The 144,179-nt window shown below is 43.9% G+C and overlaps 1 protein-coding gene across 1 annotated transcript; it reads left to right on the plus strand.

Annotated features, from left to right (window-relative positions):
- The first annotated feature begins 7,858 nt into the window (after positions 1–7,858).
- Positions 7,859–84,700, plus strand: UBE2G2 (ubiquitin conjugating enzyme E2 G2). The gene is made up of 6 exons (XM_068246950.1): positions 7,859–7,982; positions 52,440–52,475; positions 53,380–53,425; positions 68,280–68,398; positions 72,766–72,906; positions 83,124–84,700. The coding sequence occupies exons 1-6, from the start codon at positions 7,940–7,942 to the stop codon at positions 83,234–83,236; spliced, it is 498 nt and encodes a 165-aa protein (XP_068103051.1). The 5' UTR covers positions 7,859–7,939; the 3' UTR covers positions 83,237–84,700.
- Positions 84,701–144,179: the final 59,479 nt, after the last annotated feature.

The following is a 144,179-nucleotide window of genomic DNA, read 5'->3' on the forward strand; positions in this document are numbered from 1 at the left end:
GGTTCTCCTCTCTCCACAGAGGATCTCTGGAGCTCAGACAATGTGACCATCTGGTTTTTGGTCACCTCCCTGACTATGGCCATTCTCGCCCGATTGCTCAGTTTAGATGGTCAGCCAGCTCTAGGAAGAGTCCCAGTGGCAGCACTGGGCTGCCCATGATGTCAAGTGAAAATGAAACATGACGCTGAAACATGACGCACATATCCAATCAACTGAATTTACCACAGGTAGACTCTAATTAAGCTGCAGAAACTCTCAAGGATGATCGGGGAAACGGAATGCGCCTGAGCTCAATTTTGAGCTTCATGGCAAAGGCTGTGAATACTTACAGTGGCTTGCGAAAGTATTCAGCCCCCTTTGAAGTTTTCCACATTTTGTCACATTACTGCCACAAACATGAATCAATTTTATTGGAATTCCACATGAAAGACCAATACAAAGTGATGTACATGTGAGAAGTGGAACGAAAATCATACATGATTCCAAACATTTTTTACAAATCAATAACTGCAAAGTGGGGTGTGCGTAATTATTCAGCCCCCTTTGGTCTGAGTGCAGTCAGTTGCCCATAGACATTGCCTGATGGGTGCTAATGACTAAATAGCGTGCACCTGTGTGTAATCTAATGTCAGTACAAATACAGCTGCTCTGTGACGGCCTCAGAGGTTGTCTAAGAGATTATTGGGAGCAACAACACCATGAGGTTGTCTAAGAGAATATTGGGAGCAACAACACCATAAAGTCCAAAGAACACACCAGACAGGTCAGGGATAAAGTTATTGAGAAATTTAAAGCAGTCTTAGGCTACAAAAAGATTTCCAAAGCCTTGAACATCCCACGGAGCACTGTTCAAGCGATCATTCAGAAATGGAAGGTGTATGGCACAACTGTAAACCTACAGTGTAGACAAGGCCGTGTACCTAAACTCACAGGCCGAACAAGGAGAGCACTGATCAGAAATGCAGTCAAGAGGCCCATGATGACTCTGGACGAGCTGCAGAGATCTACAGCTCAGGTGGGGGAATATGTCCATAGGACAACTATTAGTTGTGCACTGCACAAAGTTGGCTCTTATGGAAGAGTGACAAGAAGAAAGCCATTGTTAACAGAAAAGCATAAGAAGTCCCGTTTGCAGTTTGCCACAAGCCATGTGGGGGACACAGCAAACATGCGGAAGAAGGTGCTCTGGTCAGATGAGACCAAAATTGAACTTTTTAGCCAAAATGCAAAACGCTATGTGTGGCGGAAAGCTAACACTGCACATGACTCAGAACACACCCTCCCCACTGTCAAATATGGTGGTGACAGCATCATGCTCTGGGGTTGCTTCCCTTCAGCAGGGACAGGGAAGCTGGTCAGAGTTGATGGGAAGATGGATGGAGCCAAATATAGGGCAATCTTGGAAGAAAACGTCTTGGAGTCTGCAAAAGACTTGAGACTGGGGCAGAGGTTCACCTTCTAGCAGGGCAACGACCCTAAACATAAAGCCAGGGCAACAATGGAATGGTTTAAAACAAAACATATCCATGTGTTAGAATGGCCCAAAGTCCAGATCTAAATCCAATCGAGAATCTCTGGCAAGATCTGAAAACTGCTGTTCACAAACGCTGTCCATCTGATCTGTCTGAGCTGGAGCTGTTTTGCAAAGAAGAATGGGCAAGGATTTCAGTCTCTAGATGTGCAAAGCTGGTAGAGACATACCCTAAAAGACTGGCAGCTGTAATTGCAGCAAAAGGTGGTTCTACAAAGTATTGACTCAGGGGGCTGAATAACGCACACCCCACTTTGCAGTTATTGATTTGTAAAAAATGTTTGGAATAATTTATGATTTTCGTTCCACTTCTCACGTGTACACCACTTTGTATTGGTCTTTCACGTGGAATTCCAATAAAATTGATTCATGTTTGTAGCAGTAATGTGACAAAATGTGGAAAACTTCAAGGGGGCCGAATACTTTTGCAAGCCACTGTATGTACATGTGATTTCTCCAATTTTTTTTTATACATTTGCCAAAACCTCAAGTAAACTTTTGTCATGTTGTCATTATGGGGTATTGTATGCAGAATTCTGAGGGAAAACATTAATTTAATCCGTTTTGGAATAAGGCTGTATCTGGCATGTTACACTACAAACTGTGTCCTATTTGACTAGCCCACTAAAAATACTTAAAAAGTCATGATACGCTTTATTAGTAAAAAATGATAGTATTATAGAGGGGTGGTATATGAATACATAGCCCTTCATAGGAATAGTTTGCACCCTAAAATCTCAAGAGACAGAAGGGGGAGGGGGTATTTGCTAATCCACCCCCACACACTCAACAACATCTGTATGAATATAAATGTGGGGTGTAGCTATCCCCCTCCTATCTCATATGGGTAGCACACTATTAAAGAGGGTAACACACAGGCTAAATTGCTGCACAGGTTTATGTTAATATAATACAGTGATACAGTTGCACTGTTGTAGAGCACCTTCTGACGAAGCCTTTCGGGGTGAAACTGGTCACTATTCGAGGATATGTGTATTGTCACTGTATTTTATTAGGAGTACCCATTCGTTGTTTACTTATTCCACCCAGCATATTGGCAACGTGTGCGTATTTAAAAAACCTGCTGCAATTTTTCACTGTCGCACACGTCATTGATTTGCCAACAGGAAGTGAGTGCCACTTCTTGTTTGGATGGATGCTAGACAGGGATTATAGCATACTAACGCGGTAATCCCCCAAAGCCTGTTTTTGGCTCTGCGATGCGCAGCGGCAGCACCGCAACCGCCAATCCACAGTCTGAAGCTGGCCTAAGGTTGAAACCTACCACTAAGTTTATCCAGTATGTAGTTTCTAACAACTATAGGAGTCTGGGACACTACAGCCACGCATCTTTGTAGCTGTTACTTGCTGTAGTGTGCTATAACTACCGGTAGCTGCTCTGGATGACAGCAGCAAATGTAAGCCACTGATCAAATGGGTGTATTCACAAGACATTCCCCATCCCTGAAATGCTGCTCAGTGAGCATAATGTCTGACGTTCCCAAACACCCACATGAAGTGTCCCCAATGGTCTGATTCAGTACTTTGGCACTTATTTTCAAAGTGGTAAAAAAACATTTTCTGTATGTAAACCACTAAGAAAATGAGACCTAAAGCACTTCTGTAAATAAGCCCTCATGCTAAATTCACAGTGGTCAGTTATATAACTCGTGTTATGATGAAGGATTTTTATTATGTTATGGAGACTGGACGTAGACTTTAACCACTTGAGGACCCACCCTTTACCCCCCCTTAAGGACCAGCGCTGTTTGTTTGGATCTGTGCTGGGTGGGCTCTGCAGCCCCCAGCACAGATCCGCGGCCACACAGAGCGATCAGATCGCCCCCCTTTTTTCCCCACTAGGGGGATGATGTGCAGGGGGGGTCTGATCGCTCCTACCTGCAGGCATGTTGCGGGGGGGGCACCTCAAAGCCCCCCCCGCGGCGACATTCTCCCCCCTCCCTCTCCTACCTGCTCCCCCGGGAGATCTGGGCTGCACAGGACGCTATCCGTCCTGTGCAGCCAGTGACAGGACGTCCCCTGTCACATGGCGGCGATCCCCGGCCGCTGATTGGCCGGGGATCGCCGATCTGCCTTACCGTACAAATGTAAACAAAGCGGATTATTTCCGCTTGTGTTTACATTTAGCCTGCGAGCCGCCATCGGCGGCCCGCAGGCTATTCACGGAGCCCCCCGCCGTGAATTGACAGGAAGCAGCCGCTCGCACGAGCGGCTGCTTCCTGATTAATCAGCCTGCAGCTGGCGACGCAGTACTGCGTCGCTGGTCCTGCAGCTGCCACTTTGCCGACGCACGGTATAAGCGTGCGGTCGGCAAGTGGTTAATACAAACCCTGCATGCAGCGAGTTAGAATAATGCAATCAGTTACAACACAATACTGTAACCAGCTCCATAGAATTGTATGGGCAGCGAGTTGACATGCAGAATTATTCTGCAATGCAATTGAGCACTGTGAACTGCGAGCACTGGGCATCAGGGTTATGCCACATGGGCGACTAGTCACTTCAACTAGTTCTTAGTGGTTATTACTAGATGCAATAGTATGGCTGCAAGTAGTTGCTAACAGTAGACTTGCATAGCTTCCAACTGTCTCTCTTTTGGAGGAACGGTCCCTGTTTGGGAACAAAATCCCCGTGGGTCAGTTTACATCTATATTGTAACACATGGATGTAAACTGTCCCATAGGAAAACATTGAAAATTCCTTGTTGTCAACTGTCCATTTCTGACACCAACTGATTAAGGCCTCTTTCACAGTGGGATGTTGCGTTTGATGCGATGTTAAAGTCGCACAACGTGCCCCTAACGCAGCGCATGTAGGTTTTGAAATTGGACGTTATTTTGCACTGCGTTATGTGTCTCTTGGTGCGCCGTTTTTGTCGCATACTGATGGAACGAAAACGGCGCATGCGTTACATTTAAAAAATAAAAGATTACTGAGCATGTGCAACACACATAACGCAGCATAGAGGCCTGCGCGGGTCCACTTTTTCATACCCGCACCCAACCCGCGACCCGCTACCCGCACCCGTCCCGCAACTCGCTTTCTGGTGAATTTGATACCCGCAACCCGACCCGCACCCGCATAACCGCTACCCGCTCCCGACCCGCAGGCCCGCTACCCGCTTTTTTACATTTTCTTCTAAAGTGCACATTTAAAGTAACATTGGGGAGCTGTAAAGTTAAAAAACCTATTTTTATACACAAACCAAAGCTAAAGAAGGTTTTTAGCTTGCTTTCACTACCCGCTACCCGCAGACCGCTACCCGCAACCCTACCCGCACCCGCAACTCGCTACAGGTCTCTAACGCAGCAAATGTATTGCTAAACGCACAGCATGCAGCACTTTCTAACTATAGCTACACATTACACACAACGCAATGTGTGCACTGTGAATGTCACACAGATTTTGTATTGCTGTGCGTTCATCTGCGTTATAAATTTTTATAAACGTGCGACTTTAACGTCCCACTGTGAAAGAGGCCTAAGTGTAAACCCATCCTTGGCTGGAACTGTGATCTGTAAAAGAGGGGCTTTCCACTACTGTGGTAACTTTTTTTATTTTCTTTACAAGGCTTTAGGTGTACTTTGCAGGAAACCAGAGCTCAAAATGTTTGGAGAAATGGGGGGAGCAGGATATACTACCACCTGTCCTGATGCCCTCCACTCCCCCCATTCACTTATTCGGGCTTGCTGCGACCTGTAGCCGGGAGCGCACTGCACTTGACGTCACTACGTGATGCACAGTGACGTCATGCGCAGTGCACTTCCAGCCAAGGGCACGTGCTGTAGGACGCGTGCAGCCTGGCTGGCTCAGTAAGCCTGACCGTAAGAGAATCCTGAGGGGTTTTTAGGTGAGCTACGGGGGTATATAGGAGAACGAGGAGAGCGGTGGGCATCAGGACAGGTGGTAGTATATGCCTGCTCCCCAGAGCCGGATTAAGGCTAAATGGGGCCCTAAGCAAAGTAACTGATTTGGGCCCCCCATCATGTCGTAATAGAATCAGAAGATGCAGCTGCACAGCAACATGCCGCACACACTGGGGCAGCCAAGCTACTGGTTGCTATGGGCAACAGCCCGCTTTCCTCTGTGGGTGCACAATGCAGGGAATAGCAGCGGCAAAATGCAGAGTGAGAGATGAATGGCTGGGACATTTGCACTCAGGGGCTGGGGCACCCCTGTGAAGAGGGTGCCAGATATCACAGCAGCAGCACTTTCCCCCTGCATCTCCAGCCTGGCAATAGCAGAAAGCTCTGTACACCGCCAAACCGGAAGCCGTTCCCCAGACAGAATTAAATAACCACCCCCACCACCGAACAACCGATTTCCTCCCAAACTAGACAGCCACCATGCAGCCTCCATCCCAGTGAATACGATAGTCCAGCAGAGAAGGCAGCCACAGCGGGGGAGAATGACAGCACCAGATGACTCACATTCACCTATTGCGATCCAAGCAATAGAGGTCCCGTCATCCGGAGCCCATCTGTTTCCTCTAGAGTGCTGCCACTCTGTTACTACTACTATTACTATTTCCTGTCTGATCTGAGAATTAGGAAGTTCAGAGCGAGCGGCTGCACTGTAGAAGAGACAGATGGGTTTCAGATGACGGGATCTCTATCGCTTGGATCATGGATAGGTGAGTGAGCGTTTGCCATCTGCTGCTATCATTCTTGCTGCAGCTGTGGTTCTCTGTGGGAAGGGAGGGAGGAGTGGGCAGCGGCAGAGCGCACAGTAGCAGGAGGGGGACCTAGGAGGAGAGCCTGGCTCTGAAGACAATCAGCAGCGCACGGCATCATTTGACAAGACAAGACAAATAACATTTATATCGCGCTTTTCTCCTGGCGGACTCAAAGCGCCAGAGCTACAGCCACTAGGACGCACCCTATAGGCAGTAGCAGTGTTAGAGAGACTTGCCTAAGGTCTCCTACTGAATAGGTGCTGGCTTACTGAACAGGCAGAGCCGAGATTCAAACCCTGGTCTCCTGTGTCAGAGGCAGAGCCCATAAAGGGACTCCGAGCAGGGCCTGTGGGTATGCCTTTATGCATACCCACAACTAATGAATTACATCCTCACACCTACCAGCATGATGTTTGTAATTATATCCCCCTGGGTTCCTTATATTTCATTGCATTGTGCTGAATCGAGCTGCCGACTTTGGAGAAGTCGTCCTGTGGCCGCGATTTCGATTGCGAAAATAGCGAAAACTAAAAGTAGAGCAGAGCAGCCGCCGCCGAGTCACATGTGAGAGAATCACATGTGAGAGAGATGCACGGCGGCTGCTCTGCGGTGGCGGCGCTGGAAGTGCTCCCGCTCTCTCTCCGTGTCAGAGCGGTCAGCTGTTTGGGGTGAGAATATATCGGCACCTGGTCCTGGGGGGGGGGGAGAGGGGGGTCGGGCAGACATAGGCATGCTCTGCATGCTCATCAGTATCTGATATGCGGCTTTGCGTCCGGAGCTTGGGGAAAAGGCTACATAGTAAAAAAAAATAGATTGATTTTTAACTTCTGCATTGCCTTTTTGGCTCACTTAAATAGTAAATAAAACATTGCAATAGAGATTTAAATTTCATTTTTGGGGCTAACAGTTACTCTTTAAAAATACCGGAGGGGAGAGCCAGGAGGGGGGCCCCAAGGTGAGGGAGGAAGGGGGTGGGGTGAAGACTTCCCCACGCTGTGCACACCACCCCTTTCACTGCGCTCCTCCCCTCCTGCTTAGGGTGCTCTGGCGGGCCCCCCCTGACCACGGACCCTCGGTCCGTGCCCGAATGGTCAGTCCGCCCCTGGTTTCACAACTCAATACAGTGCATTTCCTCCTTCAGCCGGAAGGAGGAAGTGTGCGGTATTGAGTCGTCAAACGCGTCCCATTGGATGCGCGGGAGCGTTTGATATGCTTAGAAGCGCCCGGACATCTGTGTAATTAACCTCCATGCACACACCTGACGCAATTAAGCCTCATTAGAATCACAGATTCGAATACTACCCGTGAGCTTTTCACTATAATTCAAAGCACAATTCTCAGAAAAACATTATGTATTTCTGTCCTGTTTAGAAATATTTGGTCACTTCAGGTCAGTACGAGAATTGAAGAAAATTCTCCTACATATGACTCAGCAGTGGTTAAAAGTAGACAAATCAACCGGCCAATACCAGCTGACAACGCGCTGTTCTGTTCTTTGCGTTATGTATGTAACTACCCGTGGCTGTTTGCAGAGCATGCGCATTTAGAGGGGTGTGCTGGGTATGTGCACAGAGACTTCTCGTACGCAGCTGTGCACATTGCGGAGAGAAATGTGTTCTGCGCTTGCGCGAATGGCTCTTGGACGCAGAACGTCCCGGAAGCTCTTCTGTACGTTTCCGTAAACAAAGTGCGGAACTGTCCATATTCCAGTGATGGCGGGGACGGCTCTGAAGCGGCTCATGGCCGAATATAAACGTGAGTCTACTGCTATACAAAGCAGGTCGTGCCACAGAGTAACATTGTTCCAGCGCACATGGTTTAATAGTCACGTGCTGAGAACTTTCCTCTGCTGACGTGTCTGCAGTTCACCTGTCAGTGTCTTTACCCAGAGAAGTAATTCTACTTTGTTTTATGGAAAGGCATTTTTTGAAAAATATATGCTGTTTCCTTGTGCTTAATAAAAAGATGTTTAACGCATTGAGAAATTGAAGTGTATATTTTTAACAATAATGAGAAAATATAGTAGTCTAAAGTTTACAGCTAATGAGAAAAAAATCACTTCTGATCAACATGGTTATCAATTACAAATACATTGTTGTGCAGACCTCTTTAAAACGATTGTCAGCCTTAAAAGACAACTGAAGTGAGAGCTAAATGGAGGTTGCCATATGAATTTCCTTTTTAAGCAATACTAGTTGCCTGGCTGACCTCTGCCTTAATATCCTCTACCTTAATATTTTTAGCCATAGACCCTGAACATGCATGCAGCAGATCAGGTGTTTCTGGCATTATTGTCAGATCCGACCAGATTAGCAGCATGCTAGTTTCTGGTGTGGGTCAGATAATACTGCAGCCAAATAGACCAGCAGGGCTGTCAGGAAACTGGTATTGTTTAAAAAGAAATAAATATGGCAGCCTCCATATACATCTCAGTACAGTTGTCCTTTAAATAGATACTTAAGTGATATAAAAAAAATAAAGGCAGTTTTACTTGGGGCTTCTACTGGCCCCCTGTGGTCCCCCACCACAGCTCAGTTTTGGTTTCGGGGACTGAGCCTGTTGACAGTCTCTGCACCTGTGTGGCCCTGGCCGCACGCATCATTGTTAGCGCTCCCGTCGCCTGGAGCGAGGATGCCTGCGGCCAGAGCAACGCAGGCGCAGTGGCCGGTGACAGGTTCAGTCACCGAAAGTGAAACTGAGTCATGGTAGGGGACCAGAGGATCATTGAGTACCAGTGCGGGCACAGGGTGACTGCAGGGTGCTGGTAAAAGCCCCAGGTAAGTAAAACTGCCTCTTTTATATCATTTAAGTATCCCTTTAAAGAGAAACTCCGACCAAAAATTTAACTTTATCCCAATCAGTAGCTGATACCCCCTTTTACATGAGAAATCTATTCCTTTTCACAAACAGACCATCGGGGGCGCTGTATGACTTATATTGTGGTGAAACCCCTCCCACAAGAAACCCCTCCCACAAGAAAAGTTCGAACTTTTGGCAGTTTCCTGTTTGTGAACCTTGTTGCATTGTGGAAAATAGCTGTTTACAGCTGTTTCCAACTGCTAAAAACCATGCAGCAGCTACATCACCTGCCAACAGTAAAATGTTCACTGGAGTTCCTCTTTAAGGTTCCTATACATTATGAGACACAGGGCTGTGGAGTTGGTACAAAAATCATCATCTGACTCCTCAGTTTATGAAACCACCATCTCAGACTCCAGGTACCCAAACTTGCTCTAACTCTGACTCCTCGACTCCAACTCCTTAGTCTAATTTGTACAAAGGCTATGGATTTGGTTCAAAAATCATTCGACTCCTCAGTTTAAGACCAGACTTACTCCGACTCCACAGCCCTGATGAGACATTCCTTGGCAAATTTGATCACTGTGATTGAATCTGCTGAAGATTGTAGCCCCAACATGCTGTCCGATCGTAATTACGATTGATTTCTAGCAGAGCTCGACCAACATTACTGAAGGTTCTTTGCTGGTTGATTGGGGGGTTTATCTCGAACACGCGGAATCTAGCGCAGGAGAGTTGGGCGCAGCCGGCGCCACCATAGGCCGTAATAGGTATTACGGCTATAGCAGCGCACAGGGAGTAACTTCGCCGTCAGAAGATGGAGCTGAAGTTACTTTTAAAACATTATAATTCGTCCTCCAGCAATTGTTGGAAGCCGAATTATTTCATTCCCCACCATCCATGGCGGCCTGGAGGGGTATTAGTATTTAACGTGGCCAGGGAACTTGTGCAACAGCAAGATCAGCCATACCGGCTGTATCCTGCGCCCAAGTCTCCCACGCCGATTCCTCTCCTGCGCCCAAGTCTCCCGCGTCTATTCATCTCGTACACGGTTTATCTATACAGGGGGAAATAAAGCTGGTGAAGTGTCTAACCCCAACTGAGGCAGGGCTTCTCGGCGTGCATAGTGCCTGAGTTATATGGGCTATAGCAGCAATGCTAAAGTTCGCGCCAGGGGCGTTGCTAGGATACAAAGAGATCTGGGGCACTTTTGGGCACTACAGCTGGAAAATGGGTGTGGCCACCAGAATGTGGGTGTGGTTATGGGCAGAGTCAATTTTACATGAACTTAGCATCAGTCTATGTTGGCTTGCCAAGCAAAAAGTTGGATGAAGCCCCCTCTGCATTAATACTAAAAAAAAAAATGCAGCATATCACATAAATAGGCAGTATCACTTAAACATAACTAGGCAGAGTTACCTGGCTTCTGTGGCTGGTCTGGCTTTCTGCTGGGTGGGATGGCCTGCCGTCAAGTTATCTGGCAGTTCCCCCATAGCATTCCCTGACCTTCTAGTGGACCCTTTCCCATGAGCCCACCATTGAGGCACCACAACCCCCAGCATGTTCCCGTAGAAGAACCACAGCTCCCTGCATGACCCCATAAAGGCATCACAGTGCCCAGCATGGCATCACAGCACCTAGTATGCCCACATAAAGGCACCACAGCACCCAGCATACCCCCGATTGATGCTCCCAGCATGCCTGCCATTGAGGCACCACAGCTGACTCTGCCTGGGGGACATCCTGGCACTCCAGTATAGGCACGTGCCATTGATCTTTGGGGCTAGCAATGCCCCTGGTCCGCATCCCATGTACAGGTGATCCGTATTACTTTTCCCTCAGAGTTGCTAGTAATCAGCGCCGCCCGGAACCTGTGCGGCAGCGGGGTGAGCCGTCAATCGGCTCACCCTGCACAAAGCGACGTGCGCTAACAGCAAATGTACGTAACCACAATACCCTCCCTCCATGTTCAGCAAAAAAAGGCGTCTGGAAAAAAGGGCACAGGAGATTGCCGCTAGCAGAATATCATAAAAAATTTGCGATATTCTACTACTGAATTCCAATAGTAAAATATTGGTAATCTTTATTGATATTTTTTCTATGACTGACCCTACTCTCACACAAAACCCGCCCTCTACCAGTGCCTAACAGTGAACTGTCCCTTTGCCTATGCGTGTGCAAACTTTTTTTTTTACTTGGAGCCACAAAGGGTTCTTAAATTTGACAGAGGGGCCAGACCAGTATAAGTAGCCAATGTGCCTTCTCCTCTCCAGTTCTGGTAGCCAGATGCTCCTTTAGTTTTAGCTTGGCCAGTTCAGGCAGCCAATGAGACCCCCTCAGTATAGGTAGCCAGGTTTGCTCCTGTTATTAAGTAGCTCCCTCCCACATTATAGCTAGCCAGATGTGCCCCCTACTATTAAGTAGCCCTCCCACAGTTTTGGTAACCAGGTGTGCCCCAAGTATTAAGCAGCCCCCTCCCCAGTTTAAGTTGCCAGGTGAGCCCCCAGTAGTAAATAGCCAGGTGTGCCCCCAGTATTATTTAGCCCCTCCCCCCCCCCCCAGTTTATGTAGCTAGGTGTGCCTCTATTATTAGGTAGCCCCCTCCTCAGTATAGGTAACCAGGTGTGCCACCAGTATTAGGCAGCCCCCATCTCAGTTTAGGTAGCCAGGTTTGCCCCAAGTTTAGGTAGCTCCCTTCCCAGTATAAGTAGCAAGGTGTGCCTCCAGTATTAGGCAGCCCCCTCACCAATATAGGTAGCAGATGTGCTTTTCCCACCCTCCCTCTTCAGGCCGGTTTCACAACAGCAACCAGCGTTATAGGTGCGGTGCGATCGGCCGATCGCATCGCACTCTCATGTTAAAAATAGGCTTCGGAGATTATTACATTTCCCAAGACAATAGCTGTGCTGTAAAATAAACCATTTTTAGAGCCCTTCTTACGAGCACAACTGTTTTCTGTTTCTTATGCTAAACATACACGGTACGTTTATGCGCCGGTATCGAGCCAGCAGCTCGATGCCGGCCCATCCGCGTGGATCGATTTCTACTCGTCCCCACGTGCATTCCTTATCAGCCGCTCGATTCCCTGCTATTGTCCGCCCGCGGGGATCGAGCGGGGAATCTATCCAGCGGCTCGATAAGGAATAAACGCACCGTGTATGTTTAGCATTATGTTTGTATTTCTGACACAGTAAATAAGACAAAAATCAGTGCACAACATTTGATAAGTAGGTGTTTGTGCAGTGCAGCTTGAAAACGGACCAATCAGATACCTCCAAGGACACATTTAATTGGTCCATTTTCGAGCTGCGTAAATTTATATGCAACATTTGTATAATCCTGCATCAACTTGGAATTGTTTTTATCTCATTAGTCATCCCTATTGATAAGCAGTAGCCTTAACCTCCCTGGCATAATGATTATTTCCAGATTGAAGTTCTAAAAGCCATAACATTTTTTCACAAGCTTTTAGACCCTAAAAACAAGAAGAAAAACATACTACAGAGAGGTCTCGTGCTCCTGCATGAAACTCACTCAGGCACGGGATTACCACCCTGTTGTGCAGCTTTCCTTCCCGACCCTGACTCGGGATTACCGCTAAGGAGGTTAAAGAGAACCCGAGGTGGGTTTGTGAAATCATATTAGGACACATAGGCATGTTGTGTGTACTGTGACCAGCCTCTGTGTCGGTCTATTCTGCCTCCAGGCCCCCGTGCTCTGCTCCCCCCCCCCCTTATAAAAACCGCCAGGCTAGCGACACACGGAGTGTTGCTAGCCTGCTATTTACCTTATCCTGTCAGTCACTGACGCTCCCCCGCCTACTGTATAGCGCAGCTCCCCGCCTGCGTCCTTTCCCTCACCGCCTCTGTCAGCCAATTGAAGGACGCTTAAAGAGGCAGGGAGGGAAAGGACACAGGCGGGGGAGTGGCGGTGTCTGACAGGATAAGGTAAATAGCAGGCTAGCAACAATCTGTGTGTCGCTAGCCTGGCGGTTTTTTATGGGGGGGGGCTGGAGGCAGAATAGACCGACACAGAGGCTGAACACAGTACAAACAACATGCCTCTGTGTCCTAATATGATTTCACAAACCCACCTCGGGTTCACTTTAACCCCATATAGACAGCATATTAGGCCTAATTCAGAAAAGGCGGGTAAATTGGCTGTGCTCGGTTAAGCTATGCAGTTTTACCAGTAGTAATGTCAGGGGAGCACCGCTTGTTACTCTTTTGGCAACATGCCTGCACGCAATGGTAACACCCGCCAGTAACAGGCGTGGTGCTAGTTGTGTAACAGGGGGTGCTCCTCTGGTGTTAGTACCAGTAAAATTGCAGTTTACCAGCCTTTGGTGCATCAGATCCATTTTTGCAAAATCAGTTTTCGACTTAAACAGTTGTGATTGTTTTGGGTGGAAGTCTACTGGCTTCCGGGGATAATTCACACATATTTGGCATAGCCAAAAATATGTTCTTCCTTTGGAGAAGCAAGGGGAAGGAGAAGTTGGGGACTTCCTACTCAATACAGTGACCAAGCAAATAAACATTTTTTCTTATATAGCTGGTTGATGGGGTGGGCTTGGGGGTTAGGGTAGGGTATGTCTGCTCAGACACAGCAAGCTAAAACATTCACAAATTAGTGTTTTGGTCATCAGACGTGTAGTTCTTGTATGTAACTAATGATAAGAGTAATATGCAAATTATCTGTGCTAGTGAGGGGGAAGCTGGAGCTATCTACTGAACATTACATTCACTTTCACATTGCTAGCTGCCCCAATGTGGGCTGCAACATTACCACAGCTGCTCACTGCTTGTAGTTTTTTTGGTCTCAGCATTCACCAGGTGTGAAGACTTATTGTAGAATGCTAGAAAACTGCTGAATGAATACTGCAATTCAAAATTGCATTCACTGCCCATAAGTCGTTTGCTGTATTTTTTATTTTCACCGCATAGTAACCACAGCACTAACAAATGCTGCTACTCATGTTCACTCTGCCCATTGGTCCAACTGTGGTGCTGTCTTGGCACTAGTCACCTTTAGGGGACCCAGCAGAAAAGCTCTTAGGGAAATTCAGCAAAGTGATTTGGTGGACAGCACCCTCCTGAACTACTAGGTTTCCAGTAGGTTGTAGTAAACTATGCCTCCACACTATTTGGTCAATCTCAACGCTTTGTGCTGTAAGATGGTGCTGTGATTGGATATCTGTTCCCTATGAGGGTTCCTGCTGGGTCCCCTAAAGTAGACTAGCAGCCATTTACTCATGTGAATGGAACCTTATATCGCTGCTGGTTAAATGGATCAGCTACTAGACCCTGTGTTTGCACATCTCAAATGCTGCCTACTGCTGGGGCTGAAAAACATGTTAAGTTTATTAATGATCACTCTACCTTGGTTGTGTTGCACTGGTTAGGGTACTGATTTTTTTCAGTCTTGTTCTGTGAGTTTTGAATATATAAAGTCAGCGCAGGTCTATAGTAATACAGCTTTCGTTATTTTCTGGTATACAGGATCTTCGAACAAACAGGTAAAGAAGCAAGGCTTACCAGATTCCAACAACCCACATTATAAGGTTGTAAACGAGTTTGATAGATGGTCCGCAGAACTTTCAAATGGTGTCGTTTCACCAGCGATGTTGCACACCGCAGTTTCCTCCGGAATATAGTAGATATCCTGAAGTCGCAGAGACTCACCAAAGGGGAGTCCAGTAGGATAGTGACATGAAAGAGATGTACGGCACATCTAAGTGTAAACCGTCTTTATTACATAACAAGTAAAACAATTTAAAAACAAGGAGAAAAGAAAAACTCACATATGGGGCCCGTGCACTGGGAACCCCGAAAAAGTAGCGCGTATAAAATGGTCAATAGAAGACCTCAAATAAAATGGTGCCGCCTGTCGCCTTCCCAAAGGCGAAAGGGAAGACGACAGGCGGCACCATTTTATTTGAGGTCTTCCATTGACCATTTTATGCGCGCTACTTTTTCGGGGTTCCCAGTGCACGGGCCCCGTATGTGAGTTTTTCTTTTATCCTTGTTTTTAAATTGTTTTACTTGTTATGTTATGTAATAAAGACGGTTTGCACTTAGATGTGCCGTACATTTCTTTCATGTCACTATCCTACTGGACTCCCCTTTGGTGAGTCTCTGCGACTTCAGGATATCTACTATATTCCGGAGGAAACTGCGGTGTGCAACATCGCTGGTGAAACGACACCATTTGAAAGTTCTGCGGACCATCTATCAAACTCGTTTACAACCTTATAATGTGGGTTGTTGGAATCTGGTAAGCCTTGCTTCTTTACCTGTTTGTTCGAAGATCCTGTATACCAGAAAATGATGAAAGCTGTATTACTATAGACCTGCGCTGACTTTATATATTCATTGCTTGTGTGGACTTTTGGACATTGTCCTTCTCGGGTGTGGTCGCCTTCTGCCTTGGCGCTGACACTTCTTTATTTTTGTTCTGTGAGTTTATTTACGTTCCCAGTCCTTGCTCTGTGCCCTCAGTCCACTGCTGTCCCCCATTCAAAATTAGTGCCTTCAAGACTTCGGAAGCATTTATGTCTTTAAGCGCTTCTGAAGGTGTGTGCATCCATACTAGGCATGGGAATACGCGCGTGCGGAGTACGGATACTCTCATTTTCAGAAGCACTCAGGGACACAAGTACTTTTGAAGGCTGCCTGAGGAGGGCAACTCAGTGGTTGAATAATTTTATCGGGGAGACCTCGGTGGAGTGAGGGAACAGACAAAGGGCCAGGAAGGCTGTATGGGATAAAGAGCCTCCCCTCTTCTTAGCTGTGTATTACAGACTAGGCTTCAATGTCAGCCTAATCGCTATGGCTAGCTCATGGTGAACCAGAACTCCTAGGAGTGTGTAAGGGGATACAAAGGACCAAAAAGCCCTCTTACTAAAATGTTAAGCGAAACAAGTTTGCCTTAAAGCAGAAGGTATTTGCGATAATTCAGGTTGGATTGAGCATATCACCCACGATGCATCACTGCTGAATAAGTCTTTGGTTTTTTTTGGGTTGCTTCAGGTTCACTGTAAGCTGCCCATGGTCTATTAGATCAGAGAAAAAAAATCTCTATTCCCCATTTCTCTTTTCACTTTATGTTCCTGGCAACCACTTGCAGCATATCATAAAAATCTCTCTGTATTTGCACTTTAGCTGCCACTGTTTACAACTATGTGAGACGATTGTCCCTGCAGTGAACTGCGCATGTGGCAATTTTGAATGTGTGCAGTTCACTGTAGTGATTTTCCCCTTTATGGCCCATACTCACGGGCTACAATTGTCGCCGCAACATGCGGCGCGCGCGTGTTGCGGCGACAGGTCGCCCGTGAGTATGCGGCGTTGCCCGGGCGCCCACCCCGAACTGTCGCCCGTCGCTGATGTCGCCAGGCGATTGGCGTGGTCAATCGCCTGGCGACAGTTGGCGCCGCACCTCCGCTGCAACTGTTGCTAGTCCGCGTGAGTACGCGGACTAGCGACAGCAACATAATTGTAAATAGACGGCGCTTCCGGCGGGGGGAGGGACAACAGCGACAGCTTCCGCCGCGTCAGTTGCCAGGTCCCTCCGCCGTGTGTATGCGGAGGGACCTTGCGAGGAGCTGTCGCCGGCCTGTCGCGCACACGCTCACGTGTGCTGGTGACAGGCCACTTTTGTAGCCCGTGAGTATGGGCCATTATAGTGCTGTACTCTGGTGCAACTAAAGCTTGAATGGAGAGGTCATGGTGTGGTATGCTGTCAGCATCTTTGCATTGCACATAGTTGCTATGGAAGCCATTGATTTAACCAACATTGCCCCATAGGGAAAGATTTATTTGTAACAGCACCATTTAATCTCCTCTATAAGGGGGGGGGGGGGGGGGGAGGGGGGGAGAGTGTAACTTGCCTCAGAACCAATTGGGAAGCCAGAGCCCTGAAAGTATTAAAAAATAATTTGCTGGCATTTTTTATACATTTATATATGTTAAAAAGGTACTTTTAATAACCGTTACCGTAATATTTAAATTATAATTATTTTGCAATAGTGCTCATTTAAAGGGAAATTTCAGTTTCATTATAAAATTGTCTTGAGTATAGATTGGGGCTGCACAAGTAACTTTTATTAAAAATCAGCTATTTATTTTAGCAAACAGCTTAGAATTTTTGAAACTTGACAGTTTAAATTGTTCTTCTTTGCAACCTGCCTGGGACCCACTAGGCATGCTTTTGCAGTGCTTGCTGATCACCAGCGTTCTACAAATTGCTACACCAATGGATGCCTATGGGGATGTTCACACTAGCAGCATTGCTATGGAAGAGAGATTGCAAAACTCTGCTTGCAGCATTTTGGGAGTCCTCTTGGAGCGATCGCATCAGTGGCTACAGTAGCTATATTACGAATGCTCTGGGAATCGTGTTAAAATCACGGGTGCTTTGCAATTACTGCAAAGCTCCCATAGTGGGTCACGGGCCCTATTAACAGTATTCTGTGTATTCTGGAGTATTTTTGCAGGGCTGTGGAGTGGAGCAATTTTTGGGTACCCAAAGTCGGAGTCGGGGAAAGAGTGCACCGACTCCAAATGAATTTAAGCTGTAATTAAAAGAGAACATATGATAAATTGTTCTATTTCTCAGATAAGTCATCATAAATAATTTATACATACAGTAATAGCTCTGCTTAGTCCACAAAAATGAAATAAACCAATCAAAAAATAGTTACTTGTGCTGCTTCAATAAAGCAGTCCCCGTATTTTTAAAGTCAGATATACATCTGTTTGTGACTGTTTATATGATGTGTACACAGGAATCTCTTATATATGTTACGGCCAGAACCCGAAGTCTGGCCACTTCGGGTTCTGGCCGGTCAGAATGCGAAGTGGCCGGCTGATCCGGCCAGTGTGCAAAATGGGCATGCATTTCGGACTTTGGCTAGCCAAGTCCCGAAGTTTTGCTCACTGCTCCATGTTGCCAGGAAGCCCCGCTCATCCCTCCTCCCTCGCTGCCACTACTCAGACCTCCGATCAGGGCGACTAGAGAGGCAGCTCACACGCGACCTGCAGGACGCAAACACTTAAATGCAGAAATGACATCATTGAACACTTCCGCATATGAAGTGTATAAGTCGGGGTGGGTAGCTTGTGCGCTGCCTTCCTCCGCCTCTCTAGTCGCCCTGATCGGAGGTCTGAGTAGTGCATGCAGCCTCCAGAAAAGCACCCCTAGCCCAGCAAAGCACCCCCAGCCTAAAAGGCACCCAGCAAAGCCCATCCCAGCCATGCAAATCCGCCCCCCTCCTGCAATGCAAAGCACCCAGCAAAGACCGCCCCCTCCATCCATGCAGAGCCCCTTAAGCAAAGCACCCAGCAAAGACCCCCCCCCCCCCCAGCCATGCACTGCACAGCAATTCCAGTCATGCAAAGCCCCCCCCCCCCTCCAGCCATGCAGAGCCCCCCAGCAAAGACCCCCCCATCCATGCAACGCTCCCCCCCAGCCATGCAAAGTGCCCAGCAAAGACCCCCCCAGCCATGCAAAGCTGTCCCCCCCTCCTCCCTGCCAGACCACGCAAAGCTCCCAGCCATGCAAAGCGCCCAGCAAAGCACCCCCGAGACACAGGACAGCTGTGCCGGCATTGCGTCTCACAAGATGCATGCCGAGCACAGTGGAAACGAGCCCTTACATGTACCCACCATTACATTGCCTAGGGCCTGGTAGATGTTCTTTGTTCCTGTCTTCTACAAGTACTCTTACCAAGGACTAGTTTTAGTCTATGAGTAAAAGTATTAGAGGCAGAAGATCAGCCGGATATCCAGGGAATAAATATGGCAGCCTCCATAATCCTATCACTTCATTTATCTTTTAAAATTCCTAAGCATTGGCAGTTAAGAGATGCAGTTCAAGATTCTAATATGCAAATTAGAGGAGTCGAGGAGTCAGAGTCGGTGGAATCCTAACTTGAGGAGTTGGTGGATTTTTGTACTGACTCCACAGCCCTGTATTTTTGCCCTGAATCCAGAAACCTCAATTTTGCTACATGAGTAGCAAGGGCTGATGCGCACCAGGAGCGCTTCTGATCGCTTTTCAAATCACCAGCACTTTGAAAAGCGCTTGGTTACTGAAACCCTATGAGGCTGTACACGCAGGCAGTAAGGGGTTTTTCCCCATACATACATACATACATACATACATACATGCATTCTCAATTATCTTGCAGCAAATGGGATTTACTATTTGATATTTAAAGGGAACCTAACTGAGAAGGATATGCATTTTCCTTTTAAAGTACCACCAGTTGCCTGATTCTCCTGCTGATCCTGTGACTCTGAAACTTTTAACTACAGCCCCTCAACAAGCATGCAGATCGGGTGCTCTGACTGAAGTCATGCTTGTTTCCGGTGTGTGATTCAGCCACTACTGCAAGTAAAGAGATCTGCAGGACTGACAAGCAACCGGTATTGTTTAAAAGGAAACATCCATTTACCTCTGTTAAGGTTTCCGTTAAGTAATGAAGCGTGAAACTATGGAAATACTAGTGTATCTTATTACCTTAAGGCCCGTTTCCACTATCCGCCATGCGTCCTGCAAGACGCGCGGCAGCATTTCCTTGTTGTGGGAGGACGCAGCTGAATCTCGGAAACCAAGCCATGCACAGCTATGGCATTTGCTGACCCCCGCATGGTAAAATGCTGCAATGTTGTCTGAATTGCTATAGCAAGCCATTTCGCCAGCGATTTGTGTGCGGGGAACCTTTGTGGATTTGACCCATTATCCGCACCAGTGGAAACAAGCCCTCAAGTCACCAAAGTAACCCTGGAGACTTAAAATGTTCTGCTTGGGGCGTGGTCAACATGGCGACCTGAGCAGACGTGCTGTGTGGAGCTCCGCTGCCTGGATTGTTCTTTAGCCCTTAACCAGTGTTTGAACACGGACTATTACCTACCAGAACGTCTCCTAAGGTGTTGGTCATTCCTTCGCTCACAAACTGGAGGACGGGAGTGCTCCCCCGCTGGCGGGATCTGCTGAGGTTGGCCCCGCTTCTGCTGACCGAGACGACACAGCAGGCCCTACCCGGGACAAACAGCTCTCTGTGAGATATCACCCCTACGATAACTCAGCCATGTCTCAGCGCACCAAAAATACCAACAAAGACAAAGGGGATAAAAGCAAACATACCGAGCAGTCGGAGGCAATTCCATCTACCTCCAAACTGAAGCCAAGAAATGAGAAGGAGATGGATCCCAACATGGCGGAGGAAGGGCAGGAACAACTCCCGCCATACGTGCATACCATCATGGAAGCTATCAAAAACTGCCAAACCACACTCACCTTAAAAATCGACCATGTGGATGCGAATATGGGCTTGCTGAGGCAAGACATGGCTATCATTCGGGAGAGAGTGTCGGAAGTTGAGAGACGAACCTCGGATACCGAGGACACGGTGAGAGCACATGGCGCTGACATTCCTGCAATGAAACGGAGGATTAAAAGCCTGGAAGATAAGTCGGAAGACTCAGAAAATAGGAACAGGCGAAACAACTTGCGTCTGCTGGGTCTTCCAGAGGGATGTGAAGGGAAGGACGTGCCTGAGTTTGTGGAGAAGCTTCTGAAGCGACTCTTACCGGAGGAAACCTTTTCCCCGTTCTTTGTAGTAGAAAGGGCCCACAGAGTCACCAACAAGAAGAACCCACCGGGTGCACCGCCTCGTGCCTTGATTTTTAAAATCTTAAACTTTAAGGATCGTGACAACATCCTTGTGGCTGCGAGGAAGGCAGGGGATCTATTTTATGAAAGCCAACGGTTGATGCTCTTTCCGGATTTTACTGCGGAAACGCAAAAGCAACGCCGATCATTTGCTAAAGTCAAAGCCAAGCTGCGAGACCGCAATGTAACATACGCAATGCTCTTCCCGGCGAAACTCAGGGTACAATGGAAGGACGAAACCAAGTTTTTTGATACCCCTGAGGATGCAATGACCTGGGCAGATACTTTGCCCCTGCCCCCAAGCTAAAGGCTGTATTTTTACCCCTTCGAACCGTAAGTAACTGCTCTTTACTCTGCTAGTAAATCGGCCCTATGCAATGACTTCCTATACTACAAAGTGTTCACAGCTCCCGATAGGTACAGATTATATTATCACCTGCATTATAATATATGTGACTTATGGAGTCTGATGAACTTTTCCGTTTCTTAGGGCCGCTGCTTGTTGCAGCAAATACTTTATCATAAAATCTTTCCCAGCATGGCTGGCACTGTTTAACTGTTACTTCCCGCTTTATTGCGGTTGTTTATCTGTTCTGGAGCTGACGGGGTGGCCGTGCACTTGTCTCAACCTGCCATTGCAGACATATACGGATATGCCTACGGATGTGGAGACCGGGATTCCTGATATATTGGACTTATGCAAACCCGCAGATGGCCATACTAGTCGTTCTTATCTAATTTCGCTAAAATGCAGATATGTACTATGCAAATACTGTTGACTACAGCTTATGTGATGCTATCTGTCTCCCTCCATTGCCTTAAAACTGCTCCTCTGGAGACCCACATGTGTGTTAATGGGATATGAGTATATTAGGATATAATGGAATCTGCTATTCTGTAATATAACTAGAAGGGCGGGTAATTTAAACTTGCCGCCAATTGGCTAGGATACGCTTTTGCGCCATTCTCCAGTAACGGCTGCCTGGGCCATGCATGCAATATACGCCCCTTCAATGTTAGATGACCTGGCTAAGACAATTCATAATATACCTTAGCCCTGTACGGTATCATCTATTCCTCTAAATTTATTACCTATGCCTTTTATGAGGTGCGTCTGTTGTGTAATGCTGGTGGCGGGAGCCGAATGGAGAGTGACCAATGAGTGTATATATATATCCCCTTATGGTATGTCCCTTTTATATCTCCTAGGAAGATCATATACTAGCCTTGACTTCAATACTGGGTATTGGCATTATATTATAGGTATATTATCACGTTTTAGTGAGGGTCTGTGCGGCTGGCCATGGCAAAGAGGTGGCAAAGAGGGCTTGGCCCCTTCCTGGTCGCGCCGCTGTGATTCGCAGCGTTGCGATCAAATAAATGACACTAATACTTTCGTTCTGATATATCTACAAATTGTTCCTATTGACCCGGGTCGCGCTCGGCTGCACAGACTTTACCACCTATTAAGATAACAGTTATGGAGTGTATGGGCAATGTCATCAGTATGAAAGAAGAAGCGGAATTATAAATGTGTTCGATTGCCGGGTTATGCAGAAATCGTTCTATTGTTTTACACTGGTCTCTGCAAACTGCTTCCAGTAGGGGGCACTGCTGCCTAACTTATATCCCTGCTTAAACTATCTCTGAAGGTAAATAAAAGCTTTGAAAATTCCCCACTAGTACTACTCACGTACCTCTTTATGCGAGGTAAAGGGAGATTAAGATGTAGTTTCTTCTCATCCTACAACTTAAGAGGTACATTGACTGAGCTGGAAGCTTAATTTAATTTAGGTGTACCTTCCCTACTAAACTGGGGTGCCAGACATACATAGGCTCTATCTCAAATGTCCTCAAGAGCAACCTTGGAGGCACAAGTGTATATTTATAGCGAGACAGTCTCATGATTCTGCATGCTTGGCAATAGAACACTTGGTTTCTATGGTGGGGATAAGCCAACTTCAAATAGTGGTATGTGTCTCGGGTCCGTGGGGTATGTGTGTATGTGGGCGGGATTGGTGCACGGTTGCAATGTTATATGTTTTAACCTAATGTTCAAATACCTTAAAGTTATGTACCCCCTTCTCTGAGTGAGTTGGGTGCCCGGGCGGCGATGCTCCACACGCAGTCTGCTTCCCCTCAGAGGTGTAGAGATTAATCTCATAGTATATAGATATACTGTTAGCTAGTTCCTCTCCCTCTGTGACAGCTGTTAATTGTTAGGGTGCAAGACACGCTCTTTCCCATGGATTTGGTAAGAGGTGTAGGGTGGGGGGGTGTTGGGTTTTTATGTTTTTTCTCTGTTTCTCTTCTCTCTCTTCCTTCTGACTCTGGGCTCTCCCCCTGGCCGTGCCGGGCTGTGCAGAAGATTAAGCTTCAAAACTTGTCTAGGTATGCTAATGATTTCATATTTACTAGACAATGGATACACTTAAATGCATCTGTTGGAATACAAGAGGTTTGGGTTCCAAGATCAAGAGATCCTTAGTCTTCAATTACCTAAAACAATACACTCCACATATTTGTATTTTACTTGAAACACACCTGATCGGAAATAAAATATTATCACTCAGGCGTCCTTGGGTATCACAATATTATCACTCTACCTACTCCTCATATTCACGAGGGGTTTCTATTCTTATCCATAAGTCTGTTCCGATTAAAATCTTAGACTCGTGTTGTGATGACCAGGGACGCTTTGCTCTACTTAATTTTGAACTCTATGGTCTTACATACACTCTTGCAGGTATATATGTACCCCCTCCAGCCAATAAACAACTGCTATATGATGTTATGGCAAAAGCATCCAGGTGGCATGGTGACAGACTTGTTCTAATGGGAGACTTCAACCTCACCATGGATCCTTTGTTGGACAGAACAAGCGGCTCTAGCAGGGATGGTCGGGAACTCAAAATATGGGCTGAAGGCTATCAGCTACAAGACGTATGGAGATGGAAAAACCCCACGGAAAGGGCATTTACATGCTTTTCCTCTGCCCACCGATCCATGTCTAGAATAGACATTGCTTTTGTCACATCTCCTGTGTTATCTCAAATACAATCTATAGACATACTGCCATCAGGTATATCAGATCATGCCCCCATCTCACTTACATTGGTAATAGCTGCCAAACCTAAAGACAGATTATGGAGAATATCTCGCTTTTACATCAATGAACCACATATCCAACCCTTAATCGCACATGCTCTTAGCAATTATTGGAAAGACAATACGGGCTCTACATCAGAAGCTATTGTCTGGGATGCAAGTAAAGCAGTCATTAGGGGTCAATACATGACTGAACTCAAAGCTTTCAAAACAAACGCTAGATCACACATATCAAACCTTGAAAACCAGGCTAGAGATGCAGAACAGATCTTTATACAGACTAATACTTCTGACAGTTGGAGAAACTGGCAACAGTTAATTAGGCAATGGAGATTGGCTCAAGTGTCGCTAACTAAGAACGTGATTGTACACCAAACACAACGTATATTCGAATTTGGCGACAAAAACAGCAAATTATTAGCCTGGCTGTCCAGAGACTTCACTACCCCTATGACTATCCCGACTATCTTAGATTGTAACAATCTCCCACTGGTTGATCCTGAACACATCAATGCTGCTTTTAGAGTCTTCTATAAATCTCTATACTCCTCCAAAGCCTGTTATACCCCCAGGGATTTGGATACATATCTTGCGGACATAGACATGCCAGCCCTTTCTGACCTAGACAAAAATACACTAGATAAGCTAATATCTATTGAGGAGGTTCAGGACGCCATAGGTGACCTTAAACCCAATAAAACTCCAGGCTCAGATGGCCTTCCCTCTGAATTCTACCAATGCTACTCTGATATTTTGGCCCCTAAACTATGTTCACTATTTAACGAAGTAATAGAAGGTCATTCTCTGCCGGAATCATTTTCGGAAGCGATAATTATTCTTATCCTCAAACCTGGGAAGGACCCTACATTGTGTGGGTCATATAGACCCATCTCGTTATTAAATACAGATGCTAAAATCCTGGCCAAAATACTAGCGAACAGAATCAAGCCAATTATCACTAAGTTAATACACGGGGACCAGTCAGGATTCATGCCCAACAAAGGGACAGATATTAACTTACGCAGATTATTCACAAACATTTCTTTGGCCTCCTCGGTGTCCAGCTGCGGGGTGGTTGCCTCGCTGGACACCGAGAAGGCATTTGACTCGGTAGAGTGGCCGTATCTGTGGGAAATTTTGAAACGATATGGCTTTGGCCCTATGTTTATAAAATGGATACAAGCACTGTATAAAACTCCTAAGGCTAGAATTCGTACGGGCAATACTATCTCGGATCCCTTCCAGCTGTATAGAGGAACACGGCAAGGCTGCCCGCTCTCCCCATATATTTTCGCCCTCGCAATTGAACCCATGGCTATACTAATACGCGACTCCCCTCAAGTTCAGGGTATCCCGGTGGGGAGTATCGAGGAGAGAATATCGCTCTATGCGGATGACACACTCCTTTACTTAAATGACTCAGAAGACTCCTTAAATTCTGCTCTTGACATTATTACAACTTTTGGCTCATTTTCCGGGCTAAAAATTAACCGGGATAAGTCTGTCATCATGCCACTGGACAACTCCCGGCCCAATATATCCTCCCACTCGTTACAATGGGTATCCCAATTCAAGTACCTGGGTATTCAAGTTACCAACTGTGTGCATGATTACTTTGCTCTGAATGTTAAACCGGTGGTGGAGGCCTTTAGTAATAGATCCCAGACGTGGAAACAATTACCCCTTTCCCTTATTGGGAAAATTAACATCTTTAAAATGATCTTTTTACCTAAATTTCTTTATGTACTCCGCAACTCTCCTATTGTAATCCCAAAAAAATTCTTTAAGAATCTCCATTCCTTAATATCTACATTTATCTGGTCGGGCCAGGTCCCCAAAATTGCCCTGAGTACCCTGCAACTCTCAATAGATCAAGGGGGCCTGGCTCTTCCAAATATGCAATTATACTACTATGCTGCAATCCTAGTTACTGCTAGATGGTGGTTTGCTCAAGACAGATATAACCCTGCAGTTGTAACAGAGGCGGCCCGACTGGGATCCTATGAGAGGCTTACACTACTACCATACAGGGGAACGACTAATGATGAAAGATGTACTGCTCCGATGCAAACAGTGTGTAAGGTGTGGGTGGAGGCAATGAAATTTCTGGGTGTGAATGAAAAGCTCTCCCCATATGCCCCTTTATGGGAGAATCCTAACCTATCTCACTTCACCCAGATCCCTGATCCTAGAGTGTGGGCTACTGCAGGTATCAAAAACTTACAGCACATTGTTCGCGATGGATCGCTGTTAACATTTAATGAACTTAAACAAACCTTTTCCATCGCGAACAAGATGTTCTTTCGATATTTACAACTCCGTCACGCCTTTTCAGCGCAGTTCCCCTCTGGTGCACCAGAGCTGATAGTCAATACCTTAGAGAATACACTTCTGACACAACAATTAGATAAACCTCTCTCAGTTATCTATTCAGTATTACTCGCCAAAAATAACGAAAAACTTCTTAGATCCCAAGAAAAGTGGAACCTAGATGTTCAGGGCATAGATGATACAGACTGGGAGGATATACTTGAAGACTTTGTTAGAACTCCTATTTCAGCCAGAGATAGACTGATCCAGGTGAAATTCTTGCATAGAACATATCTCACTCCAGTGCGAATGCATAACATATGTATATCCAACAGTGTGTTATGCCAAAAATGCACAGCTGAAGATGGCACATTCCTACACATGTTTTGGAGCTGCGCTAGAATCCAAACTTTTTGGACGGCCATTTTTGATACTATAAATGAAATCTTGGAATCACACTTTGACTGTACACCAAAACTAGCCCTTCTGGGTCTATTTGAAGAACAAACGTGTAGCAAGTATGTACAATTTTTAATTCGCATATTATGTTTCTATGCAAGAAAAGAAATTCTAAGAGTCTGGAAAGGTAATAACAATCCATCTATTAATCACTGGAAACGCACGATCAATATCGCTCTTCCTCTATACCAAATGACATACAAGAATCGTAACTGTATACAACGGTTCCATAAAATATGGGCACCATGGTATAACAACGCTATGACGGCTGGATCCAATCTCACACTTTAATCTTCATGTATCCTAATACCAGTACTTAGCTGGTTGCTGGCACGGTTTGGGTGGGGGTGGGGGGTGAGCCCGGAGTCTTTCTTTTTCCCTTCTCCCTCCTCTACCTACCTCTTCTCCTGTTCGTTATCCCTTCCTCTCCTTCCCCTCTCTATCTAATTCTCTTTACTACCTCCTTCTGCTCTCTTGGCACGGTACTCCAATTATAAATGAATCCACTCATAGATGCCAGAGGCTCCTGTAAGCATTGGCAATATGGGATGTATCTGATGCATGTGAAGTTTATTATGGCAATTAAATTACGGTTCACCTATACTTCATACTATATACTGCTGCCTTGCCACTTCCCTTGTGCACCTTTATATCTCCTGTTGTGGGAGCACTGTGCCTTCTCCTGTAATGTCTTTTATTGTTCAAAATAAAAATTGATTTGTGAAAAAAAAAAAAATGTTCTGCTTTGGAAAAACGTGTGCTGGTGAGTATGCATTAAAATATTTGTGGTGTCAAAGACAGAAGCAGGATTTGCCACCTGAGACTTTGCAACCAGATGTATTAAATATATACAGGAAAAGATGGTTTATTTTATTTTATTTTTTTTTAGCTCTCAGACTTACAAATTGAACTACAGTGCAAACTCGGTTACTTAGTTTTGGTATGCCTTGTTTTCATCAGTGGTATGATGTTTAGTACAATACTCCTTTGTGGCCACAAGATGGCAATGAGGAGCAGTTCCATAAAGAAAATATGTGTTAAATCACTTGCTTCATATTTATACACACTTTCTGAAAACGTGGTCTTCAAGCTGGATTCAAAAATTTTGATCAGTCCAGGTTCATAAAACAAGTAGAAATTGAGATGGTTTAGACACGATGATATCCAACTATTAGACAAGTAAAAGGTTCTCAAGTTTCTCACTGTAGTCACATAAAGTTGGAGCAGAACAGTGTCCATCCTAATGGCGATAGACGATGGGGAAGACAACAGCACAAGCAGTAAAGCCCTTTTGATTAACACAAATGTTCTTGTCCAGGGCAACAAGAGGAAGGGGGCAAGAGCTGGTTGTGCAATCTGCATGGCCATACCTGGAACCTAAAGGAAGCATCAGCCAAATAATGCTGCCCCATGATATACTTACCCGGGGCTTCCTCCAGCCCCTTGCAGCTGACATGTTCCACACCACAGCTCCCCTCCCAGCCACCGGCCTGAGGTCCCCGCCGGTGCAGAGGCCAACCTCTACCATGCCTGCACGAGAGCCGCTGTCAATCAAGTCCATATTGTCTGCAGTGTACTGTGCAGGCACAGAACTACTGCGTCTGCACAGTACACTGTGGACAACGTGGACTTGATTGACAGTGGCACTTGTGCTGGTGCAGTAGAGGAGGTCAGCCTCTACAGTGGAAGGGACCACGGGCCGGCGGCTGGGAGCGGAGATGCTGCGTGGGACATGTTGGCTGCAAGGGGCTGGAGGAAGCCCCGGGTAAGTATATCATGGGGCAGCATGGGGCTGGAGGAAGCCCTGGGTTAGTATATCATGGGGCAGCATTATTTGGCTGATGCTTCCTTTAAAGGGAACCCGAGGTGGGGATTTAAACTAAAAAAACACAACGCTACCTGATCCAGGGGGCTGCGCAGATTAGGTAGCCGTAATCCCTGCTGCTCTCCGCTGCTCCTGTGGCCAGCAATGGCTCTTGGTTTTGATTCTTTGACCCCTGGGGTCACGACTCTGGAAGAGCTGCTTTGTGTGTCTCACACAAAACAGTGTGCAGGGAGGCGGGGGAGGTGCCATGGAGAGGCAGAGCTGCCGAATGGCAGCTGGAGAAAGCATGCAGGAACACCCGCAGTTGGCGTTTAGTAGGGATTACCTCTCCTCCGTTCCCCTCAAGATTGGCAACAAGCTGCATTTAGCCAATTTGGGGGAGGGGGGGGGGGAGGTTTAATAGCGTGGGGGAGGGCAGTGAGCGGTGTAAGGGGGACACAGGAATGTCATGCAGCAGGGAACATGCCTCTTTGCCCCATCTGAACCCCCCCTCCCCCACACACCACCTCAGTACAATTTAAAGGACAACTGTAATGAGAGGGCTATAGAGGCTGCCATATTTATTTCCTATTAAACAATATCCGCTTCCTGACTATTTTCTGCTGATCCATTGCCTCTAATACTTTTAGCCATAGACCCTGAGCAAGCATGCAGATAATTGTCAGATCTGACAAGATTAGTTGCTTGCTTGTTTCTGGTGCTTTTCAGACACTACTGCAGCCACAAATGCAGGCTGGGCCATTTATATGGATTCACCTTAATAAAATGGGAATGGTTAGTGATATTAACTTCCTGTTTGTGGCACATTAGTACCATGGCTGTGGAGTCGGAGTTGGAGTCGGGGCAATTTTGGGCACCCGGAGTCGGAGTTGTGGTTTCATAAACTGAGGAGTCGGGAGTCGGAGTCGCATGATTTTTGTACAAAATCCACAGCCCTGTTAAGTATTAGACTAAGGAGTCGGAGTCGGAGTCTGAGCAATTTTGGGTACCTGGAGTCGGAGTTGGAGTCGTGGTTTCAGAAAATGAGGAGTTGGAAGATTTTTGTACCGACTCTACAGCCCTGATTAGTACGTGGGGGGGGGGGGGGGGACTCTTCAAGATGGGTGTTGACTATGGCAGCCATTTTGAAGTCGGCCATTTTGAATCCAACTTTTGTTTTTTTCAATAGGAAGAGGGTCCATCAAACTTATTGGGAATTTCACAAGAAAAACAATGGTGTGCTTGGTTTTAACGTAACTTTATTCTTTCATGAGTTATTTACAAGTTTCTGACCACTTATAAAATGTGTTCAGTGTGCTGCCCATTGTGTTGGATTGTCGATGCAACCCTCTTCTCCCACTCTTCACACACTGATAGTAACCCCGCAGGAGAAATGCTAGCACAGGCTTCCAGTATCCGTATTTTCAGGTGCTGCACATCTCGTATCTTCACAGCATAGACAATTTCCTTCAGATGACCCCAAAGATAAAAGTCTAAGGGGGGTCAGATCAGAAGACCTTGGGGGTGTAACGTTCGGTGAAGCACAGAGAGGATCTGATTACCGGTGATCTGCAGTATCACAGGGAATACAGATGTATACCAGATTATAAGTGATCTGCAGTATCACCGATAATCCAATATACTAGCTAACCTCTGTTCACCTGAGTAGAGTGTAGTGTTTGGTGTAACAGTAACACTTTGAGGACAAAGCCTCAGCGCAGTCAGGAGTGCTGCACGGATTCCTTCCGCAGACCTGAACTCTCCAAGACGGGAGGAGTCAGGCTGACAGTAGGAAGGGAAGACTGAAAGTAACCCTCAGGAGGAAGGGTCACTAACAGTGCGAGGAACCGCCTCTAACAGCAAGGTCGGTTCTCGAGGTCGGGCAAGCCAGGTCGTACACACACAGACAGACAAAGTACAAGATCAGGAGGCAAAGGCGGAGTCAAAGTACAGGCAGGATACGGCAACGGGGTATCAGATAGATCGAGGTACAAAATCAGGAGGCAGCAACAGAGTCTAGAAACGAGCCGGGGGTCGGCAACAGAGTATCAGAAATGTCAAAGTACAAGATCAGAGTTCAGGAGATTGGTCAGGCAGGCAATAGGTCATAACAGATAATCACAATCAAACTAGTACTTTAGCTATCAACAGAATCTAGCTAAGTGTAGGATTACAGCTCCAGCTGGTCCCGGCACACTTGCGGATCTGACTACGGATCTGGGTGCTCCCACATATGTGAACGCAACGCCAGACAAGAAGCAAGTGAACAACCAGCAGTATATATACACACTAGCCTCTCCAGCACCTCCCTGTGTGCTGGACCAATGGGGAGAGGAACCAGAGTCAGCTGACCAGCCTGGTCAGCTGACTACCCCTGGCTAGCCCAAAAACCCTGCCTGAGTGCGCGTGCGCGCGTCACTCGAAATCTAGAGGGACTACGTATCCCAGCCACACCAGCCCCGCTCTGTGGTACCCCTGCGGCGGGGGCATGCGCGCTAACCGCCGCGTCTGATGCGGCGGTTTCTCCGCGCTCCGTGGATCCCTGCCTGGAGACAGCCGCCTCATACTGAGAGGAAGCGGCTGCCTCTCCGTGTGTGGGATCAGTATGCGCGGAAGGAGCCGCCTGCTGCTGACTCATGGCGGCGGCTCCTCCGCGTTTTCTCACAGGGGGCCATTCAACTGACCCAAGACTACCAATCTACTTTCCTGGAAACTGTTCATCTAGGAATGCTCGGACCTGACACCCATAATGTGGTGGTGCACTATCTTGCTGGAAAAACTCAGGGAACATGCCAGCTTCAGTGCATAAAGAGGGAAACACATCATCATGTAGCAATTTCGCATATCCACTGTCCTTGAGGTTTCCATTGATGAAGAATGGCCCCCCTATCTTTGCACCCCATATACCACATAGTCATCTGAAGGCAATCGTCTATGCTGTGAAGATACGAGATGTGCAGCACCTGAAACTACGGATACTGGAAGCCTGTGCTAGCATTTCTCCTGCCTGCATGCAGCAAGTTAGATAAATGCGATCCGTTACTGTGAACAGGCGTATAGGATTGTATGGGCACTGAGTTCAGATGCAGAATTATTCTGCAATGCAACTGACCACTGTGAACAGGGCCTGAAGACTTCCTAGCATATTTCTCTTGAAAGGGAATCTGAAGTGAAAATAAACTTATGATATAATGGTTTGTATGTGTAGTACAGGTAAGAGATAAAACTTTAGCAGCAGAGATATGAGTCTCATATTGTTTCCAGGTAGGTGAACAGAGGCGCCAGTAGGATAAAAGTACATCAAATTTTATAAAATTGCTAGGAGGAAGTGGTGGACTTGCCTCCGTTAAAGCAGACACCAAGGACTGTAAGTAAATAAATAAATACACATTTTTTTGACGATACCCCAAGGATGCAACGCGTTTCGCGGGCACAGCCCACTTCTTCAGGCAATAAACGGGATAAACAACAGCAATTCTGTTATAGCAAGCAGAGTGCCTCTGTACAGAGGCAAGTCCACCACTTCCTCCCAGCAATTTTTAAAAATGTTATGTACTTTTATCCTACTGGCGCCTCTATTCTGTATATTCAAGTCCACCCCAGGTGGAGGGGTGATCTACCCCTTTTTTCCTATCTATAGAGAGCGACATCTTAATCCTGAGTGAGGACAGGTCTAATCTCCTCACCTGCCTATTGAGTGGTTACCTGAGCGGTAACCCATGTTTGTGAGTATTACTATCTCACTGTCACAATTATTCAATCTGTCTTGACCTACTACACCATATTGGGCTCTCGATTTCTCTTCATCTATATATCATATTGTTTCCAGTACAGGCAGAGTTAATAAACTCCAGTTGTTATCTATGCAAAAGAGCCACTGATCTCTCCGGCTTTAAAAGTCGCAGAGAGCTCTGTTTTCTGAAGCTTATGATCTCAAGTGTCTGTCACTGTATTTTGTTTTTTTCTGCAGAGAAAAGTTCACTGGCCTGCTCTGTGAAATCATTTAGAATGCTGAGTGTAATGTGGAAACTGCACATATTAGAGAATGATGCAATGTTATAAAAAAAAACCTGAAAATAAAGATATGAGAATATTTTCTTTGCTACTAATGTTCTAGTAATATCTACACAACCAATTAATTATATCCTATTTTTATTTTTTCGCTTCAGTGTCCCTATAAGTCCACAAAAATGAAGACTTATCGGTTTGCAATTTTATAGCTAAACAAAAATGTGGAGCATCCTATTTATAGGGCTTTCATGAGTTGCATAGTTATAAGAGCTTGGAATTTTCTTGCAGTACTGGTTATATACAACTTTTGTTTGCCACTAGAGCTGATGAGTGAACTGCTGATTTTTTTTTTCCAGCTTGTATGCAAATGTAATGCAAAGTGTATTCTTTGAATCAGGCCAGCCAAATCTACTTCCTGGCGAGTAGGTTGGCCCTGTTCTCAGCTGTATGCAGTTGGCATTAATGTGCACAGGATATTTTCTACTTTTTCATTGGCTGGCGACGTTGTGTCATGATCATAAAGAGAGTTTAACACTGGAGGAAGATCACCACACCAGTCAGGGGTTTTCAATCCCCACCATCATGCTGAACAATCTATAATAAGCGACAGCTAAATCTAGGTTCTAGATTTTTTGAAGTAACAAAGTCTCAGGCTAGGTTCACAGTGGGACATTGCGGTGCTGCGTTATAAAGTCTTATAACAAAGCTTACTGCAATGCAATTAAAAGTCTGGGACGTTAGCGTTGCATTGTAACATGAAGTGTTATGATAACGCACTGCTGCAGTGTGTTACCTCTAAATTCAAACATTACCAGGTACAGAAAAGCATACTTTTTATTGCCTGCATGCTTTACTGTACCTACTTTATGCGACAGTAACGCATTGTTAATCTGCGTCACCACGTTTTTGTTGCGGTGTCATTTACAACGCAACGCCCTACTGTGAACCTAGAAACGAAAGTGTGGACACCGCTACCACCCAAAAAACCTCCGCAACAGTGCACGACCAGGCCAGCAAAGCACAGGAAAATGTAGAAGAGTATGGTCCGCACTTGTCCAGGTTTTCAAATCTTTATTCTAGGACACAGGAACATGCATCAATTTGCTGACCTGTTTCGAGCTACAAGCTCTTAATCATAGCTGGTCATACATAATCTATCACGAGAACTGGATATTGTTGAGGGTCGCTTGAGGGCTCGGGGTTACCCCGCGTGGTCGATAAGGAGAGGGAGGTCAAGGGCCATGGAAAAATCTCGATCTGAGCTGTTGCAGATTACCCAATCTCGTGATCAGGACCAGTATAGGCCCACCTTTGTTACCACTTATTCAGTGGAATCAAAAAAGTGACCAGCATCATTAATAAATATCTTCCTATCCTGGAGGCTGATGCTGGTCTCCTCAATATTGTAAAAAGTGGGGTGAGGTTTTCTAGCAGGCGGGCCCCGACTTTGGGACAGATCCACCAGTGATTTTTCCACCATTGCTATCTACACCCCCACCAATTGCAACCATAACGGTAGACAACACCCCAATAACCTCAACCACTAAGGCCCGCTGCTTGGGGGTTATACTTGACTCAGAGCTCTCCTTTAAACCTCACATTGCCTCATTAACCACCACCTGCTATTTCCAGCTCAAAAATATATTCCGTATCCGTCCCTTCCTCACACAAGAGGCCACCAAAATGCTTGTTCATGCCTTAATCATCTCCCGCCTAGACTACTGCAACACCCTGCTCTGTGGCCTACCAAAAAACAGGCTAGCTCCTCTCCAATACCTTCTAAATGCAGCGGCCCGCCTCATTCACCTTTCCACACGCTCTTCTGATGCAGCCCCACTGTGCCATTCTCTCCACTGGTTACCCATTACCCAGAGGATCCAGTTCAAACTCCTGACTCTAACATAGAAAGCCCTCCACGAGTTGTCTCCTCCATACATCTCCTCACTAATCTCAAGATATTGTCCCTCCCGCAACCTTCGCTCCTCCCAAGAAATTCTCCTGGCCTCTAAGCTGATCACCTCCTCTCCCCTTATCTGGAACTCTCTTCCACAGCCTGTACGTCATGCTCCAAACCTGGACATCTTCAAACGCACTCTTAAAACACACCTTTTCAGACAAGCTTATAACATTCTATAGCCCTTTATTTACTTATATGTCACAATGTAATCAGATGCAAAGAATCACTGCCTCATCCATCCTCCACCCCCTTACCTAGTGTGTCCCCCACTACCCATTCGATTGTAAGCTCGCAAGGGCAGGGTCATCCTCCTAATGTTTACTGTTTTTGTAACAATATTTGTGCTGCTTGGAACTCTGCTGTATATTTGTTAGTTGTATCTATGTTCCCCTTGTCGTCTTATTGTGCTTTGTAAAGCGCTGCGGAATATGTTGGCGCTATATAAATAAAAAATAATAATAATAATCCTTTCCCCGAGTCTATATAACGCTGGGACCAATTCTGGCACTTGGTTGTCAGTAGTCGGGTACTATAGATGTGGCATTTCCACATGAAGGTATTGTCATGTGCACCAAAGAACTAAAAAGGCTATCTCTGTCTCAAATGGTCGTCATTTCGATATTAGACAATTCATCAACTGTGGCACTAAATACATGGTCTATCTTGTAAGCTTTATCCTTTGCTCTCTACAGTATGTGGGTTGCTCCACAAGACCTTTGAGACAGAGATTAGCTGAGCACTACCTGGGGGCTGGATGGGCAACTACTAATATCTCTAATGTGGCCAAACACTTTCGGGACCTACATGGTGGGAATATGACAGTTTTTTTGTTCCAGGGTATCAAGAAAGTTACACCATCTAGGAGAAATTGTTAAAGAGAGATGCTATGTGGATACACCGTTTGAGCACCAGGGTCCCCCAGGGCCTTAATGCCAGGTGGGACCTGGCACTCATTACTTAAATTTTTGCTCGATCTAGGTTCCTCCTTTTATTTAGCGTCCTATTCTCCCACTTCAGTCAAGCCTATGTGATATGATATTGTGGGCATGTTAGTATTTTTCCTTCCCCTCCCCCCTCTTTTCCCTCTCTACCCTCCCCCTTTCTTTTTAGTCTTTACAACTGTTCCTTGGTTGTTTTTAACATTAATTCTTATTTTTATAGTGTTTTATTTATGTGCTTTGTGATATTCACCTTTGCATCAGACAAGTGGGAGTGGTTTTACTACCCCACTGCATATAAGACTGTTACGCCTTCGTTGCGCGGAGTCTAGAAGGGCTGGTGCATGGGTATTTTCCCATATATGTGGGGTTTTCGCCATTGTATGACCAGCTATGATTAAGAGCTTGCAGCTCGAAACATGTCAGTAATTTGATGCATGTTCCTGTGTTCTATTGTATGGATATGTCCTAGAATAAAGATTTGAAAACCTGGACAAGTGCGGACCTTACTCTTATACATTCTACTGTGAACCTAGCTTGAAGCTAGGTTCACAGTGATCAGTACCATAACTCACGCGTTATGACTGAACTGCAGTGGAGACTGGCCATAGACTTTAATGCAAAGCCTGCATGCAGTGAGTTAGAATGGCACGATCCGTTGCTGTGAACAGGGCAGTGTATGGGCAGTCAGTTGACATGCAGAATTCTGCAACGCAACTGACCACTGAACAGACCCTGACTGTGAGTGAATGTGCATGATTGAAGTTAATAAGTTAATACAACCACCAGTTCATTAAGCTTTCAGCAGCTTGTACTGTGGACTGTCATGACCCACTATACGTTTTAATAAATCCTGGGCAGGTTTACAGGATAATGTTTATTTTTATCCCTGAAGACTTGTAATAAAGGAGAAAAGCGCGATATAAATGTTATTTGTCTTTGTCTAAATCAGGCCTATCATTTTCATAGTTAATGTTTCGTATTTTGCCACTAGGTGGGGATATTGTCACACATGTAATCTGATGAGCAGTGATTTAGCTTGCCTACACCAACTGGAGTTAGTGAAAGCCTAGCTTCAGAGGAATGGAGCAATCATGAAATCAGCAGCTTGTTTTTTTGAAGAACTACACTTCTGATGGTTTATTCTTCAAATAAAATATCATTCGCTTTAAAGATAAATGAGAAAGCTAGTTTTTAAAATGTGCAATTCTAGAAGCACATACATAAGAGAGCTCCATTCAGAACTCCATCCAGTAACAATAGTTGCTGTTTTGACTTAACCAGAATGCAATGTGGTCTCTTTGCATATCCAATGCCAAAGTTTTCAGGACTGCTTCTGTTTTCCCCTTTTTTCCCCTTATCCCTCATTCCTTCCCATTTTTAATAATCTTTATTTTTTCATATTTAGATAATAGTAAAACAGTAACTTCCATTTCAAAATCTGTGGCGTAAATCCACAAACCTTTACAACATGTCTCTTACATTGTGACATTTATCCAGTTAAAGGACAATTGTACTGAGAAAAATATGGAGGCTGTCATATTTATTTCCTTTTAAACAATACCAGTTGCCTGCCAGCCCTGCTGATCTATTTGGCTGTAGTAGTGTCTGAATAACACCAGAAACAAGCATGCAGCTAATCTTGTCAGATCTGACAATAATGTCAGAAACACATGGTCTGCGTATGCTTGTTCAGGGTCTATAGCTAAAAGTATTGGAGGCAGACGGCCAACAGGACAACCAGGCAACTGGTATTGCTTAAAAGGAAATAAATATGTCAGATTCCATATCCCTCTTGCTTCACCTGTCCTTTAACTAAAGACTACCATTAATATCCAAAGACATTTTATGAGACATAATATTAAAAAAATGCCCAGTTATTCAATTTCACAGATGTACACATATTAGGTAAAGGGGAGAAAAGTTGATTGAGTTACCATGTCACTATTAAGAATATAAACAGAAAGCAGGGGAGGGGGGGGGGGGGGGGGGGGAGAGAAACACATGGGAAAAAAATGACAAGAAGGGTCCGCCAAGGGGGCTCCAGATCTGGCTCATATCCCCTTTCAGACCTGCAGGATTGGTATGAATTCGAGTTCTTGAACTCGATCCAGGAAGCCCACGCAGCTCTTTATCTTTCATATTGCCTATAGATTGTATGTGTCAGCCCCTCCATACCCTAAATCTCATTCACTTCTCTTAACCATTCCTGTATGGAAGGGGAGGTAGCTTCCTTTTAGTGTCTAGCTTTTAAAGAGCGAGTGGCATTGACAAGATGCTTTTGGAAAGATTTATCATATTTCTTAGCAGATAGCCTTATAGTGTGTAATACAAAGACCCATGGACCGTTGGGCAAAGACTAGTTTCTTAATCCACATTCTAACGTCCTTCCAGACTGTAAAGCCTTACATTCCCAAACTATGTGCAGGAGGGAACCCCTCCTACTGGCACCTCCAGCACACAGAGGGTGTATTCAGAAAGGTAGCGTGGAAGCGTGACTGGGTGTAATATCATCATGTGAGGATCTTAGGCCCTGTTCGCAAAACGCTAGCGATTATTGCTGTACATTTTTGCGATCTTTGATCAATCTCGATTCATGTTTTAAATATAATTAAAAAATGCTGCATGTAGTGAGTTTATGTTTACTGGGAATTGTGAATCGCGTGCAATTATGACAGTTAGATCACTGCCATACACTTTTAATTGCACTAGCACTTTAAAAAGCCCTCGCAATCGTGTTTACCGCTAATCGCCCAAGTGTGAATGGGCCTTTACACCCATTTTCTTGTATTTTGAATGTGATGGAAGACCTCTGCCCAAACAAAAGCACCTTCTGCCATTGTTGGTCTGTAAAATTTCCTCCCAAATCTCCCTCCCAAGAAGACCTGATGGAGCTGGATCTCCAATGTCCTGTATATATGAATGTATCTGAGAGACGGTGTGCTTGGATGGCCCAGTCAAACATAATTTTTCAAAGGGAGTTAAAGGGCAACTGAAGTGAGAGGTAAATGGAGGCTGCCATACTAATTTTCTTATTTATTTATTATTTATTTATTGTATTTATAAAGCGCCAACATATTATATTTCTTATAAGCAATACCACTTGCCTGGCAATCCTGCTAATCTCTGCCTCTAATACTTTAAGCCATAGACCCTGAACAAGCATGCAGCAGATCAGGTGTTTCTGATATAATTGTCAGCATGCATGGTTGTTTCTGGTGTGCGATTGACTACTACAGCCAAATAGATCAGCAGCGCTGCCAAGCATCTGGTATTGTTTGAGGAAATAAATATGGCAGCCTCCATATTCTTCTCACTACAGTTGTCCTTTAAAATGGGGTCAGTCAAAGATAAGAGGAGTCCTCTCGTGCTTTAAAGTGTTTAGTAATGCTTGACTGCACCTATGTACGGTACCTCCTGAAGCATACTAAAAAAAAAAAAAGTTACTTTCCTTGGTAGTCTAGAAGCTTCCTGTATCTTCTTACACCCCACCATTTCAGTGCAGGGTCTTTATCTTCTGGCCGAGCTCCCAACTGTGGACGAGTGCATCCCGAGGGCATGCATGAGTTAGGTGCATGCATGCCCAGTAGAACGAAGATGCTCGTGTGTTTTTCCTCTGTTGTTCTATGATTGGGCATGTGTGGACCTTCTCACGTATGGGCATGTGTGGACCTTCTCAGGATACGCTTGTCCATGGCTGGGGGTGTGGCCAGGAGGAACTGTGCAGAGGCTTCCCACTAAGGTATTTTTAAAGCGTCTCTGGACTGGTTATGTGTAAGGTCCACGCATTCCCAGCAGAACAAAGCTGCTGGTGAACAGCTTTTCCCCTCCGTACATGAGCACTTAGTTCTAACACTGGCCATGCGTGAACATTACTCACGCATGCCAAGTCAGGATGTGGCTTGTCCACGGCTCGGAGCACGGCTGAAAAGAACTATCTAGAGGCTTCCCACTACTAAAGTACTGTATTTTATGGACTATAAGACTCCTCTGGATCCTGCTGATCTGAGGCTGTGAGAGGTGTGGTGCAGTTTTAGCAAGGCCTTCAAGTATCCAGGGCCCAATTTTGTGTAGGGTTCTGAATGTCAACAGTCCAATCTTGAAGAGTATTCTCCATTTTACAGGTAGCCAGTGCAGTGAGTGAAGAATCGGTGTAATGTGACAGTGGCGAGGCTGGTTTGTTAGCAGTGTGGCAGCAGCGTTCTGAACTAGTTGCAGGCAGTGCAGGTCCTTGTTTGAGAGGCCTGTGTTGAGGGCATTGCAATAGTACAGCCGTGATGTGATGGTGTCAACTAGGGTTGGGAGATCTCTGGGGGAATCAGATGTTTCATTTTTGCAATGTTCTTCAGATGATAGTAGGAAGATTTAACCACAGGGTGAGTGAGAGGCACCTTGCTGTGCGAACTTCAATAGAAAACCAATATATATGTTATGAATCAGCACCACAGTCCAAAGATCATCTATATCTAAAAATTGTTCTTATAAATAAAAAATATAAAATAGAAAGCCAATACTGGTGCCTGATCAACATCCTCGGATTCACACTGGATTTTCGTCCCAAGATTATTACGAATTGTTGTTTCCGGTGAAAATAGACTGGGTTTTTTTTGTTTTTGTAGCTTTTATGCCTATTTTATCATGCTTAGTGATCTTCTGTTCTCATTTAAAGCAGTGTAATCTATTTTCTCTAAAGGTTCAATGTTGATGAGCAAACACTGGGCAGTAGTTTCTGGCTGCAGCTTTTTTTTATTAACATCTCGCATCCCAGGATGCATCAGGAGGGTGGAGAGATTTTGGAATCACATGATGAGTAGTTCTCTTATCAGCTAACGATCGATAACGGAATCAATTTTCCGATCACTACAGCAAAAAATTGATCCTGTTAAGGATGGGGAGCTGATCAGACACTTCAGAAATAATTGGTTTGCCCTGTTGATCTGTCAGGAAATTGAAGGGTGTGTACCTAGCATAAGGTAACGACAAAAAGTGCAATAAAAGTTTGTAATGAATGTGCTAATCTTTATTAATATATGCAGTTAGTTCTCCTTGGTGGTGGTATGCTTTAATATGAGTACTTATAAAAATATTTAAGTTACATTTGCAATCTTTCCAAAAAAGTGGGATTGTGACTAAACACATTTTAGCATTTTAGATTGTGTCCCATTTAATTACATTGGTAGGACAGTTGAGGCAAACTCTATTTTGGTCTAAGCATGTTTCTGTCTGAATACCACCCTGTTTTAGTTTGTTCTTTACTACAACAACATTTATTTATAATCATGTATAATTTAATAAAATACCAAATCTCCTCTAGAATCTGTTGGGGTTACAAGTTTAATGCAGTCTTCAAAACAAGAACACATCTTGAATAGGCAGCATACTATTGATTATGGCACGATAATCCATTTTCTTAGCCACTGAAATGACATTACCTTCCAAGATGTGTTCCAGAGGACTTTCAGACTACATCTTCCAGTAAACACATTGATTTCTAATTTGCCCTTTTCACAATTCTCTTTCTTGTATTTTTCAAAAACTGAAGTTACGCTAAATGTTTTGTTTTTTGTACATAAGTAACAACGTTATAGCATTATTATTTGGACCAATGTCACCTGAACTCTTTCAAAGACTTCTAAACCTAGGACAACTTTAAAAAAAAACTGTAGTGAAAACTGCTTATTTTTTTACAGCATTTATAGATTAATTAGTCTGTGTTTGCCCATTGTAAAATCGTTGCTCTCCCTGATTTATATTTTTAGATTAATCACAGGTAGAGACTTTTTAGTTCTGTCAGGTGATCTGTACGGAGTTCTATGCAGAGAGGGATATAGTGCTTGCTTGGCAGTTGGAAAAATAAGTTATTTCCCACAATGCAACGAGGTTCACAGACAGCAAACTGTCAGGACCATGGCCATGACATCACACTGTGGGCAGGGGTTCCTCACAATATCAGTCCCATACAGACCCCCTTGATGATCAATTAGAAAAAAGATAGAAAAAAAAATCCTGTGGGAAAGGGGGTATCAGCTACTGATTGGGATGGATTTCAATCCTTGTTTAGAGGTCCTCTTTAAAATTGGGTGATTCAGAGAAAACAAATATTATACTAATTATTTTCTGTGTAAGCTTGCACAGCTGTGCGTTACACCGTTATCACTCACCCTCTTATGCAGGCAGTTTGGGAAGCAGACTATACTCTGTTTTCTGCTCACTTGAGTTTAATGTCCTTTATTTGTTCATTTGCTTATCACAGATTCTCATACTGGCCAAGCAATCCTCTTATTTTAATCAATTTTTTATGATCATTTTTAGAGAAAATAGCTTTCCACGGCTACATGCATTGACTGTTTTTTATCTTTTGTTCTATGTCAGGCGAAATTGTGATTTATATTTCAAGTACAGTCATTATAGAAAGGTATTTTTATGCATTATTGCATTGAAATCCCATGGAAAAGAAAGGCCTTTTCAGCCTGCTTGATTTGTTGTTTTTCCATCCTTTCGTTATTACAGACTACAAATAAGTGTGATGATATCTTGGAGTTACAGATATGCTTACCACAGTTTTTTAATTATAGATAGGGATGGGTTCTAAGGGTCAGTTAAGCCTCATATTTGCACACACAAGGACTGTCACATGTCCATAAGGATTGGGACTTGATCCCTCAGGCTACAGTTTTGGGCTTACTGCTGTACAACAGAACTTTGAAGGGGATTCCACAAGAAAAGAAAGTTCCATTCAAAACAGGTAAACCTTATTAACATACACCAAAAAGTTCCAAGCTTCCATTTTCAAAGCAAATACACCGAGCCTGTGAAGGGGATTGCTCCCTTTTTAAGCATGGCGTTATACCCTATATATGCTATATACTGTACTTTTGCAAGAATAATGTATTCCAATGTCTAAAGGTTGACAAAGGACCTGTTGAGCTCCGAAACGGACTAGTGTACATCAATCCTTATCTATATTGGAATAACACAGCATATTTGGCCGCTTTGAAAATGGGAGCTTGGTACCTTTTTTTAAAGTATGTTCATAAAGTTTACCTGTTTTGAACGGACCTTTCTTCATTTTTTTCTTTTGTTTCGTTAAACCCCTCACATTTTTATTGCAATAAGTGGGTGCAGTTTTCAACCTTTGGGATGTCCATTCCCTCCACAATCAAAGCTGAATGCTTTACAGGCACATCACTGTCCTAAAGGCTAGTGATGCGTCTATTGCTATGGAGCAGGGAGAAGGAATGATGCGCAGCGCTTGATGAATTGGCTTCCAATAGGCAGAGTAAGGAGGAGAACAATGTGGCTGGGGTCGGTCAAGTGCTGCACTTCACTGAAGGCAATATGGGGGGGGGGGGGGGGGGTAGCATGTACGCATGCTAGATTCTCATCTGAGGCAGTAATCAGCTGCCTCTGCTGAGTTTAGTCCAGCATATGTGTGCCCAGCTTTAGTAACATAACTATGGACAGAAGATGTCAGCCCTACAAACAATTATGTGAATTACCCCACTTCTGGGCATAGTGCTGACATCAGCAAGATGGCAACTCCGATATATAATTAATCATTTATGCCACTTTTAGATACAGATATTACATTTATTTGAAGTCTGCACTAAAGTTTTTTGCTGTAAAAATTACAAAAGAATTGCTGGACTCTGGGTGGTGTTGCTTATTATCTATTAACAGCAATAGCTGCTGCTGCTGCTGCCGCTGCCCGCCTGCTTTAACAACCACGTTTTGGAGTTCTACTTTAACATTGTCAGGAAATATGTAATATATGCTAACACCTGCATTATTTAAAAAAAAAATCACTACCATCAAATCCAGGGTCTCTCTACCTGTCTTCCTTCAAACATTTATGTTTACTATAAAATTACAGGTGTGCATCATTAGAGACACCACTCAAGATTGCAGGATGTGTATCCAACATGGTGATACCTTTCCTGGTTATAGTTGGCTGGGCTGGCTGCGTAACTGAGGGAAGGTGGGGGTGGATATCAGATCGGAGCTTTAAGATCACAAAGCATATTCCTATAGAAGGATTAGCTCGCTTTTAGAAGATGTTTTCGATCTAGAAAGCTTATGACTAGACCACTTTAAAGCACTCTAACTGGAATGTCTTTTATCAGAAAGTTTTTCTGAAGCAGTATTGCACACAGCATTGGACTTGCTGTTCTTCCTAATCTGCCCCTGCTGTTTGAGTCTTCTCAAATCTTAGTAATGCAACATATATATATATATATATATATATATATATATATATATATATATATATATATATATATATATATATACCATTAAAATTATGCATGAAACCACTGGATGTAAAAAAAATAAATGCTAAATATTCTTTCAAGTCAACAGTAAAATTACCCGTCACAAAACAGTCTATTTCCTGTCAGCTGTCTGAGGTTTCGTTCTGTGGCTGCATTATGGGTCGCACATCATTTGATTCAAAAAGCAAAATAATTTGAGAAATAAAAAAAATGTTCTCCTGCACTTTGTTGTGTCTTTCCTAAATTCTACTAAAATGTAGCCAGCAGGGGGAGTAGGAGGCAAGCATTATGTATGACGGATGACAATCTGTATTACAAATTCAACTGCAAGCTGAACTCAGTGTGGTTTGATAGCGAAAATATGATAGATCTAAAATAGAGCTCTGTGTATGTCTTACAAGATTTTTGGTCATGCTGTTATTTTAGGGTAATGGCTACCCTGCTGGCTCAATTTGAGCCGACCTTGGCACAGATATTTAACCATAGTAACACAAAGAAATGCTTTGTGCCAGGCTGAATTATTTAGTTTTTTTTCCTATGAAGCAGAAAGATGGGAAGGAGTTAGATCTACAAAAAGTAAACACAGTAGTAATTGGTCAGGTAAAATTTTAAGTGTCTTCAAGTAACTTTAGTGTAGTATTGCTGTAGTTGCTAGCAGAGAAGGGGTACAGGCAAGGCTTCATACTGTAGTTGTAAATAAATAGTGAGGCAGGTACTGTGATGTTCTAGTAAAATAAATGTAATATTTTTAAATTATTGATTGGGGGTTTGTGTAAGTTGTGTAAGAGGAATGGGAAAATAGCCACTACTGCCCCTTTTAAAGTTGTGATAATGTCATGGGTGTAAGGCTCTGTTCCCACTTAGCGGAGGAATAGACATTTTTTGTCCGTTCCACAGTGAACGGCTCCTATTTTAAAAATCACGCTGCAACAGATCTGTGGAATCCAATTGAGTAAGTAGACCGCACTGCTGTGCAATCCGCGATAATCCTCGGCAGGCGGATGTGTTCCCCCATATAACCTATGAGGGAGTGCATCTGCCCGAGCTACCGTTGGACCATGGCGGTCCATCAGCTCCCGCTGGCTGCACGTGGTCCGCCACGAATGGGAACACAGCCTTATAGTGATATTTTGTTGTTCTTTCTAAATCACTTATCCAGGACAAACATGCAAATCAGATTTTCTCTTATTTCTAAGCTTTATCTGAACCAATGACTGAAAAAAGTTAGACCTTATGTACATCGATGCTTTTGAGGTAGGTGAACCACAACATTTTACCGGCCTTTAAATCACATACAATTAAATGGATGCATTGGTGAGAGATCCAGACTGGTGGGTCCTCTTGACCGAGAGCTGGCCAAGGGCATTGTTCTCCTCACCTTGCCCGCTCTGTACCGCTCCGTTGTGCGCTGCACTGTCAACGCTCATCCCCCTCATAGTACCAACAAAACGCATTGCTAGCCTACAGGTTAGCAACACGTTTGTACAGAACATTTACCTAAACTGTCTGCCTGAGGTATAGAGTTCTGATCCCTGCTAGGCAACAATCCTTGTATGTGTGTAGGAGGCTTAACTTCTTCAACTTAGCAGCCTTTGATTGTGTGATCAATATATTAACCCTCTAGCTAACTTTTTTTTTTTTACAAAAACCACATGCCAGTGCCAGCTATGTTACCAATTGATAGCAGTGGACCGGCTCTTCCTAACTTTTATGAAGTATTATTGGGCAGCGTGATTGGTCTCTACTAGATGGAGGTTCTCCCAGAATGGGTATAACCCCGCAGTAACTGTAAAAGCGGTTCGTATGAAAGACTCACGCTTCTTCCATTTTGAGGTCCTAACTCCGACTCTAGGTGCACGATTCCCATGAAGACAGTCGCCAAGGTGTGAGAAGTTTCTAACATGGAGCAGATAATTTCACCCATCCTGTCCCCCACACACCTCACTATGGAAAAAACCCATGGTTTTGTCAATTTTACGAGGTACCAGACACCATTATATGGGTTACATATGGAATAAAAATTACTTACATTTAATGATTTTAAGGCAAAAAAATCCAAAGGTCCGCACACTCAGCAATTTCAGTTATTTATTTATAACATGACAAGCCAGATGTCCATTCAATCGCATCATTCTGTCGGATACCTTTGACAAAGGGGACCCGCCGTGGCCCTGAAACGGTTGTTGGTCTATTTGAATGGATATCGGACTTGTCACATTATGAAGTTAACTGAATTTGCTGAGTGTGCGCACCTTTGGATTTTTTTGCCTTGAATATTGTCGATCCAGCACCTCGATTGCTTAGGATGTGCGACTCTCTTCTGAAACTTTAACGATCTTAAGTCCCAATGCTCACTACCTAACATGATATTCTTCTGGTTCCTGCAACAAAGACACGCCTTTAAAGAGACACTGAAGCGAAAAAAAAAATTATGATATTATGATTTTTATGTGTAGTACAGCTAAGAAATAAAACATTAAGATCAGATACATCAGTCTAATTGTTTCCAGTACAGGAAGAGTTAAGAAACTCCAGTTGTTATCTCTATACAAAAAAGCCATTCATCTCTACGACTTTCAAAGCCATGGAGAGGGCTGTTTTCTGACTTTTATTATCTCAACTGTTCCTTAACTATTTACTTTTTCTCTGGCAGAGGAGAGGTCATTAGTTCACAGACTGCTCTGAAAGAATAATTTTGAATGCAGAGTGTTGTGTAATCTGCACATATTAGAGAATGATGCAATGTTAGAAAAAAACACTATATACCTGAAAATAAAAATATGAGAATATTTTCTTTGCTGCTAATCTTCTAGTAATTATTCATAGTACACAACCAATTCATTATATCATATATTTTTTTTCGCTTCAGTGTCTCTTTAATGCTAGGTACACACTGTGAGATTTTTGGGCAGATTTACTGTCAGATTGATTATTTCCAACATGTCTGATCCGATTTCCGATCAATTTCCGATAGACGTGAATGGAAAATAAGTTGGAAAGCGATCAGAAAATGATCGGAAATCGGGTCGGACATGTTGGAATTAATTGATCTGACCGTAAATCTGCAAGAAAATCTCATAGTGTGTGCCTAGCATAATACCCAGTTTCCTGCTAGAAAGCACGCAGCCAGATCCAGCTACAAGTGGACACAACACAGCCTCAAACTCCATAGGTGTTATGTCCACACAAATTTGATATTCTTGCTTACTGCTGGATATGCAAAGTGATGCCAGATTTTGCTTGTACCCAAATCGACACGACATGTACCAAAGTCCACATTAGTCAGTAGAATTGTTATTGCCGTTCAAAGACATTTGAGATGATTGAGAGTTAGGCCTCGTTCACATCAAATGCGGTGCTGTACGTTTTTTCCCACTGCGGATGTGTGCGTTTTTTTAGTGCAGGGCAAAAACAATGCATTGCTTTTCGTCTCGTTCACATCTATGCGTTTCCAACGTACGCGTTTTTGAAACGCATAGATGCATGCATATGTGTGCGGAACGCGAACAAACGCATAGCAATGAAAGTCAATGGAAACGCAGATGGCCGCATGACCATGCGTTTTTTTATGCGTATTTGGCGATGCGTTTGGGGATGGACAACGTGACTCACTTCCTCTCTCACACTCCTATCACCTTCACACTTCCTACAAAACCCACACAGAAAGGAAGTGACATCAAGAAAAGAAAAAAACAAATTTTTTTTAACACACCTTTATTGAGAAATGTCCAGGTGTCCAAAAACGCATACTAAATAAAGACGCACACAAACGCATTTAAAAACCGCATACAAACGCGTACAAATGTACGCGTTTTGTCCATGCGTTTTCTGATGCGTTTCCCAAGCACACCAAACGCAGAATATATGAACGAGGCCTTATGCTAATTATTATAATGGTCTATTGTAAAATAGACCAATCATATCTTGTAGTGAAAGCATTTTATTGGTCCTTTTTTTAAGCTGCATAGACTTGCAGTAACATTTACATAAATCGGTATCACCCTAGAATTAGTTTCATATTTCAAGTAAAGTAGAAAGTTGGTTCTGAGCCAAATCTGTGTCCTGCACACCGTTTAGACATGGCATAGGAATATGGGGCACGGGTATATGGGGAAACCGACACCTATAGATGTCCGCAGCAAGTGGAACTAGTTTTGTACTGAAAAGCCGTTAGGTGTCCATGGTGCATGCATGCGAAAGTACAAAACACCTATAGTTGTTTGTGGCAGTTAAAGAGAACCTGAGGTGAGAGGGATATGGAGGCTGCCATATTTATTTCCTTTTAAGCAATACCAGTTGCCCGGCAGTCCAACTAATCCTGTGTCTCTTATACTTTTATGCCTGGCATACACGGTGAGTTTCTTCCTTATCAATCAAGCCGCTGATGGCTCGATTGATAATATCCGACAGGTCCGATGACCCGCCGGATAGATTCCCCCCTCGATCCCCGCGGTCAGGGAATCGAGCGGCTGATAAGGAATGCCCGCGGGGACGAGCAGGGATCGATCCGTGCGGACGAGCAGTGACGCGCCGGCATCGAGCCGCTGGCTCGATCCGGCGCATACAATTCAGTGTATTCCCAGCATTAGCCATAGACCCTGAACAAAGCATGTAGCAGATCAGGTACTCTAAATCAGCTGACTCAGGTTTTACTAGAATAGCCATATCCTTGTTCCAGGGTTTTGATTCAGACACTATTTATGCCAGAAGATCAACAGGGCTGCTAGGAATTGTTTACAAGCAAATAAATATGGAAGCCCCCATATTCCTCTCACCTCACCTTCCCTTTAAAGCAGGGGTCTCAAACTCAATTTACCCGGGGGCCGCAGGAGGCAAAGTCAGGATGAGGCTGGGCCGCATAAGGGAGTTCACGTGTCCCCGCCGCAAAACGAGGGCTGCAGAGCCCCCAAATTGCCCCGGGGGCAATCCGCCGGCATTTCCTGGAAGGGGCAGAGCTTTCAGCTTCAGCTCTGCCCCTCCTGACGTCAATCGCGGCGGATCGCCGCCTCTGCCCGCCCACTCTAAACATAAAAAAAAAAATTGGGAAAATAGGAAAAAATGCCAGGAATCTTCATACAGCCATATTACGGCTGTATAGCGATACCTGGCCAAAGCGCTGCGGCTGCGTATGGACCCCCTGGAAACTCTGTCAGGAAATGTATTGCTCTTTCTTTTGATACATGTAAAATTACACTACCGTTAGGCTTGCTACTAAAAGTGACATTTACCGCATTTAAAAGTATACTATTTTCCTTCGAAACTTTAAAATCGATTTTCTCAAAAACTATAAGGTCTTTTTGAAAAATTGTTTTTTCCTCTTATTCCTAATGATCTCCTTAACATATCCTGCAAATTTAGGGTTTCTAGCATTTAAGGTGGATTTGCTATTAACCATTAAAGTCGGCGGGTTTTTAAATGTGTATTTTTTTCCTTTGCAACTTTAAAATCGATTTTCTCAAAAACTATAAGGCCGATTTGAAAAAAATTTTTTTCCTCTTGTAGCCACTGGGGGCCCCTACAAGCTCTGGGGCCTTGGGGCCACAAAATATTGTATCGCGGGCCGCAAATGGCCCGCGGGCCGCGAGTTTGAGACCCCTGCTTTAAAGTGTCCCTACAGTGGATCCATTTGTATGAGGGAAATGATGTAAAGGCCAAATACTGAGTGGTGCTTGTGCTGGATGTAACAATGGACTCACTAGACAGCCATGTTGAGACAGGATCTTTAGGTGCAGAGCTTTGTTTTACCTAAAAAGGTAACATATGAGATCTCAGTTTAGATTTTGTTTTAGATTTCTGCACGTTCTTTAGAAACACTATAAAGTAGCTGTAAACAATGTGTTTGATCAGGTTATATTATGCTTCCTGGCATCTATACGTTAACTTGCCCCCCCCCCCCCTCCCCTCCTTTTTTTCACAAAATTGTTTGTATGGCAGCACTGTAATAAGTGAGGAAGGCTCCATTTATCCATGTAAAAGTTGTTTTTGCTAATGTAGCCCCTTATAATTAAATGTCTGACTCAGACGATGGTTAATTTTAGGTCAGCCGTCTTTTTGCCGTCTGTCACGGGCTGCTGCTTTATATCTAAAGCCTTTCCATCTGAAATAAGCATGGTTCCATTTGTAACTGTCCAGCCTTGTTGCATTGCACCCTATGAGTCACAGGTCTGGCACTCATGTCCTGCAGCTGAGTGACAAACAGCTGACTAGAGCAATCGCCCTGCGTGGCGTACCCTTTACTATTCCTTCAGCTATTAAGTCACGACATCTCTAAACTTCAAAGATGCAGGGGAAAGGTTTGAAGGTTAGAAAACCACATAAGCACAAAGTCCCTCCACTAATAATGGATGTAAACAAGGCGCAACTTCAAAATAGTAATTACAAATGGGATGTGGGTAAGAGAGGAGGCTGAAGTCTTTGAAATCTCCGTGTTCGGTGCCAGCTCATTATCAAGCGAGACATTGTATGACAACATTCTTATTCTGTGCTTCCACAAATTGCAGTATGTATCGAAGGAAAATTATACACAAAGGATTGCTTTGTTGGTGTTTTGTTATTATTGAACACAATGACAAAAACTGTCTGTGTATTACAGCATATATGTTTGTGGTACATGCACAATCTATTTGTATTTGCTGTCACATTCAATGGCTTGATAACTGTTGTAACAACCCATGATATATCAGCCAGTAAATTCTGCAGTCAGTTCTTGGACTATTCAATTGTTTGATTGGATTGCTCATTGAATCAGGAGTGAATGTTGGCTTCTGTGCACAAGACCTTAAAGAGGAACGCCAGTGAAAATAATTAATGAAAAAAAGTGCATCATTTTTACAATAAATATGTGTAAATGATTGTGTTCGCCCATTGTAAAATCTTTCCTCTCACTGATTTACATTCTGAAATGTATCATATGGCGACATTTTTACTGCTGGCAGGTGATGTCAGTGGAAGTAGCTGCTGCTTGCTCTTTTGGCAGTCGGAAACTGTTATTTCCCACAATGCAACAAGGCTCCCACAGTTTTATGTCCGAGCTGACTCCATGGTCCTGACATCACACTGTGGGAGGGGTTTCACCACAATATCAGCCATACAGAGCCCCCTAATAATCCATTTGAGGAAAGGTAAAGATTTCTTGTGAGAAAGGGGGTATCAGCTGCTGATTGGGATGAAGTTCGATTCTTGGTTACGGTTTCTCTTTAAGATGGCCACGCACCGTACAATTTTTTAAATATCTGTTCAATTTAGGAATAGCAATACATTTTTCTGATTGTAAAAATTCAAAGATCTGACCAATGTACCACACACCTATGTTCAATTTTCCCCCAATCATGAATAAAATAATTGAAAGCTCAGAAAACATTGATTGGAACTGTGCATCAAGTAATTGACAATCCATCACACACCATACAATTCTTGATAAAGTTGGTCTGAAATTTCCAATCTCCAAAAATGGGGAAAAAAATGGGAAATTCGATTTGGATATTTCGATGGAAAACAAAAAAAAAAGCTCTCAATTTGTTCGGGACAACCAATTGAAATGATTGAATTGGTGAAAAAATTGATCTTTTTATTGTATGGTTTGGGGCAATGTTGACCTCCAGCCCTTGAGGTCTATATCCATGCTAGTGGTTAGAATGTAGAAAATTGTGTTTTTACTTGGATTAACCAGACCTTTCCTGATTCAATCCCATCAATCAATTTGAGCTGTGCCATGAATGTGTGAGGAAAGCAGCCTCAAGAAACCTGCCTTAGTCCATGATAGAAGCCACAGCACATATGGTTATGTAATATCTATACTCATTCTCAGCATAATGGCATAGTGGTTAGCAGTCTCACCTTGCAGCGCTGGGTTCCCGACTCAAATCCCAGCCAAGACACTATCTTCGTGGGGTTTACATGTTCTCCCTGTGCCTGCATGGGTTTCCTCCGGGCACTCCAGTTTCCTCTCACATCTTAAAAACATACAGATTTGTGAATTGGCTTCTCCCTAAATTGGCCCTAGACTACAATATATACACTGCACAGTACATACATAGACATATGACTATGGTAGAAATTAGATTGTGAGCCCCTCTGAGGGACAGTAAATTGACAGTATACTATGTACAGCACTGCAGAAGATGTTGGCACTATATAAATACTAAATAATAATTCCAATTATTGGCAATACATAAACAGGCAGTGTTCTATGATAACAGCTGTCAACATTTTATGCAGTTTAGAGGAGTGTTCATATTACTCTTTAAATACAAACCATACAACCGCCTTCAATCTAGGGTAAACACATTGAGAAGAACACTGACATTCATCTCAGTGCAGGGGGTGTTCGATCAAGTCATTAAACGTTGAGGACGGTCGGCTGTTGGTTGAACCCTTAGGCCTCCTGTACTGTGTCTTGTTTTGTGGTGCTCAATAACCACTGGGGAACTGCATTGTGAAAGTCAGGTGATCAGAATCATCAGCTGGGTGGAGCAACAGGCATAAGAAGCAGGGGATTAACACCAATGCAGTTTAATCTTTCAGTGTGTCAGGCAGAACAGTGACCTTTTCCCTTATATGGATATTTTGACTGACGAATCAACAGGAAGCAGTCAGATACATTTTAGTAACAAGGAGTACAGTGGTAAATATACACAGTCCTTATAATTGAGCATTGCCAGAGTTGTTGGGTTTGATATATTTATATAGGATTATAGGATTTATCGAAGTGTTTGTGTTGGCTATACTACATCCTGGATGTAGGCGAACTTTTACAGAAATACACCTTTTTTATTTTTCACAATGGTAAAAGATTGAATAAATTACCAGTACTCAACATCTCATCTCAGCACTTGATGCCTCCAGACTAACTTCCTCATTTTAATATTTTTATTTTAGAGCTGACACTGAACCCACCAGAGGGGATTGTGGCAGGTGAGTGTTATTTATAACATGCTCTTCTTTTATGAATCTTTCAAATTGTATTTTACTTAAGGTGTCTACAAACTCCTCTGCTTGGCCAAAATCAGTCATCTCAGCTGATCGTCTGTTGCCGAAACAGTCATTCTTTCTTTCTCTGTCATTATAGTGTGTGTAAGGTGGCCACTGATTCCCCCTGATGCCTCGGTCAGAGATGCGGCCTGCTGAATCATGTTGCCCAAGTGCAGGCCGGCATTTTTGTTCTGCTTTTTACCCCTCCTACTTCATGCTGCTCTATGGTGCGTTATTCCTCCCCATCCCTACGGGCAACAGAAATGATGCCTGTGTACACACTGTAACAGTTGTTCTCAGCCTAAAAACAGTCTGCTGGGATGGATTGTAATGTATAACATCCCGCTGCCACTCTGTATTAAGGTGCGTCCCCACTTCCCCCCAGCAACGGTGGGGTTTGTGGTAGCTATATTTTCACCCATGGTACATTAGACAGTAAACATATGGAAAACTTAATAACCCTTCTAAAATGAATGCAAAACCATACACACAGACACAGGTACAAAGAAATGGAGCCATGACTGATAATAGCTCTGTTTTAGAAGAAGGATAACAGATAAATGGAACAGACTGTCCTAATCTAATGGTCCTGCTCTTTATGCCTTCTCTTTAAAGTAAACCTGAAGTGTAATTAAATTTCTAATTAACTATGTCTATGACTGGCTTTATCTGGCATATTGACATGATGTTTTAGTAGAATATAAAATAAGATTTTGTAGCTGTGGTAAGTAGGAAGTGGCTCTCATTATGGCAGATGCACAGTTCAGACCTGCGTTCGTAAAGCCTTTTGTGCTGTGATTATATAGAGCATTCATGTTTAATTATTATTATTATTATTTTCTTGCAGGCCCTATTAATGAAGAAAATTTCTTTGAATGGGAAGCTCTAATCATGTGAGTAATTCATAGTATGCACTATATTATTATCTAGAACAGTAACACCATTGTGTTCATGCAAAGCTATAGAGAAGATATATAGTGCTGGAAACAGCGCCCATATACATTTATTTTCCCAGGCTGCATTGTGCTAGCAGGCCGTAGCTGCAGCCTGTGAGGCGATTGTTATGGGTTGTCGGCGCTGTCAGCGCAGGGGGGGGGGATTGGCGGTTATGTACAGCTCTCACCTGCTTGTCTGGAGCTTATAAAAATGATATTTATGTTTTTCTACTCTCTCGCTCAGGAATTCCCCTATGCTGGAATCTTTTGTTGATCTTTCACTTCTGGTTTCATTCCAACAATACTGCAGGGAGGGGAAATAAAAACATTTTTAATAACTTTAAAAACAGTGATTTATTATTAGAATTATCTGTCATTTTCCAGCCTCCACATTTACAGTGATATTATGATAACCCAAGATTATCATTCATTTGCCTGCAAAACCATATAGTTTCTATAGAATATTCCACTAACCTTTACTACAGTTTTTAAAAAAATAAAATAAAAATATACCATTATTACTACTAATGCTTGATATACCGCCTGCATATTCCAGGAGACTGTACAAATAAGTACTGTACAGTGGGTAGGATACAGGAGCCCAGTGTGTGTTCTGTTTTAGTATTTCAAAATACGAATAAAATATATATATATATATATATAATAAAAAGAGAGGTAATTGCTTACCTCTCCAGAAGATATAGACACCAGTTCAGCTGGAAAAAAAAGTTTTTATTGAACTAGCAATCTGACAACACGTTTCACGGGTCATGGGCCGCTTCCTCAGGTCAATACAAAAAGCCTTGATGGCATAGGGCAGTTATCCCCAACCCTGTCCTCAAAACCCACCAACAGTGAACGTTTTGTGGAAATCCACAGAGGTAGTTAATGAGCTCAGCTGAGACACTAATTGCCTCACCTGTGCATGTTTGTGGTTTTCTGCAAAACATGTAGTGTTGGTGGGCCTTGAGGACAGGGTTGGGGAACTCTGGCATAGGGGATAGAGTGAAGGCGCCTCTAAATAAATATATCTTCTGGAGGGGTAAGCAATTACCTGTCTTTTTATTATATAATTTTTTTATTTGTATTTTAAAATACTGAAATAGCACACACATTGGGCGCCGCCATCCTACCCATTACCAGTCAGACCTCCTTTGGAGGTAATAGCTTTACAGTTATTCTGGATCATACTACGGGAAAGTGACCATCCAGTATCTGGCAGGACTTGGAGTACCGAGCAGGGTTGGTTAATTCTCTGCAGGCCTATACAGTGGTTGCAGGAACTGCAATCCACCTTTGTGAGCATATATCTATATACTCTTATCCTCCCTATACCTGACGATACTGCATCATTGGGCTCCCGGTCTCCCCCCTACTTCTCTCATACGTATTCTTGGCCCTTACAAGAATCCCCAAAGAAAAAACCCTATAAGTACTGTACAAACAAGTTACATGGACAAAGGCATTATGAAACAACACATATTATGTTTAGTTAATATAAATGGGTCGGTTAGGAACTACATCAATATCAAGATAAAGTAGGAGTAAGATAACAGCCCATTATTATTATTATTATTATTATTTATTGTATTTATAAAGCGCCAACATATTACGCAGCGCTGCACAATAGATAAATGGGTTAACATACAGGTAGAACATACGGAAACTCACAACAAAACAAGATCATGCAAATGATTTGATAGCAATACAGTGTCATAGGTCAAGATAGAGACTGTTCGAGTCTACAAGAAGGGTGGTTGTGAGTAAGATTGCATAATCAAGCTGGATACATTAGGGAGAAGGGCCCTGCCAGAGGCTTACAATCTAAAGGGTGGGGTGGAGACAATAGGTGCGTCTTTTGAGAGGGGGTCTAACAGAACATATTATGATGCTGGTGTAGGGGGGTATGCGAGCGTGAAGAGGTGAGTCTTGAGAGCTTGTTTGAAGGTATTAAAGGTGGGGGCGAGTCTGACGGCTGGTGGGAGAGAGTTCCAGAGAGTAGGGGCAGCCCTGGTGAAGTCCTGCAATCGTGCGTGTGACTGAGTTATGCGAGGTGCGACTAGGCGCAGGTCATTGGAGGATCGGAGGGGGCGGGCTGGTATGTGCCTGTGGACCAGATCAGAGATTTAGGTCGGGCAGGTCTTGTGCACTGATTTGTAGGCCAAGCACAGGATTTTGAAATTGATCCTAAAGCTGATGGGGAGCCAGTGTAGTGCTTTACAGAGTGGAGTTGTAGAGGCGCTGCGGTGAGAAGAATGTATCAGTCTGGCTGCCGCATTCATTACCAATTTAAGTGGGTCAGTACGGTTAGAGGGGAGGCCAGATAAAAGAGAATTGCAGTAGTCTAGGCGGGAGATGACAAGGGCATGGATAAGGAGTTTAGTGGTGTCAGGGGACAGGTAGGAGCGAAACTTGGAGATGTTGCGGAGGTGGAAGTTGCAGGATCTGGCAATACCTTGGATGTGGGCTTTAAAGGAAAGTTCAGAGTCCAGAGTAACGCCTAGACAGCGGGCTTGGGAGGTAGGGTGGATAGTAGTATTTTCAATAGTGACGTGCAGATCTGGGAGGGGTGCAGCTGTGCGGGGTGGGAATATTAGAAGCTCAGTCTTGTCCAAATTAAGCTTCAGGTACCTGGCAGCCATCCAGGAGGAAATGGATGTGAGGCAGGCAGAGACTTTGTCCATGGTAGAGGAGGAGAGATCTGGGGTGTGGAGATATATCTGGGTGTCGTCGGCATACAGGTGATAATTGAAACCCATGGAGGAGATGATTTTGCCAATTGAGGCAGTATAGAGTGAGAACAGTAGTGGTCCTAGGACGGAACCTTGAGGAACACCAACTGAGAGGGGTGTAGGAGTATATGGGGAGCCATTGAAAAATACTGTGAAGGAGCGTTTGGAGAGGTAGGAGGAGATCCAGGCTAAGGCTAGGTCCTGAATGCCCATTAGCTGCAGGGAGTGGAGGAGGAGGGAGTGGTCGACGGTGTCAAATGCCGAGGAGAGGTCCAGGAGGAGCAGGATGGAGTATTTACCTTCGGCTTTGGCAAGGGCAAGGTCGTTTACCACTTTGGTGAGGGCTGTTTCTGTAGAATTGGCCGTGCGAAAACCAGACTGCAGGGGATCGAGAAGGTAATTGGAGTTAAGGAAGTTGGTCAGGCGTTGGTGGGCCAGGCGTTCAAACATTTTTGAGGCAAAAGGGAGGAGAGAGATTAAGCGGTAGTTGGATGGCAGAGCAGGGTCAAGTGAAGATTTCTTTAACAGGGGAAGCACAGTGGCCTGTTTGAATATGGAGGGGAAGATGCCGGTGGAGAAGGAGAGGTTGAACAGATGGGTGAGGACAGGGAATCAAATGGGACCGGATCTAGGGGGCAGGAAGTGGCAGGTGAAGTTGCCAGCAGCTGGTTGACTTCCTCCACCGTGACAGGATTGAAGGAGGTAAGGGAGGAGAAAGAGGCAGGAGTCGGATGTGGTGGGGAGGCGGGGGCGATAGAGTGGAGGAGAGAAATATCCCTCCGGATGGTTGTAATTTTGTTGATAAAGTAGTTTGATAGGTCAGTGGCTGAGAGGGTGGAGGTTGGGGGGGGGGGGGAGTGGGGTTAAGTAGGGCATTGAAGGTGGCAAAAAGACGACGTGGGTTGGAGGCTTGGGTAGCGATCAAGTGAGTGAAGTATATCTGTTTACTATCAGCGAGGGCAGTATGGTACGTCTGCAACTTGGTCTTGTATCCCAGGAAATCATTGTTGTGGTGGGATTTCCTCCATTTGCGTTCTGCAGCTCGTGTCTCATTTTGTAGTTTTTTTGTGAGGGCAGTGTGCCGGGGTTGGGGCGACTGTTGGTACGAAAGGTCAGGGGAGCAGCATGGTCTAAGGCTGCGGAGAGGTTACTGTTGTATTGAGCTGCCGCTTCGTTGGGGCAGGTTAGGCTGGGGAGGGAGGAGGAGAAGAGAGTGGAGGGGTGTGGCTAGAACATTGGGGTCAAGGTTGCGCAGATCTCTCTGCCAACGTCCAGTTTGGGGAGGGGGACAGAGTCTGTTGTCTAAAGGAATAGGGGATTATGTCCACAGAAGATATCGGGGGCAGTTACCTGTTAAAGTGGATCCGAGATGAACTTTTACTCATTGCATAATTGTGTCCCGTTCCTATAGTTTATAGGGCATTCCTCAAGCCAAATACTTTTTAGTTTTTGTTTTAATAGTTCAATTCCCTATAAACTAAAAAAGCCACGCCCACAGCCCTCAGAGTGCCAAGGCACTTTCAGACAATAGCAAGGGCTTACAGGAGTTCAGTTTGGGCAGGAGGAGGGGGAGGTGTTACTAGCCATTGATTTCAAAGGCAGAGGGGAGGAGGGAGGAGGAGAGGGGACTGAATTTACACACAAGAAATCTGATAGCATCTCCAGCTCTTAGCCTGTGACAATATGACAAAAAGAACATGGCTGCCCCCATTGTATCACAGGAATAAATAATCATACACTTTTTAAACTTTTGCAGCTAGATATGATGTGTAAACTATCTAAACTTTAGATAAGATATATAGACAAGTTACTTGTTATAGTTAGTGTTTCATCTCGGATCCGCTTTAAGGAAATGGAACTATGCATAGGCATAAACTGGGGCACTTGCTAGCCCTCGGTACCGACCCTGGACAGGCGATCTGTGTGAAGCCACAGCTCTTACAAATAGTCAAATATAAGATTATAACTAGGTGGTACTTGGCTGCAGTAGTGTAACGATTGTGGAATTATCTCCGTGATCAGCGCACAAGGCGTGCGCTGACACGGCGGAAAACCTCCACAAGCGTATGAAAGGAGAGAACCCAGCTTTGGTGCAAGCACCAGTAGAGGGAAATTCCCACCGGCAGTTGGAGCTGTGGAGTGCAGAGGAGCAAAGCCTCTGTACTGCCACAGATGCCAGATGGGAATTGTCCGAATTGCAACCGAGCAAGGCAAGATAGCCCTTAAAGAGAGAGAGTAAAGCGACAGAGTGTATGTGTGTCCACCAATCTAGTCGCCACCCAGCGACGATGAACACACAACCATGAAGATCAAGTGAGAAGGCAATCGCAAGAGATGGCGATTGCTAACAGTGACACAAGACAGAATAAGCACAGAGGAGGAATGTATGTATGTCCACCAATCTCGTCGCCAACCTGCGACGGTGAAGACACAACAGAGGAAACCAAGTGAGAACGCAATCGCAAGAGACGCGATTACGAATGAGAATGAGCACAGGGCCAGAATGTATATGTGTGCACCAATGTAGTCGCCAACCCGCGACGGTGCACACACAACAGTAGAAACAAAGTAGGAACGCAATCGCGAGAGAGGCGATTGCCAGAGGTGGCACGCCTAACTAACCAACGACACACAAACACGAAACAGAGAATGCGAACGCTTGCTAAACGGTTACCTTACCGAGCCTTACCGCAAGCGTTCGTATCAGACAAGACAGACAGACTAACGGAAAACGGGTATAGGTCAGATAAGATCCACTGCTCTTCCGCCAGAGCGAGTGCGATCCGGGTTCAGGGACAGGACAGGAAAGATCCACTGCTCTTACTGCCAGAGCAAGTGTGAACCAAGTACAGCAACAGGCTAGCAGGAACCACAGCAAGACAGACAGAACAGGCAATACAAATCATACAATCTGACTGTACTAGAGGGGTGTCTAATACAGCCCCCAGGAATACTCTTAGATAACTTTAGCAAACCATAGCAAGGCTGACACTCCAGGAGTGTGTTAACAAACCATCATGACCAGCAAAGGACTGTGAGAGCACATGGTATTTATGCTGCAAGCCTTCAAGGGAGGAGACTAGGCAATCTGCATAATCAGTATATGCAAATTCCTCAGCAGAGCAGGTTTGAAGCTTGCAAGGCAAAGACAGGTCTCTTATCCAGAGACCTGCATCCCATGGACTTAAGGAATGGTCAAACAGCTGTCTGCCTGTGCAGCCAGCTGAGCGGATCATTACAAGTAGTGGCTGATTAACAGCAGAAACAAGCATGCAGCTAATCTTGTAGCTAATAATGTCAGAAACACCTGATCTGCTGCATGGTCTATGGCTAAAAGTATAAAGTTGGCCACAAACCGTCCAATTTCTAGAGAAAATTTTTTCGAGCGATGAGAAATGTTGATTGGATTGGTTTTAAATACGGTAATCTCCGTTGATGTGCACAATGTATTACTAACGATTATAAAAATTTGGATTTTCTTGTTGGTTTAGATAGATAGGAAGCAAAGATTGTTTCGTTGATGGTGTAGTGAATGGTTTTTCTTCCGATCAGAATTATCTAATCGCTCGAATGATTTTTCGCTAGAAATTGGATCGTTGGTGGCCATCTTTAGAGGCAGAGGATCCGCAGGATAGCCAGGCAACTGGTATTGCTAAAAAGGAATTAAATATGGCTGCCTCCATATCCCTTTCACTTCAGTTGTCATTTAAGTCCTTTTAGAATAAAGCACATATCAGCAGGGATTAAGATGTGCTGGAGATGTAACCACACATAGAATGATCTCTTACATATGTGGTGGTCCTGTCCAGTCGCGTTCGGGTAAAAAACGAATCGCGGTAGTGGAAATGACCTACCGCGATTCCTATGTTAAAAAGCAAACCGTAGCGATTGTAAAATCGCTAGCGGTTTGCGATTCAGCCAGCGCAAACGCGCTGGTGGAAAAGGGCCCTAAGTGTTACCTTACCAAAATATAATTTTACTGGGGTTAAAAAAAAAATCTTATTTATTTTTATTTTTTTATTACATTTTTATAAAGTATTTTTATGTCCATGCTTTTATGTCCATTCTCTATTTATTTAGTTTGTTTTAAATTTTTCTCTTGTTCACAGTCTGGTTAAAGGGGTTGATTGCTTGGATTACATCTTCCGTTTTCTGCTGTCAGTCCTCCTTCACTTTTGGGATTACAGCATTCATACGGAGGCAATCACTAGGATTATCAAATAGTGGTCCAAAGTTTAATTCACACAATCAAGACTAAGGCCTCGTTCACATGATTTAGCGGAAATGGCTGTGCGATTGGAATGCAATGCGTACGATCGCACAGCCATCTCCGCTACTCTGCGCTGCAGATCCCATTCACTACAGTAAATGGATCTGCGCTGTGATTCCAGAAAAATGGTGGACTATATCCCTAAGGGCTTGTTCACACTAGAGGCGTTTTTAGATTTTTTCTTTTTTAATGCAGCCTAAAAGCGCTTACACTATGCTTTCCAATGAGATAGTTCGTTCCGTTTGCTTGCCGCTGACAAATGCGCTGCATGTACCATTTTTAGGGCGACTTGCCCTGAATGGAAGGTTATAGGGAAACCGCAAAGTGCTTGAAAAAGCACTTTGTATAGCAATTTCCCCAGCGCTGTAATGAATAAGTACATTGTATTAATTCATTCCCAGGGGCAAAGTAATTACTTCCTGACTAATGTTAGGAAGTGATTTAAATAATTGCTCTGCTAAAGCGCTTATAAAAGTGCTTATAACACGCAGAGCAGAGCGATTTGAAAAAAAAAATTGCTCGGCGAGGGCGCAAGCACAATGCAATGTGAACAAGGCCTAAAAGCTTGCACAATTTAACTTTATCAGATAGCCATTAAAAGGTATTACTTTTACAAGACTTTTTTTCTACGTACATAATTTGTTTGCTTAACACAGTACAGAAACTTTTTTGCTACTACATTAAACTGTAAAATCGAAGAGAACAAACAGAACAAACTAATGAGTTACTGTATGAAATTCAGGCTACCATCATCTTAAAAATGCAAATGCAAAACACATTCAATATTTCTGTGTTGTTTGTGCGTTTGCGATTCTAGGAGCGCTTGTGATCTTGGAATTAGGAGGTGGTAGGAGAGATAAGGGGAGAAGCTTCATTACCTTAGAAGGTAATAGGAGAGGAGAAAACATTTAAGGGGGAAACTAATTTATGTGAGGAGGCCCATAGTAATGACCCCAAATTTCATTTCAGATCCACTTTAATCGTAGGAGTATTATTTTGTTTTTACTTTGTTTAGATTTTGTTTTCTATGCTTTTGACATACCAATTCCTAATTTCTGCTTTCACTACATAATAGTTAGAACAGACTAAATTGAACTGACACTGTAAAAATAGACTCCAAATTAGTGTACTCATTTAACCCCTCAAGAAGAGAGCAGACATGCACTATTGTGAAAAGTGTAAATCTTTGTTGACAGTTTATGATATAGAAACCTCTGTCCACTTAACAAGATTGGCCCAGCTCTTCCAAACAGCTGCCTCCCGCTTGTATGACATGTATTCCATAAGACATGCCTTGCAGGCAGATAGTGCAATTATAGCCTCACACACCCTGGTTATTAGGAGGAGCGCCGTGACCTTGCCATTAGAGCACGCTTTGATTTCCTGTGCTGTTTTGTTTTTTCTCCCCCCTCCTGAAAAAAATGGCGAGTATCAGACGAAGGTCTTTGAAGTTTGTGTGTTTTTTTACAGAAACTACAAAGTGCTTTGCGGGGAGGGGGTCCTATACATATGTCTTCCACTTATAATATAGGACACTGACTGGACTGTACCATCAATGGGTTCATAACATGAAAGATAGACTTAACGTAATACATCAAGCAGAGCAATGATTTCACACCTGGAGATTACAATTCTTACAACATAAATGAATTCACAGGATTTTGATCAGGGAACAACATCTTTTTGACTTTGAGTCATATAATTGTGTTTTCCATTAGATCATTGTTTCTCAGTCTGTTAAATTGATGTTCTTTTTTAAGTTGTTCTTTTTGTTTTCTTAGATGTGGAAGTAATGTTGATGAGCATGTTGTAATTAAACTTAAGTGAGACTGTACTTAAATAGTCTTGTTTATATGTATCATTTATAAGTAGATGGGTTTATAGGGGCTGTCATATTTACACTTTATATACATTATATATACCGGTATATAAAACCAGTGTTTTTGCTTATGGCTCATTCTCACGAGAGTGGTTTGCCCCGACTTGTTAGAGGAAACATGAAAAAGTTACACTTTTATTCTTATGTGCTTTAACATATGTGCTGGTATATTTGCTTCCAGCTTTTTTTTTCTCTTTTTTTTTTTTTTTTGCAAGTTTGCTTAAAGTCCTCTACTATAGGCTTAGTTTTTTTTATAATTGCATTTCATAGAAGTGCCACTATAAAGCATTATGCATTTAAATTATATAAACTTATGGAAACTGAGTGTTCTCCCCAGAATTTTTTTTTCCAGCCGGGAGGTAGGAAAAATTAGCCGCGTGGGGCGAGATGAGAGAATGCAGGGCTGGTGCTTCTGTGAGCAACTCTGATTACAGCATAGCAGGAGGTGAGCTGATAACAGCCGGGTGCTCACCAAAACTGGCCGGGTGGAGCACCCGGTTAAGAGAGCCTGGGGAGAACACTGGAAACTGCTTACAGGCAGGCATGGGCTCACTAGTCCCCAAGGACTCGAATTCGTGATTTAAATGAGGTTTAATTGTCGCAGCTGTGCGGCTGGGAGAGAGGGGGTTAGTTACCCTTAAGTCCGTCGGACTTCATGCGTTCCAAACGTCTTGCACACGTCCTATTGGGACCGTTGCAAGACTCGCTACCGCGCACTTCCTCCTTCCGGCTTGAAGGAGGAAGTGTGCGTGGTAGTGAGTCTTGCAACGCGTCCAATAAGTTTAGAATGCAGAAAGTCAGACGGACTTATAGGTAACTAACCCCCTCTCTCCCAGCTGCACAGCTGAGGCAGTTAAGCCTAATTTAAATCACGAATTTGAGTCCTTAGGGACTCGTGAGCCCACCACTGCTTACAAGTGCCCATATCCTCACTGTAGACAACAAGCAACCTCATCTAACTACCTACTCCTTCTAACTTGCCTCCCTCCCTCCCCCTCCCCCAATTATAGTGATGCTGTTCATGTCATGAGGGGTGGGGCTGATTGGGATTCCTACCTCAGTCACTTCTTTCCGGTGACTGTCAACCCTCCTTTTGCTGTCACTTTCCAGGGTGCCATGGCTTCAGAGTGATTTGTCATTGCCACCCTCCATGTTGTGGACCACATCACTGAGGTACACAACACTTAGGGAACAGGAAGTGTATAACGTTAAAGGACAACTGTAGCAAGAGGGCTATGAAGCCTGCCATATTGATTTCCTTTTAAGCAATAGCAGTTGTCTGGCTGTCCTGCTGATCCTCTGCCTCTAATACATTTAACCATAGACCCCGAACAAGCATGCAGCAGATCAGGTGTTTCTGACATTATTGTCAAATCTGACAAGATTAGCTGCATGATTGTTTCTGTTGTGATTCAGACACTACTGCCGCCAAGTAGATAAGTTGATCTGCCAGGCAACTGGTATTGTTTAAAAGAAAATAAATATGGCTGCCTCCATATTCTTTTCACTCCAGTTGTCCATTAAAGAGAACCTGAGGCGGTTCCTTGGGGGGCAGATGGGACACAGAGGCATATTGTCTGCCTCATGACATGCTTCTGTGTTCCCACACCGCCGCTCTCTCTTCATTATGAGCCCACCTCGGGCTCTCTTTAAGGGTAAGGTTTATTGGTGGGCAGCAGGAAGAGGATAACACTAAGGGTACAGGTTAATGGTAGACAACAGGAAGTGGATAACGCTAAGTGTAGAGGCTAGGGATAGGCAACAGGAAGTGGATATCAGTTAAATATTTTACTTTACTACAGGATTTCAGTTTATTTTACGGCAGCATTGGGTTGCTGTGTTTTCTAATATAATGCACAAAGTGGTATGAGCACTCCTCCTCCCTCTGTTGCTATGTAGAAAACTGTTAGGTGGATCACTATACAGAAAGAGGGGATATCTCCTCCCCTAAGGGCCCGTTTCCACTTGTGCGGTGCGAATCGCCGCAGAAAAAATTCGCATGCGGATGCGAATTTCGTATGCGGGTGTATGCGAATTTCCATGCGAATTCGCATGGATGACGATGTATGCGAATTTAACCATGGCAGTGCTGGTGTGATTTTCCATTGTTTCTATGCGAATTCGCATGAAAATTGGCATACCCAAACCGCATGCGAATTTCCTATTAAATGCATTGTATGCGATTCGCATAGCGGTATGCGAGTTCTGATGGCTCTGCCATGCAAAATTTTTTCTGCACAGAAAAACGCAAAGGAATCCTGACAAGTGGAAACAGTCCCATTCACTTGTATTGCTATGCGAATTTGCATGCGAAAAACGCATGCGAATTCGCGATAGTGGAAATGGACCCTAAAAACAGTACATGAAAAGTGTCCGTACAGCGCTTACTGCCCAACAGTCTCAGTTAGATTTGAAGAAACAGTTCCACTGTCTGTAGCAATCAGATCCAGTTATTGTTATAGTAAAATTCTCACCAACGTTTAGTGGCTGATTCAGTCACAAATCAGCAATGCACTCTTTACACACAGGCTTCTCCTCAATCAGCTTCCTCCTACAGTATTGCTCAGAGACAGAAAGACATGGGACAGAACATAGCGTAATCCAGTTTAGAATGAAAAGTCCTTCACCCACTCCTCCGTATGTCACCCAGTGTGTACACAGTGCTCGGTGTTACAGATGAATTGCAGGCTCACCAGATATGGCTGATTGAACCACAGATCAGCATAACAGGCTAAGGCTCCCAGCACACTGCATGCGATTCCGATACCGCTTTTTAATCTGGTTTTACATCCGATTCCGATTTTTAATCTTTTTTGCATGCTGCGTTTTTTGATCCGTTTTTCTGTTGAATGTATTCAGGGAAAATCGGAATTGAAAATCGGAATCTGAAAACGGATTTGCAGTGTGCAGGGAGCCTTAGACTGATTCTCTTTAGCTCCCAACCTACGATCTTCTTTCCATAAAGACCTCAGGAGAGAGAAGTTTGACACAACATAGCGTAAACCTGTATAGTTCCAAAGTTTTTTCCTCTTCCTGCCACACGCGCATAAGTGAGTACACCCCCGCACATAAGACAGTGCACACCTCCGTGCGAACAGCTAACAACAGTGGGTTTCCCCTACACAAATCCTCTCTGCTGTAAAATGGTAAAAAATGCAGGCTCACCAAATCAGAGTGCTGACCAGAATAGGACCAGCAAAAAGCGCTTCAGTATATCTCCTCATTCACCAGCGACCAATAACATTTAAGGCAACCTAGAGGAACCTACATCCACAATCTGGAGATAATGCCGTCTAGCTAGGCTGGGGAGAGTCAAAGGGAGATCAATGTCCTCCTGCTGCTGAAGCTCTGATGGTGGCCCATGGGGATATTAAGGGAAGATATTTTTAGAGAATATGAATCTGTCGCAGCCAGGCTCCATGTCCGCCGTGCTTGCTGCTGCCATTGATGTGATTTCCTCAGGACGGCCTCAGGGCAGCATCTGTTCCTGTGCACCGCTGTACGCCTAGCTGGCTCCTGGCTGCAGATTCTAGAGGGCTGCGGGCAGTTGTGCTGATCAGCGGGCTCCGGGGTCAGCTGTCAGCCGGGACGTGCTGCTCTCCCTGCAGGCTCAGGCTTGTCCGGGCTGCGGCCAGTGCAGCGCTCCCGTCCCGCACTCCTGCTCCTGCGCTCAAGGTGAGGCTCGGCTCCTGCTTGCCAGCCTGTTACTTACTAGCGGGGAAGCAGCAGCAGGAAAGATTGTATGGTGTGTGTTAGATTGTCGATTTATTAATATACACACCCTAGCAATTTTCTCAGAGTTTCAAATCATTTTGATCATAATTGGGGAACCATTGAACATAGGTGTGTGGTACATTGGTCATATTTTTGAAATGTTACAATCCGTCAGGAAAATTGATTGCAATTCTTAAATTGAACAGATATTTAAAAAATTGTATGGTGTGTGGCCACCTTAAGCCTTCAATCAGCCATTATATCTGGTGAGCCTGCAATTCATCTGTAACACCGAGCACTGTGTACACCACTGGGTGACACACGAAGGAGTGGGTGAAGGACTTTTCATTCTAAACTGGACTACGCTGTTCTGTCCCATGTCTTTCTGTCTCTGAGCAATACTGTAGGAGGAAGCTGATCGAGGAGAGGCCTGTGTGTAAAGCGTGCATTGCTGATTTGTGACTGAATCAGCCACTAAACATTGGTGAGAATTTGACTATTCTAATAATAACTGGATCTGATTGCTATAGACAGTGGAACTGTTTCTTCAAATCTAACTGAGACTGTGGGGCAGTGATAGCTGTACGGACACTGTACTTGTGCTGTGTTTTTAATATGATTTCCTCAGAAGAGAGCATTAGGATTTTAATTTTTCATGCACAGTTCTGTAAGAACACAACATTGTAGCAAGGTATTGCCTAACAGACTTATTTCCAGAGTACCCAGATAGATCATTGTGACCCAGAACCACTAGGAGAATATAAGAAGCTAAAACTGACCAAAAAGCCCTCTTACCCCCCAAAAAACCCAATGCAATGATTCAGGTTTGAGTGAGCAAGCATGGTCTTCTACGATGCATCTCTGGATTGCTTTTACTTTTTAAGATAATTTATCCTTATGCATATGACTGCACCATCAGTTCACTAGTGAGAATAGACACAGTTTCTGAGTATGAATACTATTTTTCTATAGTTGTATGTTGTCATTGATGCATAAGTGTCCTGTCCTAATGACAGTTTAAAAAACAAGATACATGTGCTCGTTCAGAGGTCAACTAAAAAATGTGTACCCTGCAGCTTTTACAGAGTGTACAAGCAGTCCAACACTTCCATTACACCTTTAATATGATATTGGTTTACACCTCTCTAAAGAAGGGGCGAGGGGGACTGTCTCAGGTTTAGAGTTTTTTTTTTTTTTTTAAATAAGTGCAAAGGAAGATAGCAGAAAAAGTTTTAACACAAAATAAAAATGATGTTTACCTGAAACATACCTTTCCCATATTTTGTTATGAGCAAGCAGGCTGTTTACTATTGGTATTGGACTGATCCATCTACTGCCGCTTCTTTCTTCGATCATTTTTGTGCATAACCCCTTTTAAAGTGACACTGGAGTGAAAAAAGTATGATTATAATGAATTGTACGTGTAGTACGGATAATTCAGAGAACATTAGTGACAAAGAACAAGAGTCTTGTACATTTCTTTTCAGATATATCTCTGATATTTGCAGTTTACAAACTACATTCTGTATTTTAAGCTATGAAAAAGAGCAGAGATAATGGCCCTTTCAACTTTCCTGCAGTAAAACCTTAAACAACAAACAGTGAGAGAACGGTTAAGATAATTGCTTCAGAAAACAGCAATGTAGTTGGTCGGAGAGCTCAGAGAAGCTCTTTTGCATAGATGACAACTGACGTTTTTTTAACTCTTTCTGTACTGTAAACAATATGAGACTCCTATCTGTGTTACTAATGTTCTATTTCTGAGCTGTACTACAAATACAAATCATTATACTATAAATTGATTTTCACTTCAGATTCCCTTTAAAGCGGACCCAAACCAAACATTTTATTTAAAAATATTTAGTTGCACCACTCTGACACATACAAAGATAAATAAACACTCCTTCAAGCCTATGAGCATTTCAGTGCATGCTTTTCACCCTTCTCTTTTCATAACTAGGGTTATACAGGTGGCAGCCATTAGCAATTCCTCCTATGCTGGACACCACCTACTTCACCAGTTTGCCGGATTTTGTCCCGGCAATATGAAATGAAGGGAGGAGTTCCTCCAATAAATGTAAAATATTTTATTTGTCATCATGCAGCTGAAAAAAGGCTGCCATTTATTATTATAATTTAGAAAATAGTTTTTATTTCCGAAATCTTGTATTTTTAATTTGGGTCCACTTTAAAGGTTGTCTATTTCTTCTCCTATAGGGGCCCAGAAGATACATGTTTTGAGTGTGGTGTGTTCCCAGCCATCCTCAGCTTCCCTCTAGATTATCCACTAAGTCCTCCTAAAATGAGGTTTACTTGTGAAATGTTTCATCCAAACAGTAAGTAAATGAACAAACAATCCCTTTATTGGATGCGTGCATGTATGTTTTTGTGTATTTGTTTTCCTGTTTATTAACCAAGTTACAGAGAGTCCGTGTCTGCCAACTTCTGGTGCATAGCCCCGCCCTTGCTGGAAAACAAAACGCCTTTTGTTTCCTCTATCTCGAGTACAGCAAACAAATGGCATAATTCAGCGCGGGGCAGGGGCTACACGCCAGAAGTCGCTGGGCATGGACTCCCGGGACTGATTTATAAGAAGACCAGGCAGGTAATTATAACATTACAGGAGAAGAGGATCCTGTAAGTGTTTATTATATGTTGGACATCCACTTTAAATCTAGGCAAACAAGACAAATAACATTTATATTACTCTTCCCTCCTGGCGGACTCAAAGTGCTTGAGCTGTAGCCACTAGGGCGCGCTCAGTAGGTTGTAGGAGACCAGCCCAAGGACTCTTAGCCACTCCAGGCGAGTTATTCCATGTCAAATCAACACAGTTTTGTATGAAAATCTGCCCTGACCCCTCGGATTTTGATTCAATTTCATGTATCAAATGCCCTTACATACTGATGAATAGAATTGGGAAAGAAAATACATCTCTGCCTTTCCTTGAAAAGTTATCCAATACTAATTATTTTAATTTTCATTAAAAAATCGCAGTGTCCAGAAATATTAAACTGCCACTTTCTCTGGAACCAGATGAGCTACAGACCTCATCAATGTGTCATTTTTAGCTCTTGTGCTTCAATGTGACCTGGCAAAATTTAGAATTAAAAAAAAAAAAAAAAAAAAAAAAATTCCCATAAACTGCAATTTTTTTACATTTTGAGAAGGGTTTTTAGGTCATACAGTACAAGTTTCACCTTTATGCTGTCAATTTATGTAAAATACCAAGGCAAATTTATAATGAACAATAAAAATCTAAATTTAAAGAATACCCGAAGTGACATGTGACATGATGAGATAGACATTGGTATGTACAATGCCTAGCACACAAATAACTAGGCTGTGTTCCTTTTTTTTCTTTCTCTGTCTGAAAGAGTTAAATATCAGGTATGTAAGTGGCTGACTCAGTCCTGACTCAGATAGGAAGTGACTACAGTGTGACCTTCACTGATGAGAAATTCCAACTATAAAACATTTTCCTAGCAGAAAATGGCTTCTGAGAGCAAGAAAGAGATAAAAAGGGGAATTTCTAATCAGTGAGGGTCACACTGTAGTCACTTTCTGTCTGAGTCAGGGCTGAGTCAGCCACTTACATACCTAATATTTAACTCTTTCAGGCAGAGAAAGAAAAAAATGAACACACCATAGTTATTTGTGTGCTAGGCACTGTACATACACGTCTATCTCATCATGTCACTTTGGGTATCTTTTAACCTCCCTGGCGGTAAGCCCGACACTGTCGGGCTAGCCGCCACAGGGGATCACATCGCCCCGGGAGGATTTTTTTTAATGAAATTTGTTGTATTTTGTTAAGCTATCACTTGGCTAGTTAACTATGTGAGCTATGGGGAGGATCAGAACTGCTCATGACGTCGATGACGTCCTGTCCGATCGTCGCCATAGCGACGAGTGATGCTAATTGGGAAGCTGCGGCTCTCGCGGGATTGCGGACGGGTGAGTGTTGCCGGCGGTGATCGGGGGGATCAGACCGGTGAAGGGGGACTTGGGCCACATAGCTAGCCAACATACCGTATTTTTCGGACTATAAGACACACTTTTTCTCCCCCAAAAGTAGGGGGAAAAACTCAGTGGGTCTTATGGTCTGAATAGTACTTTTAGGCTAGCACCCGGCGTCGCCCCCTCCCATTAATAATATTTGCGGTGTTCTCGTTAAGCCTCCTGCAGTGGGAAATGTGTGAAAAAAGGTGGCGGCAGAGAGATCCCGTACTGCAGGGTGGGCGGGTGGCCTCCCATACTTTCATCTACCACTAACATTTGTTCCGCCCTCCTGCTAAGCCTCAATACCCCTGGCAGCTAAGTGGCTCCCCCGCAAAGCTTCCTATGACGTCCGGCACCTAAGCGGCTCCCGCACTAAGTTTAACCACTTAAGGACCAGGGGATTTTGCAATGATCGGTGCTGTGTGAGCTCTACAGCCCGCAGCACCGATCAGGAATGTGGCAGGGCGATCAGACTTCCCCCCCCCCCCCCCTTTTTCCCCACTAGGGGGATGTCCTGCAGGGGGGTCTGATCGCCACCGGCTACTATTGATTTGCGGGGGGGCTCCTCAAAGCCCCCCTCCGCAGCGTTTTCTGGGCTCCCCTGCTTTCCCTCCCTCTCCCTTCTCCTCTGTGCGGCGCAGGACGGATATCCGTCCTGCGCCTGAAAGGATAGGCTTCTGCCTATCAGATGCTGGCGATCCCCGGCCAATCAGAGGCCGGAGATCGTTGATCTACGTCACGGCGCTGCTGCGCAGCAGCGCCGTGTGATGTAAACAGCGGGGATTCCTTGAACTGGCTCCGTGAACTGCCATGGAAAGGCCGCTCGATCGAGCGGCTGTTTCCATGCTATACCACTAACGACCCGCCGACGCCTATCGGCGTTAGGCGGTCGTTAAGTGGTTAATGTGATCCCGACACCTAAACGGCTCACCGCCAAGTCCTCTGGCACCTCCAACTCATGAGCACCCACCCCGCTAAGTTTACCCTCACCCCCAACACATGAGCGGCCCCTCGCTAAGTCTCCCGGCACCTCCAACACATGAGCGCCCACCCGCTAAGTTTTCGCTTATCCGATCTGGCTGTTCCTTGGTCCTCAGTCCGCTCTTGCTTGCATTCTCTCTGGCGCTTCCAATCCTGGCTGCTCGCATCCCCGCTGGCATCCTCTCTCTGCGTGACCCATCATGTGACCTATCATGTGGTCACGCTGAGAGAGGACGCCACCCGCGATGCGAACAGCCGGGATTGGAAGCGCCAGAGAGAATACAAGCAAGACCGGACTAACACAGAAACGGCCGGATCAGATGAGTTTCCTCCGAGAGCTGACAGAGGAGACGGTAAACTTGCCGGGAGACTTAGCTGGGGGCCAGGCTGCTCAGGTGTTGGGGGTGTCGGGAGAGTTCGCGGGGCGCATCATAGGTGTTGGATTCACATGGAACTTAGTTTGGAGCCGCTTAGCTGTCGGGTGTCACTTAACTGGGGAGCTGCTTAGCTGCCAGGGTCATGGATGCTTAGCGGGAGAGGGGACAAGTGTCAAAGGTAGATCAAAGTAAGGGAGGCCACCCACCCTGCAGTTCATGATCTTCCTGCCTCCCTCAGGTGCCTCCTTTTTTGGGGCTACTTAAGCTGGGCAGTGCAGCTTAGAGACAGCTTGGGGGAAGCTCCACAAGATGCCCCTGCAACATAGACACACCAGGTTTAATTTATATTTTTCCCTGGTTTTTATCCCCCAAACCTAGGTGCGTCTTATGGTCAGGAGCGTCTTATGGTGCGAAAAATATGGTCCAAAAAAACCTTATAATTAAAAAATCCCTCCCGCGGACGCAGTCACTGAAACTGCGCACCGCCAGGGAGGTTAAAGGATTTAGACTAGAAAACTAAGGGGTTTTTTTTGAAAAATGTAAAACTATTCCCTCCTATGCTTAGTTTTAAAATTGCAGGGTTTTTTTGAAAAATGTAAAACAATTCCCTCCTATGCTTGGTTTTAAAATTGCAGGTTTTTTTTGAAAAATGTAAAACATTTTAAAGATTTTTTTTTTTTTATTCTAAATATTGTCATGTCACATACCGAATAAAAGCCCAACAAAAGAGCTTTTAAAATGAGCTTTAAATACACATTGCCCAGGTCTGTATCTAATCTGGTTACAGCGGAAATTGTAGTTTGCTATTTCAGGATGCAGCAGTTTTTTATGAAAATGTGAAAACTTAATATGTCATAACTTTTGAACTGCAGGCCCAAAACATTTTTTTTAATTATTTCTATACATACAGTAACTCTCTATAAGGAAGCTAGATATGCCAAATTTCATCAAAATCAAAGAACACCAGTCAGAATCAGTGTGTTGATTTGACATGGAATGCCCCAGGCCAGGCGTTCCAATGTGACACCATCACTGGAATCTTGGGCTTTCAGGTAAGTAGAATGAGAAGTTGGATGTTTGGAGGGAGAGGAGCCTATCGTAGTGTTTGATTGGTGAGGGAGCTAAACGACAAAACAAAAGTGTAGATAGGCCTCAAAGTGAACGGATTTAGGTGCATATCATTAAAATCTAGATCCTCATTAAATATGTGAATGCAAAAAAAAAAATGTAAAGATAGTTTGCGGTTGATGATTTGTGTGGTGAGAGAATTGATTAATACTAATGCTATCTGTGGAAGCAAAATAATCTAGTGATTGACTTGTTGCATGGTTTGTTTCTCCCAGTCTATCCAGATGGGAGAGTGTGTATCTCTATTCTCCATGCACCCGGGGATGATCCAATGGGCTATGAGAGCAGTGCTGAGCGGTGGAGTCCAGTACAGAGTGTGGAGAAGATCTTGCTGTCTGTTGTCAGCATGTTAGCAGGTGTGTGATTTTTTTGCTCCCGGGGTTATTCCACCACAGAGTAAATGTGTAGCAAACTTGGCAAAGAGAAATGTATCATAAGATGAAATGCTGCGTACGGAGATTGAGATAAGATTGTGCACAGCAGCCTTAAAGTGAACCCAAGGTGAGAGGGATATGGAGGTTGCCATATTACTTTTCTTTTAAACCATAACAATTCCCTAGCTGTCCTGCTGATCCTATGCCTCCTAATGCTTTTAGCCATAGATCATGAACAAGCATGCAGCAGATCAGGGGTTTCTGACATTATTGTCCGATCTGACAAGATTAGCTGCATGCTTGTTTCTGGTGTTATTCAGACACTTCTGCAGCCAAACAGATCAGCAGAGCTGCCAGGCAACTGGTATTGTTTAAAAGGAAATAAATATGGCAGCCCCCATATACCACTCACCTCGGGTTCACTTTAATTAGCTGTCCTGGCTGCATTCATTGCTACTCTACTCTTCTGGGGAAGTGATATGTCCTCCTCCATCATAAGCATGCAATCACATCATTGTGTGCATCAGCATGGGAAGGGCTGGGATTGCCAGACTGAGCATTTTCACTCTGCTTTCTGTACCAATGCAAACACAGGGAAGGGATTGCAAGGGGGAGGGACAGTTAGGGCACACAATATTATCCATGTGTTACAGAATACCCACACAGCTCATGGTGACCCAGAACCATTAGGAAAGTATAAACTCGAACGTAACAATAACCCCTGCTTGGGATGTAGGCACAGGGGGCCCATGGGGGGTGAAGCCTGGTTGGGGCCCACCCAGGGCCATTTTTAGTGGCTGGATGGTGCAGGAGGGGGGCAGTGGGCACACAGCAGCAAGGAGGGGACCCTACTCGCACTTTCCTCACCTTAAGTCCTCCCCTCCAGAAATGATAGCAGCGGCAGCATGTGGGGAACTCGTACCTCTCTGGTTTCAGGCGGCGACAGAGCTCTGCGTGCCTCTGTCTCATATGTCTCCAATGCCGCTGACTACTTGGATGTGGGGCCCCATCCAAAGTTTCAAAGGAGGGTCCAGTCCTTTCTAGTTATGCCCCTGAATATAAATGTGCCTTCTTAAAACAGAAGGTATTTATGATTGAGGTTTCCCTTGATGCATCACTACCAAATACGTAAATCCTCTCTTTATGCCCTTGAAAGCCAGACACACATCCAGAACTGCTGGTGTATTGTGAGCCTAAAGCTTATATATTTTACAGAGCCACATTTATCCAATTTGCACACAGCCTGTTTTGGACTTTTTGGTCCTCATTAGCGCATGGGGTGGATTGATATAGCTCTATGGGAGAGGGCTTGGACAAATACTATGGAATATGCAGATAGCTTGAATGACCCAAAACCACTAGGAAAGTATAAGGGGCTAAAAGAGACCAAAAATACCCATTACTAAAAAGCAATTGTAGGCTTCTTAAAACAGAAGGTATTTGAGATAACTCAGCTTTTAGTGAGCAACTGTGGTTTCTCAAGATGAATTACTTCCGAATATGCAAATTATCACATTATGCCCCTAAAAACCAAGCACACTCCTATCACCGCTGGTGTATAGTGAGCCAATAGCTTATACATTTTACAGAGCTGTATCAATTCAACATGCACACAGCCTGTTTTGGACTTTCTGGTCCTCATCAGTGTATGGCATGTGTTAATGTCTCTCTCATCATTCGTTCTGTTATGTGCCCCTCTCTAATGATCTCCTGCTGCTGTAATTACTACTCCTATATTCATCTCCTCTCTGTAATTAGTAGAAGTTCAGTTCAAACTGTGTGTGACATCTAACCTGCGGGTGTAAACATTTATTCTCAGCTTTGTTTTTGGTACGCCACTGCTATTTGAATTACCACTTTACATCAAAAGCCATCTTCTGACATTTACCTTCGTGACCAATAGGAAAAATCTGGTAAAGCAGTAATGACCGTTGTATAGGAATCTTTTCACGCCTTAAACCCCCACCACACACACACCACCCTCCCTCCTTATAGCACATGCATGTAATATAGACCTCAGAGGGTCCCAAACCCCATAGTGGAAGTTTAAAGAGTGACCCTTGGAATTATATTAAAAGGTAAACCTTCATTTTAAAATTAGTATGCATGAATTCGAATACATAAAACAATACCTGACGTGTTTCACAGCCCACATGCGCTTCATCGGAGGTCGTTTCATAGCTTCAACATTCTTACGCAAAGAGACGAAAACACTACTTACTTGGATTCACTGTCCCATTATTAGAATGTCACCTACTAAACAATCAGGGCAATACCACTTCACCCTACAGCTTTGGAAAAAAGGAATGCAAGTGAGCAGTGTTTGGACGCTTAGCATGTGAATTTGGATATTTGAGTTCCAGTCACATGATCTATGGGAAGGAAAGAGTAGCGGCTTTGACTGACAAAGTTGGTGGCTTGCACTTTCTCCACAATACTTTTGACAAAAAGAGTAGAGACACAGTGCTCATATTCAGAAGGAACCTCTTTTTCTAGCTGTGAACACACACCCTGTGAGAGGAGGAGCATTAGGGACCTGCGGCACACCAAAGGGGTATAAACTCTTCTTTCCACAGGTTAGTTTTTATTTTTCACACAGTATCACTTTAAAGCAAATCTTTAAAAAACCCCTGGAGGAATAAAAGACTTCCAGCGCCCTCCTCCTAAACACTGCGGGATGCTGGAAGCCCCTGGAAGATTGCGGTCATGGTCCCGTCCATAAACAAATGCAGCTACACTGCGCAGGGCGCCTCACACCTGCGTAGTAGCAAGGAGCCACTCGGGCTTAGCAGAAAAAGCCATGGACACCACTCGACAAAGCCATTGTCCAACGGATTCCTGGGGTCTCAGCGCTGGATTGATGGAGGCAAGTAAGAGGAGAGGCTATCCAAAGGCTTTCCTCTTCTGAGGAAAGTACCCGTTTTGTTTTTTTTTGTTTTTTTTTTACCTTCAGGTACACTTTATTCTCCTTTTTCCTGATTGTTTTCCATAATGATATACAAGATGGGATAAGGAGAAGTCTTGATGTGTTGTATAGGAATAATGAGGCTATCTGAAAGCATGGCATTCGTAACATTTGCTGTTTGATCACTGATTAAAGGATTTCATTTTACTTGGCAATATCAGATCGGTCTTGAAAACGTTTATTTTTGGTGATTCAGTCAATTTTCTTAGTGACATTGCTTTACAACCTGGCTGAATTTCTCATGACTGCATGAAAGGGCTGGAAAATGAAATGTGTCTTTGACTCTGAATAGTACCACATGCATAATTGTTTGTGGCTGTGGATGTCTGATGTCTACAAGAATAGAAATTCAGATAAAAACGACCACTGTTCTCCTTTGTTGTGGTGGCTTTTTACTGTTTATTAAAAAGGATTATAGCAGTCCAGTCAGAATTTCCATTTGTGTTTTATATACTCAATCTTTAAAAGTAAACCTGAGGAGAAAACCCTCCCCTAGGGGGTACTCAGCTTGGGAGGGGGAAACCTCTGGATCTTAAAGAGGCTTCCTCCGTCGTCCCTCGCAGACTCCTTCTACCGCTGGGACCCCTGGACACAGACAAGGAAAAATAATCAAGCTGCCGCTGCATGCAGGCACAGTGAGGGCATTCCTCTTGGGCTCTGTACTACTTTGCTTGTGTAGTAGTGCTAACCCAATTGTGCTCGGCTTTTTTCACCGGAGCGCGTCGGAAAGCTGCTTGTGAGCCTGTGCATGATGTATCTGTTCTGGAGCCAATGACTACTGCACCTGCGCGCACCGCCGGTGGATCAGGGGTGCTGAGGAGAAGGGGGTCCCCTCTTTAGGATCCAGAGGCTTTCCTCTCCCCAAGGAATGTGCTCTCTAGGGGCACTTTTTCACTTCAGGTACATTTTCAGCTTCATACATACACTGTGGCCATACCTATAGAGCAGCGAGAATGGCGTAACAAAAGGTAACGAGCTTGGCTACATTGTAACACTTAATGCCAGGACTGGAATGTTAGTGTGGGGTATAGGGTTTAGCTATAATATAGCTAAGCCCCTGAGGATTAGTGCTAGGTGATCAGGTAGCTTGGAGGGAGGTTAGTGTTAGGTAGAGGAGTAGTTGGTGTTTGATATAGAGAGGGTGGTGTTAGTGTTTGGCATCCACAGGGGAAGGTTAGTGTGAGGGAATAGAGAGTGATGTTTAATTTTTCAATAATATTTTTCACCCAAGTTGATAGATGACCGTTCTAAATGTATCGCTAAAATTTGGCAATTCAGAACACCAACACTAAACTTTGTAATTCAGTTGCAAATCAACCCACACATGAGCTTGAACTCCATCACTATTGGTAATCCTAATCTTATTAGTGGATGTTCATTAATGACATCCTTATTTAAGGATGGTCTTAAAGCGGACCTGAACTCATAACTTGATCTCTGCTCTAAATGTTCTAAAATTATGCAACAGCATAATAACCTTCAACCTCCTTAGCGGTATGGAGTGCTTCCTCCTCTCCAGTTTCAGTTTACATAGCCCCTCAACACTGAGCAGGGGGCATTGTTGTTTTTAGATCTTTGAACTTAAAATACTCTTTTTCTGAAGCGTGGCCCACCCAACCTACAGTCCCAAAAACCTGAGTAAGGATGGGATTTCTTCACTTGTGATAACACTGTGGTTGCTGGTCTTCCAATCCTTGTTTGTGAGTATCATCCATATCTTGCTTTGACGCTCAAAATGACGCCAGCATACTACACCATAAGGGGCTCCCAGTGTCTCCGTTTTTCTTAGTCTTGTGGTACCCTACTGTCTGTGTGGTACCCTACAATAACTCATTTTTACTTGCCAAATAAAGGAGATATAAGAAGTACATGTACGTTTACACCTGACCTTTTCTCTTAGACAGGAGGTGAAACTTGTTCATAATAGAACTTTTACCGGTACAGTCTCTCTTCAGTAACTAGCATCGTAGACCTGTGCCATGTAGCAATGGTGATTTTTATACATAAACATTACAGAAAGAACACTAGCACGCTTTATTAGTGACCCTCAAGTCTCTGTTGTTCTCTGATGGCTTAAAAAAAATGTCTGGTACAAGGACTTGTACAATGAATGCTGTCAGTGTAGAGTATATGGATAAGCACACGTTGCCAAGAGATATTTGCAGTAATACAGCAACTTTAACCAGAACAGCAAATCGGTGATCCTGATGCTGCAAGAGTTTTTTTTCACTTTGCATGTTTCTCTTCAAATACTCAACCAGATTCAACTGAAATACAGTAACTGAAATACAGGTAGTCCCCGACGTAGGAGCGGCCCGCCGATACGAACAGCCATGGGAACAAGTAAAAAAACTTGTTTTTGAGAAAAATCGCTTTTAAACAAATTCAAAGAAAAAATGGCTTTTAAAATTTTGTATAAGCAGGTGCAGAGTGGGGCACTGGAGGTACAGGGAACAGAAATAGCACAATGTTCCAACTTCAGAACAGAATCCGGTTAAAAATAAACCTACAGTACCTGTCTCGTTCGTTAACCGGGGACTACCTGTAATATGAAGCAATAGAAGACAGCTGGTGTCAGCACTGCCTAACTAGGGAGGCCACTAAAGGAAGGGATTGAGATAGCTGTAAGCTGTAAGCTATGTAAGCTGAAGCAGGAAATTTGGGTGCCTGGGGCTAATGGACTATCCTCGTGGGCACTAATGCGAAATATCTGTAAAAAGCTGACATTTTGGCACATGATAAATAGCAGTTGGCGTGCCCGTCCGTTGGGAGAGGGGTGACTTGGTTTTAGGCATTGGTAGAGGGAGAGTTCTGTGTGAGAGTAGGGTCTGGGTCAGGTTTAGTTGTAGTAAAATATCAGTAATATTAACCAATATTTTACTACCCTGATTAAGACTGGAAATATTTCTTCATTTTCATTGTAATAGACGATATTTTGCAGTTTTGCCCCCCGCTCCCTTTTTAATACTGTTATTTTAACATATTTATGGTATTATTCTGAGATAAAGAGGAAGAAACGATAAAAAAAAAAAACATTGTTATAAATATTTTACAATTTGGCTTTATACCCAACATGGCGCCCCGATTAAGTTTGATCAAAGGCAGTTACCGTCTGATGGCCTCTCTGTTTGTTGTCCCACGCCTCGGGAGACATCTTGCCGACTCAATTGCCGCTCCGGTAACTGCATTGCCTGGGGACAGGGGAAGTGGACATCTGGAGGTCTATATCTGTGCCAGATGCCGGCCCGGTATGTCTGCCATGTCTGAACTTGGGGACGGGTTCCCCATCGGCTCATCACCGCTACTGTTTCACGGTGATCGCTGCTGGCCTTAGTCTACCTCGTGATTGGCAGCGCCCCAAGCCTGATGATTGGTCAAATGTTCTCAAGGCTGGCTCAGCTGCTACCTGCACACGCTGCCTCTCTCACACGGGGAGTGACCGGGGAACACACCACTGAAGTGTGGATGAGTGGCAGAGAACACCTGGCGCTGGTTCCAAAAAAGTAGTATTCGGACCATATGACGCAGAGACTTACCCCCCCACCCCACTTTTGGGGGAGAAAAAGTGCGTCTTATGGTCCGAAAAATACGGTATTTTGAAACGGTGCAACACTGCGGTTAGATAGATGTTTAAGATTTCATGCTGAAATCTATTCAAAATTTATGTGCAGTGTGGAGGGATTCGATCAGATAGATCATAGATCCCTCCCTGATCAGATTATGATCTGATAGAGATCTATCATGATATGTTCATGAATCTGATTCCGTATTGGAAGTGAAATGTAGGCAAAGTGATAAAAAAAAATATCCTTGTATAACATCATGGCCAAGGTTGTTATATACTCTGTATAAATTAGTACTTGGTGCCAGAATTTACAGATCCAGACAGAAATAAACTTTATGTGAGGCTGGAGGTTTATAATCTTCATAATGAATCTCAGTTTGTGACGGGAATGTTTTCCGACATCCATCTTCAAATTTTACAATCCACCTTTATGGGGCATACTTATTAAAATCATAAATTCTTCCACTTCACACTTTGCAAAACTTTACAGTTGTTTTGCAAACCGCAATAAGAGGTATTTGTAGAGATCAAAATGTAAGGTAGTAAATCAGAAGGGAAGGCTGTAGCATGCAAAAGAATGTTGTTAAATTGGCATTAAACATGTAGAGTGCTGTGAAATTGCTGTAAAGTCATGCTAAAAATGTGAAATTTGAAGGAAAAAAAAGAAAAGCGTAGCTGCTAACTGTATCACCTACAAGTGACTTTCTTTTCTGGCAATTAACTTTTGTGAAGGCTAAAGTACTGAAAAATTGAATCAGGTCATTTTGGTGCCACCACTGAAAGATGCCTAATAGATGCCTATGTTAAATATCGGCAATTGGGTGCCCAACCCATCCTATCAGCTACGAAACTGTTATATTTATTTCCTTTTAAGCAATACCATTCCTGGAAGCCATGCTGGTCTATTTGGGTGCAGCAGTGTCTGAATTAAGCCAGGAACAAGCATACAGCTAAACTTTCAGATCTGCCAGTAATGTCATAAACGCCTGATCTGCATATGCTTGTTCAGGGTCTATGGCTAAAAGTATTAGAGGCAAAGGAACAGCAGGATAGCCAGGCAACTGGTATTGCTTAAAAGGAAAAACCGTATATACTCGCAAGCAAGCCGACAGGCATATAAGCCGATCCCCCAACTTTTACCTGGAAAACCAGGAAAAATGATTGACCCTCATATAAGCCGGGGTAGGAAATGTTGTCCGTGTGATCCCCCCAGTGTGTCCCGGTATAGCTAGTATAGTGCCCAGTGTGGGTAGGTGGTGCCCCAGTATAGCTAGTAAAGTGCCCAGTATAGCTAGTAAAGTGCCCAGTATGGGTAGGTAGTGCCCCAGTATAGCTAGTATAGTGCCCAGTATAGCTAGTATACTGCCCAGTATGGGTAGGTAGTGCCCCAGTATAGATAGTAGAGTGCCCAGTATAGCTAGTATAATGCCCAGTATAGCTAGTAACTTGCCCCAGTATAGTGCCCAGTATAGCTAGTAACGTGCCCCAGTATAGCTAGTATAGTGCCCAGCGTAGGTAATATAGTGCCCCAGTATAGCTAGTATAGTGCCCAGTATAGCAAGTAACTTGCCCCAGTTTAGTGCCCAGTATAGCTAGTAACGTGCCCCAGTATAGCTAGTATAGTGCCCAGTATAGTTAGTAACGTGCCCCAGTATAGCTGGTATAGTGCCCTGCATAGGTAGTATAGTGCCCAGTATAGCTAGTATAGTGCCCAGTATAGCTAGTAACGTACCCCAGTATAGCTAGTATAGTGCCCAGTATAGCTAGTAACGTGCCCCAGTATAGCTAGTATAGTGCCCACAATAGTGCCCAGTATAGCTAGTAACGTGCCCCAGTATAGCTAGTATAGTGCCCACAATAGTGCCCCAGTATAGCTAGTAACATGCCCCAGTATAGCTAGTAACGTGCCCCAGTATAGCTAGTATAGTGCCCAGCGTAGGTAGTATAGTGAAGAGTCGTTTCCCCCCCCCCCCTCCTCTCCGCGGCCGCCGCTGCTATTACCTTAGCTCGGCGCCGCTCCTATTCCCCTGTCCTGCTCGTATAATCCACAGCAGTGCGCCCCACGGCGGCTGCTGTGATGAGGGAGGAAGCCGTAGAGAGAGCAGCTGCGATGTGTGTCGCCGTTCTTATGGGAACCACTCTCTCTCAACGGCTCCCTCATCACAGCAGCAGCTGTGGGGAGCGCTGCTGTGGATTATACAAGCAGGACAGGGGAATAGAAGCGGCGCCGAGCTAAGGTAATAGCAAGTAGGTAGTATAGTGCCCAGTATCGGGGAAGCGGAGGGGGGGCTTCATTTTTTTTTACACACTCGCAAGCAAGCCGACCCCCCAACTTTTGACCCACTTTTTGGGGGTCAAAAATTCGGCTTGCTTGCGAGTATATACGGTAAGTGTCAGTCTACATATCCCTTTCACATAACTTGTCATTTAAGTACCACCTAGTTATAATCTTGTATTCGACTATTTGTAACGGCTGCGGCCATGCTCAGATGTGACTCCAAGTGGGGGCCGCCTGTCCAGCGCCAGTAACGAGCACTAGCAAGCATCCCAGCTTATGCCTATACATAGTTCCATTTCATTAACAGGGTACTACCCCCAATATCTTTTTGGGACATAATCCCCTATTCCTTTAGACAACAGACTCTTTTGGGCTGTGATCTTACGAGAGCTGTGGAGGCGGTACAAAAATCATCCGACTCCTCAGTTTATGAAACCACCGACTGCAGGTACCTAAAATTGCTCCAACTACTCGACTCCAACTCCGACGCCACAGCCCTGTATCTTACTCATACAGTATCTTGATATTGCCACATTTCCTATTTATTAATGTTTCTGAATATATTTTTTGTGTATAAGACGTTTAAATAGATTATTTTTTATATTTCCTACTTCAAGCTTTCAGAATAAAGCCTAAATCCAGTCCACTTTTTTTCTAGATTTGAAGAGCATATTTAAGTTTTACAACTTCTTACAGGATTTTCCTACTTTCTTTGTCCACATCAGTGACACAAGTAGCTTATTTCCTGTCACTTAGTACCATCTACATGGTCCTTTATGGCTTTTAATGTGGACCATGGTGATTACCTGAACAGGAAATGAGGGATCGCAATCAAAACTTCATAGTAGGGTTTTATTTATTCCCATCTCTGCTTGTTTTTGGAAGGTATATGCACTTCCTGTAAGGACAGGAAATAAGGGAAGAGTTCCAAGATGGAAACACAGCAATAAAAACCCAGAGTTTCTGACCTTTTTCAGTGTGTTTTTTAGTTGAGTTGGCACTCTAAGCTGCACGGGGAAAATTTATCAGGCCTACTATATCGCAGGGCAGTTAAATCCTTTCATCTCCCTCCTTGTCAATCACTGCACTGGAGTAAGCAGTGCCCTGCCTAAGTTTTGGAGATCTCGTTGTGTCTAGAATTTCATACCATGTCCATTGTTCTTTGTAGTGCTGTCTCTGTGATGTGTGAGTATGGGGGTCATAGAGAAGAGCCATCATGGTCATGAGTATCAACTTGATTTTTATCAGACCAGTGATTTTTATCAGATTGTGGCACAAATATGCTTGATAAATATCCAGCAGGGGGTTTTAATGTCCCATTTTGGCCCAGCAGTTAACATTCAGTTTCAGAATCCAATACACTTTTTTTCCTTGTTCTTTTTTTCTTACAGAACCGAATGATGAAAGTGGGGCTAACGTAGATGCCTCAAAGATGTGGCGAGAAGACCGTGAGCAGTTTAACAGGATTGCCAGGCAGACAGTCCAGAAATCTCTGGGATTGTGAGAAGACACTTCAGTATTGTTCATGATCCGAGGTTACAGCACGTATTTCTGCCTCAGAGACTCAAACAATCCTTCTGATGCTGGGAACACCGACCTTTCCTGCTTGCTTGCTTGCTTGCACATAGAGGCTTTTGGAGGTTCTTCTGTGGTTGCATTTGTTTCCCAGTTTGAGTGTTCCATTGTTGCACCTTACTGTTGCTCTTTTATTAAATGAAGGACTTTAATCTGGACTATCTCATAGCTTTTTTTTGTGATTAGAATTTGCTGGAACCATCGGACACTTAACACACTCGTACAAGGTCCCTGAATGTTGCAATTTAAAATGCTTATGATGTAACATGCAGTCTATCACAGTATTGTGTAAAGCCACACCAAAGTCAGTATATTTCCTTATTGCTAATTCATTGATGTATAGTGGTAAGGCCATTTTAAATTGACGCTCTCAGATGTAATAATGGTTTAAGGTAAACCTGAGACAAAAAAGGCAGAGGTTAGATACGTACCTCAGTAGAGGGGAGCCTCTGCTTCTCCAATCCTCCTGCAACACACCAATGCTTACCACAACCATCTTCTGCTTCATGTCTGTGCTCCTAAGAGCGTGGCCGAACTGCCTAGGTGCAATAAGCGGCTCCGTGCTGCTAGGTGGGCTGGCTGTCACCCGCAGCTGCACTCTTATATAGACGGAAGCATGGCCGCACAAATATATTCAACAAGCCCTCATTGAATATGTTTAGAGAGTACCAGCACTGTATCGGTGAGGGTGAGAAGGATGGCAGAAGCCTGGCTTCCCTCTACTTCGGTAACTATCTTACTTTTTCTTTTTTTTGTCTTTCTCACAGGTACACTTTAAGGTGAACTCTAAAAGGAGAAATTCTATTGGATGTACTACTTTTATTCTTATACATTCGAGATTTTGCAAATCTTGTGGCCATTCTTATAGCTAAAGAAGAAATACCTTATGCATTTAATACGCATCCCCAAAGTTGTATCAGTTATTTTTAATTCATTGTTCTCCTCTTATCTGCATGAGAGAAAGCAAATAGCAGCCATTTCTGTTTTCTTTCATTTTCTTTTTGCTTCCTGAGCTGGAAACAGGTTTGCCCTCTGTTTTATCTTCCCCTATTTAGCTCTGGGCATCGTATTCGGAGCTGTAAATCAAGCATTTGAAAACTTAAGCAAATTATAACATTTTATGGACAAGAAATGTTCAAAGGTGTAATTACAAATGTTAATTTTATTCAGTGCACGATCCAATGAATCTTCATGGAGTTGGCCTTCAAGGCATAATGCTACACCCTTCTATACAGTGTTGGTGGGTATTCTCAGAGAAAGATTTTTTTCTCTTTTTTTGTTTTTTTTAAATTCTCATATTTTCTTCAGTTCAGCATTGCTTCTATGTTAGAAGACATGAGCTGCCATATTTTCATGTTTGACTTCCTATTTCTGAAATAAATTATTGCTGTAAGTTGGTGTCTTTTTCTTTGCGGTAGCTAAAGACTTGACCTGATCAGTAAGCAGGAATTTAGTGTTTTTAATAAATCTGGCCCTATAGTTTAATCCATGGCTGTGGCGTCAGTACATAAATCCTGTGGAGTCAGTACATAAACACTGGAGTGTTTGGTAACTCAGACTCCGACTCCTTTGTTTCTGTTATACTAACATATTTTCCATGTTGATTGAAAGAGCACAGCATACGAGGCCTTTCAGAACTTTTAAATCTACAGTAGAATCCCTTTATAGTAAACTCCATTTGCTGAGGACTGAATTCTCTATAGCCAGAGGGTTACTATAATGAGATTCTATTGTATATGAATAGCGCAACATGCCTCTTTCATCGTCTGGCCCGCACTTGTATACCTCCTTCTCTGCCTCTCAGATCTCGCACATGCGCACCTGCGCCGCTTCACTGCAGTCCTCAGGAGTGAGATCTGAAAGGCAGAGAAGAAGGTGCAGTAATAGGATACAAGGGCAGGCCATACTGGTAAAAGAGGCTTTTTTTGGGGCACAGCGCCACTTTCTCTCTGTTTTCCAGGCGTCCCGGACACCTGCAGCTTGCTCTGCCCTTCACTTACACCTTCCCGGTGAGGTGCCCCCTCACCTCACCATCGGGACCATATTAAGTCACTTCTTTCCACGAATCCTGGTGAGTGGATTTTCTTCTACATACTTGTTCAGCACCGCCCTTGCTGCTTTCATATGGTCACGGCGGGGGATGCGGCCGCAGACGTTTTTGAGCTCTTCCGTCTCCCCCACCATATGTGGCAACCGCAGATTCTCCAGTTCGGCTCAGAAGTTTCATCACCTGGCGTATAAGACGACCCCTGACTTTTGAGAAGATTTTCCTGGGTTTAAAAGTAATCTTATACGCCAGAAAATCAAGCCGAAGAACTTCTGGCTAGGAAGCTGATGCACTACCCTATTGATCATCCAAACCTGTCACAGTCAACACGAATGAGGACAATGGTTACGTTTGGATCTAAGATCAACAGCTAAGCTTATGTCATAGTGTTTTTTTTTTTGTTTTGTTTTTTTTTTATTTACTTAAGAAACTACAAAAGTTTAAAGAAAAGGCAAACAATGAAAAAAGTAAGGTTATATTAGAAGGTTATAAAGTGTAAAGTAACAGCATATATAAAAATCAGGTACAACTATACAAGGTATAGAAAAACTCAGTTGATACAGGAAAGATAGAGGACAGAGGGAAGCTCCTAGTGGCCTGCTTATCTAATTGCCTAGTACTCATATGGTATGCAACAAGTTGTGCCAAACAACAAACCCTGTGTAGACGCACGCGTGGAAAGTAAAGAAAGGCCCTTTAAACACCTGTTTTGCCCTAATCAGGTGCGTATTTCACCTTGGATGATCCAACCTGGTTACAACTGAGCGTTATGCAGTTAAACTAAAGCCTTATACACACTTTCAATTATTTTTACCACCTCCATGTAGTATGAGGGTCAACACATATTGAATACTATGAACACAATTGTGTAGGTAAGCCCTCATTCAACATGGAGGTGGTGAAATCGGCCAATCAAAATTGGATCCGTGTACCAGGCTTTAAGGCTTGGTACACACTTTCAATTATGATTGGCCAATTACTGACCAGTTTTACCACCTCCATGTAGTATAATGCTGGGCATACACGGACAGGAGGGAGGCTTATCAATCGAGCCATCAGGCTCGATTGATAATATCCGACGTGTCCGATACCCCACCGGATCGATACTGGCGGGGAGAACAATGGCAAGAAACGAGCGGCTCATTAGCCGCCCCCGCGGGGATGAGCGGCAATCGATCCACGCGGAAGAGCGGTGACGCGCCAGCGCAAAAACGGTCCGTGTATGCCCAGCATAAGGGTTAACACATATAGAATACTATGAGCAGATTCTGTAAGTAAACCCTCATACTACATAGAGGTCATAAAATAGGTCAGTGATTGGCCAATCATAATTGAAAGTGCGCGTACATCAGCCTTGTGTACACCAGCTTTACAGAGAAGAATAGTATGTGGAATACACTATGATACAGTATATAGCAACTGTGTGAGCAGTGAAATATCAAATAAGTGAAATCATATCTGGTTGGTTTTTCTTTTGTTTGTTTTTTGAAGATAGCATAATGTCTTCCAGCAAAGGGAGAGAGAAAAAAAATGGGATAGGAAATTGACATGTTCCAGGTGACATTTCTCTTCTGCAGGATAAGAAATAGAAGCTGATTGCTATGAATAGATCTCAGCTTTTACTTCTACTTTTATAAAACAACAAAAAAGGCATTTACCTTATGCTTATTTATTGGCTGTCACAGTGTACATTCCATTCACTGTTAATCTTAAAGGAATACTGTAAGGGGGGTCGGGGGAAAATGAGTTGAACTTACCCGGGGCTTCTAATGGTCCCCCGCAGACATCCTGTGCCCGCGCAGCCACTCACCGAGGCTTTGGCCCCGCCTCCGGTTTTATAGATAAAATGTTCAATAAACATATAACACCTTAAGGGGCCCATACACCTAACTATTTTCCCGCCGCTATACAGCAGATTCGATCACTGTGATAATTGTTGCGCAAAACGTTGACAGAACGATCGATATCCGTCCAAAATCAATCGTTTACGTCGATCCATCCATGCGGAAGATTTTGCTCGATCGCCGGCGGGTCTGGAGTGCGTCGATAGCGGCAATACATTACCTGATCCGGCCAGTGCGTATCCCCCGTCTCCGCTGTCTTCTTCTCCGCGCTGGGCTCTGAGTCCGGCTGGCTTCACTGAACTTCCTGTCCCGGCAGGAAGTTAAAACAGTAGAGCGCCCTCTACTGTTTAAACTTCCCTGGCAGGAAGTACAGTGAAGCCAGCCGGACTCTGAGCCCAGCGTGGAGAAGAAGACAGCAGAGACCGGGGATACGCGAATACGGGTAATGGGGCGGCGGAAGCTTCACAGATTGATCGGTTTCATACTGAAATCTATTCACAATCTATTTGCAGTAAAGGCAGCCATACGATCTCTCTCTGATCAGATTAGATCAGAGAGGGATCTATCTGTTGGTCGATCTGATGGCAAATCGACCAGTGTATGGCCACCTTTAGTGAATTCAAAATTAGATTTTACTCATGAGGTAAATTATCAAACGTTTGATAAAGCTTAGTGGATTGAAGACAAAGTGTTTTTTTCTTAAAGGACAACTGTAGTGAGAGATATGCGGAGGCTGCTTATTTATTTCCTTTTAAACAATACCAGTTGCCTGGCAGCCCTGCTGATCTATCTGGCTGCAGCAGTGTCTAAATCATACCAGAAACGAGCATGCAGCTAATATTGTCAGATGTGACAATGTCAAAAACCCATGATCTGCTGCATGCTTGATCATGGACTATGGCTAAATGTATTAGAGGCAGAAGATCAGAAGGAGAGCCAGGCAACTGGTATTGCTTAACAACTAGCCGACCGCACACTCATACCGTGCGGCGGCAAAGTGGTAGCTGGAGGACCAGCGACGCACATCTGCGTCGCCAGGTGCCTCCCTAATTAATCAGGAAAGGCCGCTCGTGCGAGCGGCCGTTTCCTGTTAGATCACGGAGCGGGTCTCCGTGAATAGCCTGCGAGCCGCTGATCGCGGCTCGCAGACTAAATGTAAACGCAGGAGACGTTTGTCTCCTTTGTTTACATTGAATGGCGCTGCTGCTACAGCAGCGCCGTAAGGCAGATCAACGATCCCCGGCCAATCAGCGGCCGGGGATCACCGCCATGTGACAGAGGACAGCCTGTCACAGGCTGCACAGGACGGATAGCGTCCTGTGCAGCCCCGTTCACCAGGGGTGAGAGGGAGGGGGAGGATTTCGCCACGGAGGGGGGCTTTGAGGTGCCCCCCCCCGCAACTCCCAGGCAGGCAGGAGCGATCAGACCCCCCCTGCACATCATCCCCATAGGGGGGGAAAAGGGGGGTGATCTGATCGCTCTGCCTGCAACCTGATCTGTGCTGGGGGCTGCAGAGCCCACCCAGCACAGATCATAAAAAACCACGCTGGTCCTTAAGGGGGGGTGAAAGGCTGAGTCCTCAAGTGGTTAAAAGGAAATAATTATGGCAGCCTCCATTAACCTCTCACTACAGTTGTCCTGTAAATCACACAAGTTTGTCTTATAAGCGTGGTTTATTTTAATTGCTCAAATGCTCCCTCCTGAACTTTCCTCGGCAAATACACAAATTCATGGGCTTCAAGATCAGTTTAATGAATGAAATGGACATAGAACAGTTACAGGGTGTTCACTAGGGATGATCAATGAGATGCAAATATTTCCCAGTTCATGCAGGATTATGTACATTTTTATGCAAATATGCAGCTTGAAAATAGACCGATCAAGTCCCACCCAGGTTTACAACAACAAATAACATTTGTAAAGCGCTTTTCTCCCGTGGGACTCAAAGCGCATAAGCATGGCTGCGACCATCGTGGTACAGAGGAAGAATTTTTTATAAGTCTGGAAATGCCAGGCTAAACAGGTGGCTTTTCAGTCTATATTTGAATAGCTCCAGGGATGGTGCTGTCTTTACTGGGTGTGGCAGGGAGTTCCAAAGAGTAGGGGCAGCATGACAGAAGGCCCTATTTCCAGATTTTTTGAGGTGCACTCTGGGAGTGACCAAGTTTAAAGAACTTGCTGATCTGAGGTTGTGAGAGGTGTGGTGCAACTTCAGCAAGTCCTTCATGTATCCAGGGCCCAGATTGTGCAGGGATTTGAATGTCAGCAGTCCAATCTTGAAGAGTATTCTCCATTCTACTGGTAGCCAGTGCAGTGAGCGAAGGATCGGTGTAATGCGACTGTGGCGAGGCTGGTTTGTTAGCAATGTGGCAGCAGCATTCTGCACTAATTGCAGGCGACGCAGGTCCTTTTTTCGGAGGCCAGCATAAAGGGCATTGCAGTAGTCCAGCCGTGATGTGATGAAGGCTTGGGCTAGGGTTGGAAGATCCTCTGGGGGAATCAGATGTTTAATGTTTTGCAATGTTCTTCAGATGAAAGTAGGAAGATTTTACTACAGATGAAATGTGGTTTCTGAAACTCAATTCATCATCGATTAGTACGCCAAGGCTGCGCACAAGGTTGGAGCTGTTTATGTCTGAATTCCCAATCCTGATTGGTGTTGATTTAGGATAGAGCTGTTTTGATGGCGAGTGCTGGCTTTGGACACAGGACCTCAGTTTTGTCAGCATTCAGTTTCAACCAGTTATCATTCATCCATGCCTGTAGCTCAGCTAAGCAAGAGTTTATTTTTGGATTAGGGTCTGTTCCACCAGGTTTGAAGGACAGGTATAGCTGTGTGTCATCGGCGTAGCAGTGGTACGTCAGGCCATGACGTTGGGTAAGTGTACCGAGTGGCAACATGTAAATTGCAAACAGCAGAGGGGATAGGATTGATCCTTGTGGCACTCCGAATTGTAGAGGTGCAGGTTTGGACATTATAGGACCTAGCGATACTCTCTGTGTTCTGTCAGTCAGGAATGATCTGAACCACTGGAGGACTGATCCACTGATGCCACAGTACTCCTGCAGTCCAGGATTTCATGGTCAACTGTATCAAAAGCCGCTGAGAGATCCAACAGGATTAGGAAGGAGCATTCTCCTCTGTCCCTTGCCATGAGCAGATCGTTGCAGACTTGGATGAGGGCTGTTTCACAGCTGTGGTGTTTCTTAAAGCCAGATTGTAGAGGGTCCAGGATGTTGTTTATTGACAGCCTGGTTTCAAGTTGCAGATAGACAGCCTTTTCAATAACTTTACCTAAGAAGGGGAGGTTGGAGACAAGTCTGTAGCTGCTCAGTTTTTTTTAAGAAGGGGCTTGATGATTCCTTCTTTTAGGGCTGGTGCACACTGAGCGGCTTTTTGAGCAGATCCGCTTGGTCAATGTATCTCAATGGGGTGGTGCACACCAGAGCGGGAGGCGTTTTGCAGAAACGAAAAATGCCGGGGTGAGGCATTTCTGCCTCAATGTTAAGTATAGGAAAAACGCAAACCGCTCTGAAAAACGCCTGTTCAGAGCGGTTTTGCCGGCGTTTTTGTTACAGAAGCTGTTCAGTAACAGCTTTACTGTAACAATATATGAAATGTACTATACTGAAATCCGCTGCAGCAATCTGCAAAACGCTAGCATAACGCCATAGAAAAATAAGACAAAGCATTTCAAAATCTGCTAGCATTTGGCGGATCTGCTAGCGGGTTTTGGTGTGCACCAGGCCTTAGAGAGGTAGGAAACCTCCCTGCTTGCAGAGAGCAATTTACTATTTTATGAAATGCTGGACCAAGCAGGTCAGGGCATTTCAGCATATGTTTAGTTGGTCCAGGTCGCAGGTTGTCTGGCGGAGGCGACGGAGGATGTCTGAGATCTCTTCCTCACTAATACTTTTGAAGTCAGTCCAGGGTGTTAGGTTGTTTTTGCAACTATTTCCAGGAGTTGAATAAGTCTTAGGTGCTGTGGACTGAATGAGAGACCGAATAGAGAATACGTTTAAATTGATTGGTCCATTTTCAAACTGCATATATTTGCATAAACATTTACATAATCCTGCATGCGCTCAGATTATAAAGAGAAAAATATGGCATATATGGGTTGCAAGCCACCTTGCTATACAATTAGCTTTATTGATACACAATTCAGACAATTTCTAGTACACCTAATGAAAAATGGGACATCACAATAAGGTTCACTCATTTAAAGTCGGCATAGAAGCGGTTGTTATAGCCATAAAGGAAGCAGTCAATAAAAACTTGTGGAGTGACACTCTAAAGTGCTTATTTGATGCATCAGCAATTAGTCAAACTTACCAACATGCGTCCGTGCATTCACACATGTGCCAGAAACTTAATAAATGTGGGGGCCCCCCCTCTTCCTTCTATTCCCAAATGCAATAGGCCAAGCGACATCAAGATGGATCAAAGTCAATAGACTCCAAGACACTTTGCATGCAATTTATGCAGTAACCAGTGGAAGCATAGACCGGTCCGCTTAGCAAAGCAAAAGGCAAATGGAGAGGTCACCAAAGTGTGCCCCTCCATCACACACTGATTGCTATTAGACTAAGAGGCGCCCCAGGCCCCCCAACACCGAAATCTCTAGTTATCTGGCTTGCACTCTCTGCCATGTATCCCCTTTTCTTATTTCTCTCTGCTTCAAACACAATAGGGGAATGATACCTGAGTGAGTTGTGCGCCCCCTCCTACACTCCGGCCTGAGGCTGGAGCCTCACTTGCCTCTGCCCGGCCCTGGGTCTCACCACATAGTCCCCATTGCGTTCTCCCTCCTTGCAGATCGATGGGGCAGTAGGTTGGTAAATACTGTTGAACGATGTAGGCAGGACAGCCCTGCAGTCACTGCCAATCGCACTGCCGCTCACACCACAGCTATCCGCGATATAGAAGAGAGCTAGCTGATAGCACGGAGGACGCCGACACAAGCAGCGTGTAACAGTGTGAGAGACGTCACGCCAGCAAGACGCTCCACCCACCTACTGTATGTTTCACATCCTGATTGGATGCTTCCTCAGGGTGTGGCTTGCTATCAGGCCTTTCATCCTAGCAGACAAATGTTCAATCGTGGATGCACTTGTATGTGTAGGATGCCCATTTATGAGATTGGCCTTACCACTGACTAAATCCCCCTCCCCCCATGTCTCACTGCACCCCATGAGCTGGGGACAAAAGCCCTACAGGCAACCTCAGGTAAGTCTGTTCTCAGGCTTTTTTTCCTATCAGATTTCACCACAGCTGCACACAAATGTCCCTGTATTTTACTTTTCTCTATTTCACTTAAAGGGGTTCTTTCGCGAAAAAGTAGGCAGTTAAAAAATGTGACAGATGACAGTGTTTTGGGCCAGTCCATCTTTTTAAGGGGGATTCTCAGGGCTTTCTTTGTTTTCAACAGCATTTCCTGAACAACAGTTTAACTGCCAAAATAGCAAGATACCAGCCGGCCTCCCTAATCACTTGCACACTATTATGTCAGTTAAATTTTGCAACTGTTGTTCAGGAAATGCTGTTGAAAACAAAGCAAGCCCTGAGAACCCCCCTTAAAAAGATGGACTGGCCCAAAACCTGTCATCTGTCACATTTTTTAACTGCCTACTTTTTCGCGAAAGAACTCCTTTAAGACACTCAAATAGTAAGGAAGAAAAGCCCAAAACTGCTTTTCCAGCCTGAAGTAGTCCAACTTCCTACTTCAGCAAGACACCACCACCACTCCCCAAACAGTGCCCACTCACCGTTGCTCTATGACCCTTAGCGCCTATGGGGTCATCTGGCTGCCCCCTGCCTCTCAGGAAAAAGCTGTATCTGTTGTCTCCCACCAGTTTGTATAGGGTCATCACACCTGAAAATGAAACATATTTGGGGCCACCATAGCATAAAATTGTAAAAACCCTTTAATTTTGAACGAAATGCACACTTACAAACATCTCTTGTGACAAGCGTAGAGTTTTTGCACGCTCTCCCCATATGTTGGCCGCTGGGTCAGCTTCACTGCGCTGTAAGTTCTGCCATCACCCTCCACGCCCATGTCCACCCTGGCTGCGTGTGCTGCTTGGCTAGTTTTGTCGCTATAGCGACTCCTCAGAAGCTTCTCAAAAGCAGTTTTGGACTTTCCTTACTGTTTTAACTGGAATAGAGAACTGTGGAATACAGGAACATTTGTGGCGAAATTTAGTGGACTTTGTATAGGTTTTTTTAGTGGCGCACCACCCGCATGTTATACCCTAGAAATATCAGTGCAGTTTGGTATATTTTACATTTTTATTGTATCAGACATGGGTCTAATTGTGGATGTACTCATTGTTTGTGTAGGATGTGATTGCATCCACTGCCTAGTACACACCATACCATTTTTTATTAGATTTTTCTGTAAGATTTTCTGTAATTAGATTATTTTCTGTAAAGTACTGGTAGAGACTGGTCATTATCTCTGGTGCATTGTCATCTGGTTATCTCCTGCTGAGTAGAACAATGCTTAATTGCTAGGCAGATAGATGGTTAGATAGATATTTTCCAACATTTCCATCTGGCAGGTAAATCTAACAGAAAATCTTACAGAAAATTGTATGGGGTGTACTAGGCATTAAGGTAGCCATACACTGGTCGATTTGCCATTAGATCGACCAACTGACAGATCCCTATCTGATCGAATCTGATCAGAGAGGGATCGTATGGCTGCCTTTACTGCAAACAGATTGTGAATCGGTTTCAGGCTGAAACCGATCACAATCTGTTGAACTGCTCCTGCCGCCTGTCCCCCCGTATACATTACCTGAAGCTGGCTCCGGGTCCTCTTCTCCGCGCTGCACCGCATCCCAGCGTACACTGTGTCACTCCGTGACCAGGAAGTTGAAATAGAGCACCCTCTATTTGAACTTCCTGGTCACTGGAGTGACACAGGAAGTTAATGTACGCCAGGAAGGAGCAGGAACAGAGCGGTGCAGCGCGGAGAAGATGCCCGGGAGCCAGCGTCAGGTAATGTATACTTGATCGGATCGGCCGCCACTAACGACGCGCTCCCTACCCGCGGGCGATCGACGGTAATTTCCCGCACGGCGCGATCGACGGACCGATCCGATTTCGGGAGGAAATTGGATCGGCGGGTGCGTTTAGCGCGAACGATTGGCAGCAGATTCGATCCCAGTGATCGAATCTGCTGTCGAAAAGGGCGCAAATCGGGCCAGTGTATGGCCAGCTTTAGCGTAAAGACCCTTCTCTGAGATTGGCCTTGCTGCTGGCTGAGGGGCTTACCCACATGCCTGTGGATATGTGAAACAATCTCGTTTTGTGAGGTGTTGTGTGCATTCATTTGCTATCTGTGAGTTGAGCCGAGGTTTCTTTAAATTTTGCACTGTGCCTCTGCCCAGCCTCTTGAGCTCCTCATGTGTTAGTAATCAAGTAAGATTGAGCAATTACCATTCTTTGCTGTGTATTTTGTGAGGTAAGGGGCATAAGGGGATTTTGCTATTGGTCCCCCCTGATGTCTGCCTACACCCCACGAGGTTTGGGACCCAGGGCACTGCGGGTGAACTCAGGTAAGCCTGCTCTCAGGCTCTTTATTCTATATCACTTGTGTCCAATTGTGGATATGCTCATTGTAAGTGTGATTGCATCCACCATTAGCGTAAGGACCTCTCTATGAGATTCACCACTGGAAGAGGGGTTTACCTACATGCCTGTGGATATGTGGAACCAACAATCTTGTTCTGTGAGGTGCTGTGCTAATCTGCTGACTACCTTTAACCACTGCGCATCTAGACCTTGTTTCCTGCCTGTGGACCAGAGCAGTTTTGATGTTTGAGCTATGTCCCTATTTAACCAGCAATAACTTTATTCCCACTTATGACACCTAAATGATACATATATTGTTTTTTTCAAGAGAAACCAGACTTTCATTTGGTGGTATTTTCCCAAGAACAATTTTGTTTTCTATGCATTTTAATGGGAAAAATTAGGAAAAAATTGGAAAAATACAATATTTCTCAGTTTTCATCAATCCCGGTTTAAAAATAAAAAGTGCTACTGTAGAGAAAAATCACAAATTTGGCTATTTCTCCTGTTTTTCATAAAGTTTAAATTATGCCCCTGTCGCAATGTATGGTGATGATGTTTGTTTTTGAAATAAAGGTGGCTTTTTGCCACAGTGTGTACTTTTCACTTAGAATTGAGAAAACATTAAAAATATTTTAAACTAAAAATTAAGCATAGCCAGATGTGTCCCTATTATTAACCTACCTATAGATAGGCAAGTGTGCACCCAGTATTAGGTTCCACCCAGTATAAGGTTCCACCCAGTATAGATAACCAGATTTCCCCCCCCCCCCCCCAGTACAGCTAACCAAATGAGCCCCCAGTATCAGCCCCCCACCCTCATAAATACCTAGATGTGCCCCAAGCATAAGGCCCCCACTTTAGGTAGCCAGATTTGCCCCCAGAATTCTGCTGCGTGCTTGTTCAGTGGTCTATGGCTAAAAAGTATTAGAGAAAGAGAATTTTTTGTGTAAAACATTTTTATTGGTTTTGTTTTTTTTTAAGAACATACTAAACATAACATACCCAACAAGGTTCCCTGTTCCGCCCTCCGCCCAATCCCTCTCCCTGCAGCATGGCAGTGCATACAGATAGTATAAATACAGTACTTGACATATGGGTTACATTCCAAAATTTGTGTATTATTTACAGGTCCAGGTTACAGATTTTCAGCCAGCACTTCCAGATTTTATAAAATTTTTTAGTAGATTTTCTAGCTTCATAAACAGCTTTATATATGGGGATATCCAGATTGATTTCTGTTTTGAGGGCTGCTAATGTTGGTGGGGCTGTTTTCTTCCACTGTAGGGTGATTGCTCTTTTGGAGTACATAAGTATTAAACGGGCTAGATATAGCTTCTTATCAGAGAGTGCAATTTCCCCAAAGATTCCAAGTAGTAAGGCCTTAATAGTATAGGGTATTAGACCGTTAAAGAGTGTAGAAAGCATGTCATGAACATCAGCCCAGAAATCCCTTATTCTAATACAGCTCCAAAATACATGTATAAAGTCAGCTCTATCTTCCTGACACCTCCAACATTTCCCAGATTCCCCTCGTCTCATTTTGGAAAGTTTGTATGGGGTAATGTATGCTCTATATAGAAATTTAAGTGAGATTAGTTTATGTCTAGCCGCTATCGGTGTGGATATCATATGGGCTATAGCCTCATTCCATTCCGTGAGTGTGAGATCAGGAACCTCAACCTGCCATCTGTTCAGGAGTTTGATATTCGAGTTGGCCTCTTTGTTAATAAGCACAGTGTATATTTGAGAGGTCACCCCAATTAATCCAGAATGGGATAAAAGGTCCTCTAAGGGGTGAGATTGCACTAGGAGGTCAGCTGTTCTGAACTGAGTCTGGAAGGCATGGCGTAATTGGAAATATCTAAATAGCATTGAGTTTGGTAAATTAAATGATTGTTTAAGGTCATTAAACTGACGAATAGAATTGTTCTCTGTGATGTCTCTTAGCTTAAGGATGCCTTTGTCTGCCCAGGCAGAGGGGTCGGGTATAGTAGTAAATTCCCGCAGTTTGGTGTTATTCCAGAGCGGGGTGTGTGGAGACCATTGCTCCGCCTGGGATATATATCTGCCCGCAATCTCCCACACAGTAGCGGTAGTCCTCATAGAGGTGGTTAATGAGGGAAGGGCTTTGGGTCCCCGAAAAGGAAGACTGGAGAGGGCATTAAAGGACCCTAACAGCGCCGCCTCCAGCACCGTGGCTGGGTTGTATTCGGACTGTGCAAACCACCAGTATACAGTAGTAAGAACAGCAGACCAGTAGTAAAATTTGAGCTTGGGAAGTGCAATCCCACCCCTATCCACAGGTAACTGTAGGCTATTTAGAGCAATCCGAGAGGGTGAGGGGCCCCATAGGAAAGATCCCACAAGTTTGTCTAGTTCGGAGAATATGTGATTGGGAATCAGCACCGGTGTATTCCGAAAGATATATAAGAGTTTGGGGAGTATGCACATTTTAAATATGTTACTTCGCCCGATCAAGGATATAGGAAGTGTTGCCCAGGCTCTCAACTTCCCTTTAATAGTGGTCAGGAGGGGGACCAAGTTTAGCTTACAGAAGTCTGTTTCATCCGCAGAGATATCAATGCCGAGGTATCGAATTATAGGAACCACTTGGAGGGGGTGTGTTTGTGGTGGTAAGGAGGGGTATGGATCTAAGGGTAGTAATAATGATTTATTCCAGTTAATCACCAATCCGGAGTATTTCCCAAATTCCCGAATTATGGAGAGAGCTGCGGGGAGAGATACCTGCGGGTCAGCTAGGTACAGTAGTAGATCGTCCGCATATAAGGAGATCTTTTCCTCCAGTCCTGCAACTCGAAGTCCAGTCACCTCAGCCGAGGAGCGAAGGATTGCCGCCAGGGGCTCCACTGCCAGTGCAAAAAGTGCAGGTGACAGCGGGCATCCCTGACGGGTGCCACGACCCAGGCCAAAGAAGGAGGAGATCCTATTACCTGTCCCGACCTTAGCCCTGGGAGTGGCATATAGGGCGTTAATATATGTGATACACTTGGGGCCCACTCCGAATTTTTTAAGTACCTCCCACAAATATATCCACTCGACACTGTCAAATGCTTTTTCCGCATCAAGCGATGCGATGACCCTAGAGCCACTGTTGATGTGTCGAGCGGATATATTCGTGAACACCCGCCTGAGGTTGATGTCGCATCCCTTACCAGGAATAAATCCAGATTGGTCTTTGTGGACTACAGAAGTGATAACAGTGTTGAGGCGAATGGCCAAAACCTTGGCCAGGATTTTACTATCTACATTTAAGAGGGAGATAGGGCGGTAAGATGAGCACAGGGCTGGGTCCTTGTCTCTCTTGGGGATAACTGTAATTAGGGCTTCAGACATTGTGGGGGACACTGCCCCTTCTTTCAGTATTTCTTTAAATAGGGACAGCAGTTTAGGAGCTAGTTGTTTGCTATATTTTACATATAGTTCAGAGGGAATTCCGTCTAGTCCCGGGGTCTTTCTGGATTTTAGTAATGAAATGGCCTGGCAGACTTCCTGTAAGGTAATGTCTGCTTCTAATAACTCCCTATCTTCAGTGGATAATTTAGGAAGATGTACGTTTGAGAGATAGGTTGCTATCTCCGATGGCGTCTTGGCGATAATGGATGTATATAGTTTTTCATAATATGCCCGAAACTCAGCATTGATATCCCCGGGATGGGTCAGTTCAACTCCTGAAGCGGAGACAATCCTGGCAATCTGGGTCGTATTTTTTTCCTGACCTGCTAATTGAGCTAGCAGTCGGCCAGTTTTGTCCCCATATTCGAAGATCCTGACTGTCTTATTTTGGATAGCCTGATTTGTATAGTCCATTTGTTTCGTGGAGAGTGCAAGTAGTGAAGCCTGCCATAGGTTGTAGTCCTCGTCAGTCTTAGTTGAGATATATTTCTGTTCTGCCTCCTGTGCTGTCTTCTCGAGAGTTTGTAAGATTATACTAGATTGTCGCTTTTCTTCTGCTATGCCTGACATGTAAGCCCCTCTCGTTATTGCTTTGTATGCATCCCACTTAATTAAAGGAGGTACAGGATCATGTGGCAATTGCCAGTATTCCTGCATTCTGTCCATAACGTAGTACTTAACCCTGGGCACTTCAAGCCAATGTGGTGCAATTCTCCAGACATAGTCTGTGTGTGAAGTCCCTAGGTCTAACTGGAGTTGTAGTGGGCAGTGGTCTGAGATACCCCTAGGTAGCATTGTAATGTCATGCACCAGCGAGAGGCCTATGGAAGTGGTATATACTAAATCAATACGTGATAGGGTGTGATATGAAGCTGAGTGACAGGTAAAGCCTGGAGTGTCTGGATGCTTCCAACGCCACACGTCATGTAATGAAAATGCCTGCGACCAGTCAAACAGGGCCAGGGACTCAGATAGTCTGGGTACTAATCTATCCATAGATGGAGATGGGACCATGTTAAAATCACCCAGAAGATAGATATAGGGGGTTGAGAACTTTGACAGTTTTTGCATCAGAGTATAAAGAAGCTCTGTTGAGCCGGGTGGTGGATTATATAGTCCCACTATTACCAGACTGGTCTCATGTATCTTAGCACGAAGGATAACATAGCATCCGGAAGCATCCAGCTCCAAGTCTAGTAGTTGAAATGGTAGCCCTTTCTTGACCAATACGCTGACACCCCTAGAATATGTGGAGTATGTAGAGTTATAGCAGTTGCCTATCCATGGTTTCTTAAGGGCCAGAAGTTTGCTACCAGTCAAATGAGTCTCTACCAAGATTATTAGGTGAGGAGCGTGTTTCTTGAGGAAGTTGAAGACTAATGACCTCTTTATAGAGGAATTTAGGCCTCTTGTGTTCCACAGGATACAATTAACTTTTTCCCTCTTACTAGCCATAGTCTACAGGTGTGCATAGCATAAATGTATATGTCCACATAGCCGATTTAAGAGATATCAATCCGTCAAGTACGCAGAGAGATCGGAGCGGATAGTATCGAACAGGAACCTGACCCCCCCCCCCTTTTGCCCGCCCCCCAACTCCCAACCCATTCCCACCCCACAGCCTCAACCCAAACTCGAAGTTGTCTAGTCCCTTAACTTCCCAAACTTGAGGCATTGTCTGTGCAGTTACCTGAGTCCTACTGACTCCGTGTGCGAGATCATGTCATATAATGAGAGAATCCATTATAAGCCATTCCCCAGTCGTGAGAACTGAGTGGGCCATGGCGTGCCCCTTAAAGTGCGCCTCTTGGCACCCAGAGGCTCTAGCCCCTCCCCTCCCCCCCCCCCCCCCCGATAATCGTCCGATACCCAGTTCGTCATTACAAACACATTTCAGATATTCCTGCTTGATATATAAAACAGACATTGCTAGCGGTATACCATGCTTTGAAGGCCCAGCCTAAAAGATCAGAGCATTATATCGTCGTGCGCTCATATGAGCCACGAGGCCCCCCGTGCCCATAAAGCCACACACAGGGGTCCCCGTAGCCCACCAGAGAGCATATAGTTCAGCATTCCTAACTGTGTTGTACTCAATGTCCTTCTTCCAGTTTATCGCCCTCGGGATTGCCACTTGTAAGTAAGGATGGTTTACTTTACGGTGGGTTAAAGTGGCAGTGCCCAATTGGCAATGGTGTTGACATCAGCAGTGTAAAAAGTCATGGGCCACAATTTTAGGTGCAGAAATCGACGGAATCCGTAGATTCTGGGAAGCAGTGTGAGATGGTCCAGTTTATCAGTAAATGTGGCATAGCTTCTAGAGTGTCTATAAGTGTAGGTGATCGGGTAATGGCTTAGTCTCCGGGAGGTAAGGGGGATAAGCAGAGTAGATCTTACCATCTTCCGTTAGTCCTTCAAGGCATCCAGCCAGTCTGAAGCCTCAGATGCAGACATGAAGAAGTGTGCCTTTTGTTCATGCGTCACGCGGAGCTTGGCCGGGAAGAGCATAGCATATGGAAGGCCTTTGTTGCGTAGCCGCAATTTCACTGTGTCAAACAGCTTTCGCTTGCGTTGGGTTTCCGTAGCAAGGTCAGGAAAGAACATGAGGGTAGCGTTCTCATAGCGGATTTCCTCCATCTTTCTTGCTTCTTTAAGGATAATGTCCCGGTCTTGAAAGTTCAGCATTTTAAAGATAAAAGGGTGCGGGCGGTTCCCGGGGAGTTTGGTAGATACAGGGATGCGGTGTGCTCGCTCCACGATGAAACAGGTGGAGAAGGGAGCGTCAGGGAACAGTTTACGGAGAAGGACCGTGATGAACAACACCGGGTCATTGCCTTCCGTACCTTCTGGTAGGCCAAGGAGGCGTATGTTGCTCCGCCGGTTGCGGTTCTCACTATCCTCTGCCCTCTCCTCCAGACGTCGGATCCGGGTGATGGCTTCCTCCGATGTTTTGCGTATGGGAGGGATGGCGTCCTCGCAACCCCCGACCCGGCGTTCAGCTTCAGCCACGCGGTCCCGGATATTGCGTACATCGTGCCGAAGTGTGGAGACTTGGGACTCGACATTATCAATCTTGAGAGCGAGCGAGTCTCGTGTTTCAGCAATGAGATCCTTGCATGCCGTAACTGCTGCCAGAACCATAGCTAGATCAGGTTGGTCTGCCTCTCTTTCAGGCTCCATGGTCTGTATGCCTTTTGTCTTCGTATGTCTAGGCAAGATGGCAGCTGGGCCTACTTCCGGCACACCTGGGGATTTCTTTGTGGCCTTGCTTCCCCTTGATTTCCTTGCTTCGGAGGACATGGAGCAGACCCGCGGGTGCAGGGGTCACGACTGGGTGAATGGCGGCGTGAAAAGATTAAAAAATAAAGCAGGATTGATGCAGATTGGAAAGGCCGCACACGGAGCTCCTCTTCTTCACGTCCTCTCAGTTCCCGTGCATAGCCACGCCCCAGAGAAAGAGAATTAGTAGGACAGCCAGGCAACTGGTATTGCTTCAAGGACAACTGAAGCGAAAGGGATACGGAGGCTGCCATATTTATTTCATTTTAAACAATACCAGTTGCCTGGCTGCCCTGCTGGTCCTCTGCCTCTAATACTTTTAGCCATAGACCCTGAACAAGCATGCAGCATATCAGGTGTTGCTGACGTTATTCTCAGATCTGACAAGACTAGCTGCATGCTTGTTTCTGGTGTTATTCAGACACTACTGCAGCCAAATAGACCAGCAGGACTGCCAAGCAACTGGTATTGTTTAAAATGAAATAAATATGGCAGCCTCCATATACCTCACACTTCAGTTGTCCTTCAAAGTGGACCTGAACTCTTGCACAAGGCAGAAGGAAAACAGAGAGAGATGCACCCTATATGTATTTAGAGAGTTTAGTCTGTCTAATTCCCCCTCTTCTGTGACTATTCACCACTGTAATTTGATCTATTCAGCTGTGTCAGCTCAGGCATCTCCTCTGCCTTGGCAGAGCTGCTAATCTGTAAACACTGGATGTTAACCCTATGTCTGCTTCCATGAAAGCAGGAAATAGACACGCTGCAGATTTATTGCAGGATTTGTATCAGCTCTAACAAAAAAGTTTTTCTTTAAAGGTTATGCTGTTGCATATCTTTTAGAGCACAGAGGAAGTTCTGAGTTCAGGTCTGCTTTAAAAGTAAATAAATATGGCAGCCTCCATATTCCTTGTCTCACCTCAGCTGCCACAGAAAAAGGCTGGTGCACACCTAGAGCGCTTCTCATCGCTTTTTAAAACGCTAGCGCTTTGAAAAGTGCTTGGCTAATGTATTTGGATGGGATGGGTCACACCAAAGCGATGTGATTTTTTTTTTTTTCCCAAAAGCAAACGCGGGTCCTGAGTCTGAGGCGGGTCCGCAGGTCTGAGGCGATTTAGCCTCAATGTTAAGTATAGGAAAGTGGAAAATGGCTCTAAAAAGCACTAGAACAGAGCAATTTTCCAAGCATTTTTTTTTCTTACAAAAGCTGTACACTGCCAGCTCTACTGTATAAAAAATTGCTAAACAAAAGCTCCAAAAATCGCTAGGAATAACTACAAAATCGCTAGGCACATGCCTAGAATCGCTTAGAAGAATCACTTATAGAAACGCCTAGCGTTTGCAATTACGCTAGCGCTTTTAGGTGTGCACCAGCCCAAACAGAGCGAGCCTCCCATGCTGCAAGGTGTCTGCCTCTGAAAGAGGATGCCTTTGTAGCAGGTCTGTGAGAAGGGGAATGATGTGCTGTCATCATTATTCAAACCACATTGGTCCTTTCTAACATCGCTACTTTAACTTTTGAAAATTAGCAATACGTCATTGAAAAAAATGCCTGGAGTCACATAAAGCAGGCTTTAGCAGAGAGATACAGTATACAGTGCATTGCATTACAGAGCAGTATATTTACATGAATGTGTACATTATGCTGGGCATACATGGCTCAGCGCAGGCTTATCAATCGAGCCGCTGATGGCTCGGTTGATAATATCCGACATGTCCGATGTCCGCGAGGATCGATTCCGCACTCGATACCCGCGGCCGGACAATAGCGACGAATCAAGCGGGAGATGAGAAGCACCGGCGGGGACGAGCGGGAATCGATCCGGGCATCCTCGCGGAGGATAGACCCGTGTATGCCCAGCATTAGACCTAAAAAAGGCACAGTAGGAAGAAGAAAGGGCAGTGAAATTTGGATACAAAAGAGGAACAATCCCTCCAAAAAAGATATATTTGACTGAGATCCTGTCAAGTGACATGCCTGCAGCTGCTTTCTGCACTTTAACAGGAATCTTGGAAGTAGACGCTCCTGAAAGCTGGAACCCACTAGAGCGTTTTTTGAGTGTTTAGGGAGCACTTTAAATCACTAGCGATTTCCCTAAACACTCCGCCATTGTAAATAGGTGGGACAGATTCCACTAGAGCGATTGCGATTAAGGAAATCGCAATCGCAGAACATGCAGCATTTTGGGAGCGTTTCCATTCTAATGAATTGTATCAGAGCAGGGAGATCGCTCCCAAAATCGCTTGCAAAATGCTATCAGAAATCGCTAGCGATAGCGCTTTGCACTTTCTAAATGCTCTAGGGTTGATCTTAGAGCAAAACATTATTTCAGCTTGATTAACTTGTTTTTATGTGCATATTAAAACACATTCAAAGCAATTCCTAACAGAAAATGCCAGATGAAGGTATCACAGCCTGCTATAACTGCAGGGTTTATTTGGTTTTTGTCAGGCGTTATACGATACGATTATATAAACTATACCCGTATGTATAACAACAAAAGCCAAGGCCCCCTACAAAAATAATGGGAGGAGTCTTACTATATTAAATGCCCAACCTTAAGCTCTTATAGCGAGTTTCTCAAGCTACTGGTACAAAGAGTGAAAAGTCAGGACAACTCTTTACTTTAAGGCTACTTACACACTAAGACGTTGCGTTTTAGGGAACGTTATGGTCGCATAACATGCCCATAACGCAACGCATGGTGGTGTTGAAGTTGGACGTCAGATTGAGCTGCTTTATGCAGCTCTCAAAGCAGCCGCTCCAGGTTAGTCATAGGAAGTACGGATCTTTTTAAGGATTCGGATCATTTAAATCGGATCATTGAAAAGATCCGGATCTTTGAACTGAATCATTTAAATCATTTTACTACGGAAGCAGACTGGGTGAAATGACTAGCAGGACAGGACTTTCCCTGCACTGTACATTCTGTCTGTTCCTGTTTCTTCCAGACAGACATCCACTGTGAACCGAATCTTTCATTGTGATGATCCGGATGATTCGACTCACAAAAAAGATCCATATCAAATGAACGATTCATTCATGATCCGGACAACACTACAGTCCTACCTTGAGTCTCTGCAGTGCAGTGAATATTAATTAGCCATGTGGCTGGCCTCAGAGGAGGAGGGGAGACCTCCTCCTCCAACATTACTGAACGTGTGCAAGCAGTCTAACGCTGCTTAGCCCAGTATAACGCACAGCATGCAGCACTTTGTTTAAACGTGCTGCGTTAAAATGTAACGTAACGTGTGCACTGAGAACAGCACAATTGATTTTACAGTGCTGTGAGTTAGGCTGCATTATTGGCTGCTGTAACGTGGGACTTTAACGTCCCACTGTGAAACCAGCCTTAAAATAATTTATTAAATACACAAGATGTCAGAATAATTACAAATAATCAAACAATAACCACCAAATATTAATATCCACAAAGTACTTCTTGGTATAAGCTGACTATACACTTCAGAACAAAATTGACCACAGATATTAACCAATAAAATCAATCAATAACAATAGGCTGTGCAACCATAAGATGTCATATATATTATCTTAATTGCAAGGCTTGATTATAATGCACAGTCTAAGGGAAAAATATGGAAGCAGATCTAGCTGGTCTAAAAACTTCAATATATGAAACAAGTTTAAAATTTACTGGGTTGTAAACACTTATTTTATAAAAAAGAATCCAATTTTAAATCAAAGAAAAAGATATGAAATTATGTACATTATTGCTGTCTGCTAATTGAAATGAAAAGATCATTTCAATATGTTTGAAATACAAAAATATTTATAATTGTATATTTACATTGAAGTGAGTAGATGTACAGTATATACATATATACAGTGGGTTGCAAAAGTATTCGGCCCCCTTGAAGTATTCCACATTTTGTCATATTACTTCCACAAACATGAATCAATTTTATTGGAATTCCACATGAAAGACCAACACAAAGTGGTGTACACATGAGAAGTGGAATGAAAATCATACATGATTCCAAACATTTTTTACAAATAAATAAAAGCAAAGTGGTGTGTGCATAACTATTCGGCCCCCTTTGATCTGAGTGCAGTCAGTTGCCTATAGACATTGCCTGATGAGTGCTAATGACTAAATACAGTGCACCTGTGTGTAATCTAATATCAGTACAAATACAGCTGCTCCGTGAGGGCCTCAGAGGTTGTCTAAGAGAATATTGGGAGCAACAACACCGTGAAGTCCAAAGAACACACAAGACAGATCAGGGATCAAGTTATTGAGAAATTTAAAGCAGGCTTAGGCTACAAAAAGATTTCCAAAGCCTTGAACATCCCACGGAGCACTGTTCAAGCGATCATTCAGAAATGGAAGGAGTATGGCACAACTGTACACCTACCAAGACAAGGCCATCCACCGAAACTCACAGGCCGAACAAGTAAAGCGCTGATCAGAAATGCAGTCAAGAGGCCCATGGTGACTCTGGACGAGCTGCAGAGATCTTCAGCTCAGGTGGGAGACTCTGTCCATAGGACAACTATTAGTCATGCACTGTACAAAGTTGCCCTTTATGGAAGAGTGGCAAGAAGAAAGGCATTGTTAACAGAAAGCATAAGAAGTCCCGTTTGCAGTTTGCCACAAGCCATGTGGGGGACACAGCAACCATGTGCAAGAAGGGGCTCTGGTCAGATGAGACCAAAATGGAACTTTTTGGCCAAAATGCAAAACGCTATGTGTGGCAGAAAACTAACACTGCGCATCACTCTGAACACACCATCCCCACTGTCAAATATGGTGGTGGCAGCATCATGCTCTCTTCAGCAGGGACAGGGAAGCTGGTCAGAGTTGATGGGAAGATGGATGGAGCCAAATACAGGGCAAACTTGGAAGAAAACCTCTTGGAGACTGCAAAAGACTTGAGACTGGGGTGGAGGTTCACCTTCCAGCAGGACAATGACCCTAAACATAAAGCGAGGGCAACAATGGAGTGGTTTAAAACAAAACATATCTATGTGTTAGAATGGCCCAGTCAAAGTCCAGATCTAAATCCAATCGAGAATCTGTGGCAAGATCTGAAAACCGCTGTTTACAAACGCTGTCCATCTAATCTGCCTGAGCTGGAGCTGTTTTGCAAAGAAGAATGGGCAAGGATTTCAGTCTCTAGATGTGCAAAGCTGGTAGAGACATACCCTAAAAGACTGGGAGCTGTAATTGTAGCAAAAGGTGGTTCTACAAAGTATTGACTCAGGGGGCCGAATAATTACGCACACCCCACTTTGCTGGTATTTATTTGTAAACAATGTTTGGAATCACGTATGATTTTCGATCCACTTCTCACGTGTACACAACTTTGTATTGGTCTTTCACGTGGAATTCCAATAAAATTGATTTATGTTTGTGGCAGTAATGTGACAAAATGTAGAAAACTTCAAGGGGGCCGAATACTTTTGCAACCCACTGTATTCGTATGGCTTATTGCATGTTTCACATGATCACACAGAAAGCCTTTTTAAAGACATTTACAGATAAACCAACATAGTACATACATAGTACATTATCTTTCCAATCTGGGCAGAATCACTAGAGTATGTAAGATTCTTGCCAGTCTGGAAGTCACATTACAATTCATTCAACTATCAAATAGTTGCAAAATTAATTTGAAATGGAGAATTCTAACTTCTATTAGCCTCTCTGTTGTGAATATTACTTCCATTAAACTGATGCCAGCGATGACTGTTTGTGTTTCTCATCAGTTGGGAATAATACTTCTATATTTGGACCATAATAGGTTCTGAAAATCACATCCAATTTGCTCTGTATGAGATATGGCCTGCTGCTCCATAAACAGATATTGTTTATAGTTTCACAGTTGTCATTACAGAACTCTGCAGGCTACTTTCTATGTTAATAATAACCACAATCTACTGTTTGTTTTAACCTTGAGAAACTAAATGTTATTTAGTGGGTTTCTCCCAGGGACTGATACTTGATCCCTCTTGTTAGGTTTGGGGCCAAGTTCTGTACAGATGTGTTGCTAACTTATAGGATAGCAATGCGTTCTATTGCTATGGAGAGGGGAGGGAAGCAGGAAGTTTGGGCTCCGCCATAGGCTCCAATGTAATAACCACAAATAGCAGCTATAACAAGAATTTTGGGCACTAGAGGCACCCCACCCCCCCACCCCCCCAAAAAAAAGAATAATAGCCACCAGGGGCACCCACTATACCATGACAGCTGCAAATAGCAGGCACTGGGGATGTCTTAAAAAATAGCGGATGCCCACATTTACTGTTGTATTCGCTAAATGCAGCTTTATGGCAGAGCCCAAACTTCCCTGGCTACAAATAGCGGCGGTGGGTGGTGGAAAAAATAGCTGTGGTGGAAGGTGGCACGCCTAACATCGTGAGTTGGCTACATAGCCACTCGCTGGAACCAGTAGTGCACAGGCTTTGGGGGTTGGGTAGTGTAAGAATTAGTGTATAGAGGGGCTAGCATAATAATGGTATAATTACAGACTTTCTACTATTGGGGATATCTGCCGCCCAAATTTCCATGTGCCCTTATCCATGTACAAGGGAGGAGGGCCAATGACCCAGCATACCATAGAGTGGGCGGAGTCAGTAGGAGAACAATGCCCTTAGCCTGTGCTTGGCCAAAATGATCCACCAGGTCGATTGTTCTACAGCACATTTAGCTTTACACACGCTAGATTCAAGACTTTACTGCTTAGCACGCCCAACTTCATACCACACACATAACATGGAGTTAGTATGTTAGTATGTTTTCCCAAGTGTGTCTTGTGGAAAAGCTGCCATTTCCTTCTACATTTCTTGACTGGCAGTAAGTACGTCACTGAGCAGGTGTGTGTGTGTGTGTGTGTGGGGGGGGGGGGGGTGTATTTTCAGGCTCATGCAGCTTTCTGTGTTGGCGTAGTCTACCACAAATAACAAATTACAGGCAATAGTGTGGTGCAATGCGCTGTAGTAGGGCTCTTATGCCATACGCCAATTGCACCGCACAATGGTTTCCACTTTCTTTGACTTAAAGCAGGAGTGTCACCATAAAAATCAAATTTCAACAGCAACTGGTTTGAGTATATTAAGTGATAAAGATGCTAATCATGCATTAAAAACTTTCAAAACTTTTTCTGCTGTTATGATTTGGAGTTATCACATACTTAAAGAGGAACTCCAGTGAAAATAATGTAGTAAAAAAAAGTGCTTCATTTTTTACCATAATTATGTATAAATGATTTAGTCAGTGTTTGCTTATTGTAAAATCTTCCCTCTCCCCGATTTACATTCTGACATTTATTACATGGTGACACCCTGAGGAAGCCCATTGGGCGAAACATGTCGGTGGGAGGAGCTACATGAGGCCGGCCTCGTCCACCGTTCTAAACTCACGTTGCTTCTAAAGCTGATCCCTGCAGGAGCGCCGCTACATAGGCATACGCGGGTAGATCATCCACGCCAGCTGCCGCTGACAGGACTGGGCAAGCTGCGAGCTATCTGAGCTCTGAAGGTACCGCATACCCCTAGGGGAGTTCTGGAGACAGGGTCATGGTAACCCCCTGAGTAAGTTTGTATACCGTTGCGGACTGTATACCTTGTTCATACAAACTATTGCAAACTGCTGCTACGCTTAACCACTAATTGCTTTCTGCACAGAGGCTTACTAATCCAGCATGATGAACTATACACTGTAAAGTTGAAATGATTTAAACTGGACTGCCTAACTGACGCACAACTAACGCTGCCCTACAAAGTGGGACTGCCAATGCAAACACTTGAAGGCTCTAACAGTGGCTTTTTTCCACTTGGTCAATTAAGCCTGGTGATGTTGTATATGCCCTAAGTGATAGCGTTCAATAAGTACTTGCAAGTAACTCTGAGCTTTGATGGCTGCTATTGTTGCACAAACCTGTCTGGCTAAAGAATGATTGGCGTGTGTGCATGTATGCATGAAGTGGACGTGGATGCGGGGGCATGCTGTGTTATCTCTGGAGCTTTTACTGTGTTTTTAATGGTTTTAGTATAGTGGAATTGTTACACATATATTGATTGATCTGTTCACAATAAACAGATGAAAGGGGTAGAAAAAGGAGCCCCCACAAACAGCACCAGACTAATGAGTATCAAAATATATATCAATCTTTATTGTATTCCAAAAAACACCATCAGAAATAAAAACATTTAAAAAGGTCAAAAACACATGACCAACCGGGTCTCTCAATCCCATACAATATTAAATAAGAGCATATAATGACAACACCTGGCTTCAGAGCAATAATATGGGTAAATTTCAACACCTAGCTGCTAAAGTAATAATGGGGTAGGTAAAATCACCTCAATATAGTTGATTAGTGTGAGAACCACAAAAAGTTTATATTGAATATGCCTGTGTATCTTTTATAATAATAGTAATTTTATAATGAATAAATAAGTGGAAGTGGATACTATGTGCAAAAAAGCTATTTTTGATAAAGTGCATGAAGAAACGCCATAGCGTGAAAAGGGTAAGGGAAGCAAGGTAAATCAGCCTGTAACAGGTAACAGGTAAAAAATGAGTTGCGCAGTAACCAATGAGAGGAGGAAACAAGCTGTGAAACTTACGTGAAGGATTGAAGAAGCTGGTGCAGCTAGCCAGACGCCAGGGAGGGAGAAGAGAGATGCCCGACAGAGCAGCCTTAGTGCACCACGCGGGCTCAACCCGCTTCTGAAGCTGGTTATCTGGTATAGCTCCTTTTGTGGTGGTGGTTAAAATAAATTGAGTTTTTGAGTTCCATACCCACACCTAGCTGAGGATACTGCTGGGGGAGTGCAATTGCACACGGCCAGCTGATCCTTAACTCTATTGCCTTCAGGAGACCGAAAATCTTTATATGACATTTTTACTGTGGGCAGGTTATGTAGCTGCTCCTAGCTGTTTTGGCTGTTAGAGACAGCTGTAAACAGCTATTTCCTGTCTGTGAACATTGTTACATTGTGGCAGTTTGCCCAGAGTACCGCGGTCCCAGAGCTTCTTGTGGGAGGGGTTTCAGCACAAAATCAGTCATACAGCGCCCCCTGATGGTCTGTTTGTGAAAAGCATTATATTTCTCATGTAAAAGGGGTATCAGCTACTGATTGGGATAAGTAGTCAGTGCCAAACAGTTGCATGCTGGGGGTTCTTTTTAGCTATAATATATTCCTCTTCTTCCCTTTATTTCCCTGCCAGCTGCTTATCTGAAACACGATCCCCTGCTCACTTGTGTTTTACAAGCAAGGCTGAGGTGACTCACCAATTGGAAGAGAAAAGAAAAAAACTAAAGGGCAGATATGACATCAGGATTTAGCCTAAACTGTGGGCAAAAGACATGGCCCCCACCAGGAACAGAATTCTCTTCATTTACTGTATAACATTCACTGAAATCAAAATGTGGACAGTACAATACATGTGTTATGTAAGTAGATCAAGTATTTATCTACTTATTGTAGTTTTTTCCCTGGCATAGTATGGCTAATCCTACTGCTTTAAGAAGCATTTTTGGCTACTTACTTCTAAGGATCTGGTTTCTTTTTGAATTTAAGAGTGGATTTGAAAATGTATAGATAAGACAAAACTCTAGCTCTCATGTCTGGTTTCTTTGTACCTGCATGTATTTTAAATGAGGCTAAGTAGGAGCTCTCCTGTTACAGCTGGTATTCATCACTTTTTCCCAGTAGTTCAGTAATTTGATGATGAGGGATGGGGATTGTTGAATGGATTGTAGAAGAGAGTCCAACAGGACAGTAGAAGCTTGTGAGAAGTCCTGAATATGTATGTGTGGTAGGAAATTACTTGAGTATGCAAGAGAAGGAGTTTGTTTCTAGAGTGAAGATTACATTTTGGGTGATATCTGGGGATTAGTCCAGTAATATTGAAAGGGCCTGAATGACATTTGAAGAACAGGAAGAAAGATGGCTGATTTGTGCAGTTGACCCAGTAAATAACACATGAGGGTGTTGTCGATAGCTATGTGTGTTATATCGTGAGGGCATATACTAGCAGTTTTTATGCCCCGTATTAAAAAGGGCAGATGTGGGAAATGTTTTTAGTTGAAGATGACAGCAGGTAGTTAGTGTACTAATGAGAGCAGAATAAGTGACTCCTAAACAACAAATGTGTTGAGATGAGGTTATTAGCAAAATTATGAAGTTCAGCTTTATCCATGTTAAGTTTCTGTAGGGGTAATAAGTCAATCGGGTACAGATTCTCTGGGCATATGCCAATCTTTCTGAGAAGTATTCATTCATGTATTTTACAACTGTTACCTTTTAAGATATGTTATCTAAGAGACCGTACAAACAAAACCGAATCACCAACCAGCTTCTTCTCTCTTTCTTGGACTGAGGCTGGTTTCACAGTGGGACGTTACAGGCGCACGTTAGAGCAGCCTGTATTGCAGCCCACCGCACAGCAATGAAAAATCAATGGGCTGTTCACAGTGCCCACGTTGCGTTACTCAGTAACGCTGCGCCATAAAAGAACGTACTGCATGCAGTACTTTATAAGCGGCAGAGCTGCGTTAGACTGCTTGCACATGCGCTGTGATGTTGGGGAGGAGCGGAGAGCGGCCAAGCACATGGCTAATTAATATTCACTGCACTCAGTGACGTGCAGTGTTTACTTCCTGGAGCGGCCGCTCTGTGCGGCGATTGGCCGGGCGGGACCACGTGATGCCGCATGCGTCCAAGAGTGCGCATCACGGCATCACGGACGCCAGAGTGGGCTGCACAACGCGGCTCACTCTGACGTCCACATTAGAGAGCACCAGGCGTTGCGTTAGGGGCACGTTATGCGACCATAACGTCCCCTAAAACGCAACGTCCTGGTGTGAAACCAGCCTGAAGCTTCAGCAAACCCAAATCCATCCTCTCAAAACAGTTGTGGCAAAGATTAATGGTGGCTTCATGTAGAGCAATGAGAATGAGAATTACTCATTTTAAACACATTCAATAATTTTGATGAAACCTGTTAAATCACACAAAAATTCACTAACAGATATTTTCACACGTCATCAATAAAATGCCTCTTAAGCCACCAGCAAGTAAGAAAATACTCAGAATAATTTTGACAGTACCGTTTCACCTACTTTTTTGGTACTTTTTCAGAGTGCAGGCCCGGTTCTAGCTACAATGGGGAGCAAAAGTAACTTGGGGACCCCCTTAGCACCCCCCATTTCCCGCAGAAAATTCACTACCCAGGGCCCTATTCCCCCCACAGTCACAATACCATTAGGTGTCCATCATATGTCCACAGAAGTATTGCTGGGATCCCCATTATTCCCCTCCTCCTTTCCCTTACAAATGCAGAGTGTACACACAGCAGAATCTTAGGTACTCCAGACAGTGCACAGGAGGCAGCACCATGCTCTATGCTCTGACTTCATCTCTTCCTCATTTCCTGCAGGCATCTATAGGGTCACCATAGCTGGGGAAAGGAGGGGAGACACCTTGGGGGGCCCCTACAGGCTATGGGCTCCTGGAGCAATTGCCCCCTTTTCCTCTGGAAGCACCGGCCCTGGCAGAGTGCTGAAAAGTTATTTTAAACAGAAGATAAAAAATGATCTCCTAGGAGAAAATTGAAATTTTAAAAATAAAGCCCATAGTGTTCTATTAAATTCAGTGTAATTGATTATAAATGCCATTGGGATTGTAACTCTTCGGATCCACACTGAATTGCACAGCGGAGGATTTGAGTGACAAAGCAGTAAATATTCATTGCTTTAAACTTTTCATTGCAGAGTGCTATTTGGTTTTATACTCGCCATTTGTGGGGGAAGTATTGATCACCACTGTGTGGACATCTTTAATTTCACTGCTGGATTTTTCATCCTAAAGATAGTCTTATCGCTCCCATTCTTGGTGGATAACGAGAGACAAGTCCACTGATGTCCAGTCATGTGAGAGATTTCAGCTTCTATGACTGAATTGTTTACATAACTGTTATTGAATGGTGTATAGTTCACAGGCTCGGCTGCTGTTATCACTCAGTCTTGTATTAGCAGTTAGTGGATTCATCAGAGTTAAGCTGTCACATAATCCCCTGTGGATATCAGTCTTCAGGTTTAGTATGTCAGTAATTTGGCGCACGTCTCTCTATGTGGGTGTGTCACCCTCCAGTGCACAGAATAGAATATATCAGCAAGATATGTCCTCTTTTGACTTCAGAATACAATTAAATAAACCAATGTGTTGTTTGTACTTGCATGGTGCTGCATTATGAAAACTATTATATAGGATGTTTTTGCACTATTATTCAGTATTCTTATGGAAAACTATTAAGGCACAGCCTTAAAGTAACTCTGTAATGAGAGGAATATGAAGTCTGCCATATTTTTTTTACCTATGCTAATTTCCTGGCTCTTGTTGAATCGGTGTCTCTAATCCAGAACAAGTATGAACATCAGATATTCTGATTAAAGTATGGCCATATTAGCCGCATGCCTGTTTCAGATGTGTGATTTAGATAATACTGCCACCAAAAGGATCCACACAATTGCCAGGCAATGTTAACCTCTTGACACCTAAACTTAATCGCCTAACCCTAAATTGAAATCTAACCTTCCACTGCGTTATCCACATGCACTGACCTTCCTTCTTCATGCCTAAACTTTTTTGTAAACATTTTATAAGAAATTCAGGCCATATTGACTGAATCACTTTGGTGTGGCTCCTGCTACCAGGCCCCATAGCAGCCAGTATGGGTGAAATTTTTATCTTAACCACTGGCTTGCCAGTCAGCTTTACTCTGACATTTTCTCTATAGCATTCTGCAGCCCACATTCTGGCACTAATCATTCATCAGTCCATTTGCTTGCAGAGACACAAAAATGCTTTCTTTAATGGATATTTTTATAGAATTAATGATATACAGGATCTTTTTAAAAAAATTAGCATATTGTGATAAAGTTCATTATTTTCTGTAATGTACTGATAAACATTAGACTTTCATATATTTTAGATTCAAATACACACAACTGAAGTAGTTCAAGCCTTTTATTGTTTTAATATTGATGATTTTGGCATACAGCTCATGAAAACCCAAATTTCCTATCTCAAAAAATTAGCATATTTCATCCGACCAATAAAAGAAAAGTGTTTTTAAAACAAAAAAAAAGTCAACCTTCAAATAATTATGTTCAGTTATGCACTCAATACTTGGTCGGGAATCCTTTTGCAGAAATGACTGCTTCAATGCGGCGTGGCATGGAGGCAATCAGCCTGTGGCACTGCTCAGGTGTTATGGAGGCCCAGGATGCTTTGATAGCGGCCTTAAGCTCATCCAGAGTGTTGGGTCTTGCGTCTCTCAACTTTCTCTTCACAATATCCCACAGATTCTCTATGGGGTTCAGGTCAGGAGAGTTGGCAGGCCAATTGAGCACAGTAATACCATGGTCAGTAAACCATTTACCAGTGTTTTGGCACTGTGAGCAGGTGCCAGGTCATGCTGAAAAATGAATTCTTCATCTCCATAAAGCTTTTCAGGAGATGGAAGCATGAACCCACTTTTGAACCAGAAACAGCGGCAGAAGCGCCTGACCTGGGCTACAGAGAAGCAGCACTGGACTGTTGCTCAGTGGTCCAAAGTACTTTTTTCGGATGAAAGCAACTTTTACATGTCATTCGGAAATCAAGGTGCCAGAGTCTGGAGGAAGACTGGGGAGAGGGAAATGCCAAAATGCCTGAAGTCCAGTGTCAAGTACCCACAGTCAGTGATGGTCTGGGGTGTCATGTCAGCTGCTGGTGTTGGTCCACTGTGTTTTATCAAGGGCAGGGTCAATGCAGCTAGCTATCAGGAGATTTTGGAGCACTTCATGCTTCCATCTGCTGAAAAGCTTTATGGAGATGAAGATTTCATTTTTCAGCACGACCTGGCAGCTGCTCACAGTGCCAAAACCACTGGTAAATGGTTTACTGACCATGGTATTACTGTGCTCAATTGGCCTGCCAACTCTCTTGACCTGAACCCCATAGAGAATCTGTGGGATATTGTGAAGAGAAAGTTGAGAGACGCAAGACCCAACACTCTGGATGAGCTTAAGGCCACTATCGAAGCATCCTGGGCCTCCATAACACCTGAGCAGTGCCACAGGCTGATTGCCTCCAAGCCATGCCGTATTGAAGCAGTCATTTCTGCAAAAGGATTCCCGACCAAGTATTGAGTGCATAACTGAACATAATTATTTGAAGGTTGACTTTTTTGTTTTAAAAACACTTTTCTTATATTGGTCGGATGAAATATGCTAATTTTTTGAGATAGTAATTTTGAGTTTTCATGAGCTGTATGCCAAAATCATCAATATTAAAACAATAAAAGGCTTGAACTACTTCAGTTGTGTGTATTTGAATCTAAAATATATGAAAGTCTAATGTTTATCAGTACATTACAGAAAATAATGAACTGTGGGCTGTGGGCCTCCAAAGAAATGGAAAAACTTTTCCAAACCACTCTTCAAAATAGGTCTTTATTTTTAATTCTGTCAGAAGAAATTAAAGAACAGCTTTCTCATCAATGTGTGACGTCTATGCTGTTTCTGCAAATTGTAGATATATCCCCCAACCACATTATGCAGCCACTGTGCAAACAGAAAACGCTGCTACCTATCATATTCATTTGCTTACTGATGAGAAGACATTCTTTTTGTATTTCTTCAAGCACTATAGTAAGCAATTTGTCATTCTGCTCCCTCTAAAATGGCAGAAAAATAAAAGCCTTAATATATTTTGGCGATGATTTACTAAGCGGAACAATGGGAAGACTGTTCCCACTTCCCACCCCAGGAGTGTAGATATACGCCTCCTAGGGCCGGGCCAAGGCAGAGGCGAGGGAGGCTCCAGCCTCAGGGCGCAGTGTAGGAGGTTACAACTCAGTCAGTTATCATTCCCCTATTGTGTTTGAAGAAGATAGAAATAAGAAAAGGGGATACATGGCAGAGAGTGCAAGCCAGATAACTAGAGATTAAGGTGTTGGGGGCCCTGGAGTGCCTCTTATGCTTCATACACACTTGAGATAACAGTCTTTGGAAAATGAAAGATCACAGACCAATTTTACCCCATTCCATGTAGTATGAGAGCCATACTCTACACAGTCTATTCTATGGAGCTACACTCCCCATCAGATAAAATCTTTGCAAGATGCTGCACACAAAGATGCCCGTACACACTCAAAAGATCATTATCTGCAAAAGATCTGTTCCTGCAAAAGATCCATTCCATGCAAAATGCATTATAGTCTATGAGATCTGCAGATCATCATACACACTTGGTTTAACAGACTTCATCTGCATATCTGGCAATCATCTGCAGATCTGAAAATCCACCCTGTTGAATCTGATCTGCAGATGATCTGCAGATGATTGTCTGTTAAACCAAGTGTGTATGATGATCTGCAGATCTCATAGACTATAATGCATTTTGCATGGAATGGATATTTTGCAGGAACAGATCTTTTGCAGATAATGATCTTTTGAGTGTGTACGGGCATCTGTGTGTGCAGCATCCTGCAAAGATTTTATTTGTTGGGGAGTGCAGCTCCATAGAATAGACTGTGTAGAGTATGGCTCTCATACTACATGAAGGGTGGTAAGATTGGTCTGTGATCTTGCCTTTTCCAAAGACTTTTATCTCAAGTGTGTATGAAGCATAAGTCTAATAGCAATCAGCAAGTGACTACTGGGGTGGGAGGGAGAGGGGGGGGGGGCACACTTTGGTGCCCCAGCCTTGGGTGCAGTTTCTGAGAAACTGCTTCTCCTTTAGGTCTCCAATGATTTTTATTCCAGAGATCCTTTAGTAACTGAAACCCAGAATAAAAACAGACCGGATAACTGGCACATATAACTGAAATATGTCTTGCGAACAATACATAATATTGTTATCAGATACCATTCCTTGTCATTTTATAGTATTCTTTTACATCGGCAAATGTTATTTGCCATGATGTTTTTCAAATTAAGTTTTTGCTTCAGGTGAAGGCAAAAGTCCCATCAAACAAAGGACCAAGGCCAAATACAGTACATGTATATTTCCATTTACTTATGTGAGTTGGCTCCCTACCTTACCTCATTAAGCATACAGTAACTTCAAGTATGGGTGGCAGAATGTCTTGAGGCTTGGAGATTGGAATTATAGGGTGTGCAGGTTTGATTAGGAAGCCTGGAAGCTGAAAAAATAAGCTAATTAACAGGGAGCCAGGCTCAATCATAAAAAAAAACATAATCACTCTTACACCCAAAGGTTCCCATCATTTATTAGAACAGACACAAGTATCACGGGAACACCCAGACTTGGCAAAAGCAGCCTCTAGAAACATGATGTGGAATGGAGCATAATTATATTCCCTAAAGGTAAATTTCAGCAACATTATTAGAGTTGCTGCTCAAACATGTACATTAAGTATTGGAGGGGCCACTACACATAAACATTTATTCCAGCAATATAATGTAAATTCTTAAATACACTGAAAACAGGCTTTGCCAGTGGCACTAAGTTATGTCTCTCTTTTTATTTTTAAGGGTATTTGATAAATTCTGCGTAAATGTGTTCTTTAAAAAAAAAAAGTGTTATTTTATAATTTAGCTATATAGCCAGATTACCGTATGTGTGTTTTGCTGGAAACACTGCCAAATGATGTGTATTGTGGGGGAAATGCTGCCAGACTGTGTGTATTTTGGGGGGAAACGGTGCCAGATTGTGTTTATTTTGGGAATAAACTGTGCCAGATTATGTGTATTTTGGGAGGAAACGGTGCCAGGTTGTGTGTATTTTTGTAGGATACACTGCCAGAGTACGTATATTATTTTCCGGGATAACACAGTCAGATTATATGCATACAGTATTTTATTGGGGTGACTAGCAAATCCACTTGTCAATCCTTTTGATCTATATATTTTATCCCAATATTGGTACTGGCATTGTAGTCGACCCCCATAATGTAATCTAAAATGCCTAAGAAGTTGGATAGCACTGATCTACACAGTCAAAATTTTTGAATAGTCAAAAATAGTCAATAAAGCAAAAGTAGATATTGTTCTGGAATTCACTCGCTTTCTCTATTATCCATCAAATGTGGCCCCTTGTACCTCTTCTAAAACCAGCTTGTACATCTGGCAGTTCTCACTCTATATATTGCTGCAGCCTGGCTTGTAGAATTTTGGGCATTATCTTGGTGGAATGCAAGATAAGTCCAATAATATGAGCACTCTTTGGCATTGCCCTTTTTTAGGGTTGGAATGTAAACTGATCTTTTCCAATCCAGAGGCCACTCTTATGTTTTCCATATTGGATGGCAAATTGACAACAGCACTCTAACCGAATCCTCATGCAAACTTAACAGAAGTTCTACTGGAATTCCATCACATCCTAAGCATAATTAATTTAATATGTAATAGTAGTATCTCATAATTTTGCGTAATTTTTCACATAATTTCCATGAAATTTCGCCTAATTTCGTGCCGTCTTCGGTGGTTAATAGCATAGCCCCTATACATGCTATTGACACCAAAATTCCTATGTATGTTAAGGAGAATAGTGGGTACAACTCAAAAAAATAAATGCAAAGAAAAATGTTTTTTAAATTGTAATTTTTCTGACTTTAAAAAACATTATTTTTTGCATTTTTAAAATTGATTTTCTTAAAAACGACAAGGTCTTTTTGCAATATTCTTTTTTTGACTTGTACCCACTATGCACCTTAATATATGTAGCACTTTTAGTGTCAATACCATGTATGGGGGCTTTGCTATTCACTGCCAAAGTCGGCACGAAATTACACGAAAATTATGCGAAATTACAAATTACTATATGAAATCAATTACAAGTACAAATCATAATTACGTATAGGCAAAATTGTGAAATGTTTTCCAATAGTTTACCGATAGTATTTATTATAGTATTTTGAGATTTACATCAACCTTTCCAAAATCAAGCAGAAGCACGTTATTACTCACAACTCTGTCTTTCGTGAGATCTGTGTTATTCTAAATCCTTAAAGCAAACCTAAAGCGAAAATACACTTATGAGATAATGATGTGTATGTGTAGTACAGCTAAGAAATAGAACATTAGTAGCAAAGAAAAGAGTCTCACATTGTTTTCTAGTTCAGGAAGAGTTAAGAAACTTCAGTTGTTTTCTATGCAAAATAGCTTCTTTGAGCTCTTTGACCCAACTTGGGCCAAGGACAGTCCTGTTTTCTGAAGCACTTAAATGTCAAAGAAACAGTGAGAGACAGGTTTAGATAAGGTTTTACTGCAAAAAAGCTCAAAGGGTCATTAGCTCTGCTTTGTTTTATAGTTTCAAATAGAGTGTGGTTTGTAAACTGCAAATATGACAGAATGATGCAATGTTATAAAAAAAAAGCTATATACTGTAAATGAAAATATTAAATTATTTTTTTCTTTGCTTCCAATGTTCTATTCCTTATCTGTACTACACATATAATATGCACAGTACTGGAGGGGAAAAAAACAAAGCCAACGGGAGCCCAAATGGTGCAGTATGTCACAATTATTGAGTATCAAAGGTACTTCTGTAAAAAGGGTACTCACAAAGGTGGGTTGCACAGGGGACAACCGACCACTTCAGGCAGGTGGAGTATCTTAAACCTGACTCCACTCAGGTATACCAGCAATCCTGGGTTCGGTCGCTCTCTTAGCAAAAAAACCTGTGCACCTTGAATACCATAGGCGATGCAATTTCACCTTGGATCAGGTGCACAAGGCTCCCCTCCCCGGAGGGCAGGGGGAGAGTGAGGCGCAGTAGAAGGAAAAGAGGCGCCCAATGTATATAATGCGAATGCGGCAAATGGACTGCAACTACACTTTTATTTGGCCTGAGGAAGTGGGCAGGGTCCAATGAAACGCGTTGCCTGTGCTTAGTTTTCAATTAAACTTCGTTACCTAAAGTTTGTTTGTCGTCTGTGAGGTAAGCCACCTCATTTTTTTTTGTTTCATTGACTTTAGGGTGTTTTATATACATTGGGCGCCTCTTTTCCTTCTACTGTACACATATAATACGTTTTTTGTTTGTTTGTTTGTTTTTTTAAGTTTCAGGTTTGCTTTAAAGCGGACCCAAACCAAATTTTTTTTTTTTATTCAAAATATTTAGTTGCACCACTCTGACACATACAAAGCTAAATAAACACTCCTTCAAGCCTATGAGCATTTCAGTACATGCTTTTCACCCTTCTCTTTGCATAACTAGGGTTATACAGGTGGCAGCCATTAGCAATTCCTCCTTTGCCGGACGCCACCTACTCCAGCATTTTGCCGGATTCTGTCCCGGCAATATGAAAGGAAGGGAGAGGTTCCTCCAATAAAGGTAAAATATTTTATATTTGTCATCATGCAGCTGAAAAAAGGCAGCTATTTATTATTATAATTTAGAAAATAGACTTTATTTCTGAAATCTTGTATTTTTAATTTGGGTCCACTTTAGCAAAAACGCTCCAATACAGTAAAATTGTAAGACACGCTGTACATGGGAGATGTAGATGCTTTCTGAGCTGAATTGTTTTGGTGGTAGAGCTGTTAATAAATGAACAATCAATTTTCATCATGTATGATCATGTTCAGCAATCATACTAGTAGTATTTTAAATATTTTTATTTATCGCCAGGAGCAGATTCAATGGCAAGCACATTTGAGGCATGTATCTTCTTAATAGCATATCACAAACAAGTAAATGCAAAATCATATTGCATGTGAAATGTGTGTACAAGCAATCTTACATAACAGCTTTACAGGGAACATGAGGTGAGTGGGATAGGGATGTGGGCATATTTATTTCCCTTTAAAGGATACCTGACGTGAACTTCATAATATAAACTAAGCACAGAGGTACTGTATGTTTGGAAGTGTTGTACATACCTCATTGTGCTGTTGTCCTGCGCTTATCCTGGTCTCCGTAATTACCAACAGAAAAGTTTGATCTTCAGAGAAAGACAATGGCCTCAATTCACTAAGATCATGCTGGAGATAATAAGGCAAGAGAAAACTTACCTCCACACAGTGAGAGAGTTATCTTATCTCTTCATTCCTTAAGTTACCTCCTCTGTGGTTATTTTCACAGACAGTTAATAAACAGCCTGTCTTTAACTTTTGAATTCTGGAGTTATTTTTAAGATTGAACTGTTAACTTAAAGACAGAAGAGTTAACTTTAGGGTTGCCTAAAGTAAAATGTTTCCTGAATACTACATGCCTTATCACCATGGTGATAACTCTAGAAACGTTTTTAAAGACCGGAGATAAGCTTAGTGAATTGAGGCCAATGTTTGAAAAAGGAAGAGGCTGGCTTAGAGCGTTAGTTTGTCCCGTCTCCACTTTGTTCACGCCCCTTGATGGTCCCATTCTTGCCTCCTGACTGCACCTTTCACAACCCTTCACTGATGAGTTCCCTCCCATGTTTCCCCTGGTCCCTGCATGTCCGCATTGGGCAGAAGAAGCGTTAACCTAGATGTTCTTCAGGGATCAGCACCATTTTGATGATGGAGGTGCCAGTTTTCGGGGCCGGGCTATGGCAGTCCGACTATACTCTCCCTTGAACCTCCAAATTGCAGTTATTTACCGCCCTCCAGGCCCTGCTTCTGTTTTCTTGGATCATTTCTCTGCCTGGCTTCTCCAGTTCCTCTCCTCTGACATCCCTACCATCATCATGGGTGATTTTAACATTCCTATTGACACCAATAACACTGTCTCCAAAAAACTTCTATCACTCACTTCCTCCTATGGCTTGTCTCAGTGGTCCTCTACCTCAACCCACACTGTTGGCCATACGCTTGACCTTGTATTCACTCGTCTCTGCTCTGTCACTGACTTTACTAATGATCCACTACCACTCTCTGACCATAACCTACTTAGCTTCTCTCTCTCCTCCTCTTTTCCTACCACCCTGGCACAAGCACGCTCACATAGTCGAAGAAACTATCGCAATCTTGACATTCAAACTGTCTCTGATGCCCTGGCACCTCTCCTCAAACAATCCTTCACTGACCCAGACTCGGCTGCTATACACTACAACAGCTCCATTACAAAAGTCATGGATGACTTCACCCCCCTCGTCAAGGCCCGCCCTCACCATGTCTGTCGCCAACCCTGGATGACCAAAACCACTAAACAGTTAAAAAGATGCTCTAGAGCAGCTGAACGGCGCTGGAGGAAAAGTAACACAAGTGAGGACTTCATCTTATATAAAATTGCCTTGAACAACTTCAGAAACACACTCTCTGTGGCAAAAAAGTCCTATTTTTCTTCCCTAATATCCGCCCATTTACACAATCCAAAACGCTTGTTCAGCACCTTCAACTCCATTCTCCATCCCCCTCCTCCTCCTCCTTCATCTTGCTTATCAGCTGAAGAATTTGCAACATACTTCACTGATAAAATTGACAAAATCAGAAGTGAATTCTCCATGCGGCCCTCAAATCCCACCTCCACACCTCTCATTGACTGTTCTCTAACTGCCTTCTCTCCACTCTCTGAACACTCTCTTTCCTCTAAAATTGCCAAAGCTAATCTAACCACCTGTTCTTTGGATCCTATTCCCTCCCATTTCATTCCGCAGCTATCCTCCTCTCTCTTGCCTGCACTAACAACGCTATTTAACCTCTCCCTCTCTACTGGCATCTTTCCGTCCCCACTCAAAAAAGCTGTTGTGACACCACTACTTAAAAAACCCTCTCTAGATCCTACCACACTTGCCAACTACCGCCCAGTGTCACTTCTCCCATTTGCATCCAAACTACTTGAACGCCATATACATGCAGAATTAAGCCATTATTTATCTGCTAACTCCCTACTTGATCAGTTCCAGTCTGGCTTTCGCTCTAACCACTCCACGGAAACAGCCCTTACCAAAGTGGCCAATGACCTTCTTACAGCCAAATCCAAAGGTCAATTTTCCATACTCATCCTTCTTGACCTGTCATCAGCATTCGATACTGTCGACCACACCTTACTCCTACAAATACTTTCAAATGTCGGAATAAAGGGCCTTGCTCTCACATGGTTATCTTCCTACCTCTCTGGAAGGTCCTTCACAGTCTCCTACTCAGATCAGATCTCTTCTCCTCATGCTTTGTCTGTCGGGGTTCCCCAAGGCTCTGTCCTTGGTCCCCTCCTCTTTTCCATCTACATGCATGGTCTTGGTGATTTAATCAACTCATTCGGGTTTCAATACCACCTCTATGCAGACGATACACAACTGTACCTCTCTGCCCCAGACCTTAACTCCCTCCTTAAACGTGTTCCTGACTGCTTGTCTGCTATATCCTCCTTCATGTCCTCTCGCTTCCTAAAACTTAACATGAGTAAAACGGAACTAATAATTTTTCCACCGTCTCTGTCCACCTCCCTGCCTGAAGTAACAATAAATGTTAATAACACTCCCATAACTTCAGTTCCCAAAGCTCGGTGCTTGGGGGTGATATTCGATTCATCTCTCTCTTTTATTCCTCATGTTCACTCCATAACCAGCTCCTGCCATCTCCAACTCAAAAACATATCTCGCATCCGTCCCTTTCTCACTCAAGACACAACTAAAATGTTAATACATGCTCTCATAATTTCTTGTCTGGACTACTGCAACGTACTACTTTGTGGACTACCGTCTAACAAACTGGCCCCGCTCCAGTCAGTACTGAACTCAGCTGCTCGTCTCATTCATCTCTCTTCTCGATCTTCCTCTGCCGACCCTCTTTGTCAAGCTCTTCACTGGCTGCCAATTAACCAGAGGATTCAGTTCAAACTCCTAACCCTAACCTACAAAGCTCTCCACGATCTCTCCCCCCGGTACATATCCTCATTAATCTCCAGATACAAACCCAATCGCAATCTCAGATCGGCACATGATCTTCTGTTGTCCTCCTCTAGAATCAACTCCTCACATTCGCGTTTACAAGACTTCGCACGTGCTTCACCCCTCCTCTGGAATGCCCTCCCACAACACATCCGTCACTCGCCAACCTTTGCTACCTTTAAACGCTCTCTAAAAACACACTTGTTCCGACAAGCATATGCTCTACCTTAGGCCACTTCCCTTTGTACTAAGACCAAATTGCACTCCTACTAGGTATCCTAAAACACAAAGCCTCTATATATTTGCTGCATACTACCCCTCCTCTTGTTTCCCCCCATTCCCTTTAGATTGTAAGCTCGCAAGGGCAGGGCTCTCTCCCCCTTTTGTGTCTTGGTAACCATTATACATTTTATTCATCATGTTAATTTTATCACTGTCATTACCAATTCTATAATTTGTATTTTGTATCATTCTTTGTATTTTGTCACTAATTATGTATCTTGTATATTGGTGTACACCATTGTCTGTATTATTATGTACCCCATGTTTGTTTCTTACTTTGTACAGCGCCACGGAATATGTTGGCGCTTTATAAATCAATAATAATAATAATAGAGGGAGGAAGACTTGGTTCCCACATAAAAAGGTGTCAAGTCCTATCCTCTCCTGTCAGTTTTTGACAGGTGGCATCAGTTTTGTATGCATTTAAAGATGAATATGCAGAGGGTAATTATTGTGCTTATTGTATTTTTTTTTTTTGTATTTGTTCAGGTCAGTTGTGCTTTAAGCAATGTACATTTTTTGTCTGTCTTGCTGATCCTCTGCGTCTAATACTTTATCCAAAGGAGGAAGAGGAGCCCTGATTGAATAAAAGCTTCTAAAAACTGTTTTAAAAATGAAAAGCGAAACAAGCTAACTTACCTCAATGATGAAATGTTTGTAACTCACAAAAGATTTTTTATTTAGCACAGGCAAAGGTTTCCTTGCAACCCTCCTTTGTGAGTAGCATCTTACTTATTTTCCACATCAATATTTGACATATTGCACTACTGGGCTCGCGGTTTTTGTCTCCTGTGCCTTTTCCTACAGGGTGCCGAGACACGCCTACTACATTTCGTACTTTATGCAATAGACCCAGAACAAGCATGCAGATTGGTGAAGTCTGACTAGATTAGCAGCCTGCTTGTTTCAGGTGTGTGATTCAAACATTAAAGAGAAAAGAGCTAAAGAGATCAGCAGGACTGCCAGGCAACTGGTGTTTAAAAGGAAATAAATATGGCAGCCTCCATATCCCTTACTTCAGGTTCCCTTTAAGTTTAAGCTGACCCCAAATTGCATGGTATTCTCAAGAACGGTTGTACTTTTTCAGCACATAGAGCTAATACGCTTGGAATGAATCTATCTCTAAGGCCCCGTTCACACTTGCGTTTTTGGGAAAAACGGACCAGATGTCCGGACCGGATCCGGACCATACCGGATCGGACCCGTACGGTTCCTATCCGGATCCGGTCTGTTTGCATACGTTTTAAATCAGGTATGAATACGGCTCCGATCCGGATCCATTTTTTTAAAGAGATAACACACTATATAAATTCCTGGGGTCTGGGAGGTCAGCAGAAGCTGCACCTGTAGAATCAGGTCCTCCGCTGTGTAGGGCCTCACCTCCACGTCCGACATACTGCCAAACAGCTCCAGCACAAAGTCACTGCTGCTCCACTCCAGAAATGCTGTGCCCATGTGTCCCCATACAAAATGGCCGCTAGAAAACGCATAGGAAGTGGGGTAGAACGTCCGTTTTTTATAGCCAGTGTGTTCTGTGCTTTCCGTTTCCCATTGGTTTCTATTGCCGGACGGTGCAGTCAAGCTCCGGTCCGGGTGCGTCGGCCGGATGATCCAGACCTTAAAAATAGCGCATGTTGGAAAAGTGTTCGGATCCGGTCCAGCTCCAGTCCGTACGGAACGGACGCGTGTGTACGGTCGCATAGACTTTGCATTGCTATGCCGAATGTCCGTTCCGTTTGTACAGTATACGGTCCGGATCCGGCCCAGCGAATCCGGTCAGCGAACGCCAATGTGAACCGGGCCTTAGTCTTATTAGTTCTGCCACTGTCCCAGGATGTGGTATGTGGCTTTCCACCATGGGTACATATCGTTCTGGATATTCCACTTGCCATTATTGTACTGTCCTCTAGCAATGCAATACAATAATTTCATATGCAAAACAACAATCATTTTTCATTCAGGGTTTTATTAATTCCTTAGTGATAACTTCGAGTCAGACTCGGGACGGAAATCCGCAGCTCAGAGCGGTAACCCCGAGCTAAATCCATGGGAGGTGTGTAATGTGCAATGCAGGGCTGTCGCAGATCTATCTAGCGCTATGATTTTTACGGTATAAAATCTTGTGAAAAAATTGCACAGCTTCTAGACAATTAAATCTGGAGGTAATCATACCGCTAGGGAGGTTAACTGTGCTACTGCTAATGTCATTTACATAATTTCTTGCACTTCGTGCAAAGTACAGTATGTGGGCTGCACATACAGGATTTATGCACAGACAGGACTTATGGGCCTGAATGGGGTGCTTCCAAAGAGAACTTTTGTGTCTTCAGAGTATCTCAACACTTTGCGACCCATCAGGGTGGCGACATGCCTGTATTTAAATTCCAGGGTGTGAAGCTGGTATAATGGCCAATGGGGGGAGGGGGGGCATAGTCAGAGAGCCCTCTTAAAACAAGAAACACAATGGATCTGGCAGCTAGGGACTTGGATTCCTGCTGGTCTCAATTCTGGGTGAGATGTCAATTTATATTATAATCTGTGATTTTTGCCTCTTTATCTATTGTTCGCCTCTGATTGCACGAAGCTTGCTTGTTTGTTCAATAGTTCTTAAAGAAAACCTGAACTGAAAATTAAGTCAAAATAAACATACACCAGTCATATTTACCTCCCGTGTTGTCTGCTCATCAATCTCTTTCCCCTCTCCTGCGTCCCGCTAGTCCACTGTGATCAATGGAATTCTCTGTCCTCCATGTTGAAAATGGCCATTACCCCATAACAGCTTCCTGGTCAGCACACTGTTAAACTGTAACATCCCACACTTGAGCCATAGGGAAACATGGACATTACCTGGCACCAGGCATGGGCGCAAATTCGGATTCGGGTGAGTCCGGATAGTTCTATCCGGATCTCACCCAGTAATGCTGTGTGGTGTGGGCAGGGGGGTCAAGCTTACCTGTCTGACGTCTTCTTCGGTCGTCCCTCGGCGCCTCCCATGATGCGCTCCACGCGTGCCATGTGATTACAAACATTTCCTCCTTCAACCCGGAAGGAGGAAGTGTTTGTACTCACGTGACCGCCACTTGGAGCGCATCAGAACTGTAAAATATCGTTGTCAGAAGAAAATGGTGAGCTTCTGAGCGGAACTGATGGCGAGGTAACTATGTAATGTTCATTTGAAGTTAGTTCATGTGTTTATTTTAAATAATTTTACTCAGTTCAGGTTCCCTTTAAATGAGAACCTTTTATACTAGTGTGCACTTATTTCTTCTTTTGTACACTGTAACGTTAAAATCAATGCATCTTGTTTAATTGTTAATTTTTTATTGTACTGCTCTACCCCCAGGAGTATAAGTTGTTGCTCCTGCGAGAGCATTCTTAGCTATGACTAAGAAGTGCATGTAGCTCTGATATGAGTGAGCTGATACAGTACGTCTCTGTATAGAAACATTCTTTTTAGGGCTCGTTTCCACTATCGCGAATCCGCATGCGTCCAACGCATGCGGATTCGTCCATGTAATGCAAGTGGATGGGCCTGTTTCCACTGTAGCGTTGTTGAGGTGCGTTTTTTTCAGCGGTGAAAAAACGCACAAAAGAGCGCAGAATTCGCCTGCGAGTGGAATGCATGCGAATCGCATGCAATGTATTTATTAGGGAAATCGCATTCGGTTTCCCCATGCGTTTTTTGCCGTGAATTCGCAGGTACCAATGTAAATTCACACAGGCATATACCCTCACCTATGCGAATTCGCGGCAAAAAACGCACCCGCATCCCACATGGGGAATCGCATCCGCATGCGATTTCATCAGCGGTGGAATCCAGGCGATTCCGCACCGCAATAGTGGAAACGAGCCCTTAAAAGATTGGACTTTTTAATCTCCCAGTCAAGCGGATTCCTTTCCTAAGTACTCCCTTTAATAGTAAACCTGGATGTTTTTGAAGCTTCATTTGGTGTTGTAGTAGGCAATTTCTTTCACTTTTCTGATAGTTTATTACCTACTGACATCATTTGTTGAGAATGTTTTGCCTGTTTGTGAGCTGGACAAATTAGTACATTTTTTTTCTTTTTGATTTTATGTTTTATTAATCATTTATTATTTTTGGAGAGGATTATTAACCAGGATGCAATAATGTAATCTTGTATATGCATATATCTCTTTCAACTAAACCTTATTGTTCATCTTGCTTATTCCTTATAAAAGATTGCAAACATTATTTCATATTTCGTTACGTAGAATTTTGTTTGATCTAAACCTTCAAACAAACATTTCAAACTTTACAAATGACACCTTGGCAGCTGTCCACTCCAAGGTTTCCCTTTAAAATTGTATGTATGAAGGTTTTCCAGCTGCATCCATCTATAATTAAGTATTTTGAAATCTAATTTAATGAGATGCTCGTGATAATTTATTCCTGGCTAATGAGATTGACCAAAAATCACTCACAATTTCAAGTCATGTCTTTTATTGAGAGCAGGCTAATACCCATCTAGTTTTTAATTTCAGATAATGATAACCTCCCAAGAGTCTACACCCATGGGGGCAAAGCCACCTTTAATTAGCAATACCTTCCCATAAAGTATGTTGTCGCCGCTGGGAGACTGATGGCGGAGCTTCGGCGCGCGATCTCCTGCAAAACACGCCCCCAGGACTGCACGCCAACCGGCGTTAGGCGGTCCTGGGGCTGCCGCCACGCCAATTGGCGTGGAGCTGTCGTTAAATGGTTAAACAGCGCCAGTTGCTTGGTAACCCTACTGATCCATTTGGCTGTAGCAGTGTCTGAATCACATGAGAAACAAGCATGCAGCTAATGTTGTGAGATCTGACAATATTGTCAGGAACTCCTGATCTGCGGCATGCTTGTTCAGGGTCTATGCCTATGCTCTTATCATCTCCAGCATTTACTATTACAATGCCCTAATGTCTGGCCTCCCCTTGAAATGCATTGCTTCCCTTCAATCAGTAATGAATGCAGCATAAATGCAGCAGCTAGACTCATCCATTCTTTCTTCCACTCTGCTTTCTCTTCTCCCCTCTGCAAAGCCCTACACTGGCTCCCTATCTGCTTCAAGATCAGTTTGCCTGTGCCTAAACCTACAAATCTGTGCACAAGACCTACCCAACCTACTGTACATTTCTGAGTTCATCCACAGATATATACCTGCTCGACCCTCTCCGGTTCTCCAGTAATCTCTGCCTTACTGCCCCACTCATTTCTCACCCCCATGCACACCCACAGGACTTCTCAAGAGTTGCCCCCACACTATGGAACTCCGCCCCCGCTCCCCCATCAGACTTGCTCCTTCCTTCAACACCTTCTAACAAGCCCTCAGTCAATACACATTTCTTTAAAATGGCCTACCACAGTTTAACTCTCTCAGCCGAGCACCTTTTTCACAGCCCTACCTTATGTGTCCCTCCCCCACCCTTTAGATTGTAAGCCTTTGGCAGGGTCTCTCCCCGCCCCCTTAGTGTGTCCTTCTTGATCTTGCAACCCCAGCTATGTCACCCTTCTCATGGACTAACTCGGACTTAAATTCCTGAGTCTCTGTAAAATCACATGATCCTACATCTTATACCGTTTGCATGGATAACCTTGTGCTATGATGTATAACTGTTACATCTCTGTCTGTCTCCCCTTGTTTACATTGTATGTATCCCTACGGTACTGCGCAGGCGCAGAACTACTGCGCCTGTGCAATACCGTCCTGAGGACGTCGGAGAGACCACGTGACCCGCACAGTGGATCTCAGAAGATGCCAACCCGGAACCCGACCTGGCAAGGTCGGCTGTGCCAGTGGAGAAGACCAGGAGCCACCGGAGCTGCGGCGAGGGCACAGGACAGCTGCCACGGCTGGAGGAAGCCCCATGTAAGTGGATCTTTTTTTTTTATTTGCTTGGATCACTCCTTTAAAAGGAAATAAATATGCTTCAGTTTTCCTTTAAGTGTACCTGAGATAAACTAAGTATTTAGATTTATACTTACACTGTGCATGCGCAGCCCTGACTGGGCGCACCCTCGATCACACTTCCGTGGCATGCGCCGTTCGCTAAGAGTTTAACTGCACTTGTGCAGAATGCTCCCAGTCATTGGAACTGGCCATGCCTGCTCATTGGAGTGCGAGAGAGCTAGATTGCGGACTCCACTGCACAAGAACGGAGGGGACTGGGATGATGGCAATCAAACAGACATCTTTACAGGAGCCTGGAGGACAAAGCAGGTGGTATCAGTGATGAAGCTGGGTGCCACTATAGAAGTAATGCTATAGTGCGCAACCGCCGGACCTCAAATGACTTCTCGCTCCGAGTTGCTACAACTCGGAGGGCAAATAGTATTTAACGCCACTAAATTTTAGCGGCAGCAGGGTGAGCCGTCATTCTGCTCAGCCTTCAGCCATATCACCGAAATGACACCTGGAGGAAGCCCCAGTTAAGTATAAATCTATACACTTAGTTTATCTCAGGTTTCCTTTAAATGTGTCATTTCCATACACACAAGCAAGTTCCAAATGTGTCTGCTGATTGCTTCTGATGTTTTTCACTGAATCATGCCTCAGGTGTCTGATAAAAGTTTATACTTTTCATCATTTAGAGAACTTTTCTTGCTTTATTTTGTAGATTGTCAGATGCCTTATGTGTTTCACAAGCAGAGGATAAATCCACTGTTTCAGTAATAAATGCCACACATATGAACTTGACAGATCCTTTTCTGTTGACATACGTGACGTTTTGATGTGTGCCGCAGGATAGGATCATTTTTCGTCATTTATTAACTCCAACGCTACCTCGTCATTGCTATCGATACACTCATCAGTCACACCACAAGCGGAAATTAGCTAGTTTGTTGCTGACATTTGGATAAAGCTGTTCTGTGCTCTGTTGTTAATATGGATAGCATCCCTCTTCAGGTCAGAGATACTGGCTTAACCATTTCACCAACGTGCTGCTATTAAAGGCATTTGAACAAAGCTGCAGGCTTATTGTATAGTAGTTTGATCACCGTGACTAAATCAGGTTTCTGTCAGACTAGTATCCATGACAATAGATTTATGACTGCACCTGTGGCTGCCTCCCTTCTTGCCCTAATGATATGGACTTCCTTTCTAGTAGGGTAAAGAGGAAGTTCAAAATGCAGTAAAATATTTATCCATATATTTATAAAATTAAGAAACTGTTCCAAAGACAGTGTTCTTATGTGATGAAAATGGTGACATAGCAGTAGGGGATGCAGAGGTTGCTACTGCACCAGGACCCAACGGACCTGCACTGGGCCCTCCTCCTGTTGCTGCTTTAGCTCTTTATTGGTACATAAGTGGTTATCAACTCTTCTATATTTGCTTTGACTGGTGGTAATCATTGACAACCCATTCCTACATACAACATATGTTACACAATAGTTATACATATGATCTGCTATCTTACTAAAAAAAAAAAATTAATATGGCCACACATCCTCGGCTGGAATGACAACAGGAATTAGTTGCTGTGATCTTAATACTTCAGTTGTCAAAAATGGGCAGCGGTCGCGCTACAAACACATCGCATGGCATGGCAGGATTGTGCACATGGTACGCTGACAGAACCGCATAAAAAAATGCGCTTGTTAAAATTAACTGACGAATGAGCTAACATTAAAGCGGAATATAACCCTGCATTTTAATTTTGCTCTAAAACATTATTTACAGCATATATGCAAGCAGCATTTTTTTTTTTTACTAGACCAGCATTGGAAGGGTTACACACAGAGCTTTAAAGTTCCTGGAGAGAACTGCTCCCGCAGCCAAAGTTTAGATAGATACATTTAAGCAAAACAAAATGTAACAAGTGTGGAATGTGACTCACTCTCTCTGACTGTGCAGGAGCTGGAGGACAGCCAAAGAGTGTGTAACATTCCTCACTTGTTACATGTTGTTTACTTAAATGTATCTATCTAAACTTCGGATGCGTCTGCAGTTCTCTCCATGGAACTTTAAAGCTTTGTGTGTAACCCTTCCAATGCTTTTCTAGTAAAAAAAAAATGCTGGTTGCATATAATATGCTGTAAATAATGTTTTAGAGCAAAGTTGAAATGCAGGGTTATATTCCGCTTTAAGGGCTCATTCAGACTTTCCCGTGCACATTTTGGCAGTGCACATAGTGTAGACAGCCCTACTACCGTTCCCATCATATGCACTGTGCAGCAGTGCGATGCGCTATCGTACTGCTGCATGCATTTTTAGGAATTGCAGTGCAGATCCCATAGTGAATGGGATCTGCAGCGCAGCGCATAGTAGCGCAGATGGTGTGTGATCGTACGTGTTGCGTTCCGATCGCACAGCCATCTGCGCTAAATGATGTGAAAGAGGCCTAAGTGAATCAAGCTGATGGTGACCTGCTTTGCTGAGTGAAGTGTAGTGTTCAGGCACTAACGTCAGTACTTGGGACCATGAGAAGCATACCTACCAACTTTCTGTGGTCGGATTAGGGACACCTTTAAGACACGCCCCTGCCACACCCTTAGTCACGCACCACTTAGAATTCATAAACAAAAAACTTAGTTATACCATTCAAACCAACTGGTCTTTTTTATCATTATTTGTTTTTCTTAATATTAACATTTGAAATCAAGAAATATATTAATTTAAAGGGATGGAAATAAAGTTTAGATGCAATTAAACACATTTTTCAATAGAAAAATACATATATATTCCTAGATTTGTACATCAGTCCTGAAAGAGGGACACACGAAGAAGAAAGAGGCACAGAGGAATTTGGTTTCCGAAGATAGACTGTCCCTCCAAAAAAAGAACATTTGGAAGCTATGGGGAAGTGTAGTTTTGTGTCTTAAGAGGCAGGTAGTGCAGGATGCATCATCTATCCATTCCAGTAGCCCAGAAGCAGGAGAGCACAACAGCGCTACAATGATGATGTCATCAGAATGCAAGCTTGATTTTTTATAGGATTTTGAAGTGAAGCCACGAGAAATTTTCTAGGAACACAGCTTTCCTGTAGATTGGATAAACCAACTTTATTTGCTTCTAGTATAATCCCTGACTAGAAACAGTGGAGGATTCTGTATTGCTCCTTCGTGCATTAACAAGTACAGGCACAATCACTATACTTACATCAGCATGACAAAATCTTCATATTAATTATAGCCAGTTGCTTAAAGCGGAATGAAACCCAGCATTTCTTCTTTGCTCTAAAAAATTATTGACAGCATATTATATACATCCAGCATTTTTTTTACTAGAACAGCATTCAAAGGGTTACACACAGGACTTGAAAGTTTAGTGCAGAGAAATCTGGATGCATCTGAAGTGAAGATAATGTTATCTTGTGTTTACTTTATTTTATCAAGTGAGTAATTTGACACATTATCTGACTGTGCAGAAGCTCCTGGACACAGACAGACATTCAAAGCATTTCTGCCTTCACTACATAATGAATAAAACCAGTTATGAATAAAATGCAAAGTCAGCTCTCAAAGCAAAAAATACTTTTAGTACTTTTGGGAAATTGTACTTTCTAAATAAACAATAATACTTACGCACAAATGCAAATATGATAACTGTATGGCATATAAAAAGAAGGAAAACATGTTTGTATTGAATATTATGTCAGGGTTTTATACTGCTTTAAATCACAGTCACTGAGTTGAGGCCTAAAACAAACTTGCCTTAAATGTAATATATGCAATTTAAATGTATTCTGTAATGGCTCACAGCCAAAAATGTGGCTTTAGCTATAGCCCTATGGGTGCTATAAGGCCCCGCACTGAGGGGACCCAGCACTGCGTGCAGTGTAATAATTATTGGAAGTTGCATTAGCATATGAAAATATATCGGAAGGCATCATTTCTGTATATATAATATGGAATACTGAAAATCACAGGAAAGAAAAATAGGCAGACTAGCTGTGCGTGTGACTTCATTATTTAAATCATTAATGTGATGAGTATAAATGTTGTTCTTGTTTTCGTAAGTGCTCATTACTAGTGTTCCAGTTTCTGTGTTCAGTATTCATATTCTGTATTCGGATACCTGGATAATGTCTTGCACAGCCATTCAGCACCATTACCAGGGGCTAGAGTCACAGAGTTGCGCTCAACATTGCGCAGAACGTAACTCAGATGCTTCCTTCTTTCGGCTGGGAAGGAGGAAACATGGGAGTCACGTGAAGCGTGACATGGTACGCAACTACGTGACTCTATCCCAGGACTAGGCAAACCGCGGCCGATGGACCGAATCATGCCCACTAATAGAGGTCCGAGTTCCTCTCCTCTCTTCTTCACCATCCCTGCCAAATTGCGAGCGGTGCATAATGTTAAGTTGAACTCGCCCAATCCTATTTTCTAGCCCCGCTCACCACAGCAGCGCCATGTGACTTGCTATTAGTACGTGCCAGACACTGCTGTAGCCATGGAGTACACCACTAGCAGATGTTATTGGGTGAATTAAACTAATCATAACGCACCGCTTGCAACTCGGCAGGTGAGGCTCCTGGTGTGCAGAGAAGTTGATGAGCCGGAGAGGGGAGCCGGAGAAGAGAGGCTCCTGACAGGGCTACAGCTGAGTGGTGGGCAGCCCTGTCACTCCTGACAGGGCTGCTGCTGAGTGGTAGGCAGCCCTGTCAGTCATGGCTAAGGGACAGACTGGTGGCGATGGTGTTTCCCGGGCGGTACAAAGGTGCCGTCACTGGGCCAATCACTGAACTCGCTAAAGCGAGTGAGTTGCACTTGGGCCATAATAAGAAATCCAGATTTTTTGGAGATGCTATTGATGCTTGGAAACATTGAGGGAAAAGTAGAAGAGGACGGCAGCGGCTAAGATGGCTAGACAGTATATGAACATGCCTATGCAACAGCTGAAAGGAGCAGTGATTGGCAGACACATCTGATGTGCAGAAGTACATATGGTCATGAAGAATGAGGAGGAAAAGGAAGGGAATTGGTGCAGAACTATTGTTTTAGTGTATAAAATTCTACACCTTAAAACAGTACTCAGTACCTTATATTGATTTTAGTATTGTGCAATATATATATTTTTTTTAATTTGTTCTTGATCTTCTTTGCTAATTAGCAACTTGGCTTAATGCTGGAAATACACGGCTCAATTTTGAACCATTAAAATGGCTCGATAGACAATTTCCGACATGTCCGATCTACTGCCCATTTGTTTCGCCGCTCGACTCCGGATTGAAGTAAATGGAAAAAGATAAGAAAAACGAGCGGAAGATAAGAGAATTGACTGCAGAATTGAGCGGCAAAACGATCGAGTGGGAGAATCGAGCTGCAAAATCGAGCCGTGTATGCCCAGCATAACACAGTAAAGCTAGTCTTACACAAGTTGATAAGACTCAGTCCACCAAGCTAACAATTACTCCCCTATGGATAATTTATTAACTTCTACCACTTAATCAGGTGGAGACTGATTAAGAATCAGTGAAATCTTCTGATTCTACTGTTCGATGCAGTATAAAGCTATGCAGCCGTAATCCCCCACAGCTCCTCCCCTCTGCTTGCTCCACTAAATATTACTGCTGCACCCTTTCCCCACAGCTCCTCCCCTTTTCTTGTTCCATTAAATGTTACTGCTGCACCCTTTTCCCACAGCTCCTCCCCTCTGCTTCCTCCGCTAAATATTACTGCTGCACCCTTTCCCCGCAGCTCCTCCTCCTCTGCTTGCTTCACTAGATGTTACTGCTGCACCTTTTCCTCACAGCTCCTCCCCTCTGCTTTCTCCGCTAAATGTTACTGCTGCACCCTTTCCCCACAGCTCCTCCCCTCTGCTTTCTCTGCTAAATGTTACTGCTGCATCATTTCCCCACAGCTCCTCCCCTCTGCTTTCTCCGCTAAATGTTACTGATGCACCCTTTTCCCACAGTTCCTCCCCTCTGCTTTCTCAGCTAAATGTTACTGCTGCACCCTTTCCCCACAGCTCCTCCCCTCTGCTTTCTCCGCTAAATGTTACTGCTGCATCCTTTCCCCACAGCTCCTCCCCTCTGCTTTCTCTGCTAAATGTTACTGCTGCACCCTTTCCCCACAGCTCCTCCCCTCTGCTTTCTCTGCTAAATGTTACTGCTGCATCCTTTCCCCACAGCCCCTCCCCTCTGCTTTCTCTTCTAACTGTTACTGCTGCACCCTTTCCCCACAGCTCCTCCCCTTTGCTTGCTCCGCTAAATGTTACTGATGCACCCTTTTCCCACAGCTTCTACCCTCTGCTTCTCCACTAAATGTTAATACTGCACCCTTTCCCCACAGCTCCTCCCCTCTGCTTCTCCGCTAAATATTACTTCTGCACCTCAATATAATTCTGTGCATTGACGCATATAATCCCATGAATGGCCACCTTAAGAAAAATGTATTTGATATTCAAAATGACAAAAGGCATTCAGAAAGACCTTTATAAAAAATCATAAACCTTTGAGACTAAGGGAAGTGTATTACTGAGCATCTGTTGTATTCTATCCAGAAGAATTTACATGGTGTCAGGGCTGACTTCATAGACAGAATTAACCTGTGTGATTAGAAGACCCACCAGAGGGAAGCTTTATAGTAATCTGACAGATCCGTTCAAATCACAAGAGTGTTTTCCTGCATCTAAATATCCCCTTGGGATATACTGTTCAGATATTGTGATGAGGATATAAATCCTTGTGCCTTGCAGCCGGGCATTACATGGGAAAGCCATTACATCATACTGGCAGCCGGGTTAACCTACAAGACGAGAGAGTAAAAGGTTAGTAAATCCTGCTAGCAAGAATAATGCAGTACAAATGCCACCAAAAGACAACAAATGTATAGCAACAACAAAACAAATGGTACATTCATCTTTTATATTGATTTCTCCCTTCGTGGCTAGAAGCAGAGCATCACATCAGCTGTATTTGGTGTAAAAATGTTGATGCTTTGCTTTCGGTACAGATTTCATCAGTAAAAAACTTTTGTTAGCGCTACATTTTAGTTTAAAATGTAAACCATAAGTACACACCTAGTGCAAACAATGTAGAGCAAACCTGTCACAATGATAGCAATAAGCAGAACTTCCTTGACCCCTCTGCTGCTGCCCGGTACCTCTTTGTATTCTTGGCCGGGTTCCTGTCCATGTACAAGTGCAGTTGTACACGTACATCTAAATGTGTCGCAAGGAAAAATGGATGTGGCATATTGTCAATAGTACAATATTGGTAAATTTTACCAAAATTCTACTATCCCTTACTAGTGATAGTAGAATATCAATAGGGCTACCTATGTTATACTGTCGGCCTGTCATATCCTACTCATACATTAACCTTCTCTGTATATATGCCTATCATTAATTTACCCCTACCTATGCCGAGCACTAACCTCCCCCTTCTATACCGAACACCAATTCCCCTACCTACACCTAGCAGTTACACCGCCACTACTGTCCTTGGGCTATTGTAGGGCTGAGCAGGTCCAGTTTTAGCTACAATGGGACCCAAAGCAAAAGTAACTTGGGGGGGGAGGGGTTTATAAAGGTGCCTCCCCCATCACTTCCGAGTCGACTCCAGGGACCCATCCCACCACACTCCCAGCCACACAAAATCATCCATTATATCTCCCCCAAACCATTGTTTGAGAACCCATTATTTCCCCTCCTCTTTTCCCTTACAAATCCAGAATGTACACACATTTGGGTCTTCCCTAATCCAGGCAGGACACAGGAGGCAGCACCATACTCTCCACACTTCTCCCGCGCCTCTCTCTTCCTCATTCCCTGCAGGCATATATGGGGTCACCATAGCTTGAGGGGAGGGGACACTCACCTGGGGGGCCCTACTTGCTCTGACGCCCTGGGGCAATTGCCCCATTTGCCTCTATTGAAGTGCTGGCCCTAAGGATGAGGATGTACAGACTAGCAACATGTTCTGTTGCTATCTGGGGGTGGAAGGCTGATAGAGGTGCCAGCAGCTGACTGCTGGAAATAAGGAATCAAATGTGGTGTGCAAAAAACCGCAACAGAGACGGTATTTTTTTCCCACGTCACTGCGATTCTCCATAGGGAAGCATTATGTGCGTTTTTGCATTGTGGGAAACCATACGTGAATATTGCAAGTGTGACCCTTGCCTAAACAGTCCATTACTTTAGCTGGATGTTTTGAAAGATGAGACATAAATATAATATTTTTAAACAACGTTTGAAATTTTCTGGGATCTAAAACAGATCCTTCCTTCAGCAGCACTTGAAATAAGAATAGCATCTTAATTGATCTTGTTTTTAGAGGCATGGAAAACAATAGCTGGTTGGGCAATGTCCTCTAATAAAGGGAAAGATGCAGGTGCATTGTCAATTGATGTTCTTCTTAATAATAATAATAATACCAATTAACTAACAAGGCAAGGGTCTCTTGTTCTGTCTCATTCCAGTTCCAGGCTGATAATTATCCCTTAGTCACAGGCAGTAAAATAAAGAACACACTTGCATTTTGGGCTAATAATTTACAGACAAACTGACTAATTTCTAGGGGGAGGAAACACTACAACTCATTAGTCACTGTGGGGGAAAATAACACAAAAAACTGAAGTACTTATTAACTATTCCCCTGCTGACAGGTTTAGTGCGTACTGTATACTGCAGACTAGTGATTTAGCAATATCACAAGTACTGATGCAGGAAGACTACAGAGATGGTACATATTACTCTCCCCCTTTCTTCCTTGCAATTTATGTGCTTTTGTTATTATAGATAAATACTAGTCATTGTGTTTACATATTCACACTATTATTATTTATTGTATTTATAAAGCGCCAACATATTACGCAGTGCTGGACATTAATTTTGGTTACAGACAATATTTAAGGGTGACATACAGCAATATGACAATACAGGAATACTAGAAAACCAGATCACACAGCACAGTATGAGTACCAGGTAATGCTTAGTCAGTCACTGGATGGAGCATGGAGATTAGGCAAGTTAGGTTCACTCAAATGCATAGCATGGGTTCACAGTAATGTAGGTGCATGATCAGGTAGGACACAAAAGGAGGAGGACCCTGCCCAAAGGCTTACAATCTAGAGGGAGAGGTAGGGACACGAGAGGTAGGAGACCAGAGTTCGGCTGTGGTTTTAGAGCAATTGTGAGGGGTGGTAGGCCAGAGTGAAAAGGTGGGCCTTCTTGAATGTATTGAAGGAGGGGGCTGCCCTAATGGGTGGAGGTAGGGAGTTCCATAGTGTTGGAGCGGCTCTTGAGAAGTCTTGGAGGCGTGCATGGGACTGGGTGATGCGGGGGACGGTCAGGCGAAGTTCATTGGAGAAGCGGAGTGAGCGGCTTGGTGTGTATCTCTGAGTAAGATCAGAAATGTAGGTTGAACAGGTTTTGTGGACGGATTTGTAGGTCAGACACAATATCTTGAATCTGATTCTGGACTGGATAGGAAGCCAGTGGAGGGATTCACGGTGGGGATCCGCCCTGGTGGAGCGATTGGAGGAGTGGATAATTCTGGCTGCCGCATTCATGATGGACTGCAGTGGGGCTATTCGGGTCATAGGGAGACCAGACAGAAGGGCATTGCAGTAGATGAGGCGGGAAATTATGAGGGCATGGATGAGGAGTTTGGTGGTGGCAGAGGTCAGGAAAGGGCGAATCTTACAGATGTTATGAAGGTGGAAGTTGCCGGACTTTGTGAGGTTTTGGATGTGGGGAGTGAAGGAGAGTGTGGAGTCCAGGGTGACACCCAGACAGCGGGCTTGAGAGGTAGGGCGAATGGTAGTGTGGTTAACAGTAACCTGCACATCTGGGAGGTCCAGGGATGACCGGGGTGGGAAGATCATAAATTCCGTTTTGTCTAGATTTAGTTTCAGGAACCTAGCGGACATCCAGGAGGAGATAGCAGATAGGCAGGAGGAGACCTTGTCCATGGTATTGGTGGATATGTCAGGGGTGTGGAGGTAGATTTGGGTGTCATCTGCATACAAATGATAGTTAAAACCCATGGAGATAACCTTGCCAATGGAGGATGTGTAAGCATTACCTATCCAGAATGATATATTTTTTTCACCACGGCCAGGCCGAAGCAGAGACCAAAGCACTTACAGGGCAACCCCCACATTGGCCAGCAGTCACAAGTGGCCTCTAAGTCTCTGTTAGCAGTCATAGGTGGCTCCCAATATCTGCCAGCATCATAGATGACCCCCAATATCTGCCAACAGTCATAACTAGCCCTCAATATCTGTCAACAGTCATAGATAGCCCTCAATATCTGTCAACAGTCATAGATAGCCCTCAATATTTGCCAGTAGTCATAGATAGCCCTCAATATTTGCCAGTAGTCATAGATGGCCCTCAATATCTGCCATTAGTCATAGATAGCCCTCAATATCTGCCATTAGTCATAGATAGCCCTCAATATCTGCCAGCAGTCATAGATAGCCCTCAATATCTGCCAGCAGTGATAGCCCTCAATATCTGTCAACAGTCATAGATAGGCCCAATATCTGCCAACAGTCATAGTTGACCCCAAATATTAGACATTGGTGGCCCCCAGTAACGCACTGGTAATCATTGAATAGCTGGGATATCGGAACTTTGTCCCACTATATTTGACACTTTCGGTATCGCTCACTTTTTCAGCACGTCTTCTTCCCCATCACCTTCATCCAAAGTCCACTTGATTGTGTTTGCTCTCCAAGACGAAGGGTCCCAGTCCTCTCCTGTTGCATGCTAAGAAAATTCATATTCAATTTCTTATTTCTGTTGTCGTACATACCCATCTTTAGCTGTAATGGGTAATGCCCTACCCTATAGATGAAATGAAAGGTCTGTGATTTAAGTACTCCTGTGACGTTTCTGGAGCTGCTGTGCCAAACAGGTGACACAGAATTCCAGCAACAACACATCTTTCAAACTACTAATTTGTAACTATTGGTAGTTACTTAAGTGCAAGCACCTTAGCAAATGATAATCTGCATTAAATAAATAGAGAATGACAAAGTAATTCATTGCCGTGACAAAGTGAGAAATTGCTGTACAATTTTCCACCTTTGTCACTTGTGTTACGGCAATTTATCGCTGTGACTATCACCACTTATTTTAATGTAGCGGCGGTTTCTAAGGTACTAGTAGTATTAGTAATAATAGTAGAGGCAGTAGAGGCAGGAACCAAGTCCGACGAAGGCTTATTAGCCGAAAACTTGCTTCATCTCTAAGTTTGCCAATAAATGGTATCATCCTGATTTAAAACTCCTTGCTTTTCAAGTGCTAGCAGCAACTGATATTCAGCATACAGTTATTCTGATGTGAGCAGGGGGTGTAACTACATTTAACCAGCCCCTCCAACCTCCATCACAGAGGAGGGGGCAGGCCAAGAGCTAGGGGGGCCCGGTCCTGTACATAATGCACTGTGGCAGTGGAGCAGAGCTTTATACATCCCTGCTCGCAGTGGTGATACAGGTCCTCTTCACTTCCTCCTGAGTTTGCAAGTGCTGTGCAGCCAGCCAATCACCATGCGATTTCAGTCCCATGTCATGTGACAGGGACGGAAGCCACAAGATGATTGGCTGGCAACACGACACAGGTGCAGGAATGTATAATGCTCCAACTCGCTACCACTGCATTAACTACATACAAAACTGCCCCCCCCCCCTCATAACGGCAGGCTATTGTTACACCTCTGTATATGAGGTCATTGGAGATCTAAATAAGAATTTTCGGAATGACACATTTAAACTGCACCTGAAAATAAAAACTTTTGTTTCTATTATTGTATATACAACTCACTTCAAGTGACTGGTGTGTATTCAGCGATGTAACAAAAGCCCCCGTGAGCAATGCGATTGCACGCCTGCTGGGCAGTTAAGCCTTCTGCCTGCCAGCCACCCAGCCTCTTTTGATTGCAATATAAGACCTTGTACACACTAACTTGCACATTTTGGCAACTCATATAGAGGCCAACACGCAAGAACATCAGAAGTGCATAGACTGCACTGTCTGATATTCACACTATTTGCGCTGAGCAGCAGTGAGATGCGCTATTGCACTGCTGCATGCATTTATCGGCAAAGTGCAGCGCTGATTCATTCACTGTAGTGAGTGGGATCAGCAGCGCAACGCACGGAAGTGCAGATGTGAGTGTGATTGCGCGTGTTGCGTTCCGATTGCACGGCCATCTGCATTTTGCAATGTGAATGGGGCCTAATGTAGCTGAAAGGTGGTGTTTGTGACCCGGCACATGTGTGTGATTGGTTAAGAGGGAGCAAAAAAATCGCCTCATGTTGCATCTGAGCACAGCTCAGTTATAACTAGAGATGGGCCGAACCTCCGATTTTAGGTTCGCGAACCGGGTTCGCGAACTTTCGCGTAACGTTCGGTTCGCGTTAAAGTTCGCGAACCGCAATAGACTTCAATGGGGATGCGAACTTTGAAAAAAAAAATAATTATGCTGGCCACAAAACTGATGGAAAAGATGTTTCAAGGGGTCTAACACCTGGAGGGGGGCATGGCGGAGTGGGATACATGCCAAAAGTCCCGGGGAAAAATCTGGATTTGACGCAAAGCAGCGTTTTAAGGGCAGAAATCACATTGAATGCTAAATGACAGGCCTAAAGTGCTTTAAAACATCTTGCATGTGTATACATCAATCAGGTAGTGTAATTAAGGTACTGCTTCACACTGACACACCAAACTCACCGTGTAACGCACCGCAAACAGCTGTTTGTGTAGTGATGGCCGTGCTGGACTGGTGCGCACCATGGCGAGAGTGCAGGTTTTGGTGGCTTTACAGCCCATATGGTCGCCTGGCTGATGTAGCTGAATGACAGAACAGTGACTGTCCAGCTGATCAAATTTGGTCTGACCACAATGAAGCAACAACCTTATTATCTTTTGTGTGCCCCCCGAGACACTCATCTAGGCGCCGGTCATTGCTTCATTGTGATAGGCAAGCCCCTTCACCACGGCAAGGTAATGATCACGAAGGGGAATGGGCGCATGTACATGCCTTTTCTTTTGTTGTTGCAGCTGCCCGCAGTGCAGCCAGAAAAATGAGGCAGTCATGTACACGCACCAGAAAAATTATTACAGCGGCCGCTGCTAGCAGCGGACTAAAAAATTCAGCAATCCGCCTGGAGTCCCGGACCCTGTTGGTGGTGGCGGAGAAGGTAGTCAAGCGGCCTGCAGGCAGACATGCTGTGTGGAGGGACTGGGAGCGACTTAGTCTTCTTGGGGCAGCCCAGGCAGCCAGTCACACGGCGTGCAGGCAGAGATGCTGTGTGTGCGGGGACTGACTTAGTCTTGGGGCGGGCAGCAGCCCTCCGGGATCCATGCCTCATTCATTTTGATAAAGGTGAGGTACTTAACACTTTTGTGATTTAGGCGACTTCTCTTCTCTGTGACAATACCTCCAGCTGCGCTGAAGGTCCTTTCTGACAGGACGCTTGCGGCAGGGCAGGAGAGAAGTTGGATGGCAAATTGGGACAGCTTTGGCCACAGGTCAAGCCTGCGCACCCAGTAGTTCAAGGGTTCCTCATCGCTGTTCACAGCAGTGTCTACATCCACACTTAAGGCCAGGTAGTCGGCTACCTGCCGTGCCAGGCGTTGGTGGAGGGTGGATCCGGAAGGGCTACGGCGAGGCGTTGGACTAAAGAACGTCCGCATGTCCGACATCACCATGAGATCGCTGGAGCG

Source organism: Hyperolius riggenbachi, chromosome 7 (genome assembly GCF_040937935.1).
Source record: "Hyperolius riggenbachi isolate aHypRig1 chromosome 7, aHypRig1.pri, whole genome shotgun sequence".
Classification (NCBI taxonomy): domain Eukaryota; kingdom Metazoa; phylum Chordata; class Amphibia; order Anura; family Hyperoliidae; genus Hyperolius; species Hyperolius riggenbachi.

Excerpts from the sequence above, each read along its gene's own strand:
- UBE2G2 (XM_068246950.1), top strand. The coding sequence starts at position 7,940 with ATGGCGGGGACGGCTCTGAAGCGGCTCATGGCCGAATATAAAC. Across the intron at positions 53,426-68,279 it reads GAATGGGAAGCTCTAATCAT|GGGCCCAGAAGATACATGTT; the intron begins GTGAGTAATTCA and ends CTTCTCCTATAG. Across the intron at positions 72,907-83,123 it reads TGTTGTCAGCATGTTAGCAG|AACCGAATGATGAAAGTGGG; the intron begins GTGTGTGATTTT and ends TTTTTCTTACAG.